The 144,179-nt window shown below is 37.2% G+C and overlaps 1 protein-coding gene and 1 long non-coding RNA gene across 3 annotated transcripts; one reads left to right on the plus strand and one right to left on the minus strand.

Moving 5' to 3' along the window:
- Window positions 1–47,544: 47,544 nt before the first annotated feature.
- Window positions 47,545–52,583, minus strand: PIM3 (Pim-3 proto-oncogene, serine/threonine kinase). Its single transcript, XM_021555223.4, has 6 exons — window positions 52,027–52,583; window positions 51,578–51,687; window positions 51,384–51,434; window positions 50,734–51,097; window positions 49,304–49,480; window positions 47,545–49,144 (listed from the first exon to the last, which is right to left on the minus strand). Exons 1-6 carry the CDS (start codon window positions 52,106–52,108, stop codon window positions 48,960–48,962), a joined length of 969 nt encoding a protein of 322 aa, XP_021410898.1. The 5' UTR covers window positions 52,109–52,583; the 3' UTR covers window positions 47,545–48,959.
- Window positions 52,584–53,507: 924 nt separating this feature from the next.
- LOC146763430 (uncharacterized) lies at window positions 53,508–94,289 on the plus strand. 2 transcript variants are annotated; one of them, XR_014952151.1, is made up of 2 exons: window positions 53,508–53,697; window positions 58,397–94,289. It is a non-coding gene; the product is annotated as an uncharacterized LOC146763430 (long non-coding RNA). The 2 variants fall into 2 exon arrangements; XR_014952153.1 differs by lacking the exon at window positions 53,508–53,697 and adding an exon at window positions 53,710–54,038.
- The last annotated feature ends 49,890 nt before the right edge of the window (window positions 94,290–144,179 follow it).

Genomic DNA, 144,179 nt, shown 5'->3' on the forward strand with positions numbered 1-144,179 from the left:
TACCACAGCCAAAAGTCTAGGCTCAAAGTACAAAGACTTCCAGGGTTAAGGCTATGACAAAGTATATATACAACAAAGAAGTTCTCCCAAAATGTTGAAGCACTGTGTTTCTAACCTGTCATATTAACTCTTTTCTTCTATAAACAGGTTTTATTTTTTAAGCTTGTGTATGGGACCAGATGCTCACCTGATGGTTAGGTGATTTGGGATGGTTGAAACCACCTGTGAATCTGATCTGTATTTTGTTCTGAAGCTGCACAAAGGAAGTCAGCTGGGTTTTGGTTTCTTTATCCCCTTGTAACCTTTGTTTCTACTTTGTTTTGGCTTTGTAAGAGAATGAGAAGGTTTTACTACCTAACAAAGAAAGCTTTGATTGGGACCCAGCTAAGGGAGTCCAAAATTAATGTTCTCAACAATGATGCTTTGTTCTCTGAATCTTTTACATTTTCAGATGGAAGAAAACTAAATAAAGCCTGGATAGGGCTATTCTAAAGAACTACATGCCAACATTTGATTAACTACATTTTTGCTTGTTTTTTTGTAGAACACGATTCACGCAATCACTCTCTGAAAGTCTGCGCTCAGCCTCTTGGCTAATTTCAACGCAGCTTGATAGGGGAAAAACACTTAGAGATAACTACCTTTTTATAAGTTTTGTTCAAATAGGCACTTGCGTAAAGGAAATCGGTCCTGAAAGTGTTTGAAGTGAGCATGAGATCACAGAATAGCTGAAACTGGAGTAGAGCTCATGAAATCATCTGGTCTAATTTCCTGCTCAGAGCACACCTAACCAAGTCAACTTGTCTAGTTGAGTCTTGAACAATTGCAAAGGTGGAGATGCCATAATGTCTCTGCATGGTCTGTCCCTGTATTTGGCTAGCCCAATGATTAAAAAAATTAATCTTAATATACAACTGAAAATTCCAGGGCTGTAACTCATGTCCTTCATCTCTTGTCCCATTGCCGCACCTCCAAGAAAGGTGTGTCTCTGTCTTCCCTGTATCCTGTGACTAGATGATTATGGAATCATTGAGTCATTTAGGATGGAAAGTATCTTTACAATCAAGTCTAGCCATTAACCTAACATAGTCAAGTCTGTCACAGGACTACTTACCTGACCACCACATCTGTATGTCTTTTAAATACCTGCAGAAATTATGAGTCCAACATTTTTCTGGGAAGCCTGCTCCAATGCTTGAAGAAACATTTTCAAGTATCCAATCCAAATCTTTCCTGGTGTAATTTGAGCCACTTTCCATCATCCTATCACTTAGGAAGAAAGATCAACTCCCATTTCACCACAACCTCCTTTCAGGCAATTGTAGAGAGGGATAAGGTCTCCCTGAACTTCCTTTTCTCCAGACTCAAGACCCCCAGCTGCCTCAGCTGCTCCTCATAGGACTTGCACTCCAGACCCTTCACCAGCTCCATTGCTCTGCTTAGAACACTGCAGCAGAAATTCTTTTTCATATAAAATTTATATTTTTTTCATATACAATTGTTTCTCATATTCAATTCAGTGTTAGCATATACTGAGCAGAGCTGTTTGAGAAATATAGTAATTTACAAATAAAATCTCTGATATAAATAGTTTTGTTTAGCAACAAGTGTGAAAAGTCTTAAGTAGTAGGAGAACTAACAGATGCTCATGCATCCAGAAATTAAAATGAATTTTAACGCAAATGCATAAATATATCTAGAATATTTGCCTTTTCTTATTCAAGAAGTTCACGACCTGTAAATATTTGAAGACTACAAAACAACAAACATCAATCATGTACCATAAATGGACATGATTGAAATAAACAATTCAGTGTTAATCAAATGTAAGACTGTTTAATTCTATGTATGAATTGTTGCCAGTTTAGAAGGGATTCAGAACTGATTTTTCTACATATGCTTTTCAGAACTGAGTGAAAAAATGCAAATGTGTGGCCACTAGACAGAAATGGACAAATAACACTTAGGAAAGGAAGAGATTAACAAATTTATCAGCTGTGATAAATCATAAATAATTGCCTTTACAAAATGTCTGTTGTCATTTGTACAGCAGGTGCTATTTCCATTTCACTGTTACTTTGTTTATTTTACTTTTGGCATTCTATTTATTTGGCTGTAAATTTTCCTGAAATTGTGTACGAAGTGCAAAGATTCTCACGGTGGAATCTGACATGGTAAGAGTTCGTATGAAAGCAATATATGTGATTTTTATTTTGTTCCTAACTCAATACAGTAGTTAATAGTCAAGGTCCAAGTATGCTGAATTCCATAAGTGAAATAAAAGGATCAGTGGTATTTACAACCTGGTGCATTATTTAGACAATTATTGCTACTTGCTGACATGTTTAGATACTCCCCTATGGCTTACAAAATAAAGCTTCACAATAGAGTTATATTTCTCTGCCTTTGATTAGCCAAACAAAAGACAAGGAATGAAGAGCTAATGTTTTACTTCAGAACTCATCAAGATTTAGCTTGCCAAACCTGGCTGTGCATTAACTTGACTTCCAGTCATCACTACTGAACACAATGCATATCAATATTTTCTGAGCTCTATCATGATTCTAAGATTGTCTGTGAGAATGCAAAGCCCGTAAAACATGTCATAATGAAGGGCCTGGAAGCTTCTTCTCACCCTCAGTGTTTATATTGCTTCTTATTTCCACACCTGGTAAAGAGATTAATCACTAGGAACTCTGCAGGAGCATTTTCAATCCCTGCAATGTCTTTTGACATTGCAATTGAAACAAAATTTTTGAGACAAACTTGAAAATAATCTGTACACTTTTCTGTAAAATGTTAATGCTATTTTTAGGTAGAAAGTAGAGTTAAATTTATATATTACAGAGATAAAAGTCTGAACTAATGTTTGGATAAATCCCACTCCTGTCCATGTAAAGGGCAATTTATCCAAGCCATGACCATACCCTGTTTAAAGACCAGCCAAGCAAGGAGTTGAAGGCCTTCAAGACTTCACAGAGAAGTAAATAAGGAACATGGTTAATATTTTTAATATTTTACATTTTGTCTAAAGAATATTTGAATTATACTCTTTTTTTATTTTTTGTGAGCCTGTTCAAAGATCTAGATACAGAGAAGAGAGAGGAGCAAGCTGAAGGTAAAATGCATCTCCCTAATCCTGAAGCTTAGTAGCTTTGGGAAATTCTAGAAGATGAGTTTCCTGCCACAGAAAAATTGTCCTACTAACAGTTTTGGAGATGGTATGGAATTGCACTACTTCAAGTTGGTCTTCAAGGTCTAATCCAGTCAATTTTAACATAGCATTCATCATAAAAATTGGATTTTCTTGAGGGAGACCAAAGAGTGGGTTGCCAAATTCTGTGCCTCATTAACTTAAGAAAATAAATTTTGCAATATATTTTGTAAACCATATTATTAAAAAAATGTCTTTTGTATTCAAGAGGTCTTTGGAAAATTGTATAGAATGTCACTTCTCTAAAAATTAGAAAACTTTAATTTGAAGTCTCAATATACGATTGGATTGTTTTCAGCTGTTGCTATAAAAATCATTTAGTTTAGTAATTTTGACCCACTTGCAGTAAACCTTACAAGTTTATGCAAATAAATCATGTCATCTTAGCTGTGTCTAAGATAAAAAACCCAAAATGGTTTCACTGCTCTCATAAGAAAGGATTTCCACTGTTATCATAATAAAGGATGTTCCTCATACATCTTTCATTCTGAATTTGTCTTTTCTGACTGGTGAGATTTTTATACAGTACTCCTCAAGCTGGACAAATCCTGATAATGTCAGCAGTTCTTCTGAATTATGCTGTAAATGCTCCAGTTTATGGACTCTGATTTAATCTGCTTATGGACTCTGATTTCCAGTTGCACAAAGCCAGCAACTCCCAGTGATTCTCTGGTCAATGAATATACACAAGTACATCCTTTCAAACATTCATTTTCAAATTTTGAATTCATGGATCATAGTAGAAAGTCCAAGTTAGTAGTGGCAAAGGTCCAAATTCAACCTGCCTCACAATAAACACCTGCCATCAAAGTGAACTCAGGAGAGTAACTGTCCTTGTTTAGTCAAAAATAAACATTAACTTGAGACACCTTAAAAGATGATGTAAAGGGATTTTTCCTATAAATTATTTATGACAGGAGAATTTTTTAAATCATATTTCAGTCTACCACCTAGTCTAATGTACTCATAGGTCTCTTTCCTAACAGCTCTGATCATATCTAGAAAGAGCTTAAAATTGTTCTCCTCTGCGGCACTCCTCTTCTTACTTTATTTTTATTCTGCATAAACATTTTCTTTGATTTTTTCACCACGAAATCTTAAAGTAAGAAGTTCATTAATATGTTTTCAGGTCCTTCTTATGTTATAGTACTTTAAATTCTTGACTAAATCTCATTAATTTCCTCTAAATTAATTAGGTTGCATTTATTCCATTATTTTGTAGTGGGATAATTTTTTTTTTTTGATTCTCAGCAATATTTTATGTTAATTGATGTGTAACAGAAGATGACATTTCAATATCTTTGAACTGTATGTTCTGATGCTGACAAAAAGTCTGTGGGCCACACCAAAATTTTCTTTCAAAGAAGGTGGAAAAGTGTGTTTTAAACCTTTGAATTCTTACCAGGCAAGAAGGATTTGTATTGTTTTGGATAATGGTGTACATCATTTTTTTGGACTAGGAATGCAAGTATGAGCTAGTTATCATCCTGCAAGAGATATACCCACATGCTTAATGCAATACTGACCTAAACATGGTGTTTCTGGAGTGAAAAGAAGGGACAAAATCTAGGGTACTTGGAAAAAAGATGTTTTTTTCACAGTCCCTGTGCCCTTCACACTCTCCTCTCCCTTTAAATCAAGCACAATGGCAGTGTCTTTAGAGATGGAAAAGAAACACGTAATTTTGCATAAACATGTTGGAGTCTTTGTATGAACCTTATCCCCTTTGAAGGCAAGGGCAGTGTCGACCTGGGCTGCAGCACATCACCTTACAGGATCACCTGCCCTACTGCCTGCTCCTTGCAGCTTCTCTCACACCAACATCATGGCCAACATAAAAAGGAAAGAGGGGAGGATACAATGATATAGCTGAAGTATGTATTCAAATATTTGAAGGGGCATGGGAGGGAATAGTGAGAATTGGTGTTTCTTTTAAGAGAGAGGTCCTGGAGGGAAATTGGGAGCTACTGAATAAACTTTCTGGGATACATTTGGAGATGATATGTGCTTTGAAGAGAAAAACAAACAAACAAATAAACAAACAAAATAGAGGAACAGTTTAGAGATAGGAGTTCTTAATGTTGCTGGTCACTGAAAAAGTCTTCTGCTTCAGAGCTTTAAAATATCATCATACTTGGCACCATTCAATAGCTCTAATTTGGCCATTAAATTCCTGTCACCTTTGCCCTCTCCTAATGATTGTGACAAAATGGTGTCTGCAATCAGTAAGAGTCAATCGTTGTGGGAATGATTTGAATAAACAATCAAGTCTGCATCTCATCCATCACCTTGACTGGTTTCTCTAATCCCTGTTCACCTCTTCATGACATTTGGTAGGTCACTTGATATAAAATATGCAAACAGTGAACTGAAATAGCCCAAGTCTGCTGAAATATGCTGACTGAACCAGTTGTTTTAAAGTAGCCGTGAACCTTTGCATGGCAAGCACAGATATTTTCTGTAGGTTTTTTTTCCTTGTCAGTTAGGCTCTTGTGGTATTTGTCCCCTTTACATTCAGAGTGCTTGTACTTACAAACTCACCTCATGTGAAGATAGGTATCATCTGTTAAATCTCTTGGATAAGTACAAAAATAATTTACAAAAAGGAAGGAACAGTTAACAGAAAGAAACATGATAGGAGTAGAATCAAAGTACTGATGAAAGCAAGTAAAGGAGTGAGTTGGGAAATTAGGCCAACAGAAAAACTATATGTACAGTTTATCTTCTGTTTTAATGAAATTAGTAAAGATATCTTTAATAGGGTTGAATAGGCCTAAAATTAAGTTATATTAAGATACCTCCAGATGGAATAATCTGAGTATTTCTAGGGCTCTTTGGGTACTAGCTGACACTCTGCCATCCACCTGCCGCTATGCCAGTCTTACTGAGCTGGCTGTACCTGTCAGCAGCCAGCACACACCATCTCCCCTACAGTTGTTGCACAGCTCATCCTGGTGTGAAAGCACAAGACTAAATCTGAGTCAGTTCAAAGTGGTATGGGCTGCAAAGCATGGAGCTGAGACCTGAGCATATGGTCCTTTCTGGCAGCTGTGCTATGTGTGGCAAAAGGCTCCCCAAGAAGAGCAGCAGGATATCAACTGGCAGTAACAATCTCCAAAACAGCCGGAGCTCACTTGGAGACTCCTTAAGACTAGAGTCTCAGCACAGCTAAAAAGATCTGAATGTCTCCTGGGAGATCCACAGAAAAGCATTATTTGGGTTTTTTTCACCTCATTCTCCTGTCTCCTCTTTCCATGGTCTTCATTTTCCTGTGCCGCCGTGTTTGTGTGCATTTGTGTTTCTTGCATGCCTAGGAAAGAGAAAGAGCTGAAAGAAAGCATCAGGATGTCTTAGTAAAGCTCAGCATCAAATCACTTTTTCCTTTAGCTTCTGTAGGGAAATATGCATAATGTGGGGCTAATTTATCCTACTGTGGAATCAGGAATGATTCTTGATATGCACAGAATTTATCAGTTATCACCTGTGAAATTCACTGGTGACTAAAGTTCAAGAACCAGTCTTACCTGTTTTTCACAAGAAGTCCTGATTCCAGAATTTAAAGTTTGAAGTACAAAGACAGACTGGTTTGGGGAGGAATTAATTGTAGTTTACATTTTTAGATGTAACTCAAATCAACTTTTTCTCTTAATAGCACAGCCCAAACCTGACCCTACTTGCTGATTTCTGCCTTTAGTCTGTGTTGGTAGGCTCTGTTTCATATAGTTGCATTATAAACTAAATCTTTTAAAACAAAGGAATTTCAAAATAACCCCACCAAAGGAGGGGTTCTTGGAAGGTCTTTTCAAGAAGTCATTTCATCTATCAGCATAATCTCAGTTATGCCATTATAGGCAATATTCAAGGAGCTGCACCTCCAGTCACAGAAAGAGTGGCACGCAGGTCTGCCTCAGCAGTGGGGATGCCTCATCCAAATATCAGATCAACATCTTGCTCCCACCCCCTTGCTACCACCTGCACTTCTAACACACAACAAAAAAATAATATTGAATATTTTACAGCAGAAAAAAAATATATATTCCCCCCACCCCCTCTTTTCCAGGACACTTTCAACCAGGCAGATGCAGCCCATCCTGTGGCTGCACAACCATCTGCATGTGAAGGAGCTATGAATTGGGAAGATTTTTTAAAACAATCTCTGAAGAAATGACACAAACTAAAAAGTGGCATGAGTTACACCAACAGTGGCTGCATTGTTACCAAGAGTCACCAATGACAGCAAATCTGCTTGTCTATGTCTAAATTATACTGCAGAAACAGCCATGAACAATATGTGAAGTTGTTTGTTAGGTCGATAAAGAAAGATTATATCCCTCTTTTGAATTCTTTGACTTTTATTACTGGATAATAAACCTGAACAAATTTTCATATATCAAAAATATGTAAATACATAAACCAGAAATATTATTCAATATTTTTATACATTATTTAAAGTGAACTTGCTTTTATTCTTCAAAGTTTCTATCTCTAGGTATTTCATGATGAATCATAATAAAAAATGATTAAAAAAAGGAGAAAAAAATCTACTTTTTTTATGAAGATGTGTTCACAAAAGCAAAATAATAAGCTAGTGAAGTACGATATATTATGGAACAACTTATGTCTTCATAAAAATGACAAATATCGTTTGACAAATATTTTATTGCATGTCTCACAGCTATTAAATAATTCCCAGTTTAATTTTTGTTGTGTCCTAAACAGTCAATAGTAAATACTATATTCCCTTGCTCTCTTATATTTTCATCTATATTCACAAAGAAAGCTTCCAGTTTTTATTTTGTTTTCTTTTTCATTTTATATACAGAACCTAGTAACTTTTTACCCTAGGGCTCAGTTCTTAGGATATATGGTAACAAACTTGCAAGCAATCAGATACAATTCTGCATATCTCTGCCTCTCTTCCAGGATAGATAACTGGAATGCATGAGAATAAGGAAGCTCAGTGTATACACTTAAGAGCTTATTTTCTATCTCTTTTCACTTGCCATGGCGTGTGGGCTCCCTAACCCAGTTCTGGTTCTTAGCTTCATCCAGAATTGTACATTATTACTGTAAAGATTCCAAAATATGAAGACTTACCTTACCATGTCAAAGGTGGATTAGTCAGACATCAAACTGGGACATTGGGGAACCTATCCTATGATGGCAAAACAGAAATTACCTGGGAGACTGAGGATGCTGTAAGCCTTAGTGGTGGTTGTTACCACTTGACACTGCACTCCTCCTGAGGCACTCATTTGCTGTGTGGAAGGGAATAACCCTTGTACTGATACTACAGTATTTTGCGAGTTTTGCACCAAACAGCAGACCTTGTTGATGCGTTCCTGGTGTGCCTGGCTGCACAGCCACACCTACCTGTGGTCAGTGTGCCAGGGCTGCTTTGAACTCAGGAGCCCCCAGCTGGGAACCTGCATGCCACTCCACTTCATTTCTGGAGCCTGATCAGCTGCAGGCAAGAAATAGAAACACAGCTGCTTACTACAGAGTCATCCCAGGCATGTACAAAGCATTTGGAGAACTTTCAGGTCAAATTGGGTTGTCCCTTAGTATGGGTAAGTGACTGAGCAAGGGCTTTCCAGGCTGCAGTGACTTCTGTTCTGGCCATATTTTCAACATATTAGAAATGCATGTGACTAAACAGAAATAAAAGAACACTGCTGAGGCAAAATATTTAATTCACTTGATCTCAACAGAGATAAAATGAGATCCTAAATAGGTGACTAAATGGCATAAAACTTGGAAGTTACCTTTTTCTTCAGTTAATTATAAAATGTGGCAGAATACATGTGGTAAGAAACTGATCCCTTTTTATTTGATTTTAATATATCTCTGTAATCTTTCTTGACCACACCTGACCACCTTTCTCTGGTGTGACATGGCTAAATATCTATTAGATCCATCTGATTACCATATTTATGTTACTACATCACTGCCTAGTATAGGAACAGACTAAAATAAGGCTGGCATGTGCCAGCCTTGCAATTACATCAGGCAAAAGATGCAATATGCTGTTTATACTTAAAAATTGAGAATATTTGATGCAGCAAAAAAGTCTGTCTGTCAGAAATTCAGGATGAAGTCTGAAATGCTGGACTGATATACTAAATCAGTATGGCCATAGTGTTTGCAATCTTGTATTGGAATGCCTTACACTAGATTTAATGTATTTTTCACTCCAAGCCTCATTGTTTTCCCTGGAGAGAAATAAATGTAGGAATGAAGGGTTTTATTTTGTAAGGGGAGCAAAAAAATATAATGGCAGAATGCATCGCAAGAACAGACAGCAACTATTCTATAGTTTATGCGTTTGAAGTCTTTCAACATCAGTTTGTAGCTCTGTCAACTCTAATATTTTAGAGCTCAGTCAGGTGCTCCTGGCTTGATACCAGTATCTTTAAATGTTTGCTTTCATAGACTATAATGATGCAGTCTTGTAAGAAGAGAAACCAAAGAGAAGTGTGGCAGTTTGTCCTAGAAAACAGATGATGATACATACTCAATGTTCATACATAATGTCAGTTGGATAATTAATACTAACACCATTTCTGCTAATGGAGTGCCTTCATTACTCTATTCTTCTCAATTTCTGTTACAAGACACCACAACCTTTGTCTTAGAGATAAAAAAACTGAGTTCAAAGAAGCTCAAATGTCTTGTTTAGACCAACCCAGTGAGTCAGCATTACTGTCAAGCAGGAAAATTACACCTTTCAAGTGTCCATGGCAGGACATAGTCTACTACAAAACATTAGGACTTTGGCCAATATTGTATAACATGTTAAAATGCTTCGTTTGGTATCTGTTCTCCTTCCCAAAACACTGCACCTGAGTGACCTTGCAAAGAAGTTGTATCTTCAGCTTTTCCCACCCAAACAACAAACCAATACTCAGTGTACTGAATCTGCATGGCCTGGTAGTCACTGATGTTAAAGCAATATGCATCTTTCCAGCATTTCAATATACAGGTTGGATCTGAATATGAAATTTGAAGGTTAGCTTCTGGAAAAGGGGAAAACCTAAAGGAGTGTCACCTATAAATTTACTTTCAGTGGAGAGATTAGGAAGTTTAAATGCAACACCTATGTCAAATATCCGCCAGAGCTGTGCAGCACATCCACCCTCGGATTTCTCTTAAAAGTTTACATTAAAAAAAGGACAAGTAAGGAAAAAAAAATTGCAGAATATAATTTGATATTTACTGGTTGCAGTTCAGTTTTCTGGGTAGGCAAGGATACAGCAGATCACAAGATATATTCTCTGTAAGCAAAAGTTCAATGAAATTTCTGTTATCTTAAATAAACTAGTTGTTAAAAGGTACTGCTGATAGGATTGTCAGCAAGAGGAAATTATTTTAGCTCTGTCACAGTATTGAACTGTTACAAACGGAAAGTACTATAACCTTGAAGACTGAGGTGCTTCTTAAACCAGCAATAAAAATTATCAAAAGATAGTTTTGGACAGTCTTTTTAACAGAGTTTTACATCTGAAGTTAATGTCTTAGTGTGTAAGGTGCAGACATTATGGAGATAGCAGTATCTTGGCTCAGATCATTAAAAATCTAAGGAATTACTGCTGTTCAGAAATAGATTCTACTAAAGTGTCTAAACACTGGACAGAACAATCAACTATATCCAGACACTTCAGTTGCTTTTAAAAAATTGGTATAAAGGCTTAAAACCTAACTTTTGACAAAAAAAAACCCCATTATTATTTCTTTAAGACCTAAAAGACAATATTAAAAATTAAAAATGGTGCTAAACAAATTGCATAAACCCTATTTTATAGATTGTTCTTCCTATATTTTACATCAATTACTACTAAATTCAGAGAGTCTTACAATCACATACCTGAGAAAAAAGGTTTTTCTAGCTGTCTCTTCATGTTTTTGACTGGTACAACCCTTGCTATAAAAACTAAACTAAAAAAATATATCTAAAATATATTGAATATATATAAATATTTAAAAATGCATTACATAAATATTTTTTCTAATTTATCAAGATATAGCAATATAGAACTAAAATGTATGGCCTTAAGATTATTTTTAATAAGTCTATAGAGATACATTGTTTATATATATATATATATATAATTTCTATTATTTTTTATATAAGAAAATTTACTGAAACTTTTGGTCTGTAATTCCTTGTCATTGGCAGTGCACACTGCCCATATTTATCCCAGCCCACAGTATGATTTTTCCATTCTGTTCTTTTACAGAAACTTGTAACATAGAGAAACCTCTCTACATCTCTTGTTCAGCTTCCCCCTGATTTGTTTTGGCTCTTAGCCCCACTTCAGATGTACTGTCCTCATGAGGAAAGAGATGTGGAAAGGACATTCAGAGGTCATCTAGTCCAAGGTAGGAGCTAGTAAACTACGTCACAGCTGACATTCTTACAAATCAGAGTGATTGTGCATCCGCCCTCACAATCTACTAGAGCAGTTAGATGTCCCTGAGACTGAGTTTCTTCCCAGGGTCTGTATTAAACCCATCACCTAAAATTTTCTCAACACTGGGCAAGAAGAAAAAATTATTTATTTTTACTTTTCAACAACTTTTGATATTTGAGGATTATTAACACATCCCCCTGTGCCCTTTTGAGCAGCCCTGTTTCCTCCAGTGTTCCCTGGCAGGCTATACCTTCTCGTGAGCCCTGCTGCTCACCTCTGAACTTGCCACAAATGCACCTCAAGTACTTCAGACCAGCTATATTAATCCAACTACTTCTAGCCAGGGCTAATCACAGTGGAAAGACTAATTAATGCTTTGCAGCCTCTACTCCTGCTTTTAAATCCCAGCGTGAAACCCGAGTTTTTCACAATAGCACACTCTTGCTAAATTGTGTTCAGCTTTTGATCCACCTGCCTGGGTCTTTCCTTAAGGAATCAGCACTGCATCACCTGTTCCGCGAGTATTATTTGGCAGTTAATAGTTCTACCTTGTATTAGTGCATATAGAATTGAAGTTAGCAAACATTTCAAGATGAGGGAGACCCTTCCAAAGATCCCAGTTCAATATGTGCATTTTCCTGTTAGATTGTAGATTAACATCAACTAAGGTTGTGTTTTTTTGGTTTTTTTTTGGCACCAGTCTATAGAATTTGCCTCCAGACCTGACTTCCCTAACTTGTTAATGACAATGCTGCATGAGAATCAAAAGCTACATTAGAGTCAAGATATATTACATCTTCTGCTTACCTTCTCTCTACAAAATATGTTACTTTCTCGTGGAAGAAAATTAGATTGATTTGACACAATTTGTACTTGACAAATCCCTGTTGGCTATTGTTCATCTAATTTGTTTTCTTCAAGGTGCTTGCAGACAGTTTGATTATTTGTCCTGGTGTTTTTCCAGGAACTTGAGCTGTTTGGTCTGTAATTCTCTGTTTCTGTCTTTCTCTTGTTCTATCTCCTCTGTCTCTCTCTTTTCCTCTACTCTCCCATTGTCTTCCTATTTATTAAACTAGGCATTATATTTATCCTTTCTAGTAATTTGAGTTCTCATACCTTTGTCTGAGCTCTCAAAGAGAACAGAAAACAACTTGTTTGTCTAAGATGGTTTACAGGGCTATTTGCAGTCTCTTCAAAAGAATTTTAAATACTGAGATGTAAGGACTCAGGACTACTCCAGTATTTACTCTACCTTCATACCCCAACCATTTCAGTGAAGTAGATGTGGAGATTCATTTGCATTAAGATATCAAACCATTTACTGAAGCAGCTGAAGCTGCTTTTGTCCTGTTCTGCTGTTCCTGCTGCAGGGACAGTGACCTGGAACACAGGAAGGGACTGACAGGCAGAGGGATTGTTTGACGCTGCTCCTGCCACGCTCATCTGACTACAGTGGTGTGAGCCCTCAGTATCATTAAACCACTGCTGCACATCAGCAATTTACTGCAGCCAGAGCCTCAACGAAAAGGAACAACACAAATCGTTCTTGTCCTTCTGGTGACATCTGTGACTAGTTTCATCCCCCTTACTACTGACTCAGCTCTCCACTAGATTTGCCACACGCTAGTAATGTATTTACAGGTGTTTTCTTTTTCCTCCTTGTGGTCTTTTCTGATTGCACCACACTTCACGGCTTGATTTTTCTAATTTTGTCCATATATACTTACATTGTTCTTTTATCCTTGTGCCTGATATACTGACCTAGTTTCAATTTCTTCATGCTTCCTTTTTATGTTTGAGGTTAATGAAGAGCAGAAGATTTAGTCAAGCTCATCTCTTACATAAGAAGAGCTTGTGATTGTGATCTTAATAGTGTTTCTGTGAGGAACAGACAAATTTCCTTTTTTCTTTAGCCTTATTCCTCAGGAGAACTAACCTAATAATTCTCTGAGGGCAGAACTTTGCTCAGAAGATTTTAACTCCATTTATTCTCCATTACTTTTATTTAAAACAATCTGCCCTTCTTCAGATGGGACAAATGGGACAAGCTGTCTAAATAAAAACAGTCAGATCAAGTCCATGAATAAAATTCATCTGTTGCCTGTGGAATAAGTCTTCAACCTAAATTTCTTCAGGTAGGCTCTGATTTTGAAATATATGAGTGTATTTCAAAAGTAAAATAATAAATTGTAACTCCTAATGGCTGGACTTCTCAGTTTCGCAAGAAGAATGTACAAATACTAACTTTCCCTTTCAGCAAGTTTGGAAAATCAGTATTACAAGAAAGAAAGTGAAAAGTTTCACTTCTGCAGAAAACATCTAATGTGACTCTGCTATTTATGTTCCACATTAAGAAATCACTCTACATTTTAGTCTCCCTGAAATGTGTGAATTTTTTGAGCTTTTGTGCCTTTACAGCAGCTCTAAGGCTCTAAAGGAGATCACCTTCCAACATTAAACGCCATTATGCATCATGTAAGCTTCTTTGATGTAGGATGTAATTTCAAGTATCCATATGCAGACTCATAGCTCGCAGCAGTCAGCACTACCACTTAGAAGTTATTATCATGGGGTTTACATTTAGAAAATTTCTTTTAATCTTTGAAGTCTCTCTAGGGAAGTCATTCATGTTTCTCAATGAAAAGTTGAAATAATAACGATCTTCTGAAAATATGATATAGACAATTTCAGTACTTTAATGACATTGATTACTTAAATATATATAAGTCCTAATATAAGAGTTTTGAATTTACAGTAATGGGCTAATAGATTGCCTGTAGCAATTAATTGCTCAATGTGTAACTAACATTTTTTATTGCTGATCTGAACCCATCCAAACTATAAGGAGAAGAAAAAATGAGAAGAAACAGTTACTGCTCATATACAGTTAAGACCCATAGTCACTCACAGAAGGCTGTATAGCCACTCCTGCACACAGGTGCAAGGCCTTATTTATTCATCCATCAGATTTAACAGTTGCTAAAGTAAATTGCAAATATCTAGAGTATTAAAATCAATTTTTGGATATTCATGATTAATTATCTAGGACCAAGAATACTTTTTGGAGGTCAATAAGAGAAAACATATCTGACATTATGGCTGGTCAGAAAGGAGATTAAACTGATTTCCTTTGTTGTAAATCAGAATATTGCAACTGTCAACATTCATGAGTGTTCTTGCAAATTTTTTCAAGTGATATCAAGCCTTAATAACTCGAGTTGTAAGTGCAGACCATCAGGTATTTGAGAAAACTAACATGGGTAAACACTTGAATTAGTAAAAATTTACTCTGTTACAAATATAGTTTATTGAATAAGAGAGAACATATCACTTTAATGAGTATGCATTCTATGAGTTGTGCACATGTAAATAATAATCAGAGATCTACTTTTTGTGAGATCTTTAAATTCTCTGTAAGATAAGCTATTGACCAAGGCAAACCAGAGGTCAGTATTTTCTTCAAGGGGCAATAAATATCTGTGTTCACTGAAACAGAGTTAGCTAAATGTGAAGCTACCATAGGTTAAATGTAATAGGACCTGGAAAATAAAACTATTTCATGGTGTGTTTTTTTTCCTTTCAGCTGTAGTGACTTTCATGGGTAAGGAACAAATAATTGCAATGAAGAAAAATATGGAGAATTTTGTTTTTATGGGGCACTAATGGACTTGCAAAATTGCATCTTAAAAAAAAATTGATGGAATGCTAAACCTCTTCCGTAATGGAAAAAAAAGCTCTGACTTTATTTGTGCAATCAAGGCCTGGCCAGAGACCTCTGGTCTCTGCCTGACACTCTACTCAGTAAGCTCCTGAGAGTCCAAAACAGGCAATGACTTACCTTTAGGATCTGCTAAAAACTGCAGGAGTTCAGACTGAGCTGCCTCACATCCAGGCTGCTGGAGCCAAACGTGCCACTCACGATGGAAATATCCATGGGTGCCACAAACTAAACAGTTAACATGTGTTGTCTTAAAGTTGGAGGGAAATTGCTGTTGTGTTATTTTTTCTGCCTTTGGATGTGGATTTCAGTTTTCTAAAACTTTTTCACTCAAAAGTGTAAGATTTTTATGAAAGCCTTGGACTCTGATTTTGCTGATATTCAAAGAGTTTCCAGTTGGTTCTGCAGTTTCAAAACTCCCATCAGAAGTGAGGTTTCTAGTCTGAACCTTTACTGAATTCACCTAGAGTCACTGTGATGTATATCCATGCAGACAACAATTGGCTTTGGTCCCATGTACTGTGACAAACACAGAAATATCCCAAATGTTTCCAAACTCTATATTTAGTCAGTCACTGTTTATGGATACATGTTGGTGGTGGAAGCTTGACATTTTTGAGGCAGCAAAATAAAAAATATATTCCTGCTTCCATCAGGTGGAAGATCTAGTTTTATGTGCTTGCTTGGTGAGAGAGTTCAGTCTCTAAAATAACTAAGGATATTTTCAAAGGAATTATGCAGTGATATTAACACACATTAAACCAATCCGATTTTCTATCTCTGAAGGTAGTGTAGTAAAACTCTCCCTGAGAATATCTTCCAAAAAAGATGAAATATTTGGGAGAGAAACTGGAACTAAGTTTTCATAAGCCATACTAGGAATTACCATTTCATGAAATCAGTGGGAACATGTTTTTGAGAAAGATAAAGCAGTGGAACTGATGTTACAGAGATATCCCCAGCTGCAGTTCTGGCTGTCTGGAACAGAACTGCAGATTAAAGAAGTTCGTGCTGGGGCAGCAAATTCAGAACCCTTAGAAATGTACAGTGTTTATCCCTTGCTGTGAAAGCTGTGTGCCTAAGTAAAGCTGTTATATCACAGGCCTCCTCTAGGGAGTCCAGGGTAGCTCTTTTTAGTTATTAGGATAAACACACACAAAATATTTGGAAATCTACAGTAACACATTTGGAGGGGCAGTAAATGAAGAGCTGAAAGCTCACAAGGGACATTGATTGATGTAGAGATGTACTAGGTCAACCAGTAGGATGACCATGGCAGATTCTTTCAGTGGAGTTCAGAATATTAATCTTTGCATGCATTACTGGGAACAGGGCACAGGCTTCTCCTGCCTTGGTACCTAGGCCAGAAGCCAGCAAAGCTGACTGTGTGGCTTTCTCTCACAGACTACCTCCCTGTGCAGGTGTTGTATTTTCCTCTGAAAAATCGGAAAATTCCAGCCCTGGTCTTGGTATAGGTACCACAAGGGTAATTTATTGTTCAATTAAGGAGTTAAAAATATCAACTGTCTTCCAAAAGTCTTCAGTGGTCATCTACTAATTCTTAGCACAGTTACCTATTTTCATTTTCCTAAGAAAAAACATAAATACATAAATAATTGTTATGCTAATTTCTGGAGGTATGTGTATAACTCACCAAGCACAACTAAATTCCTTTTTCAACCAGATGAACTCTTATTGTACATTTACTTTTTTATGTGTTCACATGGGTATTTAAATCTGCATACCCAAATTAATCCTTAAAGATTTATAATAAGACTATTTCTCTCAAATTCAGCTTTTCAAAACTACAACATGTAGCAGGTTGTCTAGACTTCCTGCTAAGTAATAAAGACAGCTATCTTTGGATGATGCCCTTCTCATCTCATACTATTGTGAGTGCCAAAACCAGTTGAAATTATTTATCACCTGAGGATATTTCCATTTACTGACTGCAGGGAAACCCTAGGCAATAGCTTAACACCATCAAACTACATTTTGTCTTCAGTATGAAAACTGACTTAAAAAGACCCTGTCCATCAGTGTCCACTCCAGCTACACATTTATTTCCATGTAAAATTGCCAGACCTATAGAGATAAGAGCTGCTCTGGGTCAAGCATAGCTGTTCCATGGGTGAAAGAAGGTATTGCTAACCCTTTTGCAGAGATATTACAGCTCCAATAGCAACTGTTCTGTCAATACAGAGACAAAGCTAGAGAGGAACAGGATCACCTTAAGTTAGAGCCACAATTAATTTTAACTAACTCATTTGTAAGAATGTATCTTTTAGTTGGTTGAATTGAAATTACATTCACATTGCTGAGTGCACCGTTGCCATGGTTTCGGATTAGAACTTCCCAATTCAGTGTCCCCACTGAGACTCTCCCAAACCAGATGCTGCTCACCAGCTCATTTGCCCCACCTGCCCTCCCCCTTCCTGCTCTGAGGATGGAGTTGAGAATTGGAAGCACAAAAGCTGAAAATCACGGGCTGAGATAAGAAAACTAACTGTAATTGCAACAATATTAATAGCAAAAGGTACAAGACAAAGAAGAGATTTACATGGAAAATAGAGACAGATACTGATCAACTCTTCCTCACCATGCCACTATTTCTCCCACCAGAAGGGAAAGTCCTTCTTTCCCCACCCCGCAAGTATGTAAAGTGGTATTCAGTAGCATTATGAATTTGGTCGTGCCCCATCCCACTTATTTGGGCTGAAACCAGGATAATAGGGCACATAATTTAATAAATTTCTAAAAAATATCCTCTGTTTTTAAACTAAAGATTGTAAAGTTAGCAGCATTTTTAAAATTGCTAAGAAATCTGGGAGGAAAGGTTTTTCCTTCCTTGATGCCTTAAATTTTTATGATTTTTCACATATGTCGATGTAGAAACTTCAGAATTCTGCAAGATAAAAGCTAATATAATCAGCAGGACCAAAAGAAAGGAAGAGCAGAAGCTTTTCAGTTCCAGAGGAGGAGAGGAGGACAGGGATCAAAGTGCAATAATTTTTATTGGATTAGGAAATAAATTATAATACAAAAGCTTTTTAGAACTGACAACTGAAAGAGGAGCTGAATAAGTCTGTAAAGTTATAATTGGTTCATCAAATTAAATCAGATAGTAAAATATTGGGTGTCACAACCTCTGCTAAAGACTAGCTCTTAAACAGACACTTTTTATAAGATTCATTTTCTCATGTGATGAGATTCATTTCACCTAACTTTAAATATCTACTTTGTAGCTTTCTACATCTGAGATAGTCTCTCTAACATCCCTTTGTATCATTGATAAAAATGACAATTTAGAGTCCAATTAATTTGATTTATTTTGGTTGCCTACTTTGACGTGAGATGAATAACATGCAAGAATAATATTTTTTTCTCTACAGATTAAAAAAAAAGTCTGTGGGAGAACAAGGTCAGATATTTATAGCTACATTGTGGAGCTCTGAGTTTGGATAAGTTCATTTACATGGTTCACAGAATACCATCTTCATAAACCTTATTTATTTCAGTTATTGGAATCACTTAGGTGAAAAATGTCTTATCTGGAGGTAAATGATGTAATATCTGGAGGTAAATGGTAATATCTGAAAGAAAAGGGTAAAAGGACATGAAAAGCTTTTGATTTAGTTTGTTGCTCACTTTTCAAGACAATTTGGATTTAAAATATTTCTGCTCTTATTCAAAATTAATTACAAAAATTCTCTGTCACTAGAAGTTTATGTATTTGTTTACCAGTCTTAATTTCCTGGATAAAGTGAACAGGTTCCATATATGAGGGAGGTAATCCTAGCAGAGCAGTGTCAGAGTTTTAAAGGGCAATGAGAACTGCAAGAAGACAGTGGTGGAATTATATCTTCTTTTAGATACTCTACTGTAGTTGTAAAGAGCAGACGAGGCTCCAGCACATCATCTTGTCAATCTCTGCCTTTTTTGATTGTGTTGTATCATCTCTGCTAGATGACAAGGTCTCAAGAGCTTGAGGTATTGAGCATACTATTGCTTTTAATTGCTTACACAGAGAAAACAATTGTGATCACAGGGAAGCAGAACTTTTCTTGTGAACAATATTTTGGGCACCCTTCATTAATACATGTGGGGGACCTGTGTATTTTTGAGGGGAGCATTTGTGTGTCTTTTATTTCACGCCTGAAGCATTTGTCTCTTTGAGCTTTGAAGTAAAACAGGTTAGTGCTTTAACAATCCTAATTTAGACATCAGGATCACACAGGTTTCAAAACTTCCTCATACCATATGTTTTTTTTAGACCTTGTCACTCCCTCAGAAAATTCAAGTATGTAACTTATTGATATAAATATCTACATGTCATGACAAAGTGCTCTAGGAATTTTACATAATCACATTGAGAAACCACATCTACCCTTAGAAAATAAGAGTAGCTGCAATGAGCTATCAGAAGGCAGATTGTACTGAGAGTTTCTCCATTTTTATCACAAAGGAAAAATCCTGAGGTGCTTTTCCATGGAAACCAATGAGACTTGGCTGCCTGTTTGCTGCACAACTCAGTACTACACAGAATTTTGTAGTGACAGGATCAATCCATAGGTTTTTGGCCCCTTGAGGATAGTCACAGAGTGATGCATCTCATTGCTGCAGCTCCCAGTGACCTGTTCTGGTTCTGGACTCCTGATCATCCATGAGATGGTCTCCTGATCATCTCATTAAAAATCTGCCTGATGGCTGCTTCACCTCTTTAGTCACTTCATGTGGTTTGTTTTTTGTGGTTTTTTTTTGGACTCCTGTGTGCAATCTTGCCCTACAACACCCAGAGTCCTCTCTGGATGGTGAGGTCCTCCCTTGCCTGGGGACCTGACTCCTCTGTGCAGCCTTGAGAGGGAAACTCTGAGCAGAGCTCCTCGAGCCAGTGGCAATTCTTAATGCAGACTACTTTTGTGGTGGTCACTTCTCTCATGCTCTTAACTCTAAAATTCCAGTTGGATCAGGATATTAATTTGAATATGGTTCTGCTTTTTTACTAATCTTTGGTATTTTTAGGTACATTGCTGTCGTAGCTTTCCTCCATCTGTATATTATGTCTCAATTAAAGTGTACTTTTTCATGAGCCTTGTACAAAACGCCTTAAATTTTCTAGAACTGATATTAAAAATCAAGCTATTAACATTCACAGCAAAGGAAAAACAAGTTTTTCATTGCCCATTCTTCAATTAGAATAAAGTTGAAATCAAGTTCAATCTTCTTCCTTTTCTACTCAGATGCAACAGAATATTCCTTTTCATTTCTGTATATACAACATGAGTAAAGCTTTCTATTGATTGTTTCAACATCTTTAATCACATTCAAGAAGATACCTGGGAGAAATTTTTATTCTCTTTACATTTAATTCCTAAGTCTATTAAAAGAATTCATTTCCAGTAGAATGAACAGAACTCTGTAAAATCACTTCTTCAATATCAGTGACTTCTCTGATTAGTGCCTATTAACAATAAAAGGACTTGTCATTGCAAAGCTAGCAGGAGCCCCCAGTCCCTAGAGTGGTGATTCACAGATGGTAAAAGTGACTGGAAGCTGACTTGAAAGAGAGGGAATAACTGAAAATAGTTCAGATACACTAAGATATGCAGTGAAGATGAGGACAAAGCAAACATACATTATCTAATTATCTGGAGAAAGGGAGAGAAAGACAGTGTGCTCTGAATATTTTTTGATTTTATATGTAAAGCTTAAATTCAGAAGGTACAAGGAAAAGGAGCATCTGTATAAAATGTTATTTTAAAATTTATTTTCATAATGTTAAAATATTATATCACTAATTTAGAAAATAGGCTAGAAAATAAAGGGTTCTCATTATTTCTGAGTCTCAAAGTAACATTTTCACAGTAAAAGAATAATTCAGAGGAAATTTAGGAATGGGTTCTCATGAAATTTAAGTTTAGTTAAGTAGTAGGAGAAACAACTTGCAACTTTGATGAAAAAATACTTTAATGAAAAAAGACTACTTTGATGAAGGAATTTATTCTTTTTGTGTGGAACATAAAATTAAAATAATCCATTTCATATGAAAAAGGACCAAACAAAAACTTCAGCTACTATTCTTATAAGAAAATTTCAGACTGGGAATATTTAGTCTCCCTTAAAAAGAAAGCAAATCAAGTGTTTAATGAAAGTAAATAAAATAGCAGTAGTGAAAATGTATTCTTTGTGCAGATCAAATGATATTGAAAAGTGAAATTAATTAGATGTTATTTCTTACATAGAATTAAACACTTCAGATTAGTCAATCTAGTGATTACCACTGAAAAAAGAATCACGTAACCAAATATATCTGCAGTTTGTTTGTAAATACGAATTTAATGACTCAAAGCCTGGTGCTCTCATTCACCAGTGGAAATTTTTCTCCATGTCCGTAGCTTGTAGGAGCCGTTATGTAGTGATATTTACCAGACCTAGTATTTACTATGATTCCAATAATTAGAGAGGAAATTCTGGTAATTTTTTAGGAGTGCACCTGCTGTTCCTTCTTATATCTGGTTTTCTAGACTTTTGATACAGGCATAGAAAAGAAGAGATTGCTATGCTGGCAGGAGCTATTCTTAGCTAGTCAGCACTATCTGCAGAAACAGACTGATTCAGTTTGATTGCCACTCAGCAGGACTTAAGGTAGAAGTCATATGTAAATAGATGGGTTAGAAATGGATGCCTGTATTCATTAATCTTTCATTAGATTCAATCTCAAAATTACCCAAAGGTTTTACAAGGACTTTTTAAACTCTAATTTGGCCCCTGGCCTTTAAACAAAATGAAAGCTATTGATTGATGTTCTGGCCAGGATGCAAATGAGCCCATCATTTCCTGAATCAGGCTTTATTGGTCTAGATGCACTTTCATATATCTGAACAGGAAAGCTGCTTGAAAATGAAAATTTTTATAAAGCTTCATAGTAAGGTTAATATTGTATTAAATTATCTAATTAAGTCTTAGTAAAAGCAAAGACTTATTCTATTATTTCCAGAAATATACAAAAATTTACTTTCTTGTACTTTAAAAGGAGAAAAAGCAAGTAGAAGTTTGAAGACAGGAATATACATATTTTCCAATTTAAATTTTAAAATATTAGCTCTCTGTGTTACCCAAGCCTGAAAAGCACAGATATCTGGATATAGATCTTTCTTACATTCATATTCCTTATGGAATGATCTATATGCTTAAAGTGAATTTTGCTGTGCCCTCTACCATAAGACAAGGAAGTGCCTTCAAATTTAAAGCAGCAATATATTATCTAGATATTTTCTGTGTTAAAGTGTTCAATTTTTTTTTTTCATGGGAGAACTTAGTGTTCCTTTTTCTTTGCACCATTTTAATAGCATAGCAGTAAAAAGACCTCAAGAATCAGACTTGTATTCCGAGTTCCTTTCAGTACGAGTAGTTCTACCTCTCCTTTTCTAGGGACTACCCAGCCACCAGTGTCCAGAACAATCTTATAATCAATTCATTACAGTGGAGAGAGGACTGCAAGAAAAATAAGTAAAAGAGAGGTTTAGGTTCAGCTAAAAGAAGGAAAGTCAAGCTACCTGACATTTATTTGACATTGGACAGAAATGGTCATGAGCATGGCTATTAGAACCTTTACACCTTTTGTCTCATCTGAATATCCTAGACACCAGAGAAGAGCTAGACAGCCCCTGGGTGAATGTTCCTTCTCATACTGTGCCTCTCGGGATTTTGGCTGTGCAGAGACTCAGACAGGGAAGGGAACATGAGCTTAGGGGAGTTCAGTATCAAACCTCATACCTGGAAGAGCTGCTTCAGGAACCCTAAATTCAGATATTCACATCTTGAATGAATATACTAATACTTCAGATGGTAGCTGTAATCAGGACCATAACCACACTCCAGGTATTCTCAGTAGTTTCCTTTGCACAGAACAGTTCAGTTGGATTATGGGGCAGCTGAAGATTGACTCAATATGTGTATCAATATGCTTTGAGAAATTATGTGAATTAGTGCTGTGCCTGCTGGAGAGAATCACAGACAGCACAATTTTGGTTTTGGGAAAACCTTCTGCAAGGAGAAAGTACTGCTAGTACCAATGGCAGGCACTGCCTATGTTAGATCCAGTGATTTACTGACATGGCACTCCAGAAAAGGCTGGTTCTTATCAGAATTTACAACGCTGGTCAAAGACATGGCTTTCAGCTGCAGCCAATGTTACCATTAAGCCCTGCAAGAACATAATGAATCCACGAAATAAAAAAGGCATTGAATAAAAAAGTAAGAAAGGCAAAGATGAGGACATCCATAATGGACATTTTTAAGTCACAGACATGTCATTGGGTTACCTCTTGGCAGGTCAAACTCAGCTATATTAAGCATCTGTTAACGGCTGTAACAGTTCCTGAACATATTATACCTCTGGTCCAAAAAAAGGACATTTACCCTTGGCTGAAGTGCGTTTTCACATGACCATCTTACAGCAGCCACGTGCATTCCATCCATACCATCCAGCTTGCTCCAGCCTGGAACCCCAAGTGTCTCATCTGTCCTGTGTTGGCAGGTACTCATTATTTAGGAATGCTAGTACAAGCTAACAATGAGTGCATTTTTTTATAAGTCTTTTAAGAGAAAGAAGAAGAATAATATGAATTTGTGGAAAGGACCAGTAAGTAATACAAGAGGTTCAACAAGCACAAATGCAAGTCCTGGTCTCTGGGAAGGCAATGGCCTGTGTCGCTTTCAATGACACAAGCTGGGGAGTGATAAGTGGGGAGTAGATGTGCAAAAAGCAGTCCTGGGGGACCTGGTGGGAAGTGACATGAGTATGAAAAAGCAGTGACTTGGCAGAGAAAAACCTCCCAGGCTATCTTAACAGAGACAGTACACTGAGAGAAGGGATTATCTTTCTATTCAGCATTCTCTAGCGTATCATGCCCATCTTTGGGTCCCCCTATACAAAACAGTTATTGAGAAATTGAGCCATTCAGCACAAGGCTATGAAGATGTTGGGATGCTTCAGCATTTGTCCTGTGAAGAGGGGCTAAGGAAGCTGGGTTGGTCCATAGAGGAAAAGAGATGGCTTTGAGCAGTCTAAAGAGCAGACCCCAACTCCTAATAGCAGGTCAGGAGGAACATGGTGTGAGGTATACTGGGGCACGGCAGGAAGGCAGAAGACCATGAGCAAGAGCTGTTCAGAGCAGATGTAAATTTTTTTCCCAGGAGGATGGTCCAACATTTAAAGAAGTTCTTGGAGATGTTGAAGACACAACTGGATAAAACCATAAGCATCTGTGTTTGACCTCAAGATGATCCTGCTTTGAGCAGAAACTTGGACTGTAGTCCCATCCAACCTGACTTATCCTGTGATCATAAAATCACAGAGGAGAGAGGACAATAAGAAAAGTGATCTTAAAAGTGGTTTTACTTTGTTAGAAATGTAGAAAGTACAATTTTGCCTCCAATAATTAAAGCAAAAGTTGTTATACTGACCATCCCAAGGCCAGTGGGAGTGTCAGACATTATCCACAGCAATTTTTCTGCAAAATAACATATAACTTGGAACATTAAAATCTACACAGAGGAAAGAAAAAATGAGAAGGAACAAGAGACATATAACATTTTTTAATGTAAGGAAAAGTAAGTTTTAATAATATTTTCATTGAAAAATACTATCAATAACTTGCTACAATATCTGTATCAATGAGGTTTTGGCTTTTATCTTATAGACTATTTGGTTTTGGAGTAAGAAAATCTAGAATATTTCCCACAGAAATAAAAGTCTATTCTGACCAGTTTTAGGCAGCTTTCATTGGAAGTGATGAAGTTTCCCAAAGTAGAAAGCAGAAATTAAATACAAAGACCTTAACATGAAAATGGCCTAGTTATCATTTGGAAGGCAACCCCAATTCAGACCAGGGAATAAGGTGCAACATATTTTTTATCTAATGCAGTAACTTACCCCAGTTTACTTTGGGTAAAAGTTTTTATATTTTGCTTGAAAAAGAGAATGCTTTCCTTTTGGAGGTTGGTTCTTAAAAATAAACTTAGCTGAAGCTAGTCAGTGTTTTACAAGAACAGTTTTTATTGAAATCAATTTTCTGCTAAAAAAAGCTTGATTGAAAACTTCAAGTAATTATTTTAAATACCTGGTTGAGGCTTTGGGTCCTTCAAAAGCTCCAAGAATGTGGTACATGTAGGCAACAAAACTTCAGTGTGTTTTAACTTAGTTTTCTATTAATATATTTTTAAAACTATGAACATTCAGTTCAGTAAAAAACAGTACTTTCAAAACTAACACAGAAACAAGAAAGATCTTGTTGATTCAGTGCTTCTAATGGATTTTTGCTTGAAAATACTAAGAGAAAACTGCAGAGCTGGAATAATATAAATCAGAGCAACTGCTTTTCCAAAAATATACACACTTAGAATCACTGTAATTTAGTAAACAAAACATACACTAGAGGATACAGGGGAGCACAAAATAAAATAATGGCTGATAACACATTGCTGGTGATATTAAAATGCTTGTAATATTCTGTTTTCAATGCTGAAAAGAAAGGTGCTCACAAGGAACAACAAAAAAGTGCCAAAGTTTGTGACCTATTAAGAATAACATTGGACTTAACTCCTATTGTGTGTATTAAAATAATTAAGTGGAAAATATCTTCATGACATGATGCACTTTTTTTTGCCATAGATGTTTGCTATCCAGGGTTCACTTGTCCATTTGTTTGATCTCAGTAGAGTATTTAACAGACAACTTACCTGAAGTTAGATTTGAAAATTTTTGTCACATGACTTTAATCTTTGGATGAAAAAAAATGTTCTGCTGAGCAATTAAAAACATCAGAGAGGTGGTATGTATCTGACCTACTCTAAATGCTAATGAGATCCAAACTTCTGCCATGAACTTCAGAGAAAGAAAAAGCCTAAAGAAACATATATGATGCTTGTGAGACTGTTTCCTTTACTCTTTAACCCTCAGGTCTTACTAAAATGGAAAACCACATCCAGGGACATTGACTGTTTCTTATCACAGTCATCAGATTTCCCCAGAGATGGTGGCAGAAGCTGGTGGAGTTGATCCCTTTCCTGTACCTGTCCTGTGGATAGCTTTGAGTTGCAGAGCTGTTAAGCTGGCATCCTTCTGCAGTATTCAAAATTCATTTTGGCTCCTGGGTATGTTTTTCTGTTAATCAGCTGCCAATCCATTGTATAAGTATTTCCAGAGTATTTTTTAAAAGTTTCCAGTCTAGCAAAGCAAGGCTGTATAGGCTATTTCCAGACTTGCTGTCTCAGTTGTCTTGGCAGGATCCCAAGCTGTGGACATGGAGAGGCAGAAAAGCTGCTCACAAAAGGGAGATGGGGCAAGAGCAGGGGAAAACTGAACGTAACTGCAGAAGAAGGAGCTAAATTCAAAGAAGTTGTCATAACCTTGAAAATGGGTAAGACCATGTGGAAACTGGATGGAGCAAAAGAGTTTGGGATGGTCAGTAGCCAAGGAAGGATTTTGCAACCTGCTAGTTCATTCTTCCTTCTCAGTGGCATCCTAAGGAGGAAGGAGTGGCACCCTAAGGAGGAATGCCACCGTGTCCTTTAGCTCTGGATGCTAATCCTTCCTTGGCAGGCAATTCCAGAGAGACAAGCAAAAGGGAGCAAAGGGACCATTGCTTGACAGAAAATTTAGCAGTCTGATGGATATGTGAAAAGCTTGTGCAAAATACGTTGCTGGGACTGAAGCAATAAATTCTTGTTTGAATAACTCTATTAAAAAGTTCATTGTAGGTGTCTAAAAATGGCCATCCCAAAAAGCACAGGGTGGCAGACAGCTGCCACTTACCCTTGCATCTTTTGGAATTTGTATTATTAACAGGTTAGTGTGGGATTTTTGTTTTAATCTGTTTTAAGGAAATGGCTTCATTTTCTTTCAAAAATCAGAGGCACATTCTCTCACACATACCTGCACATGCATCTTTAGGAACAGAAACTACATTGACTGCATATACCACAGAATATAAAACTTGGATAAGTTAGGCAAAGTCATATTCTGAATGTGCCTCACAGGTCTTAATGTTAATACAGTAATTTATTTTATTTACATGTTCACATAATTTCAAACTTTCTGTAAAAAATAATCACTTTAAAGCTAGGACAGAATACTCAGGTTTTAAACAGGCCTTCAGTGTGGGCAGTGGTATGTCAGGCAAGAGTAGATATAGAGAGATCATAGCAGGAAGTGCAACTCTGCCTTAGTGCACTTAGAGTTTAGAGTGTATCAAGAGATGTCTGTCCAGTTCAAACAAACCTGCATTTACACACATATAAGGTCCCACCTTTTGTCTGGGGAGGACTTTGCATATGATCCTATAGTTATTGGTTTGGGTTTTTCTTTTAAATAACTAAATCAAAGATCCACCACATGCTATGCTTAAAGCTAAAGTATTCAATATTGCAAAAGGAGAAGTTGCACAGGCTGGAAAGCTTTTCTAAATGAAGGAAAAGGAAACCTCTTATAATTGCATTTCATTTGTAACATAGAGCTGTAGTCTCAGTGATAATGAATAGCACTCATAGAACATCAATTAGTTGCACAAATTAATGGTTTCAACAGAATTCAAGATCTTTTTTCCAACACACATTGAATATCACTGCTTCTTTTTGTAGCAAATGTTAAAATATTTAATGTATAAATTACTTTGAAGTTTTTGTTGTCATTATTTGACACACATTTTTGGTAGGGTTCTATCTAAAGGGACAGTGTGTACCCTTCTATCTACTCTCTAGGTAGCAGTTCAGCATCTGTTTCATTCAACTGATCCTAACACAGCTGATTTTCATCTGCCACACCTGAGTGAATCTCAGCAGAGTTGTTGTGCTCAGTCAGAGATGTCAACTGGAAATTAATCTTTTGATCTGTGACTGAAGTGGAGCAAAGCACGTGTCCTGTGTCCTGTGAGGAGTGGCTGAGGGAGCTGGGGGTCTTCAGCCTGGAGAAGAGGGCTGGGGGAGAGATTCCTTTGTTTAAGGAAAGAAAGACTGGACTTGGCACTCAGTGCCATGGTTTGTTGTCATGGTGGTGTTAGGTCATAGGTAGGACTTGATCTCAGAGGTCTTTTCCAACCTAATTGATTTGATGACTCCCTGAAAAAATAAAAGTTGGGAGTGATTATTTTTCAGACTATTCATAAGAGAATTGAGAAATTTTAATTTATTTTTTTCTCAATTACTTGAAAAATAGTCCAGAAGTAATTCATCAGAATTCTTTTGTGAATATCAATATTCAAAATTTCTATATTTTTGGTTATTTGAACAAGTCACGTGTTAATGTCTTTTGTGATAGATTGATCTGTATAATCAAGTATCAAAAATTAAGGTATAGAAATGAATAGAAATAATAAATATGTTTCAGCAAACATTTTGGCTTAAGTTTGTCTTTTTTTTTTTTCAAATTTACCATTTTAGAAAGCTTGATACCTTTATTTTAATCTTTTTAAAATGAGCATAAAAGGATGTAAACAAAGGCTGAAGTGACATTTTCCTGACTCAGTATTTGCAGGATACAAAGAACACTCACAGAACTGATGATGCTGTGAATGACTCTGCCAGCAAAACACATTTCATTGTCTTCTCAAAAGCTATGCGTATGTTTTGACACCAGCAAAACAACAAAGTTCCCTTTACAGTGGGCTAAATCCACAAGACAGAAATGTGCCTTGTGAATAGTTCTTCTTTTGGCTGGGATAGAGTTAATTTTGTTCCTAGTGGCTGGTACACTGCTGTGTTTTGGATTTGGTATGAGAATAATGATAACACACTAATATTGATGTTTTGGCTGTTGCTGAGTAGTGCTGACCCTAAGTCAAGGACTTTTCAGTGTCCTATGCTCTGCCAGTGAGGAGCTGCACCAGATCTGGGAGAGGAGCACAGCTGGGACAGCTGACCTAAACTGGTCAAAGTGTGTGTTCAACTCATACCCAGTATTTAAACCAGGGGAGCTGGCCAGGAGGGGCCCATAGTTGCTCAAGCCAGGCTGGGTAACAGTCAGGTGGCGAGAAAATGTATTGGGTATCACTTGTTTCTCTTGGGTTTTATTCCTCTCTAGTTTTGCTGTGTCCCTTTTATTTGCTATTATTTTTATTTATTATTAATTACAATATACTATAACATTATTAATAATTATCAATATAGTGATAATAAATTATTGTTAATTATAATAATTGTCATAATTATGTTGGTTATTAAACTATTTCAATTATTAAATTATTATCTTAGCCCATGTCTTTTACCTTTTTTTTTTTTTCCATTTCTCCTCCTCATCCCACTGAGACAAAAGGGGGCAGGTATGAGTGAGCAGCTGCATGGTACTTAGTCACCAAGCATCTCTCTATCAACATTGAAAATATTTTCTGTTCATTCTACTCTGAGTATTTGTTTACATGGGTTTTCTGTGTTTCTGATATATAAGTGTCAAAGCTGCTTCATTTCCTCCTGAGCTGTAGAACTGGGAATTGACATGAAATATCTGTCATTCTGTAGTGGCACCAAAGATCTTGGTCTTGAAAACTCTGTTCTTCACTCTTTCTAAGAGAGAATATCCTTTTTTCTGTAAAGAGAGTACAGAGCTTTTGAAAAGCAAGAAGGTCCAGAGCCCAAATAAACTGTTTCTTCTGCTTCAGCATTACAGCCTGCTTCCATGAATTTAAATTTCTACTGGACACCCAATACTGCAAGGAATGCAGAGTTTCACATCACATGTCCCTGGTTTTGTCTTCAAGTGCAGCTTGGTATTAATTAAAGATCCCTGTCATGATCCTTAACACAGGGAGAAAAAATATTTTGTAGTACAGCTAGAAGTGAATAGATAGAAATAGTAATAAATATAGGAAATACAGAACATACAGAAAAAATATTACTCTGCTCCCCCAGAAAGGAAATAAACCTGCTTATTTCCTTCTGTGATTATTAGGGGGAAATAAAGAAAAAAAATTGGCATTTTATTTACAAATATTTTTGCTTTTTGAGACCACAGGTGATTTATTAAGTATACAGCTTTTGTGATGTCTAAGACAGTGACACAAGTTTTTCAAAGTACTGATTTCTGTCATAGAAACAAGTTCTATTATGTACAATTTCTGCTGTTTTAAGCAAATCTTGACCAAGTAACAGACTACATTTAGAATTATCGATCACATTTTGGAGAAATAGATGCAATTAAATCTTTTGTTGCTATATATAATGAAAAGGCAGAAAATAAGTATTACATAGCCATGGACAATGTTAGTTGAAGGGAAAATCAGTGGCTTGGACAGAACCTAAATGTGACTAATAGACTAAGTTCTGGTTTTAGAGATAATGACAATCCTCTCATTACGAGAATTTTATTTTATCGCAAGTTAAATAAAATTCAATTAAATATCCAAACCAAAGATTTTTAGAAATTTTGGTTTTCTTTTTTTAATCCAAGGTGTCCATCCAAATGGAAAAATCCAAAAGTTGCATAATTCTGCAATTCTCTAATGCCCAAATGCAAAATTGCTACTCTGACAATTTTTCTTCTTTATCTTTTCTGACCTATATCAGATCAGAAACCTCAGGTTCTTTTTTTGATAAAGGTTTTGCTTAAGCTATCATTTGCACATATATTTTTATATACTTTAATCTTTATGTCTGACTGAAGTATTATTACAGTTTTTAAGACTGGGTATTAAATTCAATTACAAAGAAGTTTATGTAAGCTATCTCGGATACAGGAGCAAAAATATATAAAGTCTGAGTAAACAATTTCTTTCTACATTTGTCTGAGAGTTAAACAGGTGCTCTTTTCCACATTTGAAGAAATGTAAGCTTGATGACAATTGCAGAATATTTTATCTTTGCACAAATATTTCCTAATGATTGATCTGTAAGGGTAATATTAAACAATAAGGGTAATATTAATTAATGCATATCCTACATTTTTAATTACAATTTTCTCTTCCTGAACAGTCCCTAGTTACTCTGTGGGCTGATTCTGGCTGGGATAGAGTTAATTTTCTCAACAGAAGGTAGTTATGGGGCTATGATTTAGATTTGTGCTGGAAAAAGAGATGTTTTAGCTACTGCTTAGCAGTGCTTACATGGAGTCAAAGAGTTTTCTGCTTCTCACATTGTCCCACCAGCAAGGAGGCTGGGAAAGCACAAGAAGCTGGGAGGGGACACAGTCAGGACAGCCAATGCCAAATGACCCAAGGCATATTCCAAACCATATGGCATCATTATCAGTATATAAAGCTGGGGGAAGAAGAAAGAAGAGGGGAATATTTCGTGTGATTTGATTTGTCTTCCCAAGTTGCTGCCATATGTGATGAAGCCCTGCTTTCCTTGAGATGGATAAACACCTGCCTGCCCATGGGAAGTGGTGAATGAATAACTTATTTTTCTTTATTTGTATGGCTTTTTGCAATCCAAATTGAATTGGTTTTGTCTTGATCCATGAGTTTTGTCATTTTTGCTTTTTCGGCTCTCTCCCCCATCTCACCAGGTGGAAGTGAGCAAGCTTGGCGTGGGGCTTGGTTGATGGCTAGGGTTAAACCATGACATCCAGGGAAATTATTCAGAGCTACAGAAAGGTTGCCTTCTCCCTTCAGGCAGAAAGACCACAGAGGGATAAGTTCTTTTCCTCACAGAGCTACCTCACTACCTGGTGCTTCTTTCAGGCCTGAATATGTACTAATAAGAATATAGTGAGCACCAAATGTGGAATAAAAGAGTAAATAAATTAATTTTATACTTTCTCTTCTGATGAAAGCATGTAGATATATCATATGTAGTATAACATGCTGTATTTTTGTTCTGTTTTTAAAATTACTTTATTTTAATTTTTGTTATATTATTTTGCTCGTTCTGTACCTGTTAAAATGGAAATAAAGTAATCCTCCTATGTAATTTTAGTACATATTAAATAAGAAGCAAAAACAAACTTATTTTTAACATTCTCTTGAGAATCACCTTTAAGAGCATTTGGCTTTTGTATTCTAAACCCTTTTAGTTATTTTCATGATAGCTACTTATGTATGTACCTACAGAAAAATATCTACTTAAAGAAGTCATAAATTCTTGTCTTAATGTAGCCAGGTGGAGAGCAAACAAAATACTGTCTTTACTTCTGCCTGATAAATGCCACCATAATATTGCTATTTATTCTCAAAGAAGAAATTTGCCTCCTGCATGAGTTTTCCACTTGTGGGCAGCTTGTAGGTTTCATGGACATCTTGCCAGTGCAAGGACATTGACAAGGAGTTTCATCAGAAAAAATGAAATTAAGAACTATTTCTCACATTAAAAAATTAAATAAGCTTTCTAAGGCTCTTTTAAAATGTCTTATGAAGGAACAGATAAGATAAATACATATTTCACTTGTGGTTTATAGCCATATAACTTCTCTCACTGAGCTGAAGGATAATTAAGCTGGGCCCAAGTAAAACCTTTACTAAAGGTCAGACTGTCTGACCTAACACTGTTTACATCACAAAATTATGAGGCCAAGTGAGAAAACATGTAATGATGAGGAAATTTATATCACACATATGCCTTTAACATGAACAAATTAAAAAGGCATTGTTGTTTTAGGGTTGTTAGGAAGGTCATCTGCGTTACTCAGAAACACTTGTTGTAGTAGGAAAAAGATTATTTAGTATTAGGTCTGCCAAGTCCTAATGTTGGGAATGTAAGTAACCTGCTTCATTTTTTTGGAGGGCGCAATGAAATTTTTCTTTAAAAAAGTCTTGTTTGGATTCTCCTTTTGTTTATCTGCAGTAAGTCTGCTGTTACATAAATAAAATGTTTGGATTTAATTATAATTGGTATTGCTGAAATGAGCAGGGTGTGTTTTAAATAAAGAGCTTTACACAAGAATAATGGCATATGTTTCAATTTACCTTTAAAAATATTATTTGTTGTTTCTGGTATAAATCTCAGTTTGCTCTAGGGTAGTATTGTGAATTATTTTAAGAGTATCTTATCTTGGAGAAAAATCCAAATTCATACCAGAAAAATCAATTATTTATAAAGACACTAACAGCAAAATACATTATTAATTACTTTTTTATTGTGACAGTTCTCTTCAGAAAGAAAGAACAAAACAAAACTCTCACACACCTAAGATTCTGGGATTCATATATTTTTAATTTTCTTGTAGATCAAAAACATGATTAGATGCAGCTCTTGAAGTCTCACTCAGCGCTGGGTGCACTGTCAGTGTCCAGACACAGCTCCGGGAGGAGCTGGGAGTCTCCTCCCTGAGCAGAGCAGTGTGGGGATGCTGCTGCCACGCCAAACCCTGGCCTCTTTCCTTCCTAAATGCTTTGCGGTCTCTCAGCCTAATTGTACTTGAAGCAGTGAAACTGATGTGTTCCATGTGACATGTGCAAGGAACTAATTGAATTTTTTGGATGAAATTTCTCTAAGTACTGAACAGATATGCAGGGATTTATTTTCTTCTGTTCTTTCTTTGTAACATTTAATAACATGTCACCATATGGTCGTTTTTCTTGGGTTTGAGTACCTAATGATCAAATTCCACTGCTGCTATTTCGCTAACAGCTAAAAAGTCTAAAATAAATGTGTGACCTTGACATTCAGAGACCTACTGCAAATGCAGATGAAAGGGCTGGAAGAATATATCTCCAATCCTTTTTTTCCCCCCAATAATACAGAGAAGGTTTTTATTGACTGAGAGTCAGAAAGAGATGACATCTTTCTTGTCTATGTTTTTACAATAACTTTTACTAAGTAAAGGCACCAGAAGTAAGAAGTGTAACAGTATTAAGAGGACAAAGGAGATTGCTTTCTAAAATTGCATTGATTGTTAAAATCACCTGCTCCATTGCTAACATTATGCATTTTGACAAGCACCATAACTGCTTGTCAGCTGTTTAAACCCAGTTAGAAATACAGCTCAGATAGTACTCAAACTAGTTTGGAAAATTAAAAAGGAATTTTATGTAGTTTTGTTTGTTGGGGGCAGGTAGTAAAGGAAACAGGCACTGAGACAGATAGGGTATTCGGTATAGTTGTCCCATATTTTCCCAAGCAGGAAGAGGAGTTCAGGAGGCAAAAGCATGAGACAGGAGGAAGTGAGGATGGCATGGAAAAAGGGAAATCTTGGACATGCAGTCAAAGCCAATGCATGCTAGGAATGAAGTGTGTATTTGTGTGGCTGTGTCTGTGTGCATGTGTATGTGTGTGTCTGTGTGTAATATCTGTTTTCCTTCATGAAAACGAAGGCAATAAAGGTCCTTGCCTCTCCAGCTGTCTCATGGATTCTCTACATACTTTTTCAAGGAAACTGGGAGTTTTTGCATACCTTTATTTTACTGGAAACCATATCTGATGGATTCCCTTGCCACTGCGGGCATCCAAAGTCCTCTCCCTTCTCCCTGCCTCATCTCAGTGACCAGTGGTTTAGTGGTCCTTCTCTCTTCAGGTAAAGATGCACTTGGGGAAGGAAGAGAGGAAGAAAAGGGAGGGCTGAACATTTCCATTGAGCCTTGAGTGTTCTCAGGGAGCGGGGGCTGCAGGATCTAGGGTCTCTGAACCCTTCTCTCTGTTACCATCTTAATGACAGCTATGACATAACTTTATGATGTAAACAAGCACAAAGCCTCTGTGTCAGCTCCTAACAACTGACAGGATCACAGGCTGTAAGCAGTAACCGCAGGCAGGGAGGATGAGGACCCACCAAAGACAATGAAGATGTTTACAACTCTCAGCACTGCATTGTTTTCTTCCTGTACTCGTCCCCACGAGGTGTTTTCATTAATGAAAATCTCCTGCCGAGAGGATGGGAGTACTTAACACCTACTGAAGAAGTTCTCTTAAGGTGTTGATTTCTTCCAGACCGACTAGATGCTTTGCGGTAATACAAAAGTACTTTAGTGGCCTTAAAATTGTGTGACTCCCCAAGGCGCCGGAGAGAAGATCGAGTTACTGGAACCTCCTCCCTCTCATTTTCACCTGTTGGAGCCTTGCTTATCCTGAATGGAAAGGCTCAAGATCCAACGATATAAATGAAATCTATGTTAACAAAATCATTTACCTCTGAGTACTCAGGATAAAGAGATCTTCGGCCTTGACAGTTTAGCAAGTAGTGAATCGTTTTGAGGAAAATTACAGTTTATTGATGCTGTTAAAGACAAAGTACTTTACTTCCATATGTCTTCACATTTGCACCTGAGCAGGTGCTAACTGATTTAATGATATCCTAAGAGCCCTACTTTGTTAATATCACAAGTAAAAGAAAAAAAAAATCGAAGGACTTTATCTAATCTCTCTGAAACCTGTCTAATCTAGGACAATCTGTCCTTGGTCTCCCAAGTCTAGACAGAACTTTAGATAGTGATATTATGTCCTATTAGTGTTTAAAATCTTTGCAGTACTGATCCTTAAACCCATGATGAATGGACTTTTCCAAGACATCATTCTTCTGCATTGTGTCCATGTCAATGTTCCTCACTCTGTATCCACTCTTGTCACCAACAGCATGAGATCATTTGGTTCCCACTCACCTGAGCTTTTCTGCTGTTGGTTACTCTCCTTTCTTTGGGGAGCAAAGGCAGATATAATCTTTCTTTTGAAATGTCACAGAGCAGAAAGGTTCTAATCAAACTTTAGGTCTCCCCCAGCCCCAACAGCTCATGCAGTTAACACAGTAAGGCAGATATCTACCTTTTAGTTTGCTTCTGCATCTGCCCACTTGGCAGTTTTCGAATGGCCATTTCATAGGCCTTCCCAAGCCCTTTAGAGATGATCCAAACACATCTGGGAAGATGCTGCTGTGCTCATGTTGTATACAAGTAGTTATTCCTACATTCCCTGAACTTGCCTGATTTCAGTCCAAAGAGATGCAACTAGTTGCTTCCAGCTCACGGATTTTTCTGAAAGTCAAGTTTGCTTTCATTGTGTTAACACTCCACTTGATGACAACATTAATTTCTGAATTCAAGCTAATCAAGTTCTGAGATATCTTTCTTTCTCTCCACTTTAGCAAGGTAACTGCTGGCAAAGTGAAGACATACTGGTAAGAGTGAAAAATAGCAATGGGTAAGGAGATAGAAGGGAAACCTGACAATAGGATATGGTTTGATTTTCATTTTAACAAGGGCTGATATAGGTAAAAAAACCACAGAATTCATATGCATCAGCAGTAATAGTTTTTATAAGATATTTGAATGACTCTTAAGCCCTTTTTTCCAAGAGGAACATGTAGGCTTGATGGGTACCTATGTATGTGGTAGATGAGATTTTGTTACTTGTCATTCTAGAGTACTAATGTAATGAATCTGGAAACAATAAGTTAGGCAGTGAAAGATCTCCTCAAGCAGCTCCATTCTGCCAGGGAAGTCCACTTGTGTAGCTTGAAAGAAAGGCCTACATTACACACCTACTTCTATCAATGTTTTGTGCTTTGGTGTGTCTTCTATTTTAACAGATTGACTGTAGCTTGTACAGTTTCCTAGTAGAAGTGATAGGGTTTCTCTGACTAGATTTTGTCTTTGGTTGATGAAGAGGAGATGAGATCAGCTATCAACTCTGACTAAGTCTCATTGCTGTCAAGGGATAAAAATAGAGTAATGTGTACATGCCTAAAGAAGTAAAAATAAGCTCATGAGTGTGACAAAGGTGGTCTACTTCCATTGGCTGCTCTTGTCCAAGGTTATCCTATGTTATAAGTTAATGCAGATGGTTGTTGAAAAGACTGGGGCCATCCAACAACACCTAGCAATATCTAGCAACATCTAGCATCTGTTCACCTAGCAATGTCAAATAAGAGGGCAGTTGCCTCTAAAAGCCACTTACATATTAATCCACTCAACAGTTTTCTGCTTGTACATCTGGGACTGAGGCAGGATCAGACTCTAGCCATGACCTCACATAATCCTCCTTCTGTAGTGACACCCTTGCATACATAATACACAAGAATATTTGCTGTGTCAGGGTCATGTCACAGCAGTACAAAGAGTCACAAGTGGCATGACTGTGTCAAGGATTTTTTAAATAAGGCATGGAACTTTACACTTATCTGTCATATGGCCTTGTAAGACATAGATTTGGGAAGCCCTAAGCAAGGCTGTTCCCAGATGTAAGGTCACTAACACACAACAATAGTGTCCCTGTGAGGTGCTCCAAAAGACAATCATCACATTTGACCACTAGATTCTCAAAATGGATATTGTAACAACATAGTGTTGAGTTTGAAAGGAAATTATTTGCATATCTGAGCCAAGAAAAATTTTCCAGTAACAGCAGGAAGATCCAGCTTGGATGCCTACAAAGTTCTGCAAGTTAATAATGGCCAGGCAGAGGGCCAGTAGAAATAGATGGTATTGTTTCAAAAAATATATATTCATCCCTTTCCCCTTACACTTTGCCTGCTGTTTGCCTTTCTGGACTGCAAGTGCTTCAGAGCAAAGCTGCATTTATTGCCTGAGATCAGTCATATTACTTACTTAATCAACAGCTGCTAATGATAAATAGAAATTATATAAAACATTAATGGCTTTTTACCCATGTCTGCATCTGGCTCTCAGTGAGGTACTGCACTTGTTACTGCTGCATCTGACCATATGTTCCCAGGGCAATCCCTCTAAAGTTCACAGCAGCAATACACTTGGGAAAGCTGTTGGCAAATCCCTGACGTTGGGGCTAGAGGCAAGAGACAGAGAAACCAAGATAGTCAAGAGGTAGACGAAACTAAAGGGTGTGGTGTGAAAATGGCAAAGAATAGTGAAGAGATAAGAAACCGAGGTAGCTAAAGATGAGCCCTGGGGCAAGGAACAGGCAGGAACAGAGCAAAACTTGTCAAGCTTGATGACAGTGAGATTCTACAAAACACAACAAGCAGTGGACATAGTGATAAGATTGGTCTTACAAGCCAACACAATACCAGTTTTGGCCAAATGACTGCAGTTCAGTCATCTTGATGGATAGAGCAGCATCTAACACACGCTGGCAAGAATTTGGGGCTGATATTAAATTCTTCCCAGAAAACAGTAACAAGATATGCACCTCTTACATGTTCCTACACAATGATGATGTAGCAGGATGCTGATGTATTAAAAAGACACTGAAAACAAGCAATGTTTTACAAGTCTTTACACCTCACTGTAATAATAAACAATAATCGGTCATTGTAATTTTTTCAAACTTTTCCTTCTGAATCTTTAGAGGAATCTTACACCAGAGCATTCAGGTCTTATTAGCTTTCAACAAGCTGCTGTAGTCACTTCCCCAGAAGTGGTGAACTTACAAAAAATCACTTTTTTTTTTTTTTTTTTTTTTTTTTTTTTTTTAATAAAGATTCAAACAGGAATGATTGTACAAAATTCTAGTGCCCATGTCACTCACAAGACCGGACTGCCACAATGAATCCCAAAATCTGCAAAACAATTTTTTTTTCCCTCATTATTCTTAACTTTCTAGTTTTAATCCCATTCAATTTCATTAGCATTCCTTCACTACATTGTCAGTCTGCATTGCAGTGGGGGTTTGGAAGACCTTCAACAAAAGAATTCTTGTGTGTGCTACAACCCTCACCCTTTGTATCTTCATTCAGTGCCCAGTAGAATGAATTTCTAAATGCCTGCATATTGCAGGAAACCAACTCTTAATGAATCTTAGGGTGCAAGTCTAAACAGATGTCAGTACGTTCCAATCTGCTACAGAAACAATATGTTTTAATTAAGTATAAGGTTTAATAAAATTTTCACTCCTTATACAAAAATGCAGGGTGATTAACAGACGGCTGACAGGGCAACTCTAATAATTTCTGATTAAAAGCTTTTGTTTAGTATTTTCAGTCACTCTCTACAGGGAATTAATTACTGGAAATGAAAAAAATGAAGGTTCATGCCAGTTAATATCCTTGAGAAAGTGGAAAGTAATCAACTGTATAAATTACAGTGGCATATGCAGGCCAGCCTGTGGTCAAAATTTGTGCAACACACCCCAGTCAGTTTTTGATTTGGTTAGACTGAAATGCATGTGCAGGGTAAATCTGTTGCAAGTAGCTGCTCCATAGTTTTAGGTAATTAGTGAGCACCTGTATTCAGAAAAAGATGCCATTGCAATTTTTCTTCAAATTGTAATTTTTAAAATGACATTTACTTATTTAAAATGGCCACTACTGTAGTTGCAAAGCATATATTTACATAACACTTTCATACCCCATATTGCCCTTTAAATAAGCAAATCACCATCTAAGGCAAATCTACATGGAAATATACTTGAGAACCAGACATCAGGCTGTGGAAAGTACTGATCTACCTACCTAGACCAGGGTTTCAGTTGAAAATTGAAACCATTCCAGCTAAATTGGGGTAACAGGTACTCCAACAAAGGTTCCCAAACAGGCTTCATATAAAACTAGCGTCAAAACAGAAAATGAACCACTTTTTATTATCCATAGTTCTCAAAGAGGTGCTAGTTCAAAATTTTACCTGGGAAAACATACTTGCAGAAAGTTTGAGTAGACAGTCTCTTAGTTGACATCTCTGATTCTGGAGTTTTTTGCTCCTCTGAGTTGTTTGCATTAACTTGAGTCAATTAACAGCATTGTAAAGGTTAATCTAGATATGTCAAGATACTTTAATTTCAGCACAAATGTTTGTATTTTTTTCCAGGTCTAAGCCAATTGGAAATCAATTGTATTCAATTTTAGCAGCTGGAGTGCAGAAGTACAGTACTAGAGAACAAACATGCCCTCTGTGAATGGTAATTTTTCCCTGCAGAAACCCAGCACACCAAGTCATTTGATGCCTTATCACTATGCTCCTTCCATTCCAGTTTGTCACCAGTGCCACGCAAGGCTTGTACTGGCCACCTGCAAGACCTGCAAAAACTTTTGATAATCTTGAGTTTGTCCAGGGATTCTTTATGACTTTTTAATATTGCCTTGATGACCACCATTTGTGGTACTCAGTTGTCAGCGATTGAACAGATTGAACTAATCTGTTCATTAGAGAAATCTACTATCAGAGTTAGAAATATTTATATATATATAAAACAAACTAATATAAATTAAATTAATACAAATTAATATATAATATAATATAATATATATAATATAATATAATATAATATAATATAATATAATATAATATAATGTAATATCATATCATATCATATCATATCATATCATATCATATCAATTTTACTATATTTATGAATACATATATATATATAGTAATATATGTGAACTTGTGTCATTTGAAATTTCCGTTAAAGAAATTAAATATTTTACAAGAAAACAGAAAAATTGGTCAGAAAGGGTAAATAATTTTAGGTCTGTTAATAACTTGGCTAAATATTCGGTGTTGTCAACTATATTACTTTGTTCTGGAAGTAAGAAAGTTATAAGATGGCAGTAAGATATAAACAAAAGTTGCCATCATATATATATATTCATAATCACTGTATGAAGTCTCTAAAGAACTGTGAAAATATCTGGGTGAAAAGAACCACTGGCACCAGTGCAGTTTTTGCCATCATGATATTAGTTTTAAAATAAAAGTAAATAATAAGGATATAACTTAGTAAAGAATATGAAAGTGTGCATTACTTATTCAGAAAATGTAACTCACCAATGTTCCCCTCATCACCTGTATCAGTAGGAGCTTGTCATAGGCCTTAAAAGGAGTTGGATTGTGTCATTAGTTGGTGATAGAGAAAATCTGTTCAGCAGAGGAAAAGAGAGGTATAAATTATGATCAGCATTGTTATGAACCCTTTTTTGCACCAACAGGCAGTTACATGGAGAAAAAGAACTGGAATTTGTTAGCATGCCCTATCCAATTGAGCTAATCTCAGGGGTGAGTAACTGCTCTTTGTGGTATTAACTAAAATTCCACCAAGGACTCATGTTTTGAGATGATTTTTATGCTCTGCTTTTCTTTCAAGTTACCTTGCCCCTGCTTTCCAAATAACATTTGTTGTCTTACAGAGAGGTGCAGCTATGACTTCTGAAAGATAGAAGGGCTTCTTTCTCCTTTTTCTACTGCTTTTCAGCATTGCAGGATAGGTTTCCTTTACAACTTCAGGCTTTCTTATTTATTTTCTCTCTATGGCAGACACGCTTTTGCCACAAGTTAAGGGATATCTCTGTAGTCATCACACAGACAAAATCTCTTGATATGATTGGAATTTTTGGACAAGAACTGCAGAATTGGGTCCTATACCAAGAGTACTTTGGGTAGGAGTTGTCAGAGGAAATGGTGATCCTCAACTATTAAAGCTACTTGAGTGCATCACCACAACAAGCACTAAACTGGGAACAGTGCATCTTTAAAATGCACTCAAAAATCATGGTTTAGATAGGGACTAACCAAGATTATCAAGATCAGTTCCAGAAGTTTTCCTTTAAATATATTTGAATCCCATATATTAAACTGTGAATATTGATAAAAATATCCTAGAGAGGGCAGTGGAGCTCATGCCTGCTGAGGAGACTCAAAATGACAGAGAAATAGGAAAATCATAGAGCTTGACATAAAACAATAAATGCAATTATGATATCTCAACTCATTTGCATTACTTTTTCTCATTGCAACTTATCTTCATTAATAGCTGTAAAGCATTGTCATTGATTAACAGTTCTGAAATGTTTAATGTATTTTCTCATTTGCAAATATAACTGTGAAGCTGGTTAAAAAGTAGGGGATACTGTTGAGATATATAAACATGATCGTGACTTAAGTTTTGACTTGTGTAGGATTCTGAGTGACCTTAGTTCTTTCACTGCATCAGTACTTGAGGTACTGTACACCTCACAAGCAAGTGCTCAGCACCTGATTTGAAGAAAAGCCACTTAAAATAATTTGCACGTGAAGTTAAAAATAGCAAGATTTGTCATGTTCTTTACAAATTCCTTGTTGCAGAAGTTATCAAATGGAAATTAGGGGGAATGCTTGATGGTACTGACTAGGGAAAATTTTGTTATTAGACATATCCTTTCTTCAGCAGTACTATCTCTCTTCCATCACATCCCAGACACAAGTGCATATTCCCTCACTTATGCTGGGTTGCTATCAGAAAGATCAGTTTATTGATCTTAAGACCAATGCATCAGCAAAAGGAAAGGATATTGGGAAGAACAAATTAGCTGACGCTGGCTATGAGAAAAGGTCATTAGTTCCATAGCCTCACCATCATGAGAAAATATGTCACTACTGCTATTGATTAGGTCAAATCTACATTAAAAAGTTTTGGTTTTGCCAGTAGCAAAACCAGCACTGTCAATAAATTTTATATTGTTTCAAGAAGCAGATGAATGTTGTAACTGAAATCTGTCTTGGTAATTCAAGATCAAATGGCTGAAGAAATTCAAAGTAATCTTAAAAGAGCTGTATCTTCTAGATGATTTATAAAAAATGCTTTTTTCTAAAAATATTGATTTACTATCCACTGTCTGTTTACTCTGGTGTTCAGCTAGCCTTACAGATATAAAACTCTTCCTTACCACAACTTAATCTGCCTTCCTGTGGGTTAAGTTTTTTATCCATTTATATGTGCCCAGACAACAGACAAATTTTCCTCTGCAAAGCAGTGATCTCTTACATTTTTCTATGCTGGTAAATCCTTATATTTTAAGGATTTTGATATTACTTAGACATTACAAACAAACAATCAAACAAACAAACTACCCTCCTCTTCCCCCCCTCCTCTCTCCACCCCAAAATCTTTGCACAGAGTCTGAACACAGGAGTATTTACCCACAGGTAATGGACATCTCTCCTTAGGATGATCTTGAAGGAGACTTTTCCCTTTCATGACTCTATTAGGCTTGGATACTTCTGGAAAAGAAATAAATTATGGGGAATCGTCACTCCAACCTTTGATAACATATGCTTGTTAACATATTTATATATTCTAATTCCAATAGACTGTGCTTATATTTTCCTGTCCTAAAAGAAAGGAAGCAGAAAAGAGGAGAGAGAAACTTCATCCCTGAAACCAGGCCATTCATAATTACCAGAGTAAGTTTCTCAAGCAAATTTTTTATTTCTAGAAAAGAGCATTTTTTTTATTAGCACTAACATGCAGACAAAAAAAAAAAAAAAGCATCCACCTAGCTATAACAAAGACAATTATTCATAAAATAATAAAACATTGGCTTCAGGATTCTGTACATAATAGAGCAAAATACTGACATACTTCAGTTTTCAGTATAATTTTGTGCAATCTTTCTGTACTCCTAATTGGAGACTTAAAGTGACTGCTGAGTCAATAATAGTAAAGAAAGAATCATATTGATCCACAAGTCACTTTTCTGACTATGACTTAAATCTAATTGTGATGTTTAACACAGATTTACCTGAGAAACAGTGCAAGTCAAAGTATGCATCTCACTAATTCTCTGAGTGGACTAGTATAAGCAGCTTTTTACATAATGGTTTGTGTAGTCAATTAGCAGAGTATTAGCTATAATAGATAACGTTCTTACTAAGACCTTATTAATTAGAGCTTAAACACAGCTAATCTGAGACCTATATTGAATTTATATTATTATGTAAGCAGAATGTTTCCGCAGGCAAGCAATTTCCTTCATAGCATTTTAAGGAAAAGGAAATCCTAGCATCTGAGATATAAACATGCCAATTTATCAGAGTATTGCAAACCACTTAATGTTTCTTAAAACTTAAGTGTGTCGGGCTGTATTACAAATAATAATTATGAGCAGTAAAGGACAGGAAGATTGAATACCTTTTAAATTTATTGGGAAAAAAGGGGTGGAATTGCAAACTAAGAAAATGTCTGCAAGAATTTAATGGATACATGTTTCTGCTCCTCATTTTGCTTTGAGTTACACCACAGCTCTGGAATTGTCACTTCAGCAAAAAAAGAGCTAGTATGTCTATGTGGACCCATTTTTTAGTGATAATATGAATTCATCAGTTATGAGACAAACTTTCCCTGAAAATAGTTAAGAATCCTGTCTTATACAGATTAAAAATAATTTTTAGTTGCATGGATTTGTGGCCTCCTTATTACTTTGTTCAGCAGTTCTGCAATATAACCAAAGCTTAATATGTCTCTGGTAACTTAGCTACCTGAAGAAATGCTGTAGGCAAAAACATATTAAATTTTAAAATCACAGATAACCATGAAACTCAGTAGTTGCAAATTTACAAGCAGAGAATATTTTGGGACAGTATCAAAAACTGTATTGCAATGAAACTAAAACACTGCCATCTTGACCGCTGCTATGAATTGTGACATCGCTGCTGTTAGTAGGAAAAAATCCACTAATATGAGGCTGATAGGGCCACTACATTCTGTTGTCTAGTTATACCACTGAGAATTATTGCCCATCTGCATGCCAGAAGACAAGTGACTCTCATGGTTGCTGAAATGAAGTGGAAGAATGAGGGCTAATATGGTTGTAAATGCTCATGCCAAGAGTCATGTAGGTGACTGGGGCACACCAGGCAGGTTAGCACTATAACATCAGATGCAGATTTGACAACCTTTTGAATACATACTCCCCTCTCCCATTTTTATTGAGAAGTCATTTTTGCATTTGTAGTAATACAAAATTTTTCATTTTTAGTGAACTATTCCTTCAAGCATTATGTGATAATTAAGTATCCGCCATACTCACTCATATGTAAAAATATCAGCCAGCAGTGCTTTAAAATCTCCCCAATTTATGGATTCTTATTTTTGGAACATATACTTTAATTTCACCAACAGAGGTCACTAAACCACTGAGAGAGAACCATAAGTGTTTGGTGGGAACACACCCTAGTTAATCTTCCTAACATCTTTCAATAGTTATTTGCAAAGGGCTCTTATTCGGCTGCTTCAGTAAATATAAGCTCAGTTAACAGAAAGAGAGAAAAAAAGAAGAGAGTGCATGCTTATGCACTCAGCGAAATGAGCTTTACTCGGGATATGAATTACACAAAACACTACATTGTTAAAGATATTTCAGTATTAGAATTTATTTAAAATATGTATTTTGAAGCCATTACCAGACATACATGCATAGGTATGAGTATTGTTAAACCAAATTTTCAAGCTTAAAACAGGCCCTGATTTAAACTAGTTGTTTTAAAGTGTTTTGAATGACCTGCTGAATTTTATTTTTCAAGCTTTGTGCTGTTGAAAACCAACCTAGTGGGGAGAGAGTATGAAGATGAGGATACCAGAGAAGTAACATTTAATGGTATTAGTACCAGATAGAAGCACAAGAGAAACCAAGAGCTGTCACCGACTTCCTCATTTTGGCAGAAACATTCAGCTAATTGGAACTGTATTAACACATAATTTTCCAACTTTCAACTGTAATGAAAAGCTATTTTTACAAATCATTACTTTCAGTATATGGTGTTTCAGCCACATGGATTCTATTAGTGTACAGGGGAGTTTCACGACCAAAGCTGCCTGTGCAGCACTGAAAGCACACCTTTTATGTTGAGCTAATCCCAGAGGGGAGTCAGCACTCGTGCCCGTGTCCTTTTGACCTTTATCCTTTTAATGCATTTTGCCTCAGTAGCAAAAGGTGAAAACCTAGTTTTTATGTTTCAAAACAGAGCGTTTCAACTCTGATTCTCCATGAAGCTAAGGAAAGTAACATCAGCTCTTGTGGAAATGTTGAAAGTCCCCGGCTCAGCAATCAACAATAGCTTTACAAATGTGTTTTCAGAATCGCTTTTCTGGTAGCCCTTTGAAGCTCACCCATACAGCCCTGCTGCCATCCCTCTGAGCAGCTGTGAACATGTGAAATCACTGGAGTGGAAGATGTTAATTACTGTCAGCTACTGGAATTTCTCCAGGGACCTCTTGTGGTTAGAAACATGTTTCCCTGAAGAAGTGCACTAGGTGCTGGGATCATCTCTCCTGTAGCATACCTGAATCCTCCCTTCTTAAGCAAAAGGAATTTCTCATTCCAAAGCAAAACTCTAAATATTCACTTTTAAGTCTTCTTCTCATATGACACTGTGATTTTTCTAAGCAATCTCAACTGTAGAATCTTTTATTTCTGTGACTAGAGTTCCAACAATAGGGAACTGAGCTTTTCAGGGACTAGGTTTAGCATATTTACAGATTTGCATTAAAAACTGGGGAAACAAGTCTAAAATAAAAAAGGAACAAAATCAAAAAATATGGAAAATGAATTGATGGCCAGAAGTGTGGTTAGGGCTTCCCCCCCACAACTAGAGTAATTTGAGCTTCCTTTTTACAGACAAGAAAAGGCTACACACTTCCCTCCATGTCATCAGAAAAGGGCACAGACTAAAAACGGTCTTTTTTTCTTCAGATTTACTTCCTGCTATTTATTGGCATTTTGAGTCTAAACTAGTTAGAATCAGGAGCTTGATGTGATGCCAGCGAGATATTACCCACAAGGAACCAAAATAATAGCAGATGAGCTGGCAGAAAGATCCTCAGAAAGGGAAATAACATTAAGATTCTAAGCCTAGCCCTTTACTGTGACAACTACAAAGCACCTTTAATGACTGAACACATCTTTAAATAAACCTCATAGATCTCTGCAGTAGTTAAACCTTGTAATAATCACTACCACCCCCACAACAAGCCCAAGTCAGGTAAGTCTTTGGCTACAGAGAAACGAGGATGACATTGTTAATCTGCAGGACTTGACTCCCAACGTGCTGAGATAAATGCCATGCTGAGGACATTTCTCGTCTTTTGCTGTAGGTGAGAATGGCACATACTCCCCCGTATCACACCGGTCTTTGATAATCTAAGGGAGCTGAAGGAAAACAGTCACCCTGATCCCCAAGAATGCTGTCCCCTTACCGTAAGGGCACGGAAGTCCTCATCCGTCCCAGAAGGAAGGTGTAAGTGGGAAGAAGGAAACTGAATGTAATGGAAAGTAAACATATCAACTGTGAAAACAGTAACCACAAGCAGCTACAGAACTCCTTCCTTGTTATACTTAAGGAAAAGTACGCCGATATTCAGTGTTTACAGAGGTAAAAGTCCCACAATTACAGGGCCAATTCCCTTTTATGTAGGCCATTAGTGCTGTTGTATTGTACTCCCTCTTCAGTCCAACATCAAACGCAGTGATTGAGGAGTAGATAGAGCTCAGGTAAGGGATTGCTTAATTCTTTAAAAATGGTCACTGCTTAATGGCATAGACCTTCTCCTAACTTTGGATCAGCTGCTGCAAGCCTTTAACTAGGCTTGAGATGGTAACAGAATGTACACAAACACAGAACTGTTATATACAAAAAGTTTAATTGAAATACCTGTATAAAAAATATGATCTCCATACATTTCACACCGTTAAACAGAAGAAAAAAAAAATCCAAATCCAAGCTGCATAAATGCAACCAGATCACAGAAACACAGCTATTAAAATAAATTAAGGTTTATGACTCTGCCACTCTACCTTCCAGAGCCAATGCACGGAGACTGTACAATGTCAATAATTTAAAACCCTTCCAAACAGCATTACTTTACACTTCTGGTACAATAATACCAGACAAAAGGCATACTGACTAACTTTAAAAAGTCATTCTATTTCCCTTAAATTAGACTTTGTACAACAATTTCCCATCTTCCAACAAAAAACTGGTAAGGTCAGAAATTTTTTTTATTTTTATTTTTTTTTTGTAACCAAAAGTTGACAGGAATGCAGAAAAAAAAGTGCCATGGGCAAACCACTAGAATTCCCATGGGGAGAAGGAGGGGAAAGCACAGTGTTGAATAACTCTAACCAAATAAATTAACCAAATAAATAGCCACAGTTGAAAACTGTGGAGGTCTTCCAAAATCCAAACAATAAATAACTGTATAGTACACGGGAAAAACCGAGTTTACATAAACACATTATACAGGTATGGAAAAAAAAAAAGTAGAAGTCCTTGAATATTGCATTGATTGTGCATTCAACATGCCCATACATACTTTAAGACTCGCAGGGTGACAAAAGGCCGGGGGGAGTTGAGAAAGGGGCTTCTCATGCCCAATGGTAGAGATGATAAAAGGAAACATGAATAAATGTTTCTGATAAAGAAGCCGATATACCTGTTCATATTTCTGTGCAGGCTATAGGAAATATCTTGAGCAGCAGAGGTGGGTTGGATTTGTAAAGGGCAGGGGGGCAGGAGTGAAATGTCTGTGTTCAAGTATTCCATCACCAGTGGATGGGACTACTTCATTCAATCACCGAACAGGTTCTCCAATGCATCATAGGAGCTGCTTCCTCCAGCACTGAGTCTAAAGGGAGCAAATTCCTATAATGAACTGGATCTTCTTTGGACATAGACAGCTCAAAAAAGAAAGTCCCACTGAAGCAGCTTTCAAAAAGGCACTCAAAAGCAAATAAAATCTAGTCCAGGCTCTATGAGAGCAAAAAAGTTTACCATGTATTCAAGAGGTCACTGCTTTCTTAATAAGGTCAGTCTTTGACTAAGTACTGGCCTGCAACTCCCAAAAATCAGCGTTTCCAAAGGAAATCTCTCATTCCAAAGCAGAAACCAGCAAAGGGGGAAAACAAAATCAAGTCCCTCAGACAAAGATTCAACTACAGAATAATGAATGCATTTTTCTAGCCCCTCCTATGTATTGGCAGCAGCACTGTGGTCTTTCTGCTTGAAGCTCCCCCTCCCAGTGCGAGGTCCTTAGTAATTCACAGACTCTCATTACTTGAACTTGTGCTAGATACATCAGTATCAAGGGTCCGTAGCCTTATGTCACAGTCCTCAGACTTCACTACTTCAGATTTGTGCATCCATTGATGGTCAAAAATCTGCTCAAGTGTTGGTCTGTCTGAAGGCCTCAGTGAAAGGCACCATTTGATCAGCTGTTGACATTCTGTAACACAAAAAGAAAGCCATATTAGACTAAAAAAGTAAAAAAAAACCCAAAAAACCTCAGTAACAAAAATCCACCCACACAAGCTCTCATGTACAAGACCATTAAAAAAAAAAAAACCCAAAACCAAAAATCCCATTTGACTTCTGTAGAACTTACCAGGTGAAATTCTCCTCCTGAAGTATAATCGCCCTCTCAAGATTTCTTCATCTTGCTCAAAAGGGATGTCTCCACAAACCATGTCATATAACAGAACTCCCAGAGACCATACTGTTGCTGACCGCCCATGGTATCTGTGGTATCTGATCCACTCTGGAGGGCTGTATACTCTCGTTCCTGAAAGCAAAAAAAAACAACCCAGCACAATTAGAGTAGAGGTTTAAAGTGTTTCCCCATTGTTCAGCTCCTTCTGGCAGAGCTAAATTAAATTCAAAAACCTGATATTTAGGAATTAAAAAAACCCATCACCAAACCCAGAAAACTAAACAGCTTTAAATTTTTCACAAGCCAAAGCCATTAGCAATGTAATTTCAGGTCATCTGCAGGGTTACACCATCAACAGACTTGGCCCATCCGGTTGTTCTATTTTGTTGCAAGGAATAACACAGCCCCATCAGCTGACTGTTTACTGAGGCAAGCTCCCTTTCACTGACCACGTGGCGTCTGCAGCATCACACCAAAAATAGACACAAAAGGACAAAGGGGGCTGGCAGGGAGGAGGAGAGGGCGACAAGGTGAAACTCAGGTCTGCCCGCATTACACGGGGCTAATCTGCTTTATCCAATTCCACAGGGCAGTAAACAAAATAGGTCCGCTTACGATTTCTATGTTTTTAAAGCCTCCCCCGGGGCTTCTATGCAGCAGCTTTTCCCAACTTGCCCCCCCTTCCCCTCCCTTCAGTGTCCGAGGGCTCCTTGGATACCAAACAAAACGGGGAATTCGTGATGCCGAGGTCACGTGCGGCAGGGCTTCGAGTTTCACAACAAACAGATGTGAGTGCGGCAGCTGGGGGCGCGGGGGGCGAGACCCCGGTGTTACATCAGTCGCTCTCCAAGGACTGGGGGAAATGCTCCCTCTGGTCACATGCTGGCTTATGTTCAGCTTTCCCACCTCCAAAGCAACGACCCCAGCCGCTGTAGCAAGTAATTTCGAGGGAGTGCATTTGTCCCCATCGCTTTAAAATCTGCAATGCGGGATTTCCAGGACACTGGCAGAATGGGAGCGGGGGAGGTACCACTCCGAGTTAAAAAAAAACCACCGCATATAAAAACTGCATATCCACACATGGAAACATCCGACACTGGCAAAACCTCCATGTAAACAGATCGCCCTCTAGGAAAAAAACCCCGCTTTTTCCAAGACAGGGAAACATAAACTGCTGCGTCACTGCCTGGAATCGCTTCTTTCCTACGCAACTGAACACCCCTAAGCGGCTTCGGGTCCACAGGTTTCCACTGCCGATAGACCTGATATGAACCCCCGCATCAGGGGCTGTGCTGGCTGTGACTAGTCATTGGAAAGGGGCTAAGCGGCAGCTCTAGGGAGGGCATCACCCCGGGAGGGGCACGGCTAGGGCGGGGGTCACGTACCATCGAAATCGGTATAGACTGTATCCTTGAGGAGGGCCCCCGAGCCAAAATCAATGAGCTTCAGCTCTCCTGTGCGGAGGTCAACCAGCAGGTTCTCGTCCTTGATGTCCCGGTGCACCACGCCGCAGCCATAGCAGTGGCGCACCGCCTCCAGCACCTGCCGGAAGAACCCGCGGGCCGTCTCCTCGTCCAGGGCACCCTTCTCCGTGATGAAGTCGAACAGGTCCTTCACCAGCTCGGGCCGCTCCATGATGATGAGGTACCCGTCGGGCCGCTCGTACCAGTCTAGCAACTTGATGACCCCTCTGAAGCCGGAGCCCACCTTCTTGAGGAGGACGATCTCCAGGGGCACCATGATGCCACCCTGGGCAGAAAAAGGGGCGCGGGTCAGCGGGGGGGTGGCGCGGCCCGGGGCACCCCCTCGCTGAGGGGAGGGAGGCGGGGAGGGCGCGCAGGGCGGGGAGGAGGGCGCGGCCGGCGGGCCCCCTCTGCCGCAGTCCGAGGGGCGGGCGCGGCGCTGCGGCGGCGAACCCCCGCCAAATTCCCTCCCGACGCAGAGGCCGCGCCAGCGGGGCGGGCCCCACCGCCCACACAATGGCCTCGCCGCGGCGGAGCCCCGCGGCACCCCCGGAGCCCCCCCCGGTACTTACAATGGTGCCCCACTCGGTCACCCGCTCCTTCACCACATGCTTCACGGCGACCTGCGGAGCGCGGAGAACGGAGGCGCCGTGAGCGGCGGGGCGGGCTCAGCCCGCGCCCCGCCGCCGAGGGCCGGGCCGGCCGCGCCCGCCGCTTCCCGCGCCGCGCTCCCGCCCGCCGCCCCCGCCCGGCGCCCGCGCCTCACCGGCAGCCCGTCGGCGATCCTGCTCCCTGCGTACACGGTGCCGAAGCCCCCGCTGCCCAGCACGGAGCCCACCTGGTAGACTTTATCAAACGGCTCCTTCTCCACTTTCACTGCGTAAACAAGAGGGGAAAAACGCGCGTTAGTGTCCGCAGCCGCGCTGCGGTGACCGAATAGTACTAATAATAGTAATAATGATAATAAAAAATAGTAATGTAAGAAAAAGCCCACAAACGCTCTGCCTAGCAGACCCATATTGTCTCCGCTGCCTTGATTCCGACCAAGGCTTTATTTTTAAAAAAAATCAATCTTTCTCAATTAAAAAAAAAAAATTAAAAAAAAAACCAAACGCAGCTCCGGGAGTTGCGAGCCGCCGAGCCCAACGCTCCGGTAACGCAGGGCCGGTCCGCGCCCTCCGGCGCAGCGCTGGCAGGGACACCCCAGCTCCGTACCTGGCTGGAGGATCTTCACCGGCAAGTGGTCCATGCTGGGGCTGCAGATGTGCGCCAGCGAGCCGAACTTGGAAAGCAACATCTTCCGAGGCGGGGGGAAAAACGTCGAGTTAGTTCCCCACGGCAGCTCCGCCGGCGTCCTCTCGGCTCGGCGCGGCTCTCCTCTCTCCGGAGCCGGCGGAGGGCGGCGGGCCGCCGAAAGCTTCTGCGCGGCTCCTTCTTCGGCCGGGAGCTGGAACCCACGAAGTCCTTGGGGGCCCGTCCCCGCCGGCAGCAGTCCAGGTGTCGGTCGCACAAAGTCCTCCGGAGAAACGCAATCAGCGAACGCGCCGCTCCCGCGTTTCTTCTTCCAGCCGGCGAAAGCCGCTCGGGGCGCAGGCAGGCACAGGCAGAACTATAGCCCTCCGCGGAGGCAGACAAGTCCGGGGGCTCCGGCTCCGCGCGTGGAGCCCGCCCCTGCGGGGGCCGCGGTGGCAGGAGCGGGCTGGGCGCCGCAGTGGAGCCGTGGCGGGCGGAGAACAGACCGCGCCGCCGCCGAGCTGCCCGCGCGCTTCTGAGCCGGCGGCGCCGCCGAGCCGCCTCTTAACTCCCAATATTTTGGTGCGGGCAGAGTGCGGCGAGGGCGCCGAGAATATCCCTCCGCGGGGGAGGGGGGAAACACCTCTCCCCGCCGTCCCCGCCGCCCCCTCCCCTCTGCGCCGGAGCCCCCGCGGGGCGGCGGCCGTGACTGCAGCGCCCTGTCCCGCCCCACCGCACGGGCGGGCACGGGGAGGGCGGGGGGCTGGGAACTACTTGTTCTGTAGTAACTGGCGCGCAGAGTTACACATCGTCTGAGAGGAACGCATCACACATTAGCGGCAAAAAAAAAAAAAAAAAAAAAAAAAAAAAAAAAAAAAAGTGGGGGGAGATTCTCCCGTGTGCGTTAACGCAGCTGCGCGGCCAATCGCCGGGCGCCCTTTCAAAGGGCTCCCGGTGTGGCCCAATGAGGAGAGCCCTCATTTGCATGCGGCGCGCGGCCAGGCGGCGGCAGGGCGGGAATGCCGCGGCGCGCCGAGCCCGCCCCGCCCCGGGCTGCGGGAAGGTCGCTCCGAGCCGCCGCGTCCCGGGCTGCGCGGGGGCGGGGCGCCAGCAGCGCCGGGGCACGGTGAGCCGCGGCTCCGCCAGGGGCTTTGACAGCCCCGGCACGGTGGTCGCTCATTTTGCCAGCCGGTGCTCCCGGGTGAGCACGCGGCGCGCTCCCTCGCCCTCAGCGGCGATTTTTCCTCCTCCCTAGTTCTGCCCCCTCGCCTCGGCGCAGTTCGGCCCCGTGCCAGCGCGGGGGGACGCCGGCGCCTGCCCTCCGCGCCTGCCTCTGTCAGTCACCTCCCCTGTGCGGAAGCCCCGCGGGGCCGGTGCGGCGCGACGGCGGGCGCCGGAGTCCTGGCGGCGCAGCTCGGAGGAGCCGAGCGCTTCCCGCCCCGCCGAGGCGCCGCGCCCGGAGCGGGCAGAGCTGCTGCCCTGCCCGGCGCTGCTGCCGCCGCCCGCCCCGCAGGGGGCGCTGCATCAACAGGAATGGGGGCGCGGGGGTCCCCGTGCCCCGAGGCCGCGGCGGTCACCGCGGGCCGCGCTCCGGCGCTGTCAGGCCCGCGGCTCCGGCCTCCTCTGAAGGGACACCGAGACAGGGGCGCCCAGGTGGGGGGAGAAGCCCGAGGGCATCCAGGGGATCTTGCCGAGTGTCTGTCCAGCAAAGCTGAGGGCGACTGCTTTAGAGATTAAAGAGTGCGGCGCTGGGTGGGCGGCGGGGAGCGCCCTCCGCGCCGCTCCGCGCCCGGCACCGCGGCCCCGGTGCGGGCCGGACACGGCGCAGTGCGAGGCAGCGGCGCTCAGCGGGGATCCCTGACGGGAGGGCGGCTTTGGCAGCCCCTCCCAGCCGGGCTCTGGGGAGAGCCCAGCAGTTGGCATTGTCTGATAATAGTACTGCCGGGATCTCGGGCAGTCGTGACCATAAACAAAGCGAGGACTTCTAGGCAGAGGTAATATCTTTTATTAGATTAGACCAGCTGATGTAAAGGTCAACTTTGCAGGCGCAGTTTCAACCCTTCATGTCCCAGAATGTATTTTTTGAAGATAGATCTGTTGGGCTATAAAAGTTACTACTTCTCATACAGACCAATTTCCAGAGGCTCCAAAAGAAACCATTGAGTTTATTGAGTAGCTGAGGAATTCATGAGATTTCATGTTTATAGATTTTTTTTCCCCCTTAAAGCTAATGATATGGATTTATGAGATTTTTTTTTTTTGTAAATTTGTGTTAGACCCTGTCTTTTGGCTGTCTCAAATCACATTAATAAAAGTTAATATGTGTAAGTGCTAATTATTTAGGGAATTAACACTGCAAGTTGTTACTAATTCCTGCTTTTCTTACATGACCAGGCGTGAAAATTCATGCATGGATCACTAGTCTGCAAATATAAAAACATCAGGCCTTGTAATTTCAACTATATTTGAAATTGCTTAAATTCATCTCTGTGTGTGGCCAATCCATAGTAAGTCAGTGATACATTTGCCTTGAACCTGTTCAGGAAATAATATAATTCCCTCCAAATCCTGTTGCATTTAAGCTACATCTTTAGCTGGTAAAAAATACATATCTTTCCACATCCATATTTGTAGCAAAATGGCAATCTAAAAATTCTGGGATCAATCTTAGCATTTATGTAACTCCCAATCTGATTTTCACACCAGTGTGAGAGGGAGGTTATTTTACATTTAACATTAAAGAAAACAAGGTAGTTACTGTAAAAAAAAAAAAAAAGTGATAAGGGGGTATTTTTTCTTCATTCACTTAATTTTGGCACACAGACATTTAATTTGTATACAGTTACAAGCACTCTTGGTTTGACAGAATTACAGATGGATCCCAGACATGGAATTTACCCTGTCTTTACACATAAGCCTTTCATGGGTTTGTGGTGCTTCTTTTGATCTGGCTTGGAACATGCAGTTCAGTGGTCCTAAACAATTATAGCTGCAGAAATATTTTATAAACTAGTTTTGGCCTCTTTAACAGTGGCTTTGCAACTATAAATGGAAAATCATTCATGAGTAGGATGCCAGTTTGATTTAGGATTCATTTTTCTGTGTAGGAAAACTCCTCCCTGGGCAGGAGTTTGTCAGGCACAGAAATATGAAGATCCTTGGAATTTTCTGCTTGCAGAACAGTACTACCTTCAGGCTACCTTTTAATGTCTGTATGGAACCCAGCTCAAAATTTGCTGTGGCACATCATCAGGCATTGCACCAGTGACATTAATGGGCTCTAATATATACTTACAGCCATTGTAGTGTTGGATGGGACTACCAAAATGCATCTGTTCTTATAATGTGACCATACGGAATGCTGTTAAGAATGCTCTGTCAGTAAATGTCCATTAAAATTGCAAGAATATTGGTATTTCTAGGTCACTCAACCTTCTTATATGTCAGAGCTCCTAGATCCCTTAATGACTCTTTCCTTGATTCTCTTTAGTCTTTCATTTGGCAAGAGAACAAACTGAAGACTCTGCTCTAGATGTGGCTTCATATGTGCTGAAGAGAGGGCAATAATCATGTCCCTTGACCTGCTGGCTGTGGCACTCCAAGATGTGGTCAGTGTGCATTACTGCAGGCGCACACTGCTGACTTTGTTGGTTTGTGGTCCACTGGGTCTTCTCCTGTGGAATCGTTAGTTCCAGCCTGCACTTCTCCCTAACTGTACCCTGTCCCAGATGTGGGATCTTGGCATTCTCATTTCTTGAAGTACAATACAGATGTATGTGTTATACATTTATTCAGCTAGTTGAGGTCCAAATAACAGCTATGCCCTCCAATATATCAATAACCCCCCCTTGATTTTGTGTCACCTTGTATTTCCAAACATCACAGATGAAAAAATTAAATAATATCAGCCATTTTATTGATCCCAATAAATATCCCTTGAAATCATCTGCTAATTGGACTAGAAACAGTTATTAGCTACCTTTTGAGGCCTGTGACCTGGCCAGTTTTTAATGTACCTTGTAGTATACATATATCTTCCCAATTTGGCTGCAGATGCTGAAAAACTATCAAAAGTTCTGGCTACAGGCAAGGGGAGCAACACCTACTCTAATCTCACCCAGGGAAGCTTGCAATGTAGTTGTAGAAGAAACTCAGAGTGACTAAACACGGTTTGTCCTTGGGAAATTCAAGACACCTGTTCTCAATAACATTTTTTGTTGTCACGGTAATGATTTCCACGAGTACTTGCTCCATAATTTCCCCAGCAACTGAGAGAAGGATGATCATCTTTTCACCACCCAGATCCTCCTTTTGCAATTTCCTAAGACAGACACAATATTTTTCCAGTTGTTAGAAACCTCCTTTGATCCCTGTGACCTTTCTCAAGGGACTGAGAGTAGCCTTCCAATGACTTTTGCTGTCACTCTTAGTACTCTCAGATGTATCCTGTCCAATACCATGGATCTGTATGACATTTCTATCTTGTTTAATTAGACCCTGACTTGATCCTTGCTATTTAACATGGAACTCTGGCATCCCTGAGAGCAGACCATGCCAGTAGAAACAGATGAAATGAATATCCATGTGCTGTGTTACAAAGTCATCTGCTGTATTCAGCAGCTGGCCTAGATTTTACTCAGTCTCCTATTTTGCTGAAAGAGTGTCCTTATCCATGACATCCTTCATCAATTTTAATTGCATGTAAGCATTTCCCCTCTAATGCCATCCTTGCATGCCCAGGAAATGCTCCTGTGCTCCTCCTACTCATTGTGTTCCCACTTCCACCTCCCATATACTTGTTTTTTGTTGTTGAGCTCAGTCATATATACCCTGTGCTGCTAAGGAAGGCTTCTGCTATATTTCCCTGTTTGCTTGCAGATTAGGATGTATAAGAAAAATTAATTACTCTGCCAGGTCTTACTGATCAGTTGTTAGGCCACTTCTTTCAGTAACTCCAGTGCTTTTCTTTTGACCAGTGTCTTGTGAAGCCAGAACCTCTCTATTTCTTTGCATTTCCAACATATTGCTGGAATTATGAATGATTAGGGAATCATAGAATCGTAGAATATGCTGAGTTGAAAGGATCATCATCTGTCTCTGCACAGAACACTCAAAGACTCACACCATGTGCCCAAGAGTGTTGTTCAAATGCTTCTTGAACTCTTTCATGCTGGTGCTTTGACCACTTCCCTGGGGAACCTGTTAAGTGCTAAACCACCTTCTGGGTGAAAAGCCTTTTCCTCATATCCAACCCAAACCTCCCCTATCTCATCTTCACCTTGTTTTCTTGAGTCCTGTAGTGAGTCATCAGAGTGATGAGATTAGTGGCTGCTCCTTCGCTCCCCCTGATGAGGATGTTGTAGACTGCAGTGATGTCTGCCCTCAGTCTCCTCTTCTCCAGGCTGAAAAGAACAAGTCATCTCAGCTGCCCCACATATGCCTTCCTCTTCAAACCCTTCATCATCCTCATGGCCCTTCTTTGGACAATCTCTAATAACTTAATGTCTTTTTTATGTTGTGGCACCCAAAACTGCCCCCGGGACTTGAGGTGAGGCTGTTCCAGTGCAGAGTGGGACAATCCTCTCCCTCACCCAGCCAATGATGCTGTGCCTGATGCAGCCCAGGACATGACTGGCCCTCCTGGCTGCCAGGGCACTGCTGGCTCATGATCAACAGAAAGAAATTGACAACTTCTTCAGTAACACACTGTATATTTTCACATATGGTACATTCTTTTCCCTTTATAAATCAATATCCTGAGTGTATTTAAAGTTGACTCTTACCTCTGTTGAACCTCCTACTCCTATAAGCATTAGTGAGACCAGAATTGAGGTACTGTTAAAAGAAGGCTGAAAACTGAAAGGGTTTCCAAAGAGAATACAAAGGTTAAGACTGGTATCTTAAAACATGAAGTTCTGCTAGCTCAATCTACTTTGTTTATTTGACCTCTTTCCATAACAATCTAGAAATATCTGCGCTTTGTTTATTTTTTCCCCACCTGGTATTTCTTAGCTCTTTAAGCCTCACATGGGAAGAGTTTCCCAGGCTGAGAACTGGGAGAAAGCAACAAATCTAGAAGTAAAGGACAGGTGGGTTACAGAACCTCGCTGTGAATGTAGCTCTCCCATAACTGAGGACCTGGTATTGAAGCTGGGTTTAAGATAATGGAAGAAGATACGTTCGTGTGTATAAAGAACTTACAGATTTGATGCATAACTTGCTTTAGATACCATGATATTATGTCAAGTGAAGTCAGACTGGAAAGTCTCTGGAGCATTAATATTTATGATTCAAAAAGCATGGGTCTGTACAGAACTGAGTTCTCAGGACATCATCTTTCATTGTTTTGCAGGTGGCACTTTGTATCCAGTAGAGAGATTGCACAATTTCAGCAGCTGTTTTCCCTATTTCAAAAAGTGTATTGAAGAACTAAAGTGGGATCAAGGAAAGGTAATGAGAATGACTGAGGATATGAAAAAAATTCTTTTGAAAGATTAGGTCTTTTTTTCACTTTAGAGGGAAGATCAAGAAAGGGGATACAGTAAAATAATGGTCTAGGTACCACAGATCAGATGACTGTGTTCTCTCTCATTTAACATGAGCTGAGAAACATCAAGGAGAATTAAAAGGTAACTTTCAAAACTGAAAAAATACCCAAACCCAACCTGTAATTACCTCTATATATAAAACTTGTAATTAGACCATAGAACTCACTGCCAAGTCACAAAGGCCAAGAATGTAACAAGATTAAAAAGAGTATTGTATTTTTAGTGATAACAAGTATATTCAAAGTTATAATTGGAGGACAAAAATAGTCGAAGGGCTATTAAGTATCAAATTTCAATGTGGAAAACAACTTTATGTCTTGTAGAATGAGTTGATACTGTCATCAGCAAATTAATGAATAAAGAATGTAGGTAAGGAGTAAGGAATATGATCCACCTCTGCCTGCTCTGGAGTCTTTATATTGAGTGAGCCAAAGTGGTAGAGTAATTTGTGTACCAAGGCAATTCTTAATAAAGTCCTGTATTTGCTCCTGTAATTCTCTTTGTACCAGTAGTGTTATATTTGAACTGCTGCAATGATGTGAAAAATTGATCTGTGTTCAATAATTGTTTAATGGGATAGTCAAAATGAGTGGTTTTCAACCTATAATCTATGTATTGATGGAAATAGTAAGATATCACAAACTGTTCAATGAATTTTGTGTTTGTCCACATGTACCAAATAAAATCAAGGAGGGAAAAAAAGACATAATCAAATAAAAACATAATGTTTACTTCTATGTGTTATTTAGTAAAATTACCAAGTTGCAAAAGTAGGTGAATACATAATCTTTCCATTAAAATTAAAGAAACACTGGAACAGATGATCTCAAGATTTTGTGTAAAAATTTAGAGGGACATTTGTTGTATCATTGTTGCATCATTGCTGTATGGGATGAAGCAAAAACACCATTATTTTATGACTGTGTTTGAGTTTTATAAAAATATTAGACTACAGATGAAACTGGATTGTGTTCTACCTTCCCTTTGAAGTTTGAAGATACGAAAGCCTTATCTGAGTTGTGACCACTGTAGTTATAACATTTAGATCATTCCATTGTATCCGTGAGTTGATCCAAAATGCTGTACTACCAGTAAAATAATTCAGCAATTAATTAATAATGAATTCATTATAACAGACAATGTCAATATAAATGTGTCCTTCTATATTTGAGAATGGATAGAAAAGTTTAATTGGTTTTCAATAATTATAATGATAATAAGTAATAAAATTGCTAAAGTCTTGCTAAAAGACAATATGCAGATCTATCAAGTCTCCATTTGATCTTTCTTGAATCTTGACACTAATTTTAAACTCAAACATAATACCAACATTATAAACCAAATATTATGTTTACGTGGCCTATGCTACTAATTTCTACTAATTTAAAGGAGACTGCAAGAACACTTGGTGGGCAAGTTAAACAAAGAACTGTTGTAATTATACTGTAGTTGTAATATGAACATAATAGAATAAATTCACATTTCAAATGCAATAAGTCAATAGACTTTGGCACAACAGTTTGTCAACCATTTTTATGACTACATAAATTCCTAATTAATGGTTGATGAGCCAAAATTCAGCAATAGGAGATATTCAGGTCTTTCCTACTATCTTAGCATCACTACCTGTGTGTTTCCACTTCCACTTTCACTGATTCAGCTTCTCAATCACTCTAATAAGAAAAATATGGAGTTACTGTAATTACAGAAATAAGATCTGTCCTTTGAACCATATACAGGAAGGAACCACCAGATTACTTTGTATGGGTGTGCAGCAGCTCTCTGATTGACAACCTACTGGTGTTCTTGGTCTTTGCTAATCTAAAAGGATGTAATTATTAACCAGAAAAAGCTCCACTCTTACACATGCATCCCATGCATAGTCCTCTGCACAACTGCCACCAGTCACTGCTACTGTTAGTACTAGACACAGAATAACATCTTTAGTAAGCTGAGCATCCTTGATACTGTGCTAGTGTGTATAATTGAAAACAGAAGTTCACATGGAGGAGAAGGTTATGTATTGAGTAAATTTTTCTGTAAGTATAATTACTCTTGCTCGAATAGGCTGCCTTTGTTATTTTTTGAAGTTAGATTAAGTCTATGAGAAGAATGGTTCCATTTAGCATGTACAAATGGTACCTGATTTGATAATGTACTATTAAAATAATAATAACAAAAGAAGGGAAGGAATGAGTATCCTTAAATGATCATTGATCAAGGCTCAGCTGAATGCACTCCAGTAATTTTATTATAATCAAAAACGTAGTGACTGTCCTTACTCAGTGTATTATTCATAGATAACTAAAATATGTACCATAAACCATATGACTGTATGATCAAAGGGCACCTTACTGTGTGTGTTATCTGCAGTGGTGTACTAACTTTATGATAATTATATTTCATTTTCTGTTGTGTTTCCATGGACTTCATAAAGAATATAGTAGTCTATATTAATCAGTGTCTTATAATATTTTAAGTTGTTTTCTAAATGTGAAAATCTTGCAACAAATATGCTACCATGCTATTACACTTTCTGAAAGGATTACTTCACTCATATTTCAAGCTGGTAAGTCTCTTAGGCTGATCTAAAATGTGTCCTCAGAAAAAAACAGGAAAAGATGACACAATTTGGCAGCCAAAGCTGAGACATTGAAGACAATAAGTCCATCTTGGTTGAAGAAGATCATGTATTACTTGAATTTTTTGACAGTCACTTTTGACCAACTGTCAGTACTGTTGCAGATATTCATCAAGAAGTGTATGCCTGAAAAGGCACCTAATAGAGTTTGGCAGTAGGCAGCAACAAACATCTGCTTGTGAATGAAACTGTTTTGTGATGAAAGTACTAAAACATCCCAGTAGTTAAGGCCTTATAAAAGAAGGAAAGTTATATTTTCTAGACTCGTGGCACTAAGACAAGGCACAGCTATAGCTTCTGAGGATAGGTCTTCTATCAGGCTAATGATACTCTCTAGCAAGCTCTGAAATGAAGAGTATGTAGTTTTGAGCACAAGATTCCATGGACATCATTGTGGAGTCTACTAATAACTTTTATTTATTTTGGGTATGTTCAACAGTAAAGTGACAGTAGGCAGTATTGATTATTCTTGAGCCTTGAGTATTTAAATTTTAAATGAAATCACAATTGAGGCATTCTGATTGTGTTCTTCCTGATTAGGGTAGTCTTGTGTGATGGAGCAATACTGGACTCTAAACCCTGGTACAGGTTTATCTCTGTATTTGTTGTATAAAAGGACACATATTAAGATGTAAAATGTATATGTCATATGAGGTGAAAAGGATCAAAGTTATTTGCTTTCAAGACAGATACAGGAAAAAGGGTATTGAAGAACCTGGTAGAAGTCTTGAATATGCTGCTAAGAATGTCCTTTAGTTGGTACTGAAGTAGGAGGTATGGATAATTACTAGGGTGATGGAGCTGGAAACTGTAAAAGATTGAATGGCTTGGATGCAAAAAAGTGAGTAGAAAAGCCAAAGGTTATTCAGCACTTCTTAAGCTAGGGAATGGTGAGCAGGCCTTTTTTTCTGGATGACACTCAAGAAGGAAACTGATAACAAGCACCACTCTCTCTCTTCCACAAATAGCAGGAGCAGCTAACAGTATTCTGCTTCTGAAGACTTTGGTTGCGATAGTAAGTCAGACAACATTTAGTAGTCCAGGATTTGTATTTAAAATATGTGAGAAAGCCATTCCAGACAGTTCTAATCAGGGTCAGAAACAAAAGTATCTAGTGGTTTCTGTTAAGAGCTGTAGCTTCTGTTACTATGTAGAGTCTGGGTTACCTCCTCACATGGAGAACTTTTGTGTCTTTCACTTGTTATGCTTGCTTCACTCAGAAGTCCTGATGCATTTAGGTGGACTAACAATAAATGACATAATTTTGAGTCAATTTTTCAGGATAAATGCAGTCATCATGCTGTAACACTTCAGTGAGATTTCAATCATGCTTCCAGAGAGGCAACCAACAGGAATTCGCACATTTGTATACTGCCTCGTATAAATTTAGACCATATAAGTGCAAGCTGAAATAAGCTGCCCAGAGAAGTGGTTGAGTCACCATCACTGGAGGTTTTTAAGAGATATGTAGATATGGGACTTAGGGACATGGTTTAATGGTGGACTTGGCAGTGCTTGGCAGTTTATGACTGGACTCAATGATCTTAAGGGTCTTTTCCAACCTAAATTATTCTATGATACTAGAAGCAAAAGTGGTATTCGGTAAGATTAAATAATACACATTAGCAATTCCCCATTTAACATATGTCCTGTTGCAGCTGTACCATTAGTTTCCCTTGCACCATAACAATTCTAATTTGAAGCATTGGCAAAAAAAATTCTGAAAGGCAATCTGGAGTCTTCAAAATGTGTTGAAATTCTGAAGGATCCTGATGACTCATGATTTTTGGGAGAAAGTAACTCAGGCCTGCTTATCTTTTTGTGATAATTTTTACTTGATTCTCTTCAACATCATTCCTAGCTACGATTGGAAAAGGAAATATATATCACTGTTAATTTATAGTGCAAAAGCACACTTAGCTGTGTTCCAGATACAAAACGGAAACATACTGAACACCTCTACCTTTTCCCACATCATTAACAATTTTGTCGTCTTCCTTTTCTGATGTTATTTATATTCTTGCTACTCTGTAACAATATTCACAGGCACTCGGATTTCATTTACTCCCAAATTTTATTAAAAATCAATTATTGTCCTTATTCTCATTGAGTGCAGAATTTTTCTGCCTATAGTTTTAATTTCCCCTGTTACCTGGTTTTCTTAACATAATATTTTACATGTTTTGATTCCATATTTAATTTCTGTTCTTTGCCATCTGTCTGCAAAGGAATTCTGTATTACTGATACTTAAAAAAAAAGAAAAATGTGGAAAATAATAATAATTTCTTACATTTTGAAAATGAGTGAAATAGATGGGCTTGAAGGTAGTGTCCTCTGAAGTTTAAATCTAAACCTCCATAATTACAAATCTGTCCTGTAGTCAAAAAGAAGAGTGAGTTGCAATCAATGCTGAGTTGCTTGCTACACAATTACTTTTCATACCATTTTCTAGAAGATGAACTTTGCAGTGAAATAGAACATTTAAATTTATGATATGAGTGTTGAAGGCCATATTTGGGTGTGTAAAAACTACGTGTCTGAGAATACTTACAGACTTGAGGCACCAGATTAAGATCTAATATTTATTACTTCCTCTAGTTTTGTGCCTTGCCCCTAAGAAGGCCACTGCCACTCTTGGAACAAAGGTGGTTGATGTACTTGTTGGTCGGATTACTAACATAAAGCATATTAAGGCTGAATCCTTTTAGCTGAGGACTTCTCTAAGAATAATAAATCTTGTGTTATAAAAAAATATAATAGAGGTATGATTTATTTAAATTCTGTGCAAGAAAAAGCAGCAAATTGTAGTGGTACCAGTTCTGCCTGACCACTTCTAATTCCTAAGAGAAGCTGTTATGTTCACTGACATTTATTGGTGTAATATTTTTGACACTTTTTTGTTTGCTCCCACCTCACAAAGATTTCAGGCTCAGTTTTAATTTCTCAAAGAATGTTTTTTCTCCATTGAATTAAAAACGATTTTCATTGCTATCAGAGATATTTAAATAAGACAATTGCAGACACATCTATGCAGTTGTGGTTTTGCAGTCCCATTGTTTCTTTTATCATTCCTATTTCATGCTTAAGTTTGCTGGAACAAAGGGGCCTGGTTTTCACCCCTTTTTTTACATCAGGTCAGAGCTAAAAGAAAACACATTTATCAGTCTTGAGGTCATATATCTGAAATAGAGATTTAAATTAGTACAGTCACATATCATGTACTTAGTTTCCTGTACATTTTTCATGTCATGTGTCAAATTGTATTTTTTTGCTTGCTTTTGGTTTTGGGATTTTTTGTTTTGGTTCTTTGGTTCTTTTTTTTTTTTTTTTTTTTTTTTGTATGTAGGTCGATGGTTATCCATATTGCTGAACTTTGCTCTTTGACAGGAAATAGCAATCAGTGTAAGGATTAAAGAACAAATGCAATTCATTGCTTGATCTGGTTTCAGAGCTACATTGCAGATAATATTGTCATAATCCACATTGCATCTTCTGTATAACATGAAACTGGCATGATGTGCTTCAAGAGCATGATAAAGAATCATAGAATGCATTGAATTGAATGGAAAAGCTTTCCTCTGTAATGAGTCTTTTCTTAATGCCATAATCATGTTATGAACAATGAATGTCATACCAAGGAGCAAACCAGATTTCATAATATATGAAGGAACAGAAATGTCTGATACACTTGTGTATTAAACTGTACCACTAAATGTTCAGAAAAAGGCAAAATATTGCCCATTGCTTCCTTCACACAGAAGCAAGACCGCAAAAATCTGGTATTCAAAATTCACTATGGATGCCTTCATTATGTCTTCATACTGTCAACAAGATGAGGATTATATTGTGATGGACCAAGTGTCTACTACTGACTATACATACTACTTCAGTAAATTGAAAATGTAAACTTATTAAATTGCCTTCCATTCCAAAGGTTCCTGCTCTTACACCAGTTGGGAAGAGCTGCATCCACAGTTTCATCAGCAAATAGGGTACCTCTCCTCTAACCTCTCTGTCTCAAGGTACCTGAATGTGGAACTGTTCTATATTGCTTCCTCCTTGTTTCTGTGATGACATCTATTCTTCCCAAAGATGTGATTATTCATTGTCAAGAACATAAAAGGCTCTCCTAAAATATTTTGTATGCCATCCACTGAAGACTTTTGGGCTTGTTGTAAGAATAATTGACTCTGGCAATGTGGCTATCTTACTTATTTTTCTTCTGTATGAAAAGAGAAGGACAAGAGAGAAATAGTATATTAAAACCTTCCAGGACAATCCTGCTGCAGATGCCAGGAAGTGTGACTTGACCCAATGGTACTATATTATATAAAAGAGGGTTGTCTGTCTTTCAGATACTGTGGAGTTTTTTAAGAAATAAGGAATAGATAAAGACCAAAGAGCATTGATATGGTGGGAAAGCAAAGTAATGCACAAACTTTTGGATGGTGGCTGGAGTAAGTTCTTCAAGGACATCCTAAGATGTCTAGGCTGTGTCTGTATTTGCTTTGAAATTCTTGTGCTCTGAGAAATTAAGAGAGGAGACTCTTCAGTGTAGATCCTGAGGTACTCAGAAAAGTTAGGATTTGATAGCATCACAATACAGTTACATAAAACATACATTTATTTGAAGTATGTGAAGTTCTAGGATAATAGTATCCTTTTCATCTATCTTAGTGTTTAATCTATCTTCACAAGTAACACCTTTGCTGGAAGTGTAGATCTCTCCTTGAACACAGACCATCAATTTTCTTGTAAGAATATCTATTTTTCTAATGGGCCTTAGTACGCCTGGCTGAACTGTGATTGGGTGTTATTGTGGAAGGATGTGCTCTTTTTCCTTCCTTACATGCTTCTACCCACACCATTCCCAATGTTTTCTTTCATTGATGTTAGCATGCAGTAGAACCATGGCTGATTTATCCCTTCATCTCTCTAGAATGAGACTAGAAAAGAAATAACCAGACTCAGTGCACTTAAACATAGCTTGTCTAAGTCTGTCATCAAAGATCAGGAGCAGCAAGACAAAGATGACACTGCAAGAGCTAGCAATTAGATTCACCTAGGCTGCAGCAGAGCCATGTTTTTGAGTGTTGTTTAGTGGCAGCAAGCGATTATTTAAGCCAAAGGTACCATGGTTCAGCCTTCCATTGTTGGCTATATATTTTTACTTTCACCTTTATGCTGGTGCTCATGCTTGTCTAAAAGTTGCCCCATGTGAGATTGTCTCAAGGCTTCAAATATTTATTGCACCACAAAGTATTCCTTCTGGACTGTCAAATGTGGAGGAAGTTGATGGAATATGGATAAATTTCGTTTGTAATCAGAAAGGTAGTGTACCCCGTCCTTCACTGTGGAACTGCTTTACTACTCTTCTGTGGGAGAACATTATAAACAGGGTGTTCAGATCCCATTAATTAGTAGGAAGAAATCTGTTTGTCCAAATGTCAAATTATAAAACACTGCAACATCCAGTTTCCAGATTTTGTAATTGTGCAGGAGCCCAAGTTCTTTATTATGTAGATAGAATCCAGTAAGTAGGAAATGTCAGAAAGGACCATTGAACATAAAATACAATCTCCTCTTTTGCCTGTCACCTCACTGGAGGAACTGGGACAGCCTATATCTGGTAAACCAATCTTTGACTTAATATGAGCTTGGGCAGGGAGGGGAATCTCTTTCTCCAAGTGTCTTTTTTTTTTTTCTTTTTTTTTTTTCTTCTCCAATATCTGCATCAGTGATAAAAACTTGTACTAACTGACAATGCCTTAAGTAAAAATCTGAGTTGTACTAGTTTGCCTGTGACATTATGATTGCATGTATGAACTACAAATAATTGCAACTGAAGCAAGATAACCTACTATGGCTTTCTAGGTGCATACTCTTTCCTTCTGTTATACTTTATGTTATCCTGGACTTCAGCTGGAAATTTCCATGTGTGCTTTCTAATTTCTTCTGACAAAATCAGATAAGTTATTTCAAATAATTTATTTGACAATGTAAAGGCTGATGTTGCTTGAAGAAAGCTAGGAAGGACTTTGCCCAATTTAGAGCAGAATTAGTAAAGGAGTGCTGTCATGGGAAAGCCTTGGTGCTGTTCTGCTAATGACACCCACCTTTCATAAAGCAAATGAATTTTCTCTTTACCAGCAGGAGACTTACTGTCCATTGCTACAGCATGCCAATTTGCAAAACTGTAGGTGTAGCAATCTCCAGTGGCAGTGTGATTATGGAAGACTGGGAACCATTGGCTGCCACAGGGTATATTTGTTCTCCTTCCTGGCTGTCTAATACTGTGGATTGATAGCACCAGTCATGCCTGCCTATGCCAGTTGAAGAACTTGCTGCTTCTCTTCTGAATGCAACTAGACTGTAGATCTGTGATTATTCCTTAACATACTTCAGGCAAAAGTGTTAGCAAGACCTGCTATTTAAATCCTTTAAGGCAACTTACTTATCTTGACCAAACTGGGTTAGGGACTTCTTTTAGGTGTGTATCTGAATGTGTTCTGCACAGCTACATTACAGAGTTCAGACTGTTATATCTTCTGTGGCTAGACTGCATCCTGTACCTGAGGTAGACTTACTTACAGCAACTTTTAATATTTTAATTAATTTATAGATGCATTTTCTTTCCTTCTTTCAAGTTAGTTGTGCTTCACTTAACAGCATGTTCTCTGAGTCATGTTTCATTCTTCATCTCCCTAGGCTTCTTCAGCCTCCTTGGAGATAGAAGAAATGATCATATCTCTGAATCATAGATATCTGGAGGCTGTGAGAATGTACAGAATTTATATATTCTATGCTTGCCCTGTTTGTGTGCTCTCCCCTAGGCACCTGCTAATCGTCACTGTTGGGAATTGAATATAAGGCTAAGGAATCTTTGGTTTTACCTGCTATGGATGTTATCATTTATTTCTATATAGCTCCAGGAAGACAGCAGCTACTCTGTGACTTTGCAGCTTGTCATTCAGTAGGGAGATACTTCTCACTTTTCTGGCCATGTGCAGTCAAGAAGAGGGAGAAGTTGAAGAAATATGTCAAAGTGTGAAGAAAAGTATTTGGCCTTTCTACATAAGCATGCAAGAGAGAAAGGAAGGACAATGAAAGCAGGGAATACAATTAAGAGGTAGGGTAGATGCTCTTCATTGTTATAGAAAGAACAAACAAACAAGGAATCTATTAGTAAGGCAAGACACAAACTGAAGAAGACACTATATCAAAGGGAAACAGTCAGCACTGTAGCAAACTGTAGTAAAAGCAATACAAAATATTTATATAGGATTTTAAGAACAAAAATGAAATTTATCTTTGAAATTTTAAAATCTTTAGAAAGCAAAAGCATTAAAGAAATGTTTTTGAATGTGAATGTGAGTGTGAATATTGAAAATTCTCATTAACAGGGCAGTGTTTTCAATGATGCATTAATTCACCTATTCAAAATGCTTCAGTCATCAAATCATGGAAGTTAGAATTGCAGTGTTTGTATGTATGTGTGTGTGCATGTGTGCCTTTGTGGTTTGGGTGAAACTGGTATTTTTTCTTTTGAATCAGACAAAGGTGGGGCCAGGGTGTTTTCTTTCAGGCATTTATTTATCATAGCTTACAGTTTGCTTTGTTGTTCAAACATTATGTGACTCCACCCTCTCCCATTATTACCCAGCAAGGATACAAGGCTGCTTCAAAGAGTTTCTATGCTCACACTATTGATTTCTTGTGTCAAGTTGCTTTCTAATACCTTTAGGAGCAAGACTTTGGAGGGTAAATTGTAAGTGCTATATCTTGACTGCAAAAATCTATCTCTTTGGAAACAAATGATGTTGAGAGAAAATTGTTTTGCTTTTCCTTTTTTGATTGGAAGTAAATTGTCTCTTTCACTCCATTCCAAATGGTGTTGTTGGCCTTTGTGCATCCAGGATTGTATCTGCTGTGTTTAAGAATTTGTGGGTTTGATCTCCTGGAAGTATTTCAAAGGAATATGCTGTCAGTCCATGCAAGCACATCTTCATCTCCCCCACAGACAGGCTACCAGAAGTGGTTGCTCATGCTGGAAGGAAATAGTGCTTTATGCTAAGGGTGTCACAAATCACACCTCTTGTTTCCAATGCAAATGTAGAGTTCCAGGAATCAATCTGGTTCCTCCTATCCCAGTACTTCCTGCAGGGTGATGCAACTCTGTTGTCTTTAGTGTAGAATAGTAGCTGCAGACAAAGGTAAATTCATTAAAATTATGGCTGAAAAGGAAAATCAACCTTGTTAACTATTTCTGTGTGTGAAACTGGGTCATGAGCTCATACAAATTTGTTGTGCTTGGACCTCTTTTAGCATGTCTAGATCTCCTCAAGTCCCAAAATAGCAGGGAAGAGAGTGGGTGGATAAAAATAAGGTGAATTGTCAGTCTCCTTGGGAAAGCTGACAGTATGTTTCCTGCTAGTGAAATATTTCTCACCTTTGTGGAGAGCAAATTTCCATGTTTCAGTAGTGCTGCTGAAAATTAATTTATTGCAGGATTTTTCTATGTTCCAATGTAACACACAGAGAGTCTCTCCTGTCTCCTCAGTCATAAACTTTTCCATGTCTACTCAGTAAAGTCACCTGTTTCTTTTTTTTTTTTTTTTTTGCTAGATGTAGATTCACTCTCATAACAAAGATTCCTTAAGTCTATGTGTGTAGCACCCTAACACATCCAGAAGCAGAAGGAACAACTATGCAAGGGAGTGGACTCATCAGAGGTCAGGCAGGAACATTTCTTGTAGATGAGTAATGGTAAGGGATGGGCAAACCTTGTGTTGTTGTGAGGTTTTGTGAACCTTATGAACTGTACTTTTGATTTCATAGGGTTTGTGAACTGTCCCCCCTCCTACTTTGTCCTTCTCCCTTTGGTATTTTTCAGAATGGGGGATTTGTTTAATTTTTTTTTTTTTTACTGTAAACAAGGGGTCCCTTTCTGTATGTGTTAATGCTTGAAGAATCTTTCCACCTCAGCACATTCTCAGCAAACTACTAGGTGTAGGAAGTTTCTGTCCTTATTATCTTCTCTTTTTCTCATTTTAATGATATTTTCCTTCTCAGAGCACAGTATGGAAAAGGGGCCTTCTGGGTCAGTATCAATAGAAATGACAGCTTATTATTTTTCTAGGTCTATCTATTCAAGTTTTAAACAATTTATGTTTCTTTCCTTTAGTCTTAATTTAATCAGATTAATCTGATATTGTATAGTTATATAGTAGATTTTTAAAAATTATGTTTGTGTTTGTCTCTGCTCCCCTTTTTAGTCACTCAAGTGATCTTTAAAGGTACAAATTAGAATTACAACCCTCCTGGTTTCATTAAGATCTTGCATCAACTCTACAAAATTCAAGAGGATTTTAGAATAGAAAATAGTATTTTTAAATAACTGTCATCTGGAGGAATGAAAGTGCTCAAACAGAGACTTAAAGAGGTAGTTTTATAATACTACCTCCTCATTTAAATCTCTGCTATACCATGCCTGTATGCTGCATGTTTAAAGCAGGTTGATTTATTGTGTAAACTGCTACCACTTTGCACTTGGTGAATTGTAAGGACTGAAATTTTCTCAGATTTGACACTGGGATGGCCTGCAAATTGACCTGAAAGAAATAGCTGGCAATTTGGAAAGTTTGTCTAGTGGACCGTGTTTTGAATATCTTTATCTTATAAATTGAACATATTGTCCTTTCCTATTTTTGGCGTAGTATTATGGTAGGTTCAGTAGATTATTGCTGTGTTGTTAATTTTGCCATTAGTGAATGCCGATGATGTTAATGAATTCTAGCTGGCCAACCAAAGAAGAGTCAAAGCTATTTTCTGTTTGTAAAATATACTAATTGAGATCACTACACACTATTTAATTTTGTTAGTAAATTCTCTATTATTTCATTTCTAAACAGTTTATCTTTTATGGAGAAGGAAGAGTGGGGAATTTAGTAATTTGCCAAAAATTAAGACATTTTCTAATTACACAGATTATTCTTTATCACCAATGCTTACAAAAATCCCTCAAGGCACAAATATATATAATTTTTAAAAAAGGAAGTAATGCTTTATCTAAAATAGAACTTAAAACAGAAATCAAAGCCAACGTTGATGAAAGCTTTGCACATTTTAAGCTGACTCTAGGGTATACAACAAATAGATGTGGTGTTGCAAAACTCGAATGTTGAAGCAACAGAGCACAGTCTTAATGCCAAGATATAGGAGAAGAATTGTCCAAAAGACCTTGGGGCAATTATAATGAACTAAATATGCAAACTATGCTGTCTTTGCAGCATTTCTGTACTATTTGCTATGCTGCCATAAAAGGATTTCTCCATGAAGAAAATTACTTTCACAAGAATTATAGATTTATAATGGAAACAGGCATCTGTCACTATATAACTGGAGAAGAATTGAAGGCCTTTAGTTTAATTCAGTTCTTCATGCAGGAATATCCTCTTAATTTGCATTACTGTACCAGAATTAATATTAAGGCCACCAACAGAGATGTGATTTACTACGAGTAAAAGGATAGATTGGCAGATTTATATTCCCTAAGCACTTTCCCACAACAACTCTTCTGATGCCAAGCCAACCTGGCAAGTTTTGGCTTGCAGTTTCGGTGGTTTGCAAACTGTTTAATTTTGAAAGTATGGGAGTTACTCAACACCGGGGGCCAAATGATGATCTGAATTGTGCTGGAGTTACATTCATGTTTCTCTGGTTGCTATTTTGGAACAACTGCTAATGAACACTATTGTTCAGATCATGATCCAGTCCAGTTTCCTATACCTTGTAGAAGGTGGTTGAAGAAAGATAATGAGATTCACCTCATCTGTGGTAGATCTTTGAATGTGTCTGGTTTTTTTGCATTAAATCTAGAGAAAGCCTAGGCACATATTTTATACACCTACTGAACTTCTCTGCTAAGATGTGTATCTCTGCTCTGACTGTAGGAGCAGTCTGGTTACCCAACTACCTTAGACCAACTCCTCAACCTTTATACAGCTAGAATAAGGCAAAGGAAAATGGACTGGAAAGGGAGATTGTGTATTCTTCATCAATGCTTTTGAAAGAAAATGTTCTTTAACAAGTTATGCTTGTAAAGGTGTTAATCCTTTTTTTTTTTTTTAATAAGGCAGATAAACATTAAAATCTTTTAAAACCTCAGAAGTCACTTTAATGTCATCCTGAAATAGGAAATTTTAAAGAATGGTGTTTTTTTTAAAAGAAAGTGGAAGAACATGAAATCTAGGGGAAATACTGCCCTCTCCTTTTTGCTGATTCTTACCAATAGCAGAAATTTAGTTGCCTCATGGAAATGGCTTAACTACTTTTAGGGGTACCAGAAAATGAGAACTTCTTTGTGTTGTTTTGTTTTCATTATTTTTTGTTTGTTGGGGGTTGTTTTGGTTTTTTTCCCCCCCGTATGATTGTGCTTGATTGAATGTGTTTCCTGAAAGTTTGAGCTCTGATTTAAAATATTTGTATAGCATTTCTGCTGATCTCAGTGTCTCTCATGGAATGACTTCATGCTACAGTCATTCCTTCAGCAAGGTGCAAACAAAGCCAATTTGGTAAGTGAAGAAATAATGAGCTACTGTAAAAAAACCTCCAAGATCATGTTAAATGTAGGCTAGCCAAAGAAGATCCAAAGGAGATTGGAATGTTTCTTGTATCAAAGAGCTAATTAGTGGTGGGTAGAAAAGGGATAAGGATGGTCATGGCCCAAGGTAAAAGTCATAAATCAGTTTAGACTTTGAATTTGAAAGAGTTTTTCAAAAATGAATGGTGCTCTGAGACAGTCTTCTGGGTGTCAAAAAAAACCCAACAAAACCCTACTGTTAAGATGAGCTTGGTCACTTTAAGAAGTTTATATAATATTATATAACAAAAAACTGCACTTTGTGATCCAAGTATTGTCTTTTGATGATGGATTTTGAAGGCTGTAGAATATGAAACACTCTTGTACCCTCTGCTTCTAGTCAAAGCTATTACTAAGCATCAATATATAGCTTTGGATATTTTCTTTTGTGATGAAAAAAACACCTGAAAGTATTGAAAAATGATCATAATCTCTTTGTAATTCTGTGAGTGAGAAAATGATCTTCAGTTTGAGGGAGAAAATAGAAAGTTGATATTTAAGTCCTATCTAGAGTAGGAAAAATTTTATCTGTTTTTGGCAGTTTTTCAACTGTAGAAGTAATATTTGTTACACAGATAAGTGCACGTAAAACTGGAAAACTCCCACTATATACCCTCTAACTCAGATAATATTCCTGTTTATGTCTTGGGTTTTAAAACTGATTTTTTTACATTCAGGTTACATCATTACTATGGCATTGCTTTGCACACAAATAATAGATTTAGTCTAACTGGAATCTGATCTTTAGTTTAAAACAATGACAGAATTTGGACTAGTATATGACAGTTTAACTTCTAAGTATGCAGGAAGATTTGTGTTCGTGTTCTAAAAATCACATGTGTACTTGCACATACACTCTGATATATGCTTTACTCTTATCAAAATATTATCAATTAAGATTAAGAGTCGGACTTCAATCTGCAGGTGCAAGGGCAATTTCAGACTGTCCTTAAATCACCCTGTTGTTAATAAATGACTTTTTGTAAAACACACACATACCTTCAGATAAGTCAAAACAGTGAATAGAGGTCTTGACAAAAATCCTGTATATTTGAAATTGTTTGCAGATATGTGTGTGTCTGTAGCACCACACATGTACCAATGCACGTACTTGGAAAGCAGATGCCCTGCAATAACCACACTGAAAAGGATTACTGGAGTCATTTTGCCAGAGACTGGACTAGCAACGTCTGAGTTAACTTGACTGTATAGCAAAGTCAGTTTTGATTTCTTTTCCCCATGCTACATGCTGTTGTAATCCATCTGTAATGATTGAAGGCTAGTGAAGTGTTACTTTACTCTTCCTCAGCATACAGAAGTTTTCTCTTTAAATGGAATAACCATGTCTACAGTGGTTGTTTTGCTCAAAACGTTGTGCACACCTTGTTCTCCTTATGCTTGTACCATTGTTAGATCATCCAGATGTTGTTGAATCCTGTTGTAATGGTTTTGTAATGTAATTGTTTTCCCCAGATATCTGTCTCACCTCTCTGCCAAAGAGGTCCTGTTCAAAAAAATCAGTAGAAAAGGGTGTTGCCTGCTCCAAGACGTTATCCCACAGTTTTGGTCAAATCTATGGTTGTAGATACTTAAGATAAGAAGCTTGACTTTTTTGTTTGTTTGTTTGTTTTCTGCATTTATTCAGTGACTTTTATTTATTTATTCTTGTAAGACTTTTCCAAAGACAGTAGTCTCCCAGAAGCTGATAGAATAGTCAGTTTGGAGAGCAGTATCTAAAATAATTAAAACAAGATTAAATATTATTTTTTGTGTTAAAGACCTTAATACAAGTATTTTATGTCTACTTTTAAATTATTTTATTAGTCTTCTATGTATGTAAAATAAAAACATACTGAAGAATGGACCTCGATAGTTTATTGTCTCTGCCTCTGTTCTCCAGCAGAGTTCAAATATGACTTTTGTTGTTAGAAAAATTTAGAGTATTGTTAGACAGATTTTAAAGGAGAAATGGGAAGGAGGTTTTAAAAGGCTGCATTGACAAGTCTAGCCACTTCACATTAGAGTTTTCACTACTGTGTTCTGTAATCAGTCTTCAAGATTAAATATTGACTGACAGCAGAAAAAATGATCTGGGGCTCAGAATTATGAACAAGCTCAGAGAGTGATCTCGACCTGAGAATTCTGAGCAGAATTCTGAACAAGTAGAGTAGGTATTTTTTTCTTAACCCTGAACTTAAATGTTTCCCTTTTAATCACCATTTTTCTTGTAATGTAAGAAGATGGTTGCAAACAAAGAAAATCACCTCTGGAATATTCAGAGCTTGAGCATTTTCTTAATTAGAGTGCTGTATTTCAGCAACAGCCCTGGAACCTTGCAAGGGTCCCCTGCTGGGATGTGCATGAGGTGCATGTGATTTACAATAATATCTTAGCGACAATATTTCTATGAATTGATAAATAACTGTATGCTTTTTCTGCTTAAAAATTATGTCATTTGATAGTGCTCTGTAGGAAATGTCACAGAAAGGAGCAGAATGGTCTTGAAAAATGTGATATGGTTGCAGACTGAAGCAGATGATTTTTTTATTCTCAGTCAAGAGAGATAAGATGTAGTGGGAATTAAACCCTTTGAGAATAGCAGTCATTAACCATTGCAACACTCATTAAAGATTATTGCTATATCAGTGTAACACACTCACAGTAGAGTCTATGGCAGTATAACAGTCTGTAGGGCCTACCTGGTGTAAAATTCCTGTAGCCAGAACGCCATTAAATAAAGTGATGCAAATAATACATCTCTGATCTACATATTTGATGGTGTCAAGAAAAGTAACTGGATCAAAAGTTGCTCTTATCCAGGTCTGGGAAGAATTAGATTACTGTTCCTGTGGCAAACTCTATTTGTTTAATAGGCCAGAAACCTCAAAACTCTAGAAAAATCTAGTTTGAGGGTGGGTGATTTCAGAGATAACTGAGCATGTTACAAGCTGACAGCCCCCTTGCCCAAATCCATCCCTGATACATAGATGTCAGCAAGATGAGTTGCTTCCTCTGCCAAAGATACTGTTTGTTTGTCACTGAGACCTGAAAGGTCAAAGCAGCTTTGAACTTTTGGGAAACCCATAGCTATTATTTTAAAGCTGTTGGCAAATACCTATCAAAATCATCCCAGGTCTTAATGCCACTCAACACAAGAAATTAATGTTTTGGTTTTAACAGTGGTAAAAAAGTGGAAAATAATCCTAGGAGACAATGGTGTATAGAAAATCACATACCAAGTGACCTTAAAAATATAGTTGTCTTGGTACCCCATGGGGCCACCTTATGGGTCTTCATTTCTAATATCAGAACATAGGGTGAAGAAAGGGCGCTTCCAGTTTTTTTTGTCACCTTTGCCAAATGAGATGAAATTCACTCTCTAGTCTGAAAACAAGAAATAGAGACAAAAGGTAAGGAGCAAGTGGATTCCTTGAGATCAACGGCTTGAATGCAATGACAGAGGCTAAACAGGGAAACCAAATCTCTTGACCTCCATACAGTTATTCTGTGTGTGATGCTGCCTGACCTCACCCTTCATTCTGTTGGTTTTCAAGCATCACTCTTTCAATCTTGCCATGCAACAGGTTGTAAGGGATACTTGCTTTTGCATCAGTGATGAGGAAAACATAAAGGAGTAGTACTGAGTCAGTTGGTCTGCTTATAAAATGTCAGAGCACAACACCTGGATAGGCAGAATAGTGCATGTGCACTATTTTACAAAGAATAAACAACTACTTACCAGATATTTATATAAGACCTCCAAGGTAGTAATCTACCACTTGTGAAAATTCTTCTGCATCCTAAATCTATTTTAAATAGACAAAACTATCCACATGTTCCTGAGCTTGTTGGTAATACTCTTGGATACACTGACAACAATTGCTGAAGTCAGAAATGACCAACACACCCAGTACGCTGCTCAGAGCAGCAGCAGTTGTTTCTCTCTTTCAAATTGTTTCCTCAAGAGGAAACATGGATTGTGGGTTGTTTTTTTGGTTTTCCTCTTTTTTCCCATTCTGTAGCAGAAATGAAGGGGCTTTCTTTTCAGATATTTATCGCTTCATAGTTCAGTCAGTCTGACTACTTTAGAGCAATACTTTACCATACATAATCACAGTGCTACTGGTTACCCACACAGGGACCTTGGTTGATCCAGAGGCACTGGGAAGATATTGTAAACTGTCATCTTCAGTCTGTGATACAACCTTAAGCCTTGTGATCCCAGAGACTGGCTTATTATCATAATGAGTCTCTTTTGCAGCACAAACCTTTCCACTAATGGCATGCAAGCTGAAACAATAAGACAGAATTCCTCACAGAATTATCCAAAATCTCTGGTACAATCTAAACAGGGTGCTTTCCAATATACAGTTAATGCACAGTGTGCAGAAGTGGAAAGCATGACTCATTCCACTGTTTATCCTTAGTGTGAAAGATTCCTAGAATGACCACAATACCATGGTCTTTCTGTGATGTATGTACTTGTTGCATTTTCCAATATGCTGTTCTTTCTGTGTTAGGTAGAAACTTAATACAAAAATATTGTACTTGATATTAAAATCATTATATCCATCTATGGAAGTACTTATGGAAGCGTGAGTGTGGTAGGACTGTGAAGATACTTTACATATGATGCCATTACCCTTACTTAAGGTTTGTGGGACTAAAGACTTTTAACTTAACTTTGTAAGTCTCAGGACATTATGGCACTAAGAACTTGGCATATGGTTAAAAAATTATTTCCATAGCCTTTGCAGAAATATTCATAAATCTCTGTAGGACTTCAGTCTAATACTGTCTTTTAAAAAGTGCATTGTTACTGAAAACTTGTAACAAATTAACTGTTAGCTTCCAAATTCAAACTGAGAATAAGAACTTCCCTGATACTGTTCAGTTAATGGCACTTTTGCTGAATGTAGAATCCATGTTTGATTATCCTCTGCTAAGGATGAGGAGTAACTCCACCAATAGCCATGTAAGCAAAAAGAGAAGTGAGTCATAATAAATAAAGACAATTAAAATTTGAAAATTGATAATATTTTTCCTTCTTTCTTTCTTTCTTTCTTTCTTTCTTTCTTTCTTTCTTTCTTTCTTTCTTTCTTTCTTTCTTTCTTCCTCTTCTCTGTGTCTCTCTGGCTCTCTCTTCTTTTCTTATTTTCTTGTTCTTCTGAGCAGAGTAGTATGAAAATATTACTTATATAAGGAATATAAGTGAATCAAACATGTCTGCCCCAGGATTTCTTATTTACATTAAGGTATACTAATGCTACATAAGTCATTATTTCAGTTTTTCTATTCCTATAAATCCCAAGAGATTAGAACAAAATCTCAGAGCTGTCCATTGAACAGGAGGAAACATATGGTTACAGAATTGTAGTTGCATCTTGACAAGTTTATTTTTTAAACATGCTGAATTTAAAATTATTTTATTGGATGTATTCCCGTTTTTACATGTATACTTTTACATTGCTTAAAGTGCTTATACAATAGAATCTTTCTACTATAATGTTCTGAATTTTGTGAACAAAGTTGACAGTCAAGAAAATTAGTAGATAATGACAAAGTAGCTTCTGTCCATCCTGATTTATTTCTGAAACATGGTAAAACTATCACAGATGCATATTGCATTATACAGAGAGCATACATATGCATTAAAGACACATACATTATACATTTTAGTGATGTAATTGTGAAATATGTTCTTTTTACATTCCTAATTATGGAGCAGAACAGATGGCAAAGACTTAGTTCAAAGTAATATATATCCATTAAAATAAACGATGTTGCCAACCATTCATCAGTGATAGAAGAGTTTACTACTTCCTTGGAATATAATTAGACAGCAGTCTGGGCTGCAAAAAAATATAATTATTTCAAAGTTATTTTCTGTAGTCATTTACAGTCAAAATTAGTTAGAAAACTGTTTGAAAGCTTGCATTATCAGGTGCAATGCATTTAACATGGGTTTGTCATTTGACAGCATGAGGCATTTTACAGGAATGTAACACTGAGCAAGGACTATGAGTGACATTAATTTTGGCTCTGTGTGTGACTCATGTTTACACCATTGTAAGTAAGTGAAAACTAAACTCTTCCTTCTAGTAACAGGTTGCAGGAAGGATGTGAGCAACTCTCAGAAGGCTGAACAGACTAGTCCCAAAGCAGTCCTGGGAAGGATCTCTGCAGTACCTTTTGCGAGGGCAGATTTTTTTACTGAGGCTAGCACATTTTGATAAGTGCTGTGGAGTAATATGCTGGGCTACAAGTCTTTCAAATCACTTTATATTTCTGACTCTGGTCAACATTTGCTGTCCCTAGACAAAGTGTCTTGCAGCTGTGGTGTTGCTGTTTCAGGGAGTAACACGCAGGAACACCAACCTCCTGCTTCCTGCAAACATAATGGAAGGTAGTAGGTGCCTCTTAAAAGTGATCCAGAAGCACTGAAAAAAGTACCAGTCACTTTAAACTAACCCCATAAGCAACAATGTTTTGGCAGTTCAGTAAAGACAGAAAGGAATGTCATTACTTAGTTTCTTAACAATAGATGCTGCAGCAGATGTTTCAATTTAATTGGGGTGCCATATGGCTCAATGTTTTCTTAAAGTGCACAATATTAAGGAACTTACCTGACTTTGCCACAGAGGCAAAAGGCTAGAGGAAGCCCCTAGGTCTGAGGCTACAGACACTCTGTAAACGAAACAGTCTCAGGGAATTTTCCCAGGCTCTAGAACTCAAATTTTCAACATCATTAAATTGTTAGTACAGTCCCCAGCATGGTTTTTGGCTTGAGCTAAATAGTATTTCCCTAAGCAATTCCTGGGCACAGGACAGAAATGTTCATGGGCCAGTCAGACTGTTGGCAGCAGGCAGTTTTCATGCAGCCATCTTCTTGTGGGGGCTGGGAGAGCTTCTTTGGCCAGGGTCTGCTAGTCCTTTGGTGCTTTCAGTGCCAGAGAAAGATTTTGGTATATTTGTTTTCCTTGTACAGACAGCTAAGTTAGATTAGGTAGCCTTAGTCAGTAAGTTGCAGAGAAAAATAAACAAAAAACTAACCAACCAACCAACCCACCAACCAACAAAACAACAAACAAAAAGCCAACCCCAAACAACAGTGACCACTACAGCCCCCCCCCCCCAAAAAAAAAAAAAAGAAGAAAATTTGAACCTTAGATCTAAGTCAGAGGAGAATCTGTTGACATGTATAATAGATTATGAACTATGAGATCTTCTGTCAGAAGCTCCATCCAGGAGCAGCACAGCAACATACCTTGTTCCACTGTTTCCAAATTTTCCAAATTCACACAATAATCAGCTTATACATGTTCATGGTGAAACTGCGTTAAGCACAGGTTGTAGTTTGCATTCAGACCCTGTATATTTGGTATAAACAGTCTTCACTTAAACACACGTCTGAAATAATCTGTAGATGACAATTATTTTTTCCAAGCTGGCTACCCATATGCACGGCTGGAACTAATGAACAGACTTGAATTCAAGACTATGACGTGATTATAAACAGATCCTTCTGTATTTAAAACACAACCTGAGTATAAATATAATTTTCTGTACTCTGGCAATGAATTAGATACTGTATGATATTAACTCCCTGAACTTTGCATAATTATTGCTTTGTAGAATGATTGCTAGGACATTTTTTTGGGTTATGGGATTATTTTCAGTCTGTGGTGATATTTACTCTTCCTTAACAATATGAGCAAAAAGACAATTGCAGGAATTATAAATCTTCTGTCTAAGTAGAGCTAGCTACTGAAATGAACCAAAGCCCTGTCTGCTACTGCAGTGCTGGTGTAAATCTTCCACTGACTGTAATTGTGGGAATTTTGCTACTAATTTCAGTGTTTGAAGAACAGAACTCAAGTAAAAAACAATAATAATATCCATGGATTTTATTTGTCATTTTCTTATTAATTATAGACAAGGGGATAATACATGTGGGCAAAGCCACTGGGTTTTATGTGAGAGATAGTAATTATTGGCATATCTGTTCTTATTGCACAGAAGCCCATGGAATGTCCTTCAGGAGTTCTCACAACTTTTAGAGTTGATTTTGCTTAATAAGAAAAAATAAGTACAATACAACAGAAGGTTTAATTCTTAAAAACAGAGAGAGAAACCTTAGCATTCAAAGTTAACTGAGGTTCCCAGAAATACCGTTTGTACTGAGATTTTTACCAAGCCAGATAGAATAATCAGATGAAGATGGAAGAAGTGAAATATGCAGAGAGATCATTAAACGTCCACCACAGCAAACAGCATCACCAAGAAATGTGCTGCACAACTGAAATTAATTACAGCTTGTATTGATTTTAATGTCAGAAGAACATATTTATTGATGAAAAGAAGGAGACCACTGTCCTGCAACATATTGCTCAGATCTTACTGTGAAGTACAAGGTAAGAAAATTCTGGTTTCATGTTGGTGAAATTCAAACTGTGACCTGCAAGGCAGATATCGTTCACTGGGTCAATAAAAGACCTCAATGACTTTTACTTCTAGGCTGTAAGAGAAGTAATCAAGGTAATGTCACTGCAGAGATTTTCAACTCTAATATGAATTGGTAGGGGTTTTTTTTAGAAAAAGAGCTCCTGTGTGACCAGAATCTTATCATGGCTACACTTGACAAGTAAGACATGTTTCAGAAGTATCTCAGAAAAAATGAATATTTCCTGTCATATTTTTTAGCCTCAAATATTGTTTTTGGCAGAAGTAGGATTTATACCATGATTTCTTCCATGCTCCCAAGAGAAGTTCTGCTTTTCAGAATCTGAGTCAAAAAAGTTCTGAGAATAAATGATCCATCTTGCTGAGGGAACTCACATGGCTGTTTCCAATGTACCCTATGTGGAAAGAAGGTTTGATTTCCTTGAACTGTCAGAGCTTCATCTTCTTGAGCAATGAAACAGTGAACAGGAAAAAAAGATGACAGGAAATATTATGAGATTGTTCATATATTCTGACATGATAGAGCACATAATTAGTAAAATCATCTGAAGTTTGAAACCTGCAACTGTACATTTTGTAGCATATGGGGACAGCTTCGTTTCTGTTACTTGTGATGTTATAGAGTTTTGCTTTTACCAAGAAAAATTTTGTGCTAACATGTCCCAAAATGGTTGAGGTTGACAGGTCATTTGGTCCAAGGCCCCTGCTGAAGTAGGGTCACTTCAAGTCAGTTTCCCAAGTCTATGTCCAGACAACTTCTGAATATTGCAGGGATGCAGAGATTCTGAAAAAAATCCCATAACCCAATATAATACAATCTCACTGGGCAGCTTGTGACATATGGTGACAGTAGTGAGTAACATATACTGAGTATTAGACTAATTACTATCTCCTTATTTATGAGCAAATGAGGCTAGGAGGACATAACAGGATGCTGTCAGACAAGCCAAAGGACCAGCAAGCCATACAAAAAAAATCCTAACAAACCAAGTGGCCACATAACCCCTGTGATATCTTGGTATTTATGACTTCTTCCTGATTTAGTAGTTTTCTATTGTCCACAGATTTCTTCTCTTTCTGCTGCTTTCTCTCAGGTATAGATTCTGTAGGATGTGTCTTAATATTCTGAAAGAGTCTACCTCTTTGTGGTTATCATTCACTCACTTATGTTTAATTTATTCATCCCATGTTGGTGTGGTCTAATATTCTCAGCATGTCATGATTTCAGAGCTGGTTTGCTCACATTCAATAAGAGAATATTGAGCTGTTGAGCCAATGTTTGCTACTAACCATAAAATCAACTGGATTACACGTTTTGTCCTCTTTGGGTTTGCACTAAAAGATACAATTATGTATTAGGATACAAATGTTTAGTTTAAGATGGCATAAGAACCACATGGTTTTTCATCAGTATGGATCGCCAGAAACTCTTCTTACAGTATTGGGATTTTAAAATTATTGTATAATCAAATAGGCTCATATTGCTTAAAGGAAATGTTTTATTTTATTTGTTATAAATTTATTTTAGTATAATACCCAACTTTAGAAGTAGCTACATCTATATTTTCAATATTCTCTGTGATAATTTAGAACAAATCAAACACTACACAAATGAAATACTTATTGAATTTGATAAAAAAAATTAGGGATAATTAAAAAAATCTTATAAATGAAACTAAAATAATATTTTTTCTCTATATTTCTAAGAACTGAGTGTATATGCTGAGGAATCTCAGTACCCTTTACTTGGACTAAACTTATTCCTTGTATAACTGAGTTGAATAATACAGAATGAACTATGTCAATGCATTGAAAACAGAGGTATTAAAATTCTCAAAAAATTAATATTCTAGAGATGAGCAAGCTAAGGTCAAAAAGAAGAAAAAAGATAACAACCCCAACCAAAATTTTTTTCCAAATGAAAATAAGTTAAATCCTTTAAAATTGGGAAAGAAAATCTATGTTTGGTATAGGAAAAAACCCCTCAAACAATACAAGAAGACCACAATGCTTCTCTCCTACCCTGTTTCACACATAACTACAGATGCCTTTGACTGCTGATTCTATTAGACTTTGTGCTGACTCGGTGTCTACAGCAGGAAGACTGGTAGGCAGCACCATATCACCAGTTTAAAATTACTTACAGGCACATAAAACATTAGTGTCCATTCTTAGGTGCAACTTTATTATGGGAAGGCTGTAACTGGAAGGGTATGTGACCTTGTGGGTAAATTTGTTACTATTTTGTAGACTTTCACTCTGTGAACTTGCTTTGTAATTTAAAGGAAGATTGAGCGAAGTTTGATAGTGCACGCTGATGACACATTTTACATGAAACACCTGGTCCAGCTCAGGGGACACCAGTATTTAGAATTATATGGCATGGATAGGGATCAAGTTATCTCTTAGTGTGTTAGATTATTTAGCTAGGAATCAACAAAGCTAAAGACTAATAGGTTCTTAGGAGCTTCTAAATTTAAAAACCACAAAAGCCATACTAAAGTGCCACGTGTAATCTTAACTATCCAATGCCTAATCCAGGGTTTACTGATTTTAATGGAAATGTGTTTGCTGTCAATGTGTTTGTAAATAGTCCCTTGAAATCATTATGCCGAACCTGACTGGTTTATTCCCTCTGTTGCATGATCAGGACAGATTTTGTATTTTCCTATGTCTAACAATGTTAGAATGATATTAGAGAATATGCTCATGCAGGTTCTGATGCTTAAGAAAGGGGGAAAAAGGGTGAATTCAGTTCTGATGTAAAGAGACTGATGAGATGAGGGAAGGTGGAGATGAGAACAGCTGTGTGAAGCTGAAGTTCAGGTCATATCAGATGTTGCTGTGGGTGTTGATGGCCAAAGAATTTCCATGTCCCTTAGTGAATATATTTTAACTGAGAAACATCGACTTTAAATACGCTTCATGAAGGGGATGAAGGGTCAGGGCTCTCAGGACTAATATACTTTGGATGGACATAATTGATTGTACTTTGACTGTAGCTTGGGCTCAAAAGCTAAGTTTGCACTGTGCTTGAGCTAGTCCCATGGGACAAATAGTCCCACAGGTTTCTTAAAGTGTGATATGGTTTCAAGATCTGGCTGTACAGACATTGGCTGTCTTGTCTGCACAGCTTGATGGCATGGCATTGACTGGTCTCACAGTATATGAAAGGGAGATGAGCAGCATATAACTGCAGGAAAGAAATTTCTCTTTTAATGTCCCACTTGCTCTATATCCAGTCCGAAGAATATACCTGATAAATACAGGATGGATGTGATGAATGATAAAGTCCAGTCTTAAACCTGCTATTAAAGCACAGAACTATGCTTGGGACATCTTCTGGTGTAGTGAATTGAGCCTGTCTCATATTCCACCCTTGCTGGCTTCATGAACAGGACAGTGAATCTGTAGTAAAAAGCTGGAGATCTCTGTGCCTTTTTTCTCTCTTTTCAGGGTCTGGGTTTTTCCAACTGCACAGGTCTGCAATCAGGGGCTTAGCTGTACCTCATCTGAGGAGAATGTTTAGAACAGTTCTTAGACAAATTGTGAATCATTAATCAGATTTTGAAAAATATAAGGTAATATAAGGTTTTCAATCAATGACATATTTGTTAATTAATAGTAATTTTAATACATATGGGACATAATAAAAATAGTCCAGCAAACAATCATGGAGATGATTATGTTATTGGAACATCTCTTCTATGAGGAAAGGCTGGAATTGCTTAGCCTGGAGAAGGCTCAGGGGAGATTCCTGTGTAAAGGGTAACAGTAAAAAGGATGGAGCTAGGCTCCTTTCAGTGGAATCTGGTGACAGAACAATGGGGACAAATGAAATACAAGAGGTTCTGTCTGATCCTCAGGAAACACTTTTTTACTCTGAGAGTGGCTGAGCACTTGAACAAGCTACCCAGAGAGGTTGTTGAGCTTCTGTCCATGGAGAAGTACAAAAGCTGTCTGAATGTGGTCCTGGGGTGGCTCCAAACTCTGAGTGACCTTCCTTGAGCAGGGACACTAGATATGACCTCCAGTGGACTCTTCCAACCTCAACTGTTTTATGGTTCCATGACTGTGAATACATGGGAGTGATTATGCTCATACTCACACTACAAATTCTCTGTGGAAACAGAGATGTGTGAGTTCATAGTCTTTTCCTCCAAAGTCTTCTCCTTTGCATACAGGTGCAAAAATAAAATATAAGAAAGCATTACTTAATGGTACTTCCAAAATTTAAGTGTTAATTTCCAGGGGAATCAGAAAGGCAGAACTAAACTCATTATAAATTAATCAAGTCAGTTACATTATTCTCCATCTATATTCATGCCTTTGGAATAGTCTATTTTTGCCGTTGTTCACTGTTTCATTGTTTCATTTATCTCATCTCTTCCTATCCCATTTAGAAGTGTAGTAAGAATAGTGGACTACTCTGTAGAATTGATAAGTTGACAATAGGGATGAGGCTTCTCTTTTATTTTCTCATGGTGCATTTCTAAATTTTCATGTGCCTTGTAAGTTGTTTTTTTTTTTTTAATTACGTTTCTCAGGAAAATGTTATACTAAAATGACTAAATTCCACAAGACAGTAAACTGAATGATTGAGCTGAATGAACAAAGAAGAAAATTATATAGTAGGTTAATGACACTCCCAAAAAACTTGTGTGAAAAGCTAAAGCAGGAGTGGAATACTAATCAGAAGCTACCTCTAACCAGCAATTGCATATGCTTGTGAAAAATACTACTTCTACATTACATTAAATCCCCCTTTTTTAGTAGCAGCAGCAGAAGCCATGATTTCTCAATGTTTGATTCTTACAAAGCAAGAGAAATATTTGATCTATAATAAGCCATTATTGAGCATGGAGGAGCTAGATACAGAATGTATTTCATGCAGCAAGCACTGCTGTATCTGAGAGGCTCTGATACGAACCCGTGCTTACTCAGGGTGTGGCTGTGTACAGCAATTTGGGGCAATCTGGCATTTCCCTCCGTGCCAATAGTGCACTGCTTGTTTCTAGCAGACAAGTGTCTGTGCTGCAGAAACCACCATAACATCTTGCAGTAACTGCTCCCCTTGTTGGCAGAGCAGCAGAGCACACGAAGGGAGCCAATGTGGAGATAATTACCCTGGCTCCATCAAGGGAAATGTTTGTGGGGTAGTGTCTGCTAGGACTTACCAGGCTTTAGCTGACATAAAGATTTCATACAGAAGACTTCTACCACTAGAGTTATCTTTCTGACCTCTTTCAAGAAATCTAAAGTAACCTATTTATTTTTCAACTGTGCACTTGTTACAAATAATACAGTGCTGGTGCTATTCCAGGGGCTACTGGTGTTCTTATTCAAAGGTTTAACTACTGCAAAGTGAGCTGGGTGATGTTGAAGTATTCTCACTTGGGAATACTACAGCAAATTTCTGAAAAGAAATGAAGAAAACTCCTTTACAAACCTTTTACTAACAGAGCCCCAGAAACCCCTATGCCAGTCATGGCATGCAAATGGGGCTGGAGACAGCATTTCTCTTGATACAAAAGACAGACAAAAGATGGTAGGGGGCAAATAGGCCTCTAGAAAGTGGAGTGATCTGCTGAGGATCACCCAGAATATTCTTTGTAGTCACTGCAACTCTGTATGCCATTTGAAAGATGAAAGAAAATAGCAATAAGAACAAGTTATGAGCAAAAAAATAAAGTTTATCAGTCCTTAAAATAAAATAATGTTGTTTTTTATGGAACATCTGTGAAGTCCTCAACATCCTTGCCTTGGCAGAAAAGCATCTATCTCCCAAAGCTACGGAATCCCTTGCAACCTGTGAAGACTGGCCTTCTCACTTTATAAAAGAAAAATTTCTGAGGTCCTCATACAAAAACCTTGGGATCAGAACCTAGAGGGCTTGCAGCTTTTCAAGTTGCTGTGGTTTGCCAGCTGAATTTTGCCTTTGAGAAATTTCCAAGCTACTAGTTAAGAAGGTGGGTGAGCAGAAACAGGGCAAGAAGTCTGTGAAATATTTTGATGTTGCTGAACTGTCATCTCCTAGGGAGACAAAATTGTTGCATAGGAGGATTTCTTGTCAATTTAGTTATGATTCCATACAATAATTCAAAATGCATAGATTCCATTTTTTACAGCACTCCATGCCTAAAAGCCAATCTCTTTGCCTATGCACATGTACACATTGCAGAGGGTAGATGTACACTATTTTAATATGTCATGTTTGCAAAACAATGTAAAAACTGCTCCACATCTGTAGGCCAATCCAGGAAGATAATTTTTGCTGATTATTTGCTATTAACATGGTCTATACATTACCAATCATTCTGGAAATATGCATGGACCTTCATTAAAGAGTCAATGACTATATGAAACTAATTAATAAAGAAATATTCTTAGAAATGGAAACTGTCAACATTGGCTTCTTTTCTGATTTATGTGAGTAATATCATACATGATTATTGTAATAAGTTAAGTTAATGGAAAATGTCTAGGATTTATAAGTGCACTTCTAACTAGTTCCATCTGAAAGAGATAAATATGTCAAGAAATTATACTAATTCCCTTCCCTAAATATGAGAAGACGTAAAGATATGATTTAATATGTCACACTTGCAATCAGAAAAAAGTCCTACAATCACGAATCTGTAATAAATATTTACATCATGTTTTTTGAAGACAGAGAGAGTACAAACATATTTGAAGCAGACTAAACATGTCTGGAATAAATTCTAAAAGTAATTCCCTCTGAAGAGAAGTTAATTCTTGCTTTACAAGGCAGGGCTAAGATCACAGTGTCTTTCCTGACTGTAAGCTTCCAAAGTATAATTTTTAGATAAGCAAGTGGTTTACTGTAAGAGACACATATCTGAAAGCTGAGAAGGCATAATAGTAAAGCCCAGATGTGGGTTATATATATTAATTATATATATATCTATTAGTGCAAGAGCTCTGAGTTCTATAGTGCAAGTCCAAGGACTATCACAGAATGCATGTGGGAGGAAAGGTGTCATTATGCTACATCCAGGTTTGGACTATTGCCATAGGTGAGACATGTCTGAGATGTCACAAAGCCAAAACTCACGAAAGAGTCTGTACAACATGAGTGCTCTGTGGTGCTGCTGAGAAGGGAAGGTGGGAAACTCCAGCAGGTTCCCTCTCTGCCTTGTGAGAGTGCTCAAGAGAGAAGAGGAGGCATATGTGGAAACCATGCTCCTTCAGTGGGAGTTCTTCAGTGCCTGAGGGACCCCTTATGGCTCATGCATGTCACAGGAGATGTGACTGGCAAGGTGCTTAGAGACCACATTACTGATTTAATCAATAAGGTAAGGTACTTTCCCAATATAATATTTTCAATTAAAAAAAAAAAAAGTTATGACTGGTAAAATTCCTGAAAGTAAGGCATATTTTCTGGTCATATTCAAAGTCTTATATCTGATGCCTGAATATGTCACAGAAATGAATTTCTCTATTATTGCCTATCAAAATTAAATCATTCATCTCCTGCATAAGATAGAGAAATTCTCTCAGTGATTTTGTTCATATCTGGAATGGAAAGTTGGTTGGAAGCTTTCCCTCACATTAAATGTCTAGGCAATCCTTGTCAGCAGGTGTGCTGCTCATTTTTCTAGAAATTGCCTGTGGCCTTGCAGTAGACCTTCCTGAGATAAGGTGGTTTGTTGGCTCTAGAAACTCAGATTTCCATCTCCCTGCTTTGGTTTTGCTCCTCTTAATGGTGCTTGTGTGAATGGGGCTGATCTTTAGTAAGGCTGGGCAAAGTTGGGCGCTGTCAGCAAGTTTTCAGTTATTAAATCAATGACTTCTTCTGTAAGCACATGACAGCTGGGCTGGAGACACTGGCTGTGCTGCCAGACTTGAAGCAGGAGAACAAATCCATAGGGCAGAAACTCGCACAAAGCAAAGGTCTCACTCTGAAACTCTTTGTTTGGGCAACACAGAGGAAGTAGGTCCATCCTTTAGAGCAGACAGGAAGTTGCAGTGATGGGGAAAGAGGATTCAGATGGACAATGGTCAGTGAATTGATGGTATTTCCAGAGTGGTCTGGGAAGAGCACAGTTTGGGAGATACATGATGGAAGAAAACAGAAATCTTGGTCTGCTGGCCTTCAAAATTAGTAGAAAGCGTACAATGGGCTTCAGTGGGGTCTGGCTGAGGTCTTGTAGGCAGCAGGGAAAGGCAATGGATACTGCTGTAGGAATTCTTTGTGTTTGCAGCAGAGCTCTGAAATGTGTCCCCTGGTTTACATCCCACAGATAACGCTGAAGGAAATGAGGTTTTGGTTTCAGGATGAGATATGAGAGATGTCAGGTAAAAGAGGGGTTTTTTTACTACTTTGCTTCTTAACTCATCATTGTATGCTTTTAAAGGGAGACATTAAGAGGCAGGGGGAAATTACTAAAATAATTCATAATTTTTGCTAAGATATGATGCACTTATAAGAAAATTTCTCAACCCTATAATTTTTCTAAATCCTTATGAGCAACAAATACTGAGTCAAATTTCACAAAATCAGATAAAACATCAAAATTGAGTATTTTGGAATATTTAAACTATAAGTAGTAATATGTTTTTAAGGCTATCTTGTCTCCAGCAAGGAAAAAAAACACCACAAGAACCTCAAATATATATTTTTATGAACCATTAAAACATACAAACAAGAAATGAAACACTGAACTGTTTATACTGTAATTTTTTAAATTAAAAAAGTATTTAGAAGATATGAATTTAGCAATTATTTTGGAAACCAAATAAAAATATATTTCCACAGAAAGCTGTTGTTCATGTATATTTTTTCTTATTTATGTGTAATCATAATATAATAAATATTTTTAATTTTTTTAAGATTTCACTATGGCATTTTTTTTATTATTCGTGTCTATAACTGTGATGCATTTTATTTTACTAGAGTAACTCGTGTAATTTTATTTTTGCATATTAGTTTATAATAAGTAAAACCACTATTTTAAAATTAAATTTTATATAAACTTTAAAAATAACCTGTCTTTTGTCAATTTTTGTTCAAAGAGAGATAGATTTTTCTTTGTTGTCTTTTTTCTTTATATTTGTGGCTTTTTGCACCACTGTTTTTAATTTGTAATGAGCAATATTTGTGTAGAGGCATTTTATTATGAAGACAGCTGAGCTCTGCCAAACATTATCCTACTAGCTCGAACTAGAATTGCAAGAAAACATTCCCGACTATGCCCTTTTGAGTGGCCATTTATTTCAAGCAGTGATAAAATAACGTTTCTGGATGGTGTTGCATAACTCAGACTATTTCTTTACTAAGTTGTTTTTTGTTTTGTTTTGCTTGGTTTTTTTTTCCTAAAAAGAGAAGAATTATTGTATGTTTCTCCTCTGAAGTTTATTTTCTTCTCTGGAAATGCAATAAAATGCTGAATAAGAAATATTGTAAATGGTAATAAGTCATTGGAGACTCAGCTGGTAAATACAAGATATTCAATGACATGTTGAAGGCACTGTTCATCCACTCTCTCCTCTTAGCACCCCAATCTTGAATTCTTCATTGAAGATAATGGGAATTTTGTCCCGATTGAGGAATATAGGAATATGACATCATTTATGTAAAGAGATAATCAAAAGTTCAAGCTACATAGAGAATTAGTTTAATACAAAGGCATTCTTGCTGTTATTTTTAAAATTTAATAATTTTTTAAAATAACTCCAATGGAAGTGACAATATAGTGCTGTTTATCATAATTGCAATCTGGAAGACCACTTAAAAGCTATCAATGCTTTGACATTGGACATCTGTTACAAAAACAATGTCTTTCCAGAGTATTCATAATTTATATGTATCATAAGTATTAGAAAATACATAAATATATATTTTTCTCAAAAAGCTGATCTGCTTGCAGCTGATTTACTTTAAAAGACAGCAGCTGAGAAAATTCAGGGCTTTCTGTTGTGCAGAACTGACTGGTGGATTAACCAATATGGCATGACTCTTCTCTCAAGAGACCAGCTTCCCACTCATCTTGTTATGGGGCTGACACAGTGGTCAGTTAAAAGAATGCAGAGAGAGACCAAGCTCTTTGAAAAGCCCCTAATTACAAAGAAGCAATTGCAATAGCAAAAGTTACATGCCTTTGAAATTGCTCAATTAGCAGAATTGTCATCACAACGAACGGAATTATTTTTTACTTTGATCTTGAAGTCTTACTACTGAAGCAGTTTTAAGCTTGTGGTGCTTTACAAAGAAGTGTCTGCTCAATAATTATATCAACACTTCTTGTGATACTGACCATTAGAAATAAGAAAAAAAAAAAAAGAAAAACAAGTTTCCACATTTCCACATAAGCATTCAAACTTCTGAGTTAATGTTTTGACAAAATTTGTTCCCACTCATACTCAGTTTTTGAGATCACTCCAAACAGAGATCTCAAGACTTTTGATTTCAAGATTTTGAGATCTCAAGATCTCAACAGATTTTTGACATCTTTTGATCAGTGGTGGAAGTTAGTGGAAAGTAGAATACTGAATTGCCTCACTATTTATGGAGACTTTATGTGAAGGTTTTAGAAGTACTGGCATGACAAGCCAATTGGAGAACAATTACCTATCAAGTCTGGAAACAAAGCCCAGCAACTTTTCATTTCCACAGTTAAAATATTTATTTGCAATCTGCCTTAGAATTAAGCAATTTCACCAGATTGAACATTTGACAAAATCAGAATTTGCTTTCAAATGTGCACACCTGCAAAGATATACTGTGATGGAGATACTTATTTCTTCCTATAGCAGCCATCACAGTGCTGTGCTTTATGGCAGTAGCTAGAACAGCATTGATAATACTCCAATGTTTTGGCTACTGCTGTGCAACCCTACTCCAAGGGCACGGGGTTTGGGAAGGGACATGGAGACAGAGACAGCTGACCCAAGCCAACACCAAGGCATCACACTCCACAGTAAAATCCAAAAGAAAGGAGGAGGAGTGTAGGGAGGTGTGTGTTATTCAGGTGTTTGTCATCTGAAGTCACCACTGCATGTGCTGAGGCACTACTACCCAGGAAGGAGCCAGACATCATCTGCTGATGGGAAGCAGAGAATAAACTTTGCTTTTTGCTTCTTCTCTATGGTCTTTGCTTTTCTATATTAAATTGACTCTATCTCAGCCCATGAGATTTTCATCTTATTTTCTCTCCATGTCCTGCTTAGGAGGGTGACTGAGAATGGCTTACTGGCACCTGACAGACAGCCAGTGTCAACTTACCATGAAAGGACAACACATTTTTGCAATGAATTATAAATTACTATTCCAAGCTTTAGTTCAGTCATCATAAAAAGTGTGGGACTTCATCCTCTTCAATTCTTAAAGAGATATTACTTCCTCTGGAGTCTCCTGTTAAAAAAGAAGTCCTCTGTATTGTATAACCTGGAGAGAAGTAAAGTCAATTCAAGTTTATGAAGAATCATAGCCAATAGCCAGGAGACAGGAGAGGCTGCAAAGAAGATTGGGCAGGCCTGGAAGTCAGAGCTGGGAGCTCTGAAAGGATGAAAAGCTCATAACAGGCAGGCAGGATAAATGGCAGTGTCAGGACAGGACACACCTTGTAATGCTGCAGGGTAGAGTTACTTCCAAGGTACTCTACAGGAAATTATATTACACAAAGAAAACATTTTTAGCACTAATCAGCTTGGTGGCTATAGTGCTAGTAAGTCTTACATCCTCTCTTGATAAGCTGAGAAAAAGTGAAATATCCCTTGAGTAGGATATGTAGATCAACTGCAGATTGGGGCACAAGGAATGAATGCAAAATCTTGGATGTCCAGAAAGAGAAGGCTCTTTTGACCACCATGTAACTTGAGGTTTTTAATATAAGACATTCTGAAAAAGTCAGTCATGAAGTCGAGAAGCCCTATGGTTGGGCTTCCCATGTGGCTGGTAGAAAAGCACCTTGTGATAAGGCATGTCCAAAAAATTTATTTTAACCAATAATTTGTGAACAGACTTATGAATGGATTTACTAAATGGGCTAGGAAGAGTACTTTGAGGAACAGATAACCTGAGATACTAGATCTAGTGACAAAATAAAAAAGATCTTATTAAAAATAAATACCTTTTGAGGAAAATATCTAAATAAGCCAAGCCTGTAAATATGTTTAAACTATGGATGATCATCCAACAAAAGGAACAGTTCTACCAATTCCCAGTCCTGATGCCAAGATGATTTTTTGCCTTTTCTTTTATATACTTTTTATGTAACTTTTATGTCTCCTCAGTATTCTTAGCATGCATACTTGTAATTCCTTAAGTCTGAAAATTTAGCATAGCCCTAGTATTTTGTTAGTCCAGGAGACCAACCACCCTAAAGGCATCATAGGAGGAGGTTGGAAAACCCCATGCTGTCTTGGGAAACCAAGGTCCTCTGTAGAACATATCCTGTAAACTAGAAATTTGGCCCATCCAGGGGGGAATTCCTCAGATAGGAGAATATCACACCATTCATCCAGGCCTCCCATTGGGGCATCCTTGTTGGATATGCTAATTTGTAAGGTCTATAAATTGTATACACCATTTATAGTGCGTGTGCATCGCAGCACATTCCAACTTGGCGAAATGGTGCACTGCAAGAATCCTTATTAAAATACCCAGGTGAAAGCCCCTTATCCCTCTGTGCCCAGCTCTTAAATTTTAAGACCAGGAAAAGGCATCCATCTCATGCAATTTCTCATTTTGGTTCATGAAATCCAACTAATTTTTATTGTGCTGGGGTTTTTTTGAACTGACACCAGTTCCTGACTAGTTTTGAGCGCAGTTGTAAAATGCTTCCTGCAGCCCAAGGGGATACATGGTGTCATGGAACTGAGCAGGCTGGTGGTAAGAAAAGGGTGGGATGGCCCTTTTCAGTCACAACACTGTATCTTGTCTTAAACAGATCATGAAACTGGACTTTGAGAGAAATTTCCCTCAGGACATAGATGTGCTGTGGGATGAGAAAATCCAGCCTGTTGGTTATTTAAATGATCTGGAAGACTGCATTTATTTTCTGCTGGGCTGAGACCAGTGTTGTCAGCTCAAAGTTGTATGTTGTATTTACTCCAGTTGAATTGTGCTAGCTGAAACACATGAAATACTAGCCCTTGAATACTGAATCAGTACGTCCAAATGAATTGGGATGCTGTGTGCAGAATTTGATTGCATTCCCCAGGGAAATAAAGCATGGTTAGATGTCTTAGTGTAAAGTAATATGAAGTTGGATTAATCTATGCACATCAAATACATACAGTATTAACTATGCAAAATACTACCCATTCAGATTATTTTGCAGAATTATGTAAACAGAATGGTATACTCTCTGATAAAAACTTACTCCAATAAAGAGTTTGAATATGTGAATATGTATGTTTATATTTAGAGCTAAATAATGTAAATTTTGATATGTGTGCCTTATGTAATCATGGTCTTTTGGTAAGTATAATGCCATGATTAAGCACAGAATTGCAAATAAGTCTAATTTCTAAGTATTTTTATTAAGTGAATTATGGCATATTAAAAAAAAAATGTTTTAATGGCAGACAGCGATATTTTAGGCGACTACCTATTAACCACAGAACTCACCTACTTCACGATCTTCTTGACTTTGCTCTTTAGATGAAAGCAAGTTACTCCTGCCTCTTCTTTTCTTGCTATTTTTGGTATACCTTGTTTGTAGATTCCTCAGTACAGATATAATTTACCATGGTATGTACATAACAATTGAGAGATTGGAGCTTGGCTTTTAGCTGGGAAATCTAGACATGAATAAGTAATGCTAATACTATGCAGTTGCCTGACTACATTGCTTTTCATGAGTTGAAGGATAACAGCTCATCAGGAGTCCCACAACTTTCTTTGTACAGGCTGGGCATGCAAATAAGAGACCAAGCACAGGTGTTTGCAGTTGCCTAGCAAATGCATACCAGCCCTGTATCATGTATGTGTCATTCTGTGTGACTTAGGAATGGGAGGTGCACAAGAATTGCTCAGGATCCTCATGAAGGATGTGTCCTATTACCTGTTGGTTTCTTAATTCACTGGGTAATAGTATACATATGGGTGAGAGAAATGCTTATTGAAAAAAACGTTTCAAAATTCTCTGCAACAAACTTTCAGTGAACTGGATTAAAAATGAAAGCACTAGGTCAATGGGAAGGAGGCAGAAATTTTAGTACATTTGTAAAAATGCTTTTTGCTTATTTAGCAGAAGATCAACTGCTATACACAAGTAATGCAAGAAACAGAAACAGAGGTAATTTCCTATCCTAAAATAAGGCATCATTATGAAAGCAAAAATAAATAATGACAACAGCATAAACATTAATAAATATGTAATAGTTCCCATTTCTTCAGAGAAAATTTACATTTTCTGTACAAATATGTGCTTTATGTATTTTCAACACTTTTTGCTACAGAAAGCTTGATTAATTATTTCCAGGGAAGAAAATAATTGCCTTTTCTCTTCTACAAAGCCTATAAGTCATTTTATAGGAATTTATGTTTTATAATGAATGCCTTTTATTACCAAGAGCTCTTTCCACAGCAGGACTGGAAAAAAAGTTAGCAGGCATAAAAATCAGAGGTAGGATAGCAGTTGTTTTTCCCTGCCATTGAGTTGACTGCTCTCCATGGCAGAGCATATCATGATTTCTGAGAATGCTCCTAAGGTCTCAGTACACTGATCTGCTAGTGGGAGTGGCATAAAAGTGCCAGTGATTCCATTCCTAAAACGCCCACGCAGCATGGGTTGATCTTTCTGTTTCCTTTCCTGATAGCAATTCTATTAACTGTTGTTAATTTTCTCCTATAAACCCTAAATAATAAATATTACACCCAGTATATTCAATCTGACACTATGTCTTTGTTACACTGTTTCTGGGCAAGACTAAATTTTTAAAATCTCTCTTAGTATATTAGCACCTAATTTTATTGCTCTTTCCTGACAATTCTTTCTTTTAATTTTTTTTTTTTATATTAATGTGTATGTAAGAATTACACAAGCTGTTTGAACTTCTCTTTTTAGTATAGCTGAACAAGAAAGGAATTGTGTACTTTTTCTGAGTCTGTGAAGTGTACATGCATAGGTAATCTCAAGATACCATTTCTGGTAGTTTATAGCTCTAGCTGCTAAACAAACATAAATAACTAGGCAATCCTTGACTAGGCAATTGACTAGTGAATCAATATTTGACCTTCTCAGAACTTCAAGATCAGAAAAGTGAAAAAAACCCCATGCAATATGTTTTAAGTCCCTTTTCCCACAAGCTGTTCTTTCAACCAAGTGGCTTTTGACCTTTGCCTGTGTTGTTGATGATAAGTAGTGATCCAATGCCCTAGCTGTTTTATTTAGGACTGGCAGCAAGAGCTGAAGCCACTGTGCATTCTGATTTACAAAGCAGATATACCAGCTATGTATATGGCATTGGACTTCTTCTGGTTATGTAAATGTCCAGCCAGTTGCCTGATTGTTCTTAGGAAGGCCTTTCCACTCATCCACTGCCACTGCAAATGGTTCTTCCTTTTCCCTTTTCAACCACAGAATAAAAGCATCCTCCATCCTAAGTACAAGAAATAACCATCAGAGCTCAAAAAACTGAGGAGACTCAAATGCTTGGGATCTTTTTTATATTATAAGCAGAAAATATGGTTGCCCTCTTGGGTTGTCAAACTTATGTCCTTTGGTAATGTAATTGCATTTATATTATTTTATGACTGTGGCTGCTGAACAGAGAATTTTTTCTCCTGCCATCTTCCTTAATATAAGGAAAAGCATACTCTTAATGTAGATTTATTTTATATACTACAGTATACCACAAATCTCTGTAAGAATTTAAATGTTCAGCAATAAAACTATTTTCTCAATTCTGTGCTCTTATATGAAACCTAAACTTCATTATTCCCCCAAACCCTGCAAATCCTAATTAATATCAAAACCAAAAAGCAGATAGCACTTTTAATTGCAGGGTAGATAACTATATTTTTTCACTTAAATATTTCTCCAGAATGTAAGTATTCATTTCAGATATTAAAGATGTCCATTGTTGCATTTCAGTTAAATGGATATTGGATTCATGGTGATAAAATGTTACACTAGTCCTCTGGCACTAGTATTTCCTAATATAATTAAAATCTGAATGGCATATAGCATGAAGTCTAACTATCATTGCAGATAATTGCAGTGATCTTACACATTTGTCACAAAGCAAATATGGTAAAATAGCCTTAGATGACTTAGAGTGATGCATAGTTGACCTTATTACATGGTTTCTTGAAGTGTGACAGCAGACTAATACTTTCATGTGAGCAATGCCGATAGTAAAGGTCAAGGAATGAAGATGACAATAACAAATCTGACTTTCAGCACTGTAAAGTGAAAGCCATTAATGATAATGTATATTATTACAGCCAAGATATAATGTAGAGCTTGAAACTGTGAAATGTAATTTATTTGATTTATTTCAATTTACTCTTATTTTATTTGTGCAGTTAAGGTTACATAATAGGGAAGCAGGAGGATAAATTGTTTTCCACTCTCTGTCTACAAGGCAGTTTTTTTTTTTTTTCCTATCCTCTGAATAACTTAATAAAGCAATATTAGAAAACTATTTGCATTTTTTTCTGTGTTCCAGATAGCTCAGATAAACTTACTGTGACACAAAAAAACCTTATGGTCTGTATATTAGAAGTAATAGACGTAGAGGAAATTGACATTTTCTTAGAAATAGTTGAGGACATTTTACAGTAGCTGTATTTTGAGTAGTAATGTCACTAGACAGACTTCTTTCCTAAGAAGAATGAAGGTAGAGACTGGAATTTCTGAGAATTTTGTGTTGTTCCTCTTCTTTTCTTTTTCCTTAGTAACACAGTTGGCTTAATCTAGTCTAAAGGTGAGTACCACCCTTGGAAAAAATTTTACCAATATGTATCCTAAGGGCTGTGGGCACACACATCTGATGTTTCTCCTTGGAGGGACTTCTGGTGTTACAGCATCTGGGAAGCTTTGATTGTGTCCCTGGCAAAGGCCACCAGTGAGTAACAGGGGAGCAGGACGGTGTGCAAGTCTGTCAGTCAGCTCAGTTTTCTATCAGCCATTTCAAAATAAACCTACTGTGACTTGTTGCACTTAAAATGAGGTGAGTTAAAAAAGATTAAGTAGTGTTTATATGGTTTAAGATAAGCTGCCTCATTGTCTCATTTTGACTGAAACAGAATAGGCAACACCGATAGGCACAGTCTTGTCAGAACAGAGAATGATTTTCGTGTCAGAGTGATAAAGAGCAGGTGGGAGCAGATCTCCAGAGGCACAGGACAGAGTAGCTGTCCACAGCCAGAGACCTTGGCTCATGGCTCTATGCTTATTAACACCATGTCCAACTATTGCTGGATCATCCAGCAGTTTAGATTTGAGCCACTCAATGCCAAGTTGCATAACCATATTTCACATGGGCCCTGCTGAATCTGCATGTGATAGTTGCTTTCATCCTCAGGTTATCCTTTGTGTGAGTTGCTATCAGTGTTATCAGTGTTATCAGTGTCCTTCTGAAGACACTGAAGATATGTTGTCTGCCCTCTTTTGACAGTATTCCAGGGATGCCATTTCCTTCTATGATAATTACAGCAACGTTTGGTGCTTGAATTATCTCTTCCTCCTTCAGTGTAAAAGCACCTATCTATGGAGGACCAAAAGATAATCCTTCCATCTTAAAAACAAGCATCTGGAGGATGTTTCTGTGCCAGTTCGGGTTAAAGATCAGTCCCAGTTTTCCAGATGTTAAAGTATTAGCAGAGATCCTATACACAATCAATGACAATTTGATTAAGTATCAAACACACATGTAAGCTGCAAACTACTACACTCACTTCATTTTACTGACTTTTTTCTCAATTTTTATTGAAGCAATTTTAATTAGGAAGAAGTGATTTGTTCTTCTGTGTGTATATGCTTGTGATTTCTGTAACGATAATGGTAACGTGGAGAGGTGAAAGAAGGTGAGAGGAAAGGGATCTTCAGGTTGCTATGAGTACAGGGCATAGTTTGTAGCCAAGCCTAAGCAAAATCACTGGAGCAGGGCAGAGAAGAAAGGTCCAGGTTGTCAGTTCTGGACCAGGGCTAGCAGGGCTAGCCTATCTATTTAGCAGCATGACCAGACCCTGGCTATGTTCCCAAGGAAAGAGGAACCAGGTTAAAAAGACAGCCAAAAGGTAAACAACAAGCAGCCCTGGAAGAAAGATTTTTGCCTGAGGTGTAATGATGAAATTTATTTTGGGGATATGGATTCAAAACCAGTTCTCATACCACCAACCCTTTGCTACCCAGCAACCTATTCTTAGCTTCTCTTGAAGTTAAGAACAACAGCTTGATCAGCCTCAGACACATCTGTTCTCTTTGAGGCAGCAAACTACTCTGGAATCCTGAATCCTATTGTACTCCCAACTATCTTTGTATCCTAATTCAAGATATAGAAAAGATTAATGTAAAATGAAGTAATGATTACAAACTCTGTGTCTATGGAAGTGAATTAAATATGCTGGGGAATGTTCTAGAACCAGGGCAAAGTACTGGTAAACATACTTCCCTTCCAGAAGAAGGCAGACTAATGGTTTATCAGCAATTGTCACTGGTTAGTTACAGCAGCTAAATAAAATCAGAGAATTTGAGGGAGTTATAGTAGCTGGAATGTGACAAATCTCTGTTGGGGAATATTTTAAGAGTTTACTACCATGGAAGGCTAAAGCCACAAGTAAAATTTAATTTATTCACATAGACACATTTAGGAAGTTCAGTGTCATCCTTGTCTCTGTTGAACCCCCATGTAGAGCTTTGATTCTGTGTAGTCTGACTTCCTTTGGTGTCCACACTAAAGGATTTCTAAAATAATGAGTTGAATTAAATTGAGTTATTCTTCATACTGCCAAGTGTAATCATTCTGCATGTTGGATCTATGGGACAGAGTGTCCCATCCTTCTGCTCTGGACCATTTTGAATGATAGTAATGTCACGTAGATGACATTTATGTACACCTGGTTTCAAGTATGACCAAACACAATTGTAGTGTTGATGTTTGGATTTGCTGGATGCTGAAGTTGGGTCTTAGGCAAAAAACACTGATGTGAGAAAAATCTGAATAAGATGTCCAAAGTAAACTCATTTGAGTTGCATTAACCTCTGCATATTTTGTGCAAAGAACTCTAGCATGTCTGCATGAGGGATGATGCTTGACTGTGCTTTCATTTGGGGTCCTGTGTCCTTGTCTAATTGTGTTATACAAGTAGGGATCCAGTGAAGTAGAATCCTAGCATAGAGCTTAACTACAAAGCATTTGCAGCCTTTGTAAAATGTAGAAATAATATAATTTATTTTGCATTATTGGGAAGAACTTTTTCACTTTAAAAAGCTTTTATTGATTAGTAGGAGAAATAGAAGAAAACACACATACAGTTGGCTCCACATTTATCTTGCGACCCTCCTTAGCAGATAACCCAGTTCCAGTTTGCAATAGGATCACTCTCAGATTAAGAGACTGCTGTCTCTTTTCTCTCACTATGGCAGGCAATAATGAATAGAGAAATAAAAAATATTTTTCAAAACATACATTTCAAATATAGAAAAGATGCCTGCAGATTTCAAATAACTCCATATTGCTCATATTATTACTTTGACTGATTACTCAATGAGCTGACATACCCTTTAGTCTATTTTGAACCCTGTTTTGAAGGGTTCTCTTGTCCCTGCACCAAAGTTAATTATTTGTGCTAGAGTTGCTTGTTTGTAATTGACTTTGTTCCCACTGTTCAAAAGCAGCTTTCCATGCACATTGAACACCAGTTTTTCAGATTTAAGTCCTTATTCTGAGTCCAGCACTGAGGCCTTATTTCTTGGCTGGAAATGGTGAAAGAGAACATTCAGCTACCAACTAGCACATCTGCCTTCTCTGTGTGCTTGGATATTACAGTTACTGAGCTGGGCTCAGGAGGGAACTATTTTTAGCCACCATCATCAGAGAGGAGACTGCTGTTGGTTGGAACAATTAAGAGAAGGCAACAATAAATCTAATCCAGAAGGATCCTGATATAGGATGGGAAAACAGAATTTAGATGGTCTGCTAACAGCTCTTGTGGTGAAATTCAGTAGGAGGGATGTAGTATCTCATCTATTTTAACAAACAAATAAACCCTACAACTAAGGAAGTTTCACTCTTATAGTAATAAAATGTGCCTTTCCACTCTGAGCTGCATTTGCTGGCAAGTCATAAATACAAGATACACACATGCCAGCTACCATAATTTAAAGTAATTTCCTTGTTGAGCAGTCTTAATGGAAGAGGTACTGCAGTCATTTGCATTGTTGCAGTACTAATGTTGGAGTTTATTCATATTAAAGTTGAAAATGTCAATTGTCTTGCTCATGGTAGTAATATTCTGAGCAAGTACTCTATAATGCTTAAAAATTGTCAGTGTAGTAAATATGTCTCAGCTTGTTATGACTCAGCTCATAAAAGGCAGAATATTTTTAATGCAATGAAAGAATGCTGATGCCTTTTTTCCAAATTTCTCCAGTAATGATTTTAATAGCACTAAACCAGAGAGTTTCTGATTGCTACTTGTCTTCAACCCATCTGGCAGAATAAAACGGTGGCTGGGATATTCAAAGGGGCTTAAGAGGGTGAGGCACACAATTTCATTTTATCTTGTGCTGATGGGGTCCATTCCTGTTGAATGCAAAGTGAGTCACTCTTCTCCGTAGACATATTCTAGCTATGAGCTTAGTGTGGGCAGATGCCCTTACCAGATTAGATATTAAACCAGGCCATTCTTTTTAAAGATTATGATCTTTACTAATGTCATATGTCCATGGGCTACATTGAAATCAGTCACTGGGTTATTTACCATTTGCTGCTTTGTTAATGATTTTTCTTGTGTGAAAAGCCAAATGTTATTGTAACTCATGTCTTAATTTGGAAAAACTTCCAAGATGTAACAATAAGAACTAAGAATTTTGGGTATTGTTTTATAGTCTTTGACACTTGGAACCCCACTCTGATATGACAGAAAACTGCTTTTTTAGTTAGGCTAATAATGCCTGCTACCCAGTTCTTGTCTGAGAAGAACAAAAACAAGACTGTCTAATGTCTAAGCAGTACTAATAGGCACTTGTAACCTTCCCCATTACTGCTCCTATTAAACACATCTAAATAATTGTATATACAAGTGCTTGGTTTTCTTGGCAAAAGTGTTATTATCTGCCATCAAGCTACAGGTGAAAAGGTACACTGTCTCCATAAGTGTCTTTTCCTTTTCTCCAAAAATTAGCTTTTCCCATATATCTCTTTCTCTCCTTGGGAATCTGAATAAGCCCTTGCAACACTGTGTGAGCATCAGGCTTGAAAGTTGTCAGGAGAAGCATGACACTGGGTTCCAAACTCCAGCCCAGAGTTCTCCAATTCATTTTCTTTCTTTTCTTTGCCAGTTGTGCTCTATAAACATCTACCACTGGAAGGAAACAGCAAAAAAAGGATTCTGAAAACACAGCTGATGTCTGTGACAGTGGTATGAGTTGACACAGTCAGGGGAGACTCAGTAAAGTCAGTGTTTCTCTTTAAAGACTCCTGTTAGATCCTTGCAGGTTCCTGGGGCATAATTAAGCCAAGTTTTGGAGACTGAAATGCCCATATCTTCATTCAGCTCACAGTATCCTTGCTAGTAATGTATTGCTATGAACAGAGTGTTTTGTTGAGGAACTGGCAGAAAATCTTTGGTGAGCATCCTGACAGACTTAGTGCTGCTGTCATGAAGGTGCATACTCAGAAAAGATAAACACTGGATGAATATAAGACGTTTAATACTTAATGGTCTCCTGTAGTTTGGTTCCTGCTAGAGGCAATGTGATTTTCGAGGCAAATGCTGCAATAGTCTGAATGTGTTGCATTTTCCCTCCTGTGATCTTGATGAGGGAATGCTTAAAAGTGCATGTTAGTATGAGATCATCATGGAGTACAAAGTAAAAATGCTGGCCATACAATGAAGAATAAATATTTTCCATCTCAAAGGTTTATTTCTCTCATCTTCTGTCCAGACACTTTGAATGTTCTCAGTTACCCAATGAGGAAGACCTTTTTTGTTTTTTCCATTCTGAGAAGAACATTACTCTGATTAATTCAACTGGCAATATTTTGAGTGAATTTTTAAGTTTTGTCACATAAGAAAAAAAAGAGATACATATTTCCAATGTACAATGTTACTGTATAGCCAGACACCCACAGAACCCCAGCGTTTCATCTCTACAGCCCTAAATATGTTGGCTATTATGGGGGAAAAAAACCAAACTACTTGATACAGTATGTAGTTTAAGTGCTTTGCTAATGACAGACACTTCAGACTTTATAAGCAGAAAGGCACCGAAATTCCTCAAATGTATTTTCAATAATTAAAAAAAAATATTTTCAATTAAAAAAGTGCTTTTCTCTTTGAAAATTTACAAGCATTCAGTCAATGAGCAGAAATATACAGATGCTCAGGCCAATAGTGTCAGGACAGTTATTTTAACAAAATATGCTTTGGAGAAAATCTAGAAAAAAATTTTTAAAATCTACAAATAAATCTATTTCCTTTTATAAATCTTTTGTAATTATAGCTATGTCAGTGAGCATGGCCCACCAAAACTGTGCAGATTATTGAGAAAAGTCCTGAGCAATGTCCTTATCAGGACAGGCCTGTAGTTCTTATGAACAGAACCCCTAGAAGGTAAAAGCTCTATCTCCAAAATAAAACATTTTTTGAAACTAGTTCAAGGCTTTTGGAGTGGGAAATATCTTCTGTAGCCTATGTGTTTGAGTGTTCAGCAGTACAGACATACAGGAGTGGGATGCTGCTAACACAGCACCTGGCTCAATTTACCACCCAGTGCAAATGTCCAGCTACAGAGACCGAAGCTTGGCCAAGGTTTCCAGGAAGAGATCAAAATAATGCATAGAGGATGAGTAGAAAATGCTGTAGGTATTTTGCCACTTTTGTTTTGGAACGAGTCTTGCCTGCAGCATGACCTTAAAGTCCTTTGTGACTAAGGATTGTAAAATTTAAGCATTGACTGTATAGCAATTAAAGTAAAATGGAATAAATTATTGTTCAAGTATGTATGAAATGTTTTTTTTTTTCATTCTCTGTTGTCAGATTTAACAAAAGCAAGTTTAATTCTGTTTGTGTCTCCTTAGTAAAAAACCCCAAAACTCTTTAAAATAGGTTCCACCCTCTATTGAACTCCTTCTCCTTTTTTACAACTTCTATCTTCCACCCTCAGAAATGCTGATTTTATACAGGAAGCTTGGACATAGTAGTTGTTTTGCCAAAGCATTATGCAGTCAGATGATAACTGTGCAGACAAATGTATCTATTGAGAAAAGAAAGGGGATACAAGACTTACATAATATACAGAAGGAAATTGTGTATAAAAAGGCCCAAATGCTCCCGTAGTCAAACAGCTCTGAAAAAGTCCAGGAGATGAAAACAATGAGGGAGTAAAATTAAAGAGGCATTGGGAGGGACAGATTTCCATTATTTGAACAATTCTGGTTGTATATTAGGGAAGAAGAATTGAGTCATATGGGTGCATCTATGTTAGTGTTTTTCTAAAAATTTTAAATGTGTTTGAGGTGAACAATCTCTGCCTGTGCCCACTGTGCTCTGGCAGCCTAATGAAGAACGAAAATAACCTCAGAGATGTGCTCCAGGAATGAACATACTGAACTGCAGCAACTAATGGACATTCAGTAGGAAGGACCAGATCAGAGCCACTTTCAAGTATAAATCTTCACAACTTATTTGGTGGGAACCCGGTGCCCGGTGGTTTTCCCTGTTGATCTGATCATGCTGCTCTATGAACTTCTTGTGAAGTCCCTTCCTGTCTGAGTGCAGAGGCATTTCCATCCATCCCACCTAACTGCAAGCACTGACGAGCTGTCAATGTTAGAAGTACAGCTGGTGGACACTGACTGAGCTGCAGAAAGCAACAGAGAGCAGGTGAACTCTGAAAGTACAACTCAACAGTGGATGTGTCTGCCCCTCCATATAGGGATGGTAGGATGGACGCTGCCAGGGTGCTGTTGCCTGTATGGAAAAAAAGAGCTTTGTGTTTTTTAATGCCACAAAATCTCAGTTCTTTGCTGTCTTGCTTCTGGCTAGGAGTTTTCTTCCTAGTATCTGGTACAGTGCTGTATTTTGTATTTAAGATGAGAATAAAGTTCATAAGAAACTGTTGTCTGAGTTATTACTAAGTAGTATTCATTCAAATCAAGGACTTTTCAGTGTCTCATTCCCTGCCAGTGAGCAGGTGCACAAGAAGCCAAGAGACAGCATGGTCTAAGGGTTATTCCATACTATAGGATATCATGCCTAGTATAGAAACTGAGGGGAGCTGGCCCATGGAACCTGTCAAGTGCTTGGGAACACTATTCATCCATCAGCAGGTGATGAGGAATTGTTTCTCTGGTGCATTATTTTTCTTTCTCAGTTATTTCTGTTGTTATTATTATTATTGCTATTACTATTAGTATAATTAATGTTACTATTAGTTTTATATTTTACTTTATTTATATTATTATGTTGTTTTTATCTCACCCCATGACATTCTTTTTTTTTTTTTTTCCACTTCTTCTCCCCAAAATTGGAGAGGTGAGAGTGTACAAGTTGCTTCATAGTACTTATATGCCACTGGGGTTAAACCATGGTTAAACTGAGTTCTTAAGATGTCCTGCCAATTCCAGCACACACATTACATGTAAGACAGTGATACTGATAGGAGTAATCACAGTGTATGTTGATGTAAGGAAATTGAAATTTTGGGAAAATTCTATTTTTTTTTCCAATCTCATAGACCAAGTTTATGGCTCTGAATGCAGTTTACAGACTATTTAGATTTCAGGGAAGTTACTTGGGGGTCATAATTGCTTTTATTTTAAAGATTTCTCTCTTGTTAGTACTTTTCAAAAACACACATCTGAGATTTTCAACAACAGAAATTGAACCACAAGGTATTTCTGATTCCACTAGAAGTTGAAAGGTTTCTGCTAGGACCCATTTAATATTCCTGGCTGATGGTAAAGAGTGGGATAGGAGTGGGAGTTATGAAACTTCTGAAAAGATTACCTTTTGGAAAAAAAATCAGTTGCTGAAGAAATAATTTCTAAGACTAGCAGTAGATTAGTTACTCTATGACTGCATTTATTGAGTGAATGATTACAAGAACCAGAACATAAACAGACTGGAAATGCTGAGTAAACTTACAGAGACACTTACCACAGAGACAGCAGGTCTGCAAGGGCTGCCTTGATAAAACACAAAATGTGCTACTTTTAATGCTTGTGGAGTAAGAAAAGCCTGGGTGCCTTTGGGCCCTGTGAGCACACCCAGCCTGTAACCAGCCCCATCAGGCTCCCTCTGGCCCCACCTGTGCCCCGGAACTCCTGGAGCTGCTGGAGCTGCTGGAGCAGTGTCCACCAGAGAGGGCCTCCCTGGGCCACCTGCAACACCTGGCCTGTGCCACACAGAGCCTGGCAGAGTCATCCACTCAGTCCTGGACTACATTACGTTTTTTTTAAGATATTTCAAATGGGCTGATGGAGTCTTCACTGTGAAAACAAAAATTTCCCAAACCAAAACATTAATATCTAACATGTACACACAGAAATATTATTTTTCATATCTGTGTCATCATTAATAACAAATAACTACTCATACATCACTTTGCAGAATAAGATAAATATACAATAATAGATATAGTAATATGTTCCATTGCCTGCTTAATTTATACAAACTCTGTTAATCGATCTGCCCAATAGAGAAACAGTATACAAATTTTCAGTGTCTAATAGTTTCAGAACATGGAGAATTTATCTAAGCTCAAAAGTAATTTATAAATTTTTCATCGCCCCCAAACATTGATTACTTCTAAGTGATTCATTTTAGCTGAATGTTTTTATTTTCTCACAGGTTTTTAAAATTTAGGGACAGCGGGTTTGATGGATAGTTACCATCATTTTGCAATATGCAAAATAATCATTCTATGACCAAACCTGGTGGTATACAAGATCAGCAGCAGCAAACCATCCATGATTCTCAGGCCACAATTGCAGGAGGAAGAGCAGCAAGAACAAGTTTCCTCTGCTGGTTCTTTTGCCAGATTGTTCTTCCTCTCTCATTCTTCTTCTGCTTCCCACGTCATAAGCAACTTGGTCCAGAGCTATCTCTTCATCTGAGAGATCTCAGATAATTCAAAGGTCTGTGATACCCATAAGATTACCAAAATCAAAGTCTGATTGGGGTATTTTCTTGCTCTTCCTTAGAATCATCACTTTTAGTGGAGATTTGCAACTTACTACATTCTTTTTCAGAAATAATTATTTTATCCCTCTTAGCAGTCTGCTTGTATTTGCTTGCAGATGTAAAATTTTGGAATGCAATCAGTTACCAACCCTTTGCAGTAGTTTAACTGGTCACAGTGAAGCTCTTTGTTCCACTTCTCTGCTATTAAAATCACCACAGATAACCAAGACTATGAAGGTTTTTATCCCATGCAGTGTAATATCAGGTATCTAAATTAAAACTAGTTTGGAAGGATAATTTGGACTGATGCAGGTGATTTATTGTTCATGTGCATTAGCTGTGAAGTTGACAGCCTCTAAGAGGGGAGCTCCAGTGAGAAAAGAGCACGGCAATATTTGTAGTTGTTCCAGCTACAAGATGAAACAAATTCTTCTCAAAACTTGAATCTGTTCCCTTTAGCTTGACAGCACAATACATGTGTGAGTTATCAGAAACCTTCCTTCCAAAACCATGCAAATTAATGTTTGTTTCATATATTGATCCCTAATTGAGAAGAAGTATTTATTATTTTTGTTCATAATTACTAGTCATTTATATTTCCTTCAGTTATGAAGTCTCTGGTGCTCTCTGCTTCAAAAATTGTTATAAATGGAGATGTGATTAGAATAACCCAGCTTACATTGCATCACACATAGCATATTATCAGTGCATACACTCTTGCAGTTTTCCAATCATCTGCTTTGTCATACATGATCCTGGAACATGAGAAGGCCTCATTTTTAAAACAAACACAGAATATTTACTAGTTCCTTTTTTATAAATAAAGTAATTTATATAACTGCAAAACCAAATAAATAGCACATAACTTCTGCTTTTAATATTCACAAGCAGCAGTTTGCACATAGTAGCTGAACAAATCTCTGCAGCATCTTTACGTAACAGATAAGGATGAACATTTCCATTTTACTAGTCAAGAAACCTCTAAACAAACAAAGACTTTACTTCCCCTACACACTACTGACACTGAAAAAAAACAAGTTCAGGAATCAGTTGTCCAAGGCCAGCCAGTTAGATCTGGGATTATAATCAAAGTGTATCACATGCATGTCACAGAGCACTCTACAGTGCTGCACCCAGACCAATGACATGATTAAGGGGTGAAATCTTCAGTGAATATTACAAAAGTAAGATTCAATCAGCCTTTAATGTAGATGCTGTTCTCATCAGTTATGTTTGCCAGTTTTGTAAATTACCTTCTATTTTTATGCTTATAAAATAGGTTTGGTTCATTTTATAGTCTTATTAATTTTTATGTTTGACTTTATTATCTATAGTATGTCTGTAAATACTATAATAATTAAAAAAGGTATTTGCACTGTTTTTTTTTTTTTCATTCAATAAATATCAGGGATTTTTAATGGCTCTCCTAATTAAGCACTGGCATTTAAATAAAGAGTAAAAGATACTAACATATAGGGCCTAAAGTAGGAACATGGTAAGATTAAATTTTTTATATTTGCACATTTTAAATAGAGCAAACTAAAAACTGCCATAAATGGATTCTACAAAGCATCAAATAATGTTCAGATCATTCAAAGACAAGCCAATTCTGCCTCACTTTTCCCATTTTGTGATTTACTACACAATGATAGAAAATATTTCTGCAAGAAAGAACTTTAATTATGCAAACACTTTAATTATAAAACATTCTCAGCGAATGCAAAATATGACTTTAGGTACATAATGAATATGCATATATATATGTACGCATATATATGTATGTGTACATATATACATGCATATTCCTGTATACACACCTATGTATTCACATTAAAAATACACTGATTAATAATAAGGGGCAATATTCCACCTCTGAATCACTGGAATTCTGACAATTGACTTCCACACAATTAGGATTTCATCATCAAACTGTATTGCTTCCATGCTTCTTTTTTTGCTCCAGAATTTATGTGTCAGCCCTGCCATAGGTGTGCTGGTCACACCCTAGAGGGTTTCACGATGCCCGTGACGGTCCTTTAGATGTTGGCCTCTGTTGACCCCAGGGAAAGGACTCAGGCTGTGCAGTCCCTCTGGAGCAGCACGTGCTCGTGGTTTTGCAGCTGCACACTCATTCAGGGTCACCGCCTTGGCTCGCGGGTGCAACTGTTCCCAGCCACCAAGGAACTAAGCCTGGAGAACGTGAGAGGTGACAAGTTCTGGGACAAAGAGGGCACTTTTGGCCTGGCCTGCTCTCCCATGCGGCTAATCTGGCCACTCAGTGTTACATCAGGAGAGAGTCACCCACCAACTTGGAGGATGAGGAGACATTTCCTGGAAATTGCTAATCACATTTAAATACCTGCACAGACACTACAGACTAACATTTATGTAACATGTTTACACCTACTGATGTCTTCAATAACACTAACTGTATTTATTTCTGCTCCTTAAAAATTTTCCTTAAAATAATTTTGACTTCATCTTTATATTTTGTAATTAAATATCTGATGTTATGTACTCATCTTTTTTTTGTCTTTTTATACTTATCTGCCTATTTGAATGACATTTTTGTGGTTGCATATTGTTCATTCCCACACATTTTGACAAAAAAATGACTCAGTTAAGCAGAATATTTATGAATTATTAGAGAGCAGCATAGCTATGCAGCCTATGTATGTGTTATTTTAATCTGCTCAGGCAAAGTGTGAGCAGAAGAAGGAAAAGGAAAACATGAACACTGAACACTACTGAGGAGTTTTTTCTCTAAAAATTAAAACTAAGATTACTTGTTTAAAGCGGTGTGGGGAAAAACAAATAAAAAGTAAAGAATTGCAATTTGTATTTTGAATTCTCTGGTGGAATGATTTTTACTTGCTTAAGTTTTGAACATGTAGGCAAAATTTTTCTCAGAAACATTTAAGCAGACAAATAAAATTCCTTCCTGATGTCATACTTGTAGAAAAATTAGGTTTGATGAATCAAGGAATAAAGATGAAGTAAAAAAACAAAAAAATTGCTTTTATTCCTGATAGTGTGAACTTGAATAGTTCTATCTGGTAATGTAACATTGGAGCAAGTAACAGATAACCTAGAACAAACTCACCCCTGAAATGCACAGGTCTTCAAGAACAGCATCTACTGTCCACTGCACCACATTAGTAATGATATAAAAGGGTATGCAGGGACACAGGGGTGGCTATTCATGCTATGAGGGACTTAGAAGCAAAGTGTTAAACCATTCAGCCTGAATAGAATTGACTTTGATGGGAGGCAAAGTTTTCTACATTGAATCACATCAACTTGTTAGTTAGTAAGTAGTTTCTAAGTCAATAAAATATTGAAAATCTTTTTTGGGGTTTCAAAAGGAAAAAAAGGAAGTTATAAAGACAAAATACTGTCTTGATTGCTTGAAGAATGTGTTTGAATTTTATATTAATAAAAATTATGTTATTTTATATTAATACAAGAACAGTTATAATTTTTTATGAGTGATAACTAAGGCTAAATAACCAGTAATTAGAAAATAAATACTTAGTGTTCAGTTTGACTTTTCAAGGCTTACAATGTGTTTATCGTTCAGTTTATGTTATTGTTAATTTGAGAATGTAAATACAAATATAGGTAGATATGTTTCTTTTCTGTCTGACAAGAAGGTAACAGTGACACATTATATTCTCTGTGAGTCCCTCTTGCTCTTTTTCCTGCTTAGGCTGAGACTCAATCCAATCATCTGCATCTCTTTCTTATCTTCAGTTTAAAGAATAATGTGAAGCCAAAGCCAAACTTAAGAATTTATTCTAGGAACTCAGTCAATACCAGAATAATAACTATCTTTCCATGGCTAAAGTAATCTAGCATACTATAATAAGATTCTTTTTTCTCTTTAAAATCCTGAAGGCTTTTGAAGAACATTCAAAAGTTGAACGAGGTGGACCTGATGGTGTGATGTCTGTCTTCTCCCGGTTGATGACTAAAAGAGCTCTGTTTGAGGTCTGAAAAGAGATTTTTCATTCCTTATGGTGATCAAGACCAGTTCTGGATAAGCTGCACTGCAGATCGAAGCATTTTACTGACTGTTTTGGACTTTTTATTACATTAATCTCTCAAGGACCAAAGATTTACAACAGGTCTAGCTATACACCTTCCCCAGAATACTCAACATGCTGACATGCTCAGGTGTGTATATATGTTTGTCTGGTACAGATACAGCCAATTCTGCTCTCCCACTTGGAACTCCTTTGTACTAGGAAATTAAAGAAAGCCACATTTTCTTTGAATCACCAGAATATAGAGGTACAAAGCTGAACATCTGACCCAGTAGTCTCAGAAGCCAAATATTCAGTGAAATCAAGCATTTAACATCCAGTTTTCATTCTGTGGTAATTTATTAAGAACTGGAACCAAACATGACATGAATTCACATATTGTGAAGTCAGTGTGGGGTTATTCCTCTTGTCCTTATCTGTAATATTGTCTGAATGTGAGCAACATTTAAACATGGCTAATTTCCTGTGGTCCATGGCATGCATAGCAAGAGACGGCTACAGAAAAGCAGTGAGTAAAAACCCCAATTGTTTGTAAGTTGCAATATGAGAAGAAAGCATTGTGCTGTTACAGGTTTCTGAGTGAAGCCTACAGCTCTGAAATACTGTTCAGAAGCTCTGCTGGGGCCGGGGCTTTCCCAGAGCTCTGCTGGTGTAACAGTCAGCAGTGCAGCTCATATCCAAAATGCCCTGAGTGCTTTTGGCCCTAACTTCATGTTCATGAAATTGAGATGAACTAAAACTTGAAATTAAAAAAGAGAGAGCTGGCTGTCTTTGCAATACTTTGGGTTTGTGCCCATTTCCTAAGGGCACTGTGATCACTTTTCTTGTTTAGGCTGGGGTGACAAAATGGCATTTAGGTGCAAACATAAAAGGCAAAACCTTCTAGTCTCAATCTGTTGGATACATTTTTCTGCTTATACTTTGTAATTGTCTCTTCACTAACAGTAAAGTTTTCCTTGAGGAAGCTTTAGAAGGATCCTATCAACAGTAGTTATTTCCCTTGGTCTTAACACATCCATCTTGGCCGCGGTTACCAGTTACCTTGTTTTATAAATTCAGCTTGTAGGTTGTGATCAAAACCAGACCATTAAAATAATCCAGTAAAGTAAAAAAGAGACTAACTGGAATACATTTAATCTCACAGTTCTGTTACAGAGTGTGCCTGTAGTCTTTATGACTGAGGAAACAGTAGCTGTAGGACAAGAGGGGAAGTCCAGGTGCAGGCAAGGCTGACTACTTAATGGGCTGCTGTGAAAGGATTCCAATACATAACCACACATTTATGCTCCATAAAAATATCTGTAATAGAAAATTTTCATCAAGGGATAACTCTTTCAAAATGAAGTCATGCTGTAGACTTCATTCCCAAATGGGCAAAAAATGGCTGCCTGTTTCTGAAAGCTGACTTTTGCTATTTCTATGCTATTTCTCATAATGCAAATTTTCCTTATTCCTGGAAGTCCTAGCATTAGAATAGGCTATTAAAACCAGTACTTTCAGTCACTAGGTTTGATTGCACTTACAGTAAAAAGCTGTGTTGGGAAATTGATTGGAATAGCTTGCAAAGAGAGACTTTTCTCTGGTTATCTCAAGTGGATTAAGCTAAGTTTGAAAGAAGAACAAAGGATATTTTCTGCAGAATAAGAGTTCCCACATAGGGATCTACTTCAGAGTAGCCACTGCACATTAAAAGAGGCACTCTGATTTATTTTGGAATTACTTCTACAAGCAGATAAGTCTAAGTTTCTTTTGTAGCTCTTGTAACATGAAGGATCCTTAAGGAGGGTGTGAATGCGATTAAATTTATCATCCACATCCAATTATAATTTACACCTTTTTTTAGGCTGCAGTACACTGCCAGAAATGTTGAAAGAGGCATTTCTATCAGTTACAGGCTATTTTATTTGTCAATTATTCTGATTTCAGAAGTGATGTTCAAACAGCAAAGCAGGGCAGTATTAGTATAGACCCTTGCAGGCTGCATGGTTTGGTGTTTCATTGATTTTGGTTTGTATTTGCTTCTTTCCCCACAATTGTTGTGTTTTTTGCTGTTAGAGGAGGACTTCTAGTGCATGTAAAAATCTTTTGCACCTGCAAGTGCTTCAGATCTCTGACTGGGGATCCCCATTCTAAAATGGTCCACACTGTTATTACTGGCTGTGTTGCCATAGCAGTGCAAACTCTCTTTGATATGAACATTCTTCCCTACAATTACTACAGCTGATGAGCACAGTTATTATTATGGCTTCCTAAGGTGTACTTAAAATAGCAGAGGCAAGGGATTCCATTCTCAGAATATATGGTACGTTCTTTGCAGGCTGAACTGAAAACTCGCTCTCAGCAGAAAAGTTCAGCTTGTCTTCTGTGGTTATGGATAAGCTATTTTTGATTTTTAAGGGTAAAGGTTACATTGGTAAAAGATACAGCAATAAGCATAAAAAATATTCATTTACTGTAGCACAGCATGATTTATTTTATCATTGTTTGAATCATCTTATTGCTGCTAGTTCTACATACCCCCAGGCACGACAGAACAGGCCCAAGAGCAACATCAACTGGTGCCATATTATGGAATGACATAAGTAGGAGTTTTTCAATGTCAGAAAAATCAGTACTTGGGGTGCATAAGAACTGAACAAACATTTTGAAGTTTCACAGGTGAGAAGCTGCCAAAATAGTCATAAGTCAGACACAGCAGAATGACAAAAACCAAACAAAAAATTCATTGAAAGAAAACCTGAAAGCTTTTGTAGCTAGTATTTATAACAGTGGAGAGTATTTTCAGGATCTTAGTTTCACAAAATCACTGGGACTAAGCTTCTGCCGAGACTAATTTTCTTCTTAATATAAATTTATTCAACATAAATTATCAAACTGTGATAATGCATGACTCATTGAAAAGGAGTTGCAAGATAATACATTTTCTATTGTAATTTTCTTCTTCTTTTAAGTGATGGCAAGCTCTAATAGAAATTCTACTTTGCCAGGGAGCTGCTTATCCTATCTTACTCTATGAAATGCATTACCACTCATATATTGCATAATAACATCACAGTTTTTCCTCTCTGTTGAGTGAACAGTCATCAGCAGATTTAGCAGGAAGACTAGTTGTAAATGAAAAGTAGCATATTGAAGAAGGAAGGCATCAGCTGGACAGATCAAGACTTTGCTTTCAAAAATGATGAGTGTTTATGAATTCAAGACATAAGCAGATTTTACTGGTAGGATAGTAATCAACTTACAACTGAAGAAAATAGATGAGTAAAAGTGGCACATGGAGAATTGTCTGGGACAAGAAAAGGGAGAAATTTGTGAATGTTAATGATTTCACTACCCACAGTTATATCTGTCTAAATTCAGGTGCCTTCTCATTCCAATAGGTTTGATTTTTGAAGCTAACATCTAATATTTTGTGATTTTTGGGAGTGCTAATGATGTTTAAATTATTATTATATTAGTATCTTTATTAATAGGTCTTCAATCTTACCATTTGCTCTTTATCCTTTCCAGAATAGGTAGTGGGTGTAGAACTCATGTAATCTTTAGGTATAACTAGGTATTGAGATGCAAGGGGTATTGAGATATCAACTACCAACTAGCACATGAAAGTGCATTGAGATGTGAGATATACTGAGATATCTATCTCAGTATAAAATTCTGTATGAGAAGATATAGAGGTGGTCCCTAATTCAGAAGCAAAGTTAAAATCTATCCTATGACTGATATCTTTCTGAATAATCTTATCTGCTCTGTTCACATTTAATGCAGAAGAAATTGCCTCTAAGTAGGTGTAATAGTGTAAAAGCAAACATTTTAAGAGAGAAATAAGCAGTAATGATTTAAGCTTTAGCCCTATCTAGAAACATGGTCTCTGTGTGCAGGGGTAGCAATGTAAAGCTCAAGCAAGTGCTGCTTGTAGTGATGGCTGGTTGTATGTACCTTTCAAGATGCCTTGTTTTCTATCAGGATTCATTCAATGTGTAAAAAATGGCAGTAAATGTAGTTATAAGTCAAAAAGAATAGTGCACTGACAGAGTACTTCAAAGAACACCCACACACCTTTACAGCCATTTATAATTATCATGAAAAGGGAAAAAAAATGTATTAGAAGTTATATATAGGTGAGGGTGTTCATCAAAATTAGCACAAAAGGGAATCATGTTCTGCAGTTTGAGGGCTGCTTGTAAGGCAGTCTGTGTAGACTTGTGTGGAGCAAAGTGATCATGTTTGTCATCCCACTCCGGAGAAGTATAGTGAAGCAGTGGGCAGTGGTTGTCCCCTCAAGGAACCAAACCAAAGGAATCTTAGATTTCAGGAAATTTTAGAGAATTGTTTCTATCATATTAATTATTATTCCCTCATTTGTGTTATATTTTCAGGAAATGCATTCACAAAATATATTAGATTTATAGCTTTACAATACCTTTTGTAGATTTTAATAGGCATAATCAGTACTTAAATACCACTGTAACATGCAAACAATTCTCTCATCACAACGTCCTTAGGATTCTGTACCTTTTAAAAGATCCTGAATGTAGATGAACTTGTAGTATATGACAGCAGAGAGATGATTTTCGTAATTGCTTTGACCTGCTTTTGTTTTGCTCTTTTTGACTGATCTTTAAGCAGCCATATGTATTACTAGAGAGACTTTTTGTAGTGTACCATTGATTGTTCATTTGACTTACTAAAAGGATTTCAATAATTTACACTGTTAAGTTATTATTTTCCATTTGTACATTATTGGCTTCATACCTTCCTTCTTGATTTCTGAGAGCCTATATCATTATGGATTCACTGCTTTCAGGACCTTTGTTTTCATACAAAATGTAGAATTCTAGTAAAATATTATTAATGTGATTTTTTCCTTCTGTTTTCTTAATTTCCTGGTAATTGGCAAAGTGCCTAAAATGCCAATATTCTTTGAGCTCCATTCTGTGTGTTAATGCTCTCATTATGTAGGTAGTAGCACGTACCTGGATGCAGAATCTCCATGAAACATGACATATATCTGATTTTTGACTTCTAGAAAATATCAGATTGTTGGCTTTTTTTATTCTGTGTCTGGGCTGTGTGAAAAAGGCTTAAGATTTATTTGTTTGTTTGCTTGTTCGTTTGAACAAATTTTCACAATTGAACACAATTTCATAATGTTAAAATCATTCCAGAGTCAGCACTGTAACAATTTGCGAAAATTTTTATCTGTGCAGGGGGTGTTTGAACATAAAGAGGGAGCTATGACAGTCAGCAGGTTTTTCTATCTGACTGCTTAACAGGCATCCATTGCTATGTGCAGTATATAAACTAACCTGACATCATTTTCTATGGCACTTTGTTATGAGGTTTCTGTGATGAGGTTGCCTAGGTGACATCTTCAGAAAGAGCAGACAGTAGTGGTGTAACACTGCCCAGCACCATGTCCTGCAGGGGCTAAAGTAAATATTGCCCATGCAGGATTCTACAGCTCTGCTGCCTATGTTCCAGTGCAAGAATGCCCTCACTGTAAGTTAACCTGTCAAACTCCTTTACCTTTCACCCAGTCCCTTTTCAGATCTACTATTTAGAAACTTCCAGTACTTTGCTCATTTGCCCATATGAACCTTTATCACACAATGTAGCCAAAAGCTGATTGTTCACCACCACCTCTCAGACTTATTTTTCATCAGCCTACCTGGCACTGGTTTCAGAAATTTAATAAATAACTATATTAACATCCATTTAGCTACAGAATGCCTTCATCATATTTCTTAATTCTCACCCCAAACTGTTATTTTTAAAAATCCCTAAATAAAAATAATTTTTAATATAAATTCTTTCTCTCTTTAGTTTGAACACAGGTTGAAAACCACAGTTTGGTTTTGACTCTACCACAGACAAATCCCTTCTGGAAGGTGGTTGGCCTGAAATGAAACGAAGGTTTGGAGCATGCAAGGGTTAAGAAACACCCAAACTTTACAGAACTGGTGAATGGCAACGATGATCTGGCCTGCAGAAAGGGCTCTTTCAAACATTATTGCCCAGTGGATGCCAGAAGTCCTGTTTTTCAGACAGGGCAAAACTGACTGTTTGTGGTTTATAAAGAAGCCATTGCATGTGAGAGAGACTGTAACCACAGAATTTCAGCCACTCTGACTAAAGGGGTTGTGGGAGGGTTGCACTGAACCCTGGATCTACCCTACTGCAGGTGGAGGTGTTTCTTGCTGCTGATCTTACTGTGCAGCATCCCCTTTATCCAGCAGTTACTGGAAGTGTATTCTTTTCCCTAACTTTTGCCATACATGTGGCTGTATTCAAAATCTTTAGATAAATTCCTTAAGCCAATTTTTACTTCTTTGCACATTCTTTCAAATAAGTGGCAGGGATATTGATGACTGAAGGGGTAAGTTATGATATGCAGCATGTATTGATGCATTCATTATGTGAAAGGGGATTCTTTTTTCTCTTATGTTTTGATGCATGGATAGTTATTCAGACCAATTATTCTATCACAAATTGAATTGTGTAATGTATTTTGCGATAGAATATCCTATAACTCTAATAGGGTTAGAAGAGGCTGGTCTATTTGTTTGATCTATAATTTTTAACATATTTTAACGCATCATTTATTTGTTTGATTAACTGTTAGAAAGATACGTGTAGATTACTAGCTTTAGGCAGCTGCTCTCATTTTAGGTTTCTCGTGATTTTTTTTTGTTTATTTGTTTGTTTTTTCCATTCATCAGCTGTTTTATACTATGTTATTGCTTGCAAGAGTGAAAATTTTCAGCTATGGCCCCAAGAAAAGTACTGTTAGTTTTGAAATTAAAGGAAGAAAACCTTCATTAAGTGCCAAGAAAGAATTCTTGTGGTGTTTTGGGAGTGAGAGGATTATACACATTCACTGATCTATGGTGCTATGGGAAGTTCATCACTTTGAGAGCAATAATAAGGAAAAAACACTGATTAACATTGACTTCAGCCATTGTCCCTGGGTTATGCAGTTTATGTTGAGCTTCTGTTTTAACCCACTCATCCTTTATCCAACCCCCAGCTTCTCCTGCACACTGATACTTAAGGTCATAGGTAGAAAATTTCACTCCTTATTAAATGAAAAAATGAAAGTGTTTAAAAACCTTTAAAATCTGATTATGGTCTAAATTTATAATTTATATATAAATTTATAATTTAATAGAGCCATCATCCCACCTCCCTTCTTTGAAATATATTTACAATTGGCAAGAATTTCTGTTAGAATATGTCTTTTTCCACATGGAGTAGGTGACCTTACTAAGAACTACAAAATAATTTGGCAAATGGTAAGGTTCTGTACTACAAACTGGCTTTGGCACTGAATAATTTAGAATGCCTGATCTGATATTACATCCTTTAATTTGTGGTAGTTGTCTGATAATGGTTAAAGTATTGATGGTTATGATAAGAGAAGCCATCCGAAATTGTATTAAATCAGTAGGAAAGTTATAAAAGTAATAAAGGAGTTGTACTAAAACTTTCAAAGCCTAGGTTAAGAAATGTGTTGGAGTCAATCTTTGTTGAAGACAATAGAATTGAGTGCATTATTGAGAATAAATGGGTAAGACCTGTGGAGAGTCAAATGCTTACCACAGAGATCAAATTCCAGAGGTATTTGAAAGCCACAAAGATGTGGCAATCTGGGACGTGGTTCAGCAGTGGACTTGGCAGTGCTGTGTTAATGGTAGGACTTGATAGTCTTAAAGGTTTTTTCCAACCTGAGACTTTATGTTTCTGTGACTCTTGTTCTCTTGTAGTGCATAAATAGCAAAGATTTAGTTCTCTCTGCTTTAAAAAGGAGAAGCATTTGGATTGCAACTCAGAAAAAACGTTTGGTAACATAAAATGTAAATATGACAGGGAATTTTTCCATGTGAGGAAGAACTTTCTGCTTCATTCACGTCATTTGTCATTTATAATCATGCTGTTACCTGAGAAGATGACCTTTAGTATTTGTTGTATTTTCAAAACCAAACCTGTGCAAGACTTTTATTAATTCTTGGGAGCTTCAATGTTGAGCAATATTAGTAGACTCTTAGCTTTTGTGCAATCACTGTGTCCTGTAGACAAATAATGAAGATTCCTTTTTTTTTATTGCTTTTAACAAGGAAGCTACAGTTTCCTGGTTTCGACATGATTTCAGTTGAAGTTCCTTTCCTAAGCTGAATATTAATTTAATTGAAATGCTTGTGCTTTTTCACAAGAGAATGAAAATTTACAAATAAATAAAAAATTAGAAAATATTTATAAGAAAAGCTTCTGTGTTATTCTTTCCTTCTTTGGTTACAGAGAGGAAAATTATTCATTTAAATTAAAAAAAAAAAAAAAAAGTTTTAGCCTTACATACCTGGGTAAAAAGGAAAAAAAAAAGCCTTTGCAAGATCATAACCTCTGTAATGTTTATATTAACTGAGTAACTGACTTGCTAAAAAGTGATAGATGATTCTGTTTTACCCCTTTTCTTTTTCTTTTTGACCTAAAATATTTGATAGAAATAGTTTATAAGGTCTGTTAGAAGTCATTTTTCTTGCACTTGTTCTTATACCTGCAAAATATTAAGAATGCTGTATTTTAATTTCCTGGTTTTTTTAATGCTTGGATGGAGGATCTAGTGATGTTCATGACCTCTTTTAGATCCAATTTTGAAATGGTGATAACCATACTCAGTTTGCAAAACTCAAAAGTCCTGTGACTGCATGTTCTGCTTTTAGTAACAATATTACATGTTTGCAGTTCAGGATCTAAGGTCTTGGCCAAATGGTAAAGGAGTTTAATCTTTAATAATAACTGTTACTTTAATATTTTGTCAGGTTTTTGTGCTAACTAAATGTGAAAAATAACAAATAACATCAGGACCAAGTTGCCCAAATAACAAATTGCTTTCCTTTCCCATACCTTTTTAATTGCTTTGTTATAAAAAATAAATGAAAATGCCAGGTCTCTTCTCTATTGAATCTGTTTTTTTTGCCTGGAGTTTATAGCTTGAGAAGTGAACATGAATAAAGGTAGAGTGAGAAGGGTAAAGGTTGACTTTACTCAGTCCAATAATGTAAAATAAAACATAAACCAAACTTTTATTTCAACTAGGTATTGTTAATATTCTAAAGCAAGACAAAATTAATCATTTACTTTATAAATTAATATATTGAGACTGGTTGCACTGTGTTCATTTAGACAAATATATTATTTCTAATGAAATATCATTAATTGTTTGATTAAATATCCTACACCTTCCAGTTTTGTATAAGAAGTATAATACATCTTCACTGTTAGATGTTTTACTTGCTAGAGTTTTATGTTGGTGGAATTTGGAATATTTAATGAATACTTCAGTGGAAACGATTTTTGCCATTATTAACATAGCTTAGAAATACCTTCCTCAATGACAACTATCAGCAGCCATCAGCATGTGACACCACGGTCACTCGTCATCTTGCCTGTGGCTGAACCTTCCTGTCTGCAGTGGCAAAATTCATTTGCCAGGCTGAACAACTGGAAGTATGATCAATCAGATCCCTGATGCATCTGGAAACTGGTGCTCCAAAAAAGACCAAGACAAAGTTTTTTTATTTAGTTCAGTACCACAAAACTGAGTTGATAGACACGTCACAGAGATTTGTGAGGTATAGATGAGGAGGAGCAAACATATTTTGCCTTTTGATCACCAATTGTAGCTCACTGCTAGATTAAATAAAGTGTTGTGAAAATATTGCTCTGCTTAGACATTCAACTCCCTTTGGAGTAATGTATCTCTCCATTGGACAATGCTGGTGAAATTAGCTTCCATAGACTAATGTAATCTTGTAAACACCTGCAACTTAAATGCAGTAAAATTTGGAAATACTCATCATTGTTCACTCAGAAGACCTGTGTCTCTTTGTAGACCATTACAGTTAGTTGCCACTGAAAATGCAAGACTGTAAACAAGGATCTGTCATTACTGCCCAGGAGAACATATCTTTTTTAATCACACCCAAATGAATAGATGCCTTCTGAGGAAAGACAATAAAAATTATGCCTAGTAGTCTGGAGCATTCTTGGGTTTTGGGGTTTTTTTGTTTGTTTGTTTGTTTGGTTTTTTTTACTGCTATCAAGGGCTGAATCTGATCTCACACAGACAGAAGAGAAATGTGCAGTGAGAAGTTTACTGGATCCAGATGCTGAAACAGAAGACACCCAGATGTGGAAAAAAGACTGATAATGACTGAACAAATCTATGAAATGAGTAGACAGAAGAGAGGAGAAAATGGTCAGAAATGCAGAAGTCATAAATATAATAGCAAAAGGCAAGGTAGAGATACAGTGGGAAGGAGGAAAATAAAGTGAAATTAAATAAATTCAATTCCAAATAAGTTATATATGTTAATAAACATATAAATATACAGGTAATTATGCAAAATGAATAAGGATCTACATATATGTATTTCCCATATGAAATAAAGGGAGAATGAAGATAGAAAAATACTATAGATCAATGGTGCCTTCTAATCATATTCTCTTTATGGGAAGATCAGTCTTATAAGCCAATTTATCTAATCAAAATAATTCACTGTTTCTCACACAACTGTGCTTACTCAATCTTAAAAATCTCCCAAATCCACTGCTTTTTAGGAATTTTCCTGAATTTGAGATTACTTTTGACCTATATGAAAATTCATGTTTATTGGCATCTGCTTTACTCTCATCTGTTTATTCACATTAAACCCTAAAAGCTGGAAGGTTATTTGCTTCTAATCTATCTTCACAAATTGGCAATGGCTTGATGCACATTTTCACTTCTCTGACAAATGGTTATTCTTGACATCATCACGGAAAGACATAGAGCAGTTGAACTCTGAAACATCTTGAGATGCTTGCTCAAGGCACAGAATGTATCTGTTATTTGTGTATCACTGGTGGTATTTAAACATGTTGCATAGAATAGTTCAACTAATTTATATGCTGCATTCAGTAATTCAAGGCATCTGTTAAGGAACAGAAAGGCTATCTTTATGTAGACTTAGTCAAAAAGTCTTCAGAATTTATTGCTTGAGGTGATTAGGAAAAATATTATACTGTTGCAATTAAAGACTTTTCCTTACTGGATTAAAAAAAAAAAAGAAAAAATCTAGGCCTAATGCATGAAATCAAGTACATTAAAATGGCATTAGCAACTTGTATAACTGAACAGAAGCAGCCACGTGGAGCAAGCCAGCTTGTGCTGGTGACATGATTTCCACAACTGCACTTAGAAACTCTTCATGCTCACCTGGTCCTTAACCCAAGAGCCAGATGAGCAAATTTGAGCCCTCCTGTTCATTGTCCTTCATAGGGAAGCCAGTTCTCACACTTTGAGAATGTTTCATGTGGTGAACCAAATTTCAATTAAAATTTTAACTAAATTGTCACCTTTCATACACTTCAGGTGGGTGTAAAATTATATTATTGCTATAAAATATAGTGTGAGTGATTTACTAGTATGCAATCAGGTTCATGAAGGAATTGCAAGGGCTGTATTTCTGAAGAGAACATGGTATATGTTTGCTTGGTTATAGCTATCAGTTTCACTTGGACAATGGCTTCAACTTCCAAAATATCTTCTTAAAGCTAGGATTTTACTTAGCTTCACTCCCAGCTCAGTAAAGTATTTCTTCTGTATGCAGTAAGTAGACTGAGAGAAGCTAGAGACATGTTGTATTTTAGAGCATGTTAATACCTTTTATTGGATTACAGTATTCTCTGATTTGTGGAATTACTTTTGAGCATTCCAGATATTTTACTGCAGATGTCTCATCTCTATTCTGAATTTTGGACCTTCTTGAAATAGTTTTCTGTTTGGGGGCTAAATAGAAAAGGCTGTGTAATCTTAGCAAATTAGTTCAAAAGAAGTCCACATGAACATTTTCATTTCATGTGAATTCATATCCCCCAAGTTTAACTTTGAGTACTGAGTTCTAACAACCCAAAAATTCAAAGGAGAATGCCACCCATATAATTGAATTTTGTCTGGGAAACGTTTTTCCTCTTTGAGTCATAACCAGCATAATGAGTAACAACTGGTATCCATCCAAACAATGAGTGACCTGGTTTTGCTAAAAATTAGATCTTTATCTGGGAAAAGCATAAATCTTGGTGGCAATCTTGCTCTTACAGGTTTAATTTTCAATATTTGTCTGTAGGATTCACATAAATATTTACTTCTTTTAGGTGCAACCTACTTTATATATAGTTGTGAATCTATTTATTTATTTATTTTTACAGGAATGATTATTTATTCACTTTTTTTCCTATGATACTTTTCTGTATAGTATGACTTCATCATGAGCTTGAACACTGAGTATGGGTTCTTTCACAGTCTACTGCCAAAGGAAATATTTACAAGTGCAACTGGAGAAAGAGAGACTCTATGACTGCTATAAATTTATTGCTGGTTACAAACATGTCATGATTCTTAGTGGTGCCACATCTAATTTAGAGCAAATGTAAACCTCTGCATAGATACTGCTCTGATATTCCAGTTAAATCTGCAGAACGACTTGTTACTTGGAAAGAAACATATGACTTCATTCTAAGATCTGAGTGTTAGTATTAACATCTCAAAATTCTTTGGAAAAGAGTTAAAAGTCAGGCATTCTTCTACAAGGGTCTCATCCATACCCTACATCTTTGTTTATTTTGGTTTCAAAACATTTTCAATAAATTTATACCATATGTATACTTTAAGGGATCTCGTATACATTTCCATGGGAAGTAAATTCGAGTGTTTTTTTTCCTTTTTTTCCCCTTAATTTTTATTTAGCTACCAGAAATCTATTTTTTGAGAATTAATTTTTTGTGCTCTTTGATATTTGTTTCTGACATTTTCTTACTCTTATGTATTTAGATTTTAGTTCAGAATACTGATTTCTTCCAGATTCCAATCCTGTATTCCTCTCTAATATCCTTTTCTGCTTGTGTATATGTTTCATCCATGTACTAAATAATTCCTCAGTTGTTTAGCAAGTTACTATGTGTGGAAAAGGTAGACTTTAATATATAATAGCTTAGTGAAGATAGACTTTTTTTACATCTGAAGTTGATAGGAAAATTTAAAATTGTACAAACAGATTTCTGAAAGATATGATTTTATTTAATGAAAATAATGAGTATCAATATTGTGAAGTGAAAATATATCATTATATATAATAATAGCTAAATAGAGAATGAAGCGTTGATTTCCTTCCAAAATGTTATGCTCTATGAACAGCTGTTGCTACCGCGCTGGCGTGGTGGTGTGGAGGAAGGGTTTTAGAAAGGCCTTGGGAATGGGAAACTGAGAAAAAGATACATTCATGTATGCCCCATTGTTTTAGAAAGGCCTTGGGAATGGGAAACTGAGAAAAAGATACATTCATGTATGCTCCACTGTCTCAGGAAAGTCCCGCTTCAGCATTCCTCTGTAGACCCCCTTCTCCCCACCCCTGAGCAGTTCCCATTGGACCTGGCCCCTGGGGTGGTTCTGATGTGCCTTAGCTGGACACTGTCTCTATTGTTTAGACCTTATCTCTTAATTTTGCTGTATAAAACTGTATCTGGGCAATAGCCCAGGGCCTTTGGTCACTGCAATGCTTCAGGCAATACAATCTCTCTGGACAAGCATACCATTGGTCTCTCTTGGTCTCTTTATCTCGAACCCTTGCGGCGACTGAGGCAGTGCCGCAGCTCGGACCGTGCTAACCCACACGCTGCCTGGTGAGCCCAGGGCAGCGGGACCGCGGAAAACCCCGGCCCCGGAGGGGACAGCTAGCCGGAGGGTCCCGGGGGGCCGGGGAGGGATGGGGGACAGCAGCGAGGGACCCCCGAAAGCCGCAAACAGCCTTCAAACTTCAAAGCAACACTCTCTGGGCAGACTTAGAGCACAGTAAGCCAACTGTCTTCCAGAGTAGGCCTCCTTACTCCACTGGAGGCTTCTGAAGACCATGATGATACTTTTTTTCCTCATGATTGGATGTGTCACATATGGAAACAATGGAGACTTTGCTCTACTGCCCATATGTGTGCATATACTTTTGTGAAGGCAACACATCTTTCCATTTGTACAGTTTCTGGAAAAAAAGAGTAGCCAGAGGTGGCATGCTGCTACTTGAACAGTATTTTGACTTTTTTCCTGACCACTTTCTTTCTCAACAGAATTTTAATCACTGAAAAGGAAGAGGCACTGTGAAAGATTAATTATTCTTGGAACAGCAACTTGATTTTGGACACCATCTTTCTTCAGCTTGTTGGTCTGTTGGGTCCTTTGGGACTGCTGGAACTGCTAAATGTCATGTGAGAGTTACACTTGCAATTTGGTTGTGTTCTGGAATGGAGATCGTAGTTTCCCAGGAAAAAATGGCATTAGAAAGCAGCTTGTCAGAGCATTAAATGTGCTGTTGCTCCTGGTTAGAGAAGGAGGGGAGATAGATGGAAGCACTACAGCTGAAATGAGTTGTCAAACTCAAGGACAGGTTGTGTACTCCTGCTTTTGTACATCTATGCAGTGAACAGAAGAGTATGATATCTGTGATGGTTTAAATTTACTTAGTAATAATAAAAGTCGCAAAGTTCAGCAGTAGAAAAATGCATGGATGTTTTCTTATAGCTCTTGGCAAGTTTTCTATAGACTATATAGACTTTTTGGAAATGAATGTCTCATCTTCATTCCTGTTGCTATCTGTACTAACCACCTTAAACTAGTACAGCTATGACTCCTGATATTGTGTAAATGTCTTAGTTTGCAGTATAGTCAAGCCCTAAGACCTTGAACAGGCAAAAAAATGACATAATTAAATTTCCATGGAGAGCCATTTTAATAACAAGAAAGATTGCAAGAGAATTTATCTTTGTTTTATTTGTTTATATTTTTCTTATTTTATTTTAAACTTCCAGAATATGTACAAATCTCAAAGCATTATTTTTTGCTTTCTAGAAAGTATTTTCTCCACTTTCCCTACTTCTTTCCCATTTTTTGCTACTTAATTCTAATAATTGCAGGAGGAAATATAGTTACTGGATTAATAGGATAAATTAACAGATTTCTTACTACTGCTGTGCACAACTATTCATTGTAGATTATGTGCAAAATAAGTAAGTATTGCACTGAGTTATAGCTTCTGTCAAAAAATACAGTGAGGTCATTCTGAGGTCAGAAATACTTGATGTGACACCTGTGGATATTTGGCCAAATTGTGAACCTTCTTAAATCTCAAGTGTCTCATTAGAGCCACATTCACAATAGAGACCACTGGTGTTTGGAAACCATCTGAATATTTCATTTGAACTGGGCATGTTAAAATACAGGACTGGAAGGTGTGAGCAGAATTTTCCTTAGACTTGCCCCTTTCTGCTGTCAGGAACTATTGTCATAATAGGTACTGAAAAATAGATATGAACTTGTCCTTTGTTTCCTATATTGCTGCCTAGAAAGGGAAGATGCACCAATGTGTGGAATCAACAGCTGTGAAGAAGTTAAAGAAAGTGTAGAAATGACAAGGAGATTAGGGTGAAGGACTGAAAGCTAGATGAAGATAAACATTTTCCTTAGGCATATATTGGACTCTTAACAATAGTACTCTTGTCCCAGAGATGTGGAAATAATAATATCAGTAAATCTCACAGAGGTGCTGTCAAGGGTTTTCATGACCATCTCCAGTATATTCAGGTATTATACACAGCACAAAAAGAAAAATCACAAAGAAATAGATAATAATGTATTGCAAGGTGAAGGATATATAGGAAATACAGGGTTCCATACTGAATGATAGAAACCACAAAGTATCAATTACAGTATTTGAAGTATCTTTCCATCATAACTACTAAATAAGTAGGTATCCTATGGAAAAATAATTGTAATCATGTTATTTTAAAAAAAAACAAACTTAAAAATTGTCAGATACTTATGAAGCCCTGATTCATAAACTGTCATTTAATCTTAGCAAAAAAGCAAAAGGAGCATTCACAAATTAGTAAGATATTTATATGTTCTGAGGTTTGCAGTCATCACTGTCTAATGTCTTTGTAACTTACTTTTTGCATACTGTCTTGAGCATAAGGAACATGAAAAGGAAAGTCCTTTGCATCCTGGCAGGAATTCAGTGTGTATTTTACTGTGCTTCAAACTATTGTAAAGATTTTCCAACCTTCATCTGAAGACAGACTTTTTTTTAACACACCACTTAATCCACATATATGTTTAGAACACAGCAGAATATCTGAAAGGCTTTGAGGTAAATAACGCTTTATCATTTCAATATGTTAATTAGAAAATATTGCTATTTTAATTGCAGAAGTGTGTATTGTTGACAAAAGAAAGAGAGCGTAATGTACTTTGTATGTCCTCTGTTGACAGATTTTCCTTTAATTTGTAGCACATTTTCTTTACACTAGTTTATGTGCTTAGATGTGTCCTCATTTGACTTTTGGCTCAAGCAAATAACTCCAGAAATGAAGGATATGCCTACTGAGATCACTTCCTGCTGAAGTCTGGTTTCTTGGCTGGGAAACTGGCTTCTCTTGTTCCTGCTGGAAAGTATTTACAATGGGGATGTTGTAGGATAGTGGCAAAGTTATTCTGGGACCTGTTCACAAGTATAAATAGACATATGAATAGTTATGCTAAAGAATCATAGAAGGCAAACTAAAACCTGCTCATAATAATTTTCAGTCTAGGTTTTGAATTGCTGTGTCCTATGGCCAACTCATCACTAAAGGATGTTGGTATCCCAGACAGGGAATGACCATCCTCTATTTCTGCTCATGAAATGGTTTTTATGAATAGTCAATTATCTAATACCTTGAAAAGTTATGGTGATACACCAAACATTATTCTTGTGAAAGCTATATGTATGTCAAAATTCCTTTGAGTGCTCTTAATAGGGGCAGGGTCCCTCTGTGGTGTGTTTGCTGTCATGCTGCTGGTCCCAGAAGTGCTGCATGCAATGGCTGAGGAGAAGCAGTGCCTGCAAGGCACGCCTGTTCTGCAGAGCAGAGCAGGGTCTGGGGGCACAGGCACAGAGGTGAGGAGCTGGAAAGAGCTGGGAGGAGAACTGATGTTTGGTTGCATAATTAGACTGTTTATTCCTACCTGAGGACTGGTGAACCATCCTGCACCACCTTTCATAAAGTGGCTACTTTAGTGGATACAAAAAGTTGTTTTCAGCAGTTGAATCTGTGATTGCTTCTATGTACTATCTTCAGGTATTTCTATTGCTCAGGAAGAATTTTTTTTAACTGTCCTGTTTGCAAACAAAAACACAGAAACCTTAAGCAATGTGTAACCCATTTTAGCTTTTGATATGAGGACCTGTGTAGTTAAATCTAATGGCACCTAAATCTAATGGCTTTCTGCAGTTGATATTCTAGCATATTTACTTCTTACTCATTAGAAAAATGGTACTGTGACCTTTTCTCTTGACCCCTTTCAGACCTTACCATGCGATTAAAATGTATTCTTATTACCAGTTATTTCCTGTGTTCTGCTTCTTGTCCTCATATCTCTTATGTATACCTAATTATTTGAAATCTCTTGTAATTGCAAAAAATTATCAATACAAGGATAACAAATAATATCAATTTTTATTAAAGATAAATTTGTCTTTCTATTACTGCTCTACCTTCCTAAAAAAACACCCCAACAAATAGATCTACAGGAAAATCATGCAGATACTATTGATTGGTCAGAAATATTCCATTAAGTAAATGATTAAAAATTAAGGAATTCCTTTGTCTTTAGAAATTAATTTTTGTAATGCACTGTTATCCAATATATACAAGAATGTGCAAATATGTAGTTCCTGCTCATATTACTGTTGTCATAATTGCTATGTTTTGTCCAGAAACAGATTCAAACTCCCCCTGGCTTCTTCCTTTTTCTGAGTTAACCAGAGTCTTGGGCAGCCTGCCAAGCAGATAAGATTTCTAACTTATAACTAGTTTGTGCTTACTGTCCCTCCATGTCTTTGGTGTATGACTTTTCTCTCATACAGTGGCAGAGTTTTAGTGCATTGGTGTGAACTTTGAGTCAAAATAAGGTACTCCAGCCTGTGTCCTCTTGTACATAACACCAGCCAGTGCTCATCTTAGATTTCCAAATCCCCTTTGTACTTCCATGGCATGAATGCGCTAGACAGCATGACAGACTGTTGATATTATGGCTGTTGCTAAAACACTAGTATTAGATTGTGATAAAGGAGATAATACTACCATTTATTTCCAAGTTTATGTTGGTGAGAAAAGAGACATATCTCCCCAGTCCCTCATGAGGTGTATTGAGCTTGATATTTGAACTACTACTCCAGTGCAGCAGAAAAGTCTAGGTGAGAGGTGAGAGCCCAGTATCAGTAATACAGGCACTGCGCAGTTCTGTAGAGAGAACTTGCCCTTTATGTAGGTATTCAACATTAGGAAACATTTGTTCACAAGAGCAAAAAGACCCGGGGGAAAGGCATCTTTTCAACTGGCATATTTTCAACTATTTCTGATGAATTAAACTGACCTTTAGAAATACACGTCTGGGCTGGCACTGAAGGCAGAGTTTCTATTTCTCAGGGTGTGTGTATATAGGAAGGAAGCAGCGAGCAGGGTTAGGAGGCATTGTTGGTGGCCAGGCAGGTGCCCGCAGCAGGGGCACTCGGCGTGCCACGCTGAGCGATGGCAGCTCCCGCGCCGCTCCCCGCCCGCGTGCGGAGCAGCGCGTCGGCTGGGCAGGCAGCGCTGCCAGGGCGCTTCAGGCAGGGAACACTGTGATCTTTCTGAAGGCTACTCTGGCATTGCAATGATCTGAAAGGTTACGTGGAATTATAACAATATCTGTAGACAGTCCACTGAGGGAAAGAAGTGGGGGGAACTCTTTGGGTGTTTGGTGGGTTGGTTTCTTTCTAAGAAAAGCATTCCAAGTTTAGCATTTTTATTTCGAACAGACAAAAAAATTCTAAAAAAATTCAGTATTTTGTTACCTAAATGAAACTTTATACACATACACAGACTTCTGTCTTGTATCTAGTTGTCTTATCAGTATTTGCTATATTATAAACAAATCAACTTACAGACTAAATGTCATACATTTAGTACTTAGACTGAAGACCATACCTTCAGAGAAACTCAGATTGTGTTCATAAACTGGAGGGAATAATTTTTTTTGAGAAAACTTCAGCATATAAACTTATGGATGTGTAGAAAATCCACACTAGGAAAATCTTTGAAAAACTTGGAAAATGCTGGTTTGGAGCCATTAGAATCTGAGGCCCATGCTCTTTTGAAGGTGGAGCTTGTCAGAGGAGAGAACTCCAACAGTGTTTCGAAATCTTGCTTTATATCATAAGCAAGATTTAGAATATCAGAAAGTATCAGTTCCAAAGCCCTAATTCATCTTGATTTTACCCACCTGAATGATATGTTTAAATTAAAACTAATATTGTAATCAGCTCTCTCTACACAGAGTACTGAGAGTAAGAAGCACTTCAGGTAATAAGGTAGTAACTTCCAACAGGAAAACCATACTTTCTGTAGGTGCTTTATTTAAATTTCAGTCAAATCTGCATACAAGTTCTTTCCCTTCTCTCTGCTATCTTCCTTTTTTCATTCCACAGATGGACTTCTGACATTTTTGTACCACCAAAGGTGTGATGGAAAAGAAATAATCTTGTGTCTAAAGCGTTATAGGTCCATTGATGAAAGGACTAGATGTAGGATCTTGCCACAGGAATGGGACTATTGCCAGGAAGTAGAAATGAAGAAAGAGCACAAAGCCTTTACATATTTATTTGCCTGGTGTCTCCAAAACACATATGCATGATAAAGACTCAAGGCTAGAACAAGTACTCAGATCATACCACCAAGCTGTCAGCCAAACTTCAATTACATATTAAGCACAAAACTTCAAAAATTCATTTGGTCTTTTGAATTACACTGCAGTATAGTGAATATTTTTACTTTTTTTTTTTTTTTTTTTTTTTTTTTTTTTTTTTCTGTGCCAGAAAAGAATAATTTCCTTTGTTGGAATTAATAGTAGCTGGTAGGTATATACAAATTTTGTTAGTTAAGAGATGTTTGAAGGTTGCTTATAGTTACCTCTTGTCTTAGTTATGTGAAAGACTGGGAAGAAAGAAACTCAACTGATGCAAAAACAAAAAAATCTTCAATCAGTTTGGTTAGATTGAATAGTTAACAGCAGGAGATAAAAAAATTAGTATAAGAAATAGCATAAGTATTGCATGTTTGGTGTGAAGCAACAGATTGTTTCAGGATAAGTATAGGTATAAATCTTTTGCAATGATTACTAAGTCATGAAACAGCCACAAAGAAGAAGAATGTCCATGCTTTTATTTGGCAACTGAATGCCATTGTGAAATTTTCAACAGGTTCACTCAAAGAATCAAGAAAAGATTGCTGCCCTAATGGCTGCCTGTCCCTTGTTTGGTGTTCAGTTGTGGTGGAAATATTTCAGAAAACAACTATGCTTGGGTTTTTTAACTTTCTAAAGCAAAAGTTTAATAATCTCATGATTTTGTGAGGGCAGAAGCTGGAAAAACTAAGGTATGCCAATTCTGTAGAAGCATTAAACAGGCAATTCTCTATCTGAAGCAAAAAAACATAGTACAGTACTGAAAAACAATATTTACTTACAAAATTACTGTCTTATATTCCATAATTAAAGAAAGTGCTTGTAAAATTTAGAAAAAGCCTGTTTAATATACTGTTAAAAAATGTAGATTTTCTAATGTTCAGAAAATTTTTTTTGATATTTGTATTCTTTTTAGCTAAAGTTTCCCATATTTTTTTTAACAAACCTGCAGTAATTAGTCAAATCCTGAAATGGTCAGGCAGAAATTATATTTCCTCATATTGCTATATATCTTTATAAGGACACTCTCTGTGACAAAAGGAAATGCCAAAGTAAATATATGATCTATGTTTATTCCTAAGGAAACATGCAATCTGCCAACATATGTTGATGAAGCTACTTTGCCTCCTACCTGGTACCTTATTTTTGAAGTCTGTCCTTTCAATTGCCAGGTGACTGTTTTGTTTTCATCACTAGGAATAGCAAAATATTTTATGATGCACTGCAATACTAATCCACTATATAAAAACCAGAAGTACACTACTTAAGTGAAAATTCTGCATTAAAATACTGGATTTTTTTTCTCCAGAACAATGAGGCCAGGATAACAACTTCTATTTATAAGAATAATTTATCTAGATTTTGACAAATAGTTACAGAACACTTGAAATGCAGTGCAGATCCACAATGAAAAATAAAAAAAGTACCTCTTCTTGGGCCATTAATGGTGTCTATTCTGAAGTTATCAATCAACTGAGTTCATTTAGTCTATAAAACTAGGTGACATGAAATAAAAAAAAAGGGCTGATAAACATAAACTTTCTGCAAAGAGGTAGAAATGAGATTGTCTATCTTAGTACATGCAAGGGGAGATTGCATAAAACAATGTTTTCTCAAATCACTGTCTACACTTAAAGTGACACATGTTCAATGACAGAAGGGAATGTCAAAGAAAAGAGAGGATCTGTGAGTGGATAGAAAATACATGAGAGTACTTTCCCATCTAGTCAATCTATCTTCCAAAAATCTAATATAAGAAAGGAAATTTAAGTCAACCATAGGACTATTCAGCCTGCTTCAGAGCAGGAGCTTTAGACATTTTATCAGGGTTAAGATGGATAAAGATCAGACACAGAAAAAAACACCCCAAAACCTAAAACTTGGCCTTCTTGTTTTATTTTTCTGAGAATTTCTGGGAGCTCCTGAAAGAACAGTGTCTTTGGCTGTTGTTCACACCAAAGAGTTTTCCCTGGGACCTCTCTACAGCCATTCTCTTTCTCACAAACAGCACAAAATGGCTACAGCAGGTGGTAGAAGCTTTCAGGTAATCTTTTATTCTGCTGTGTTTCCAGGTGATAATTGAGGAGCACAGTTCATTTTTATGGCTCTGATTTTCCTGGCTCTTCTACAGTATTTGTAGCATGGAAATTTTCCTTGTGAACTCTTTTCATACATGCTTCTTCCCACCTGCCCTCAGCCCTTACTGATGTTCCCAGTCTGGAGCTGTTGCTGTCCCCGGAGAGCTGCACAGGGTGAGGCCCCATCACCATTGCTATTGCTGATGACCTATGTGGAGGATAATTTTTAAATCACCCAAGATGCATTTGTGTGTTTTTCTTCCAGCTGTGTGTCCAAAAGCTGCAAAGCAGATCTGTATCTAAGAGATAAAAACAAAAAACATAGAATAAAAAATATTATGGTACTCCAGACATTAACATTTCAGATTTAAACTAGTACCTTCCAGGAAAATGGACAACTAAAGCGGGTGAAAATCAACCTAGGAAAATTCCAACAAAAATACTCAGAATTGTTCCAAGAGCAAGACTAACACTATAAATCTTAATTAATTCAAAGAGTTTACATTAATATTGTCTACCCAAAATTTTCCTATTCTTCAATAGATCATTAATCAATATTTGTAAAATGCTTTGAAGAGGACAAGCACTGTTTAAATACCACATATTAATCATTAATATATGGGTAGTATTGTTGATTGAAGAGTTCCTTGTGATGCTGGTTTAAAAAAAATTGCTGATGAAATGACAACTGAACAGTATAAAAAAGGAAGCTCAAAACATTCAATCAACACAGTGTTCTACATTCTTCTTGAAAACACACTGATTTTTACTTTTTGCATGTCTTTTTTATATTAAATGAAAACATCTGTCTGGGATTTCTGAAAATCTGGAGAACAAATGGAAGTGAGATGCAGCATTCCTATCTTTCAATTGTACTTTTTATTAATTGCAGATCAGACTACAATCCAACATCAAGGTGCAGTGATGTGTTTAAAGGAGGGGGCCTAAAACAATCTACACATGAAATGTGTGAGTATGTCTATACCATTCTGGAGCAACAAAAGGCAAAGTTAGGTCCAGAGGGACCCTTCCATCCAAACCTCACAGCTCAGCTCTCTCACATGGAGTGTTGGGGTCAATAAGGTGGGGTTTAGACTGCTGCTATGCCCCAGTATGGAAGCCACAAATCCTTGCCATCAGTGCTTAGGAGTAGTACTCATTCAATTTTCTAAAATTTATTTTGCTCAGTAGAAAAGTGAGAGATAGTTTTAGAAGCCAGGTTCAGATTTGGAATTGGTTTTCTTCACAGGAGAATGAGGATTCTTACTGCAGATTAATTCAAACCCTTCTTGGTTTCAGCCATTCAGTGACTTCATTCTCCAGGCTCCTGGGTGCTCATTTTTCTACCAGAATAATGTTTTGAATTATGATTCTATTTACAAATAGAATTTTGAATCAGTGCCCATGAAAATATCTGAAATAAAAGATCGAGTACATGTGATTCATACACCACAAAACATGATTTTAAATTCAGAAATACCCTTTTGAAAAAAACTCTCTGTTTCTTAAATTAAGAGAGAAAAAATATTCTTAGTATAGACTAAGCAAGAAATAATTTTTTAACAAATTATTCATTAATAAAAAGCTTTTGTACAGCTTATTTCAGTTCTCTTAGGCCAGATTATTTTACAATTACATTACAGGATGTTGATAATTAGGAAACAATTTTTTATCATATTCATTCTGTTTTCCTCTATCTTTTTTCTTCAGTAACTTTTTAAATACATTCCTCAGTATATAATTTAGTAATATATTTCTCATATAATACACTAAGATGCAAAGAACCCAAACATTTAATTTTAAATTTATAGCTTTGTAAATAAATTCTCTATTTTTGTAATGCTTTGAAATGGACACTTGTTCTTTCCAAGTTATTCCCAAGATTGAATTTGGTCTTCATTTATATTATGCAAGTAGTGTCAATCTTTGCTTTTAATAAAAAAAACTTGTGGTGAAAAATATCTGAGCAAGATCTACTCTGGAAGTTTTAACCCAATTAAAGAAGATAAAAGTTACAAAGGATATTGTGCTCATAGACATAATGCAAGCATTTTCTTTCCTGCTCCTGCTCTTAAGCATCTTTAATGGACACACTTGCTTAAACAGTTTGCTGTTCCTAAAAATAAAGCTTAAGTTCCTAGGGAAAAAAAGTGTACTGATATCATGGTGGCAGTGATACCAGTCTGTTATTGGACACATAAATTCCAGAATTTCATTAGAAGTTCAAATTATTTATTTTTAACAGAATCCCATACAAAAATAAAGCTTGGCTTCAAATGTTGAAGTCTGCAAAGGGATCTTAAAAGAACATTTAGTACTTAATTGTTTCATCCCCAATTAGGTAACATCTTTGCCATGTGACAAAGGAGATTCTGCAATAGTAGTCCAGCTAAAATATATGACCTTTGCTCCAGACATGGGTGACAGATAATTAGATGCAATACCTACTAGAATAATACTTTAAAATTGAGAAATCAAAATTGCAAAATGATGCTTAACAAAGCCTAATGGTCATTAACTATTTAATACTCAGCACTTTTGTGAGAGAAGGTAATTGTATTTTCCATTTACATTAAGTTCTCATGCAAAATTCATAAAGGAAATTATCACATTCTAAGACACATATAAGAAGATGAGCCTTATCCTTGGCATGACAGCTCTGCACTGCTTGAAAGCCACAGTCGTGAAAACCACAAAGAAAAAGGAGAGGTGAGGTGAGGAAGAATTAGATGAGGTAAAGGAATTCTGGGGGACAAGCACTGGGAAAAGGATCCCGAGGTTACGGCACATCCACTTGATGCCAGGGTTCTCGTGTGAGGACAGGTACAGAAAGTGAAAAAAAGAGGAACCAGGAAAAACTGTATGGCCTTAATTCAGATGTGTAGCTACCCTTTTTATAGCTGAGTGGAAAGGTCTTGACTTTTTTCCTTGATACCATAGGCAATTGGTAACCCTTACTAGCAGGCACTGCAGATTTTTAACAGGTGTTACAGCCAGCTCTGAGGCAGAGAACTTCTTGCAATACTTGAGAAGTGTCGGGGCCACATTGCAAAGCTTTTTAATCCCTTCTAAAATATTTCTGCAGGATGCTGTAATCCAGCTCTCAGGGATTTACAGTATATATACAGCTTTATTATCTCTGTTCCACTGTTGAGCACAGAGGAGTAGAGATGTTGACTGATTTGCCCAGGGCCAAACAACATGGTGATGACAAATGTTTTCCTAGTTTCCATTGCCATTGCACTCATGACATGAAAATGGAAAAAATAAGAGATTCAGAAAATAGTATTTTGTTATCTGTGAATTCTCCTACACTGGACTTTTCAATTTACATTTTTATTGGCAAATTGTTGCCTTTACTTTTTAATAATAAGAAAATCCAACCAACCAACCAAACCCAAACAACCTAGAATGTGGTTTTTACACTAAATTTAGATGTCTCTGATTTGAGAAAAGACAGAATACTAGTATCATCTTTATACAGTTTTATGTTAACAATTTAAATAAGATAAATCTAGGTATTGTGCTAGATATACTTTTCTTGTTATTCTACACATTACTTACTACATCCGTTCTCTTCCTTTAGTACTCTTTTATGTGGTTGCAAATAAATTCCCAAATTCCTAACTAGACATATATATTTTTAAATGTGTTGCCAAAAAATGTCTTCCCCTTACTTCCCCAAATAGTAGCAGCACCAAACCACATGTTAGTGACATACCATCATAATGTGCAAGACAGAAAAATCATGTCTTGTTTTTTTACTCTGCCAATGTAGATTCCTATTCTGGGAAAGAAGATATTTCCAGGTTTTCATTGGGATTTTGCATTCACTTCTAGCCTTGGAATTTCCCAGCAATATTAAATTTTTAAACCATAAAATTTTGCAGTTCAAGAAATGAAAACAAAAAAAATTAATAGGTTTTGTAGTATATGATGACACTTCTAGAAAAAGGTCTGATGGTGTGTCTGAGGAAATTTGTTTTATAGACAAAAGGCTACAACAAGCAGTCACAGTAAAAATGCAAATGCTTTAAAGTATTCTAAAATGTCATTTTGTAATAAAGACGGTGTTTGCCACCCATATAGTATAATGTTTTAGTTTAGTGTAATGTTTTACTGTTAGTAATTTCATTCTCCAGTTGGAAGGTAATGAAGCCTGCCCAAAATGATTTATAAACATATATATTTAAATATATTGTGCTTGTGTGACTCCTTGTATGAAAATCACTCTAGCTATTCAGCTGTGATCAGTCCTTTTGTAAGTCCTTCTCAGAACTTGGCTACCATTAAAGAGTTTGATTTTTATATGGGAAATGTATATGTAATAAATTAAATTCACTCTTTGGATGTCATTGTGGTTATCGTAGATTTTTCCTTTCTATCCTCTAACAGTTATTTTTAAAGTAATTCTGTTACTACAAGATACATTTTTCTCATATGTCAAACAGTACAGATTTAACAAAAACTTTTCTATAAAAATACTTTATTTAATTTCTTCTTGCCTGTAGTAAATATAGCAGGAAAAAGAAAAAATAAAACTATTATGGAGTGACCTAAACTAGAATTAGATGGTTGTTGAACATGAAACCTTCATCTGTATAGGGTCAGAAATCCCTGTACGTGCTTGCATCAAGTGTGACGAAAATACAGCTGCAGGAAATAGTTACCACCCTATCGCCATCTACTCTGCTGAACAAGGATGTTGTTGATGGCAGCTGAAAGTGGCAAGCAAATTAATAGACATTTGTAGAAAATACTGGAAAGATATCAATTTGCTTGGTTGCCCAAACTCTGCAAAACAAAGGCAGTCTGTCAACCATAATTTGAAAAAACATTGTGGTTGGTTTGTGTGTGGGTTAACAGCATGAATGGCACCTAAAGTCATTACAAAGACTACAAAAGTGAAACTGAATAGTACATTAAAGCTCATAACTGTTAGTTCTGGTCACAGGGCAATATTCTGTATTATTATCAGCATTGACTCTTTTGTATTAAGCAATGGAAAGAAAAAGGCACACCCCAATTTCACAATTTATTACAGTCTAATAATAATTTCAAACTATGCTCTTTCTCTACTTTAAGTTTCCCTACTTAAATTTAAAAACAATACTTTATTTTTTATAGCCCCTTCTATATTCTTTTTGCCTGAAAAATGATCTCCTTTTCCATTTGTTTGGTGTTAGCTACCATCACCTTCCAGGATACTTTGAAAATGTACTTATGTACTTGATGCATGTTGAAAAAGGCACTGCATGGACCTCACCTACAAAGCAAATTACTTGTAGCATCTGTTTCTCTTTGATAAATGTATCTAATGTTTTAAAAAAATAAGCTAGCATTTTTTCATGGTAGTAAAGCTACCACTTTGATGTAATAGAAAACATCTGTCTTTTATTTGAAGAGGTACCAGAGGTTCATTTGTTTGTTTTTAAAGAACAGTAAAACTCAACTTTCAGGCAGAAAATTTCCAGCTGACTTGAGCAACAGCAAAAATTTATGAGAGCAGTGCTAGGGGGTTTTTGCCACAGCTGTCTATAAATGACCATGTATTGCAAGCTTACATTCCAGAACTAGTGCAAGGACTTTCCTCACTGCCATTCCCCTCACTCCATGAGTGGGGAGAGATCTTTCCTTTGCATTTTAGCAGTGCTAAGTAACTTTCTCTTTAGAAATGTTCTTGACATAGCTCTCTGCTTACTGCAGGTAATAACTAAGTTTAGAGACTGAGCTTCCCATTCAACAGCCAAAGTGTGATCTGAATTCTTCACTTGGATAATACATTTTTTATTTCTACCTGCAAAGCAAGTGATTCACTGACTTTGTATCCATCCATGGGACCTGGTAAGACACATCTGTCACACTTAACTGCCAGACTAAGTGGTTAAGCCACTGTCCATCATATTTGAGAAGTTGTGGCAATCCAGTAAAGATGTTCCTTACCAGCAAAGGGGAAACATAAAGCCCATTTAAAAACAAACAAACAACAAATAAACCAACCAACCAAACAAACACAAGTCAGGAAGACCTGGGGAACTTCAGGACAGTGAGTTTCATGTAAGAGTTTCATATTTCTGGCAAGATGGAGTAGATCACCCTGGAAATTATGCTAAGGCACAAGGAAAAGAAGGAGGTGATTTGTGGCAGCCAATATGGCTTCATCAAGGCCTAATTGTGCCTGACAAATTTGGTTGACCTTCTTCACTGTGGTTACAGTATTGGTGGAAAGGAGAAAAGCAGCTTTATGTCTTCTACCTGAACTTGTGCAAAGGAGGGAAGGGATGCCATCCAGTGGGTCACCGGCCAGCCTTGATGGGATTTTGAGCAAGAAGGTCTAGGGGAAGATTTCCTTGGCCATGGAAGGGAGTTTGGAACTAGGTGATGCCTAAGGTCCCTTCCAACTGCTCTGTTATATGATTCTATGATAATCCAAGGTTTTTTATTTTAGTCCTGCCAGGATATATCTGTGGGCACACCGCCAAATGAGAATTTTATACTGTTAGCAGGAAAGCTGGCAGATCAGACTGTGGGCTAACACTACAGTGTGTCTCAGATTTTAAAGTATAAACTGTTGGTCATTTTGTCTTTCCCTGAGACACAAATTACTTGAAAATTGGATGGTCATGGGAAAACATGATTATATCCCTACCCATTTCTCATATTCTCTCATTGTAATGTTTGCTGCCTGGGTTTAGACCTCAATATGATCATTCAACTGTTTCTCATCTTCTGACAAACTGATATAAATATAATCACAAACACATCTGAAATCAATGTCACATAGCTGATCACACTGGAGGCACATAAAACTGTAAAGAATTATCAGACTGATGCTGTTGTCAACAATAAGAGGAAGACATCTCCTGGAGGTAATTTCAAGATTTCGCAGGGTTGCCTGTTTAGAATGTCTGTTTCTCCTGCCAATAAAAGGAGCCCATAGTGTTGGAGTCTTTCACCAAAATTGGCTTTGATGAACAGCCTCTGTCCTACACCAAAGCAGGGACACCTCTGATGACACAACTTTTGTTCCTCTATACTTTTAGGAAGTTACTTTAATAACAAAATCTGTATGCTTTCTAAGCACATTAAAAGGTCACGCTCAGTTGTGAAATTTTCTTAGCCTTAGGAGAAACTATAGGGTTAAGACCCTTGCACATTGCAAGAATAGCCACTGAGGATAGCCTTTTGCCACTTGGCATGGTATAGCATTCATTTAGCCAATTTGTTAAAGACAATCTAACAAAGTACTTAAACATACCCTATATGCAGCCAGAGGGTATAAAATGGTAAAATAGATTTTTCTTTGGCCCCCTGGGAAAGGAGCACGGCAGTCTGACACTGGTCCTCCCATTTTGCCCCTAAGCATTTGCAGAGCTGCTGTACAGAGAGATCTGTTATATCAGGTCAGGCAGAGATAATGTAGTTGAAGCAGCATGTCCACAGGCACATGTACATACACATATGATAAACATTTTAAAATGTGGATATTTCCTTGCAGGACAAACCTGTTAAAACTCAGCACTGCTGGCAGAACACTCCATGTTCTCTGATTCTAGAGCACTTTGCAAATGGACTAAAATACTCCAAACATTCTCTTAACAATTCCTCGTCTATGTACCATATTATTCAGAACACTGTGGAGTACTTCTGTTATTCTTGGGCCTCCTCACAGATACAGGGACTGAGACGTAAGGTCTGGAGCCTATAAATACATGCTTTCATACTTTATCACTGCTTCTTTCATTTACATGGAAAAAAATACAAGGAAAAAAGCAGTTTTCCTCAGGCAGCCAGAGTACTTGGACAGGAGCATTGTTGTAGACTTGTACAAATGTAATTCTTTCTTTCTTAATATTTTTAAGTTCTGTGTAAGTTTTCTCTCACAGTGTAGACTTTGTGATAACAGTTCCAGTTCAGGACAGGAAAAATGTCGTATTGGGAAAACGCGTAGACAGATCCATCAGATAACAAATAACTGAGTAGAAAGTGAATTGAGAGTGACAGCAGCAGCCCACTGGGGGTAACAAGCTAAAAAGACAGGAAGCCAGTGAGACATGACAAAGACAGTAAATGAAATTAATCTTCTTCCTGCTGACAACAAATTTCAGGCCAGCCACAGCCACCCAGCTTTGCATTACTCACAATTATATTCTGGTTAAATACATTTCTAAATTAACAGGAACTTGCTGTAGGTTTCAGTCAACTGGATTTGTGATACAAAGAAATAAAAAGTAGGGTTTTTGTAGATAGAGTTGTAGATGAATTTTCTATAAGCCATTAGGCTTGTTGTACTTGTCGTCCATTAAATATTTTTGATCTAAGTCTTTTGGCTTAATGTGAGACAAGCATGCTGGCTATAACTATTTCAATTCCCTCAAGAGACTTCTGTGAGTGGTCACTTTTGCAGAGTAATAAGCAAACACAAATCAGAACTAAATGTCTGTTTTAAGTAAGGCATGATCTTCCATTTCTTTACACTGTCATGATCACAACTGATAAAAGAAGTCAAAGTCCAGAAGCACAACACAGGATGGAAAGGTCTGAGTTAAATTAGACATGCACTGATTGAATCTAAACTATGAATAACTGGAAACAATCCCACTTGCTTTGACAGGAATAATTGCTTTTATTGGTGCTCTTCCTCTGCTTAGTTTGCCTGGTATTTCTCTATCAGTCATCCATGATGTGAAATTTTTTCTAAAGAGATAATCTAAAGAAAACAGTACTCACTACTAATATGTATACTGCTCATCTTTATATATGTTGAATTTCAATGAAATACATTTCAAAATGAGATCTGTGAAGCATAGTATATCAAACAATTTTTTTTTCTTTATATGTAGACCTAAATTTTGAGGCAGTTATATGAGTAATTTTAAATGTTTTGGCCAACACAACTTACTCTGAATGAGAATCTGTCCCATTCTCTCTGGTCAACACAGACATCACTAATCAGTGCTATCAGTTAATAAAATAATGAAAAAAAAGAGAGCAATTTATGCCTCTATGCTTAATTTCATTTGGAGAATTATTTCTTTTTCTATTTTGTTTTAATAATTCTTTCACAAATATATGCTATTGACCACTGCTTTTGTCACACAGATAAAATGGCCATCTGTCAGAACTTTGGTTTTCAAAATGCTGCTGCTTTCATAGAAAAGATTTTCTAAAAATTAGCTATGACATATAAGGAATACAGAAGCTCAAAGTTTCATCCAACATGCCTTTGTGTGTGCTCATACATAAAAATGGACATACACTTGCACTGGAGAAATAAAGAACCATTTACTGTGGATGACAATGGATGCCTTTACAAAAAGGTTAGACTAACATCTACCAGGACTGCCACAGGTAAAAACGGATCAAATCAAGCAGATGACCTTCACACATTATTTTTTTTTTTCATGATTCTGCAAAATATAGTAGTATGTTTTGCAGAATCACAGATTTCATATAATAGGATAACATAATTTTCTCTCACTGGTACTACCACCTGGATTATTTCATATATTCATCCAATGATAGAGCTATTGCCAGAAATACATTGACTTCAAATTCCCCAAAATGCTAGGAAAGCTCTGAAGCAAAATGTCACCTGAAAAGCACTGTGTTTAATTTCTCTTAGTAAGCATTAAAAATAGATCTGCTTGAGCTGCATGAGCACATGTGATCACAGAATAACAATTCAAAAATTAGGTGGTTATATAGGAAAACAAAAAAGGTTTTGGATGTAAAAATAAATTTAAAGCTCAAATAAATACCAGGCAATATAAAAAAATCCCTGTAAAAGCAATAGGAACACCTTCTCACATGTAGGAATTCTATAATTAGATGAAAGTTGAAAAAGAGTTTTCAAAAAAATGTATTTTAAGAACAATCACTTGCTAGGCAGTGACAGATAGAGGTTAATAATCTTCCAAGTAATCTCTTCTCTTATCTTGTGACTGTCCCAGTTGGAAAGAAAAATATAAGGCACTCAACAACACAATCCTCAATCTGACTAGGAAATGTAAAACATATGTTGGAGATCTTGGGTGAGGTTCAGGGTTGGCAAATCTACTCACAATCTGTGTGTAAATGGCTGACACCTCATCCCAAGGGTAAGAAATTTTTGTGCTCCAGCCAAAGCATTGTTGCAGGTAGGGATTGCATGCAGTTGATGCTGCATAGGTTACACAATGATTTGAGGAATTTGTCTTCCTGGACAAGACACATGAAAATAGGAAGAAAATTCCAGGTATTTAATTTTTTTTTTTTTTTTTTTGGTAGAGGCATATATAACAACATGAAAAGAACAGCAAGTTTTAAAATCAAGCCACATTTAACTTTTTTTTAAGCTAGTGCAATTTTTTAGTTTACTCTAAACACCAGATCTCTGAAATGACTAAAGGATTAATGACTTTTTACACCAGCTGATAAGTAAAATGCTGTGTATCTCCTAATTATTCAACAGATTTTTAAGCAAATAATTTCCATTTGAGGCTAAGACATCCCTCAAGTCCTATTCAAACTGTCAAAAAAGGGTAGAAAAAAGCGAGATTATCT

This window comes from Lonchura striata, chromosome 1A (genome assembly GCF_050655825.1).
Source record: "Lonchura striata isolate lonStrDom1 chromosome 1A, ASM5065582v1, whole genome shotgun sequence".
In the NCBI taxonomy this organism is placed as follows: Eukaryota; Metazoa; Chordata; class Aves; order Passeriformes; family Estrildidae; genus Lonchura; species Lonchura striata.

Coding starts and splice junctions, on each gene's coding strand:
- PIM3 (XM_021555223.4), bottom strand. CDS start 52,108: ATGTTGCTTTCCAAGTTCGGCTCGCTGGCGCACATCTGCAGCCCCAGC. Junction 51,688..52,026: donor GGTGAAGATCCTCCAGCCAG/GTACGGAGCTGG, acceptor TTGTTTACGCAG/TGAAAGTGGAGAAGGAGCCG. Junction 49,481..50,733: donor AGTCTATACCGATTTCGATG/GTACGTGACCCC, acceptor TTTTGCTTTCAG/GAACGAGAGTATACAGCCCT.